Genomic DNA, 144,179 nt, shown 5'->3' on the forward strand with positions numbered 1-144,179 from the left:
AGTATAATATAGCTTTGCACACATGGCCGAGCTTGTCCAACCAAATTTTGGAGCCAGCCAGGTGTCCATCAGCAGAGGAATGGATGAAGAAAATGTAGTATGTATGCACAATGGAGTTTTATTCAGTTATGAAGAACAAAATTATGTCATTTGCAGGGAAATGGATGGAACTGGAGAGTATTTTGTTAAACAAATTAAGCCAGACTTAGAAAGTCAAGGGTCATATGTAGAAGCTAAAGTAAGGCTAACATAAGGGGGGGGGGGGCGGAGAGAGATCTCATGAAAATAGAAGGGATACCAGTAGGGTAAAGGAAGAGGATTGGGGGAAGGGAGGAGGGAAGGGAAGAGGAGGATATAAAGTTGATCAAATTATGTGCATGTACAAATATGCCATGGTGAAACCCACTGTTCTGCATAATTCTTATGCACCAACTATTTTTTTAAAAGGGTGTTGAAGGAGTTAAGGCAAAATACGGCAAGCCATAAAGATTATTTTGGGAGCCATGTCCTTTTCATGTCAAGGCTGGATAATAGCCTTGACCACCAGGGAGTGGTAATTCGGGCTGCTATGAACATGAACTGTCAAACCTTCCACTAGCTTCTACATTCCCCGCATGTCTCCTAGTGCCATGCCTGGCACTTAGGATCCTGGCACTTACGATCCTAGTCCAGATCTTTACTGCCCTTCATTCCTGCACGCATTGATTGTTCTTTGCCTAAAAAAGCATGTAAGCATCATGATCTGGCCATTCCTTCAGACTTCATTTTCTTGTGAAGATCTGACATACATGCAAAATGAAAACTCTTACACTCTTGTTAATCAGCCTTTGCAATAAATTCCAGCCATGGAACCCTACACAAGAACTACAAGAATTAGGGGATCTTTCTTTCCCTACAGTGTTTGGGATTTTTTCCCCCTCCTGATTTGGTCTCAAACAATACACATTCATCCTAAATTAATATTGTCATATCATGGGTTTGGTGGACTTAAAATGCTTATTTCTCTAGTCCACATTCAAGTTCCTTACTATGAAAGTAAAAATGTCCATTCAACTTCAACTTCCTGTTGATCAGACTGCCCAATCATTCATTCTGTCTCCTTAGTTGTTAAGCTACTGTCCTCTAGGGGAGAGACTGTATTTTACTCTTTGTTGTTTGCCCCAGGGCCTAACAAGGAATATGTTAAATCATCCCAACTGCTATTCATTCATTTATTCATTCAATAAACGAATGAATAGCAGTTGGGATGATTTGGAAGCCAATTAGCACACAAAGCCTATTTACATGACCATGCTGTGCAAACAAATGGAGACCAACCAAATGAGAAAAGCAAAGGCTATTTATTCTGAGCTTGCTGTAGGAAAGGAGCAAGCACCTCCACTTGCATTTGGTCAGAACCTCAAAAGCAGGCTGAGGAGCAAGAACAGTCAGGTGTGCCCTGGTTGGAGGCTGTTGGCCTGAGGAAGGTACAGGCTGGTGATTAGGAATGGGGCCACCCTATTTGATTGATTAGAGGTTCATATTTGGCTGTCTCTAAGTTGGTCCTAAATGGAAAGCAGGCAAAGATTAGGGAAACTGTCAGTTAAATCCTGGCCAAAGGCTTGTAGCACTTGTTTAGCTTCTAAGATTGCCACAGAGATAGCCATCTGACTTCCTGCAGGTCTGACTTATGAGCAGAGTGGCTGCCTACATTGTTGTAGATGAGGGCTTGATTTCTTAGGCAAGTTGCTTGCAGGTTGGGTCAAAATCCACTTGTACCTATGGTTTGTTCTTTATCCATTTGTAACCTCAGTCTCTCAATGCTCAGGTTTATTTCTATTCACAGTATAAAATACAATCATTTGATCATATCTTTATGGAAATCTGCACCCAACTTCATAGGAAGATACTATTAGTGGATCAGAAATGCTTTCAGTTCCAGGAGGTGCCTGTTCTAGAGGCAGGTAGGTGATTGACACAACAGAGACAAGGCCATCAAATCGAGTGACTAAAACCCTTTGTCATCACAGATCTGGAGAAGAAGGAGAAAAACACTGTATACTGTGGGGAACAAGTGCATGGAGTACTACATACATAGCATACATTAAGGGTGTCTGAGTGGCAGGCCACTTACCCCGAAGCCACAGCCCTGGGCGTGAGGCCAGGTGTTGCAGTCCCTGTGTTTGCTCCACGGCCCATTCCTTGAGTGGTCACTGCAAGGACAGTTAGCAGAAATTGCATTGGTGGCTGCCTGTAATCTGCTGAGCTCCTGCCTGAGTATATATACATGGTAACTACGCAATAAAATCAGACCTGCTTCCTGCTTGGTCTCCGGAGGTCTTGATTAGTGACTCCGCAGCCACTCTCTCCTCTACCTTGTTCCGTGGACCTCCTCACTGGACTAGAGACAGCCCACGCAGCATACCACAGGCTAATGGATACAAAATTCAGTTTTGCAGCTAATCATGCTTCACTCACACTTCAGAAACACCTTTGTGGATTAACCCTCCCAGAGTGGAGTATTTGGAGAGGGAGAGAAGATGTAGTCATAATGGCACTATCAAGAAAATTCCCCGGAGAACTTGTGCCATGAGCCATGGGTTGCATGTGGGTCACCGAGCATGGAAGCCTCATGGATAGGGACATCTGGTGTCTGGGAATGGCCAGTGGACATTTCCTCTGGTCAATGCCCAGGGACAATGTGAATCTCTTTCTGCTCTGCCAGGACCCACACAGCAACAGCACCCATCAATGAGATGGGTGTGACCTGCCAAGATGTCAATCAACCCGCTGACAGACTCTTTCAGAATCATATTGTTCTATCAGTTATTTTTAAAAACTTCCTTTTTATAAATTGACTTTTTACAGATAATTTTGGTTAAATTCACCCTAACAATCAGTTTCAGAAACAAATTGATTATTTTTACAAATAGGTTATTCTCAATATTAGTGATTCCAAAAGAAATATTATGTGTGTGAATCTTTGGTAACAAAAAAAAAATTTGGAAAAGCTATTATTTAACAAGGTCTCAACTGGCACATGACTCTTGTCATCACATCTTCATGCAGGTTGTTTCCTGTGAAATATCATCGTATTTGAAAGAAGGGATTGTGGCCCCACTCTGGTTCCAATCCCAAGTTCTTCAGACTGTGCTTTGCAAAAAGTCGATGTTAAACCGATAATAGTAAATGGAATGCAAAACGTTTCCTATTTACCCAACCTCACATAAGTATTTTCAGAGACTCTCTTCTATGAATTCATTAAATAAATATTGGACTCCTCAAAGGCTTTGCATACTTCACTGTTTTCCAAGGTAATGCTCTGTCTAAAGGCGTCAATTCACAAACTCAAAATCTTCAGTCGTTCAAGGCTCAGGAGTAATAGAGTAGAATGTCAGTGGTTTCCCCAGGAGACCAGTGATCAGAATCAGGACATTCTTAGTCTGGGACGTACTGTTCCCTTTTGACTGAATCCTATATTCGACACCTCTGTGAGACAGAGATGCAAGGCTTCTGAGACTGGTTATTCCCAGAAACTACCTTCAGAGTTTGCCTTATCTGACGAGGTCAGGCTGGGGAAATGCCCAAGCAGAAAGATAAAAGTGACAAATGGCATCTTTTGGCTGCTTGTATGAAAACACAAGAGAGGGAGAGGAAGAGCAGAAGAAACTGTTTTATTTTATATCAAAATTTAAAGAAAATCTTAGAGTAGCCTTTCTAGGAAGCAAAGCCTTTCAAAATAAGAAAATGCAAAGATGAAATCTAGAATATTGTCAGTAAAATTTGGTCCTGAGTGAGCCCTTAAGACGGTTTTCTGAGAGATCAGGAAAATGTAAGGGTGTGCCTCTCAGCTACTCCTTGCTCTATTAGAGTCCAACCATGTTAAGGCATTGTTGCTAAGTGTTGGGTAAATTTGCTACTTGGCAAGAAGTAACTGCAACACTAACTCCCAAATGTTTGCCATCTTACGGAGATGATCTTGGGCTCATGTCTCCCTACCTACTTCATTTGCATTTCTCTGACTGCTAGTGGGTTTGAGAAGCTTTTTGTGAATCCCCATTCTGTGAGGTGGATGACAAGGTTTGGAGGAAGGAAAACATTTCTCCAAATTAGCCAGGATAAATCAGCAATTTGAGATATACTACAGTGCAGATGTTAAAAGAAAGAATTTCCAAAGGGAAAATATCCCACAACACCAGGTTACTGGAGGGCTCACCCTTAGACTAGATAGTGGTAATGCTGTAGATAAATTGAGAACAATTACTCAATAGACGATGGCCACCATGCCCTTGATTCTGAGAAAGTTGGCTTCTGGATTTTTGGAAATTATAATCCATAATGGCCAAATGTACAGGTGTGAGGTTGCTCTTGTCATCTCCAGTGTGAAAGTGGCAGAAGCAGCTAAGCACCTGCAGCAGGAATCTGACAGGAAACCAGTAGATCAGAATTCTCACTAAAAGCAAGTGAGGTTGCAGTCTTTCAGCCTCATATGAGGCTGGCACTTGAAGTGTTAGGGCTGGAGACACGAAGGCTTGAGAACACCCTCCAGCACCTATGGGTTGGCAGCCCATCATTTTCAAACCAGGATTTGGATATTTTCAATGTTTAAACCTGGAGTGATAGAGGAAAACTAAGAAGTCTCCCCAAGCTTCCTTTTCATAGATAAAGAGATTAAATAAACCAAGAGGGCCACAAAATAAATGCCAGCAATTGCAGCCATGGAAAGAAGTAATAATTATGAAGCTAAGAAAAGCTCTCCCTGAATATGAATTATGCATGTTGGAAGCTTATTGGTTTTAATACTCAAAGTGTTGGAATTAGTACTGTCTTCTTCCAAAAATTCTAATTTGGATTAAATCAACTCAGTATAAAAATTTGAATATACACTAACTCACTCTTCATTTCTTTGATGAAGAATAAATATTTTCATTGCTTAAAAAAAAGGAGAAGGAAGAATCTTTCTTGCTGAATTTTCTGGAGAAAGGAAGCCAAGGGAGAGACTGGCTTCAAGTTGAATGTTTTAGCAATGTCAGGAGCCCTGTAAAATGTTAGGGACAAATCTTCTCCTTAAGTCTCTTCTCTTTTGTGGATCTGCCAAACAAATAAAATAATTGTTGCTGTTTTTAGTCAGTGTGGAGTTACAATTTACATACAATAAGATACACCTTTCTTCCTCCTCCTTCCCCTCCTCCTCCTCCTTTTCTCCTCCTCCTTCTCCTTCTTCTTCTTATGCTCTTCCTCTTCCCCCTCCTCCTCCCCCTCTTCTTTTCCCTCCTCCTCCTCCTGATACTCCTTCTCTCTCTCCTTCTTCTTCGAGCAGGGATCTCACTGTGTTGTTTGGTGAATTGGCAGACTCAAGTGATTCTCCTGCCCCAGTCTCCCAAGTAGCTGGTATCTGGGAACACAGGAATGTATCACAATACCTGGCCCAAGAAGGACCCATTTTCAGTCTGCTGGGCCCTATTTAAGTGCCTGATCCAAAGATCATAAGAAATGGCTTTTTCCAAAGTTGTGGAAGAGCACTTGGCCTGGACACAACCCAGTGGAAGTGCTTGAGACTTAACTTCTCAGAAAAGCCCCAAGCTAATGGCTGAACACAGCTGGTGTCGAAATGCCCATCACCACTCAAAGGAGAGTTTTGCATTATTTTGTAGATTTTCCAGGGCCCAGGCTACAAGTTCCCTTAGTACTGACCTGACTCATAAGGCAGCTTATTGGCTGCTTTCCCTTCTGACTCCAAGTTTGTCCTGCACCTCCAAAATAAACTGCTGGCACTTGAACCCTCATCTGAGGGTCTGCTTTTGAAGAACTGCAAATTAATGGAGAAACTGATCCAGACATTTGAGCAATTGTTATTGATAATTTAAGGCTAGGCAGACATATAGATCAATAGATGAAAGCATAGATAGATACAGAATGAATGAATGGGTGGATGAAGATTGGATGGATGGATGGATGAGTGGATGGGTGGATGGGTGGATGTATGTATGTATGGATGGATTGATAATGGATATATGAATGATTTTTAATGGTTTTATTTGTTAACGGACCTTTATTTATTTTTATTTATTTATATGTAGTACTGAGAATCGAACAGGTGCTTCCCACACAAGGCAATCCCTCTGCCCCTGAGCCACTACCCCAGCCCCATGAATGATTATTGAATGGATGGATGGATGACTAGCTGGGTTATGAAGGGATGGATGAAGATTTGCTAGATGGCTAGGTGGATGGTGGATAGATAGTGGATAAGTGGTTATTATTGAATGGATGGATGGTGGATGGTACATGAAATTAAAAAAAAAGAATAATTGTAAAGAAGAAGCCTTGCAGACATTTTTATCTGGCAATTTCATATTGATTAAATTCACATTTTGTTACTTGCATGTTTAAACATTGTTTTATGGGGTGGGGGAACAGTAGCACATACCTATAATCCCAGTGGGGTGGGAGGCTGAGGCAGGAAGATTTCAAGTTCAAGGCCAGCCTGAGCAACCTATGGAGAACCTAAGCAACTCATTGAGATCCTGTCTCAAAATAAAACATAAAAAGGGTTGTGGATGTGGCTCATTGGTTAAGCACCCTGGTTTAAATCTCCAGTACCCCAAATAAATAAGTATAAATAAAAATAAAAATTACTTTTAATTTCTTTCAAAGATTTTTGTTGTAGAAAATTTAAACCCTATAAAAAAGTAGACAGATTAGTTTCATAAATTTCCTTATACCCATTCTCTTTTTTAATATTTATGTTTTAGTTACAGTCAGACACAATACCTTTTGTTGGGTGCAGAGCAGGCTGAACTGTGTTGTCTGCAGGGCAGGCTGAACAGATGTTGGCTGCAAGATAACCCACACACTCAAATCCCCCTCTATCTGGTCCTTTATCACCTGTTTGTGTCAAGTCCGGCTCAAGGCTGAGCACTCAACCCCCCTTGGGCCAACAAGGCAGCTTGCAGACCCAGAGGCCCCATTAGATTTGGGCTATAAAAACTCCCTCCTGCCAGGCCCCTCTCTCTCTTGCTCTTTCTCTCTTGCTCTCTCTCTCTTTATCTTTCTTGCGTGCGCTCTCTCCCTGTTCTTCTCTTCTCTTCTCTTCTCTTCTCTTCTCTTCTCTCTCTCTCTCTCTCTCTCTCTCTCTCTCTCTCTCTCTCTCTCTCTCTCTCTCTCTTTCCTTCCTTCTTTTCTCTTTGTTGCACTGCTGCAATAAAGATCTTTTGGTCACTCCGAGTGTTGTGGTCACTTTCCTTTCACCTTTATTTTATTTATTTATTTATTTTAATGTGCTGCTGAGGATTGAACCCAGGGCCTCGAATGTGCTAGGCAAGTGCTCTACAGCTGAGCCACGACTGCAGCCCTCCATATACCCATTCTCTAGGTTAAAAATTATCTACTCATAGCCATCTTGTTTCCCATTGTCACTCTGGGTACCCACCCTTCTCTATATTATTCTGAATCAGAAGTCAGAAAATTCAATCTCAAAATGTCTTAGTATATATATGTCTAAAAGATAAAAGTTTTTTTTTTCTTGAAGAGCAATCACAGTACTATTATCACATCTAAAGTAATTAATAATTCCTTCATGTCACACAATATCCCATTATAATTTACTTATTATTTAATAATGCTTTATTTTTTAAGTTTAAATTATAATTCCAAATAAAGTCTCTATATTGTGACTGGTAAATATTTCTTTTAGGACTCTTTTAATCTATAGGCTCCTGCTTCATCTCTTTTTCTTGCAATGCATTTTTTGAATAATTACCTGTTGTATTTTAATTTAACCAAAATCTGGCCAAATCTAATGCAAATTATATTTTTGCTTCCTATGAGTCAAGCAATTTATAACCCTGGGGTTAAGCAAGCACCTTAACATGATTTCTTATTGTCTGCAGGCTAATGTTGGAGACTTTATTTATATTGTGGAAAGCATTCTCAGAATGTAAATGCTTGGAAGCTGTGGAAACAGACATAAGTATGTGAAAGTAACACCAAGGGTTCTAAGAAGCTGGACAAGGAAAGAGAGAGAGAAAGACAGCAGTAAATGCCAAGTTACTTCATAAATCGGGAAGTCTATCAGGTCACTTCTCTGCTTAAAATGTGTCTATGGGTTTCCATTACACCGTGAACTCACAACTCCCTGCTGGCCCTGTGTGACAGGGCCTGCCCTTGAAATCACATCCACAAGCTCCCTGCTTCCTCCCAAGGCCACAGTCACAGGCCTTCTCTCCAAGCCCCTGCTGCACCAGGACAGCACTGTTTTCTCTGTCTCAAACCACCCCTGATCATGGTAGAGGCCCAAACACATGCCCAATAATACCCATGTTTAAAAAACACAGCGCCTAATCAGAAAGCAACAGACAAAATGTTCCAGGGGCCAATGGGAACTTAGCCCCAGTAGAAAGCAGAAATCAAAATGCACGGCCCTTGTGAGGATCTGGATAAGTTAAATTCTTCAGGAACCAGACCTTAGAAATGGAACAGCTCCTGATTTGGGGTCATTTGGGTATAGAATTCTGGGCTGAAATTTGTTTTTAAAAATAGAGACAAACAAGAATTCCTCTTCACAGTCCCTCCCTGAAAGAAGTGTTAGAGAGTGGACTTGATAAAATAGAGTGTGTAAGACTAGAAACATTAGTAAGGACATAAAATGGCAAATACTGGTTCAAAAATCTAAATACACATTGATTGCAAATTGTGTAATTACTTGGAAAATGTAATTATTCACTACTTGTAAGTAGTTTAATGACCTGGTTTTTAAATCATTCTAGGAAACAAGTTGCACGGAGAATGGGAGGGGAACATTTTGAGGAAAATCAAATTGCGCCAGGGTCTGCATATTATTTACCAGGAGACTAAAAATGTAAACTTATGTAGGTATTATTTTAAATATGTATAAATTATGTGTACATGGTATATTTTTGAGAAAACACCAAAGGAATTGAAATAAAATATGTTAAGTTAAAAATAGGAAGTCAAAGAAAGCTCATCCAATAAAAGATAGAAATAAATCTGTGGTCCAAGTCTGTCGGACCACTTCCCTAGCATGCACACAGCCCCAGGCTCCATCCCCAACACACAGAGAGAAAAATAAATAAATAAGCAAAAAGCATATGGCCTTGGCATAGGGTAGAAATAGAAGAGTCCAGAGACAGACCCACATCTACATGGTCAGTGATTTCTTTACAAAGACATCACAGCAATTTCACAGGGACAAGACTTGGCAGCAAATGGTACAGGAGCAAAGGAATCTCCTTATGGGAGAAAGTGACCCTTGACCCCTATTCCCACCTGGGCGTGCGATGCACATATGTGAATATTTTTCAAAACTCATGGAGCCATATGCTTAAGGTTAAATAATTACTCAATTTTAAATCGTTTTTTAGAAATGGTTATATCTGATTCCTTCTCATTCTTTGTTCTCAGCCTAAATGATACTTCCTCAGAGGAAGGCCCCGTACCCTGTTCAGGGAGGTAAGATTTTAGGCCTCAGCTCTTTACCCATTTAACTTAGAGATCCAACACAATCTCTCCATTGAAGATATGGATCTTATAACATTGCTATCATACAAGCACAGAGACTTTTGAAAGTCTCCAATTCCATAGATTTCTATGGTCAAAGATTCTCTCCTTTATCAACTTTTTATTGAACTACAGTGCAAAACTGAAAATTATGCAAACTATACTCTGAGGCTCAATAAATTTTCAAACAGCAAACACACCTAGTAACCAACATCTATATTAGGGACAGAACATGACCCGCCTTCCAGAGGCCCCCTGGAGCCTGCTTTCAGTCTTGAGGCACACCCCCCACCAAAGTAACCACTGTGCCAGCTTCCAAGAGCATGCATCAGGCTTGACTATTTTCAAAGTTTAAATAAACGGAATTATACATAATTTCATTTTTTGGCATCTAACTTCTTTCATTCAAAATTCCATTTGTGAGATTCAGCAGTGTTCTGCATTGTGTAGACATAGCTGACTCCTTTGCATTGCTGCAGAGTATTCCATTGTATGAATACAGCACTGTTTATTCATTCCGCTGTGGACTGACATTTCTGTTGTTTCTAGGTTGGGATTATCTCAAGCAGGACTGCTGTGAACACTTTCCAATGTCTTCAGGCACCCGTAAGTGTGCATTTTTGTTGAGCATATGCCTAAAAGAACTAATGGTTTATAAAATATGGGTATTTTCAGCTTTAGCAGATCCTCCCAGTAGTTTTTCAAAGTGGTTGTTATAAACTCAATTGTATTCCCCCCAAATCCATGTGCTAAAGTCCCCAGCCCTAGGACCTCTGAGTGGGATTGTATTTGGAGACAGTGTCTTTCAGGAGGTAAGTAAAGTTAGTAAGGTCATTAGTGTGGGCTCTCATCCAGTATGTCTTTTTAAGAAGAGGAAATGTGGACGCAGACACAGGGAGGACCACATGAGGAGACAGCCATCAAAAGGCCAAGGAGAGGGGAGTCAGAAGAAGTCAATCCTGCTGACACCTTGACGTGGGCTTCCAGCATCCAAAAGGGTGAGGAAATAAATGTCTGTTGTTTATCCCACCGGCCTGTGGTGCTTGTAGGTGCTTGACAGCCTGGATAACTAATGAGGTGATTGTGTCAAATTGTCCCATCAGTGACACATGGCCATTCAGGCTGCTGCATGCTCTCACCAACGTGGAACCACCTGCTTTATTCTTTCAGCTATACTGGTGTTCAGGCGGTAATTTCGTACTGTGTTGCAGTTTGCACTTTCCTGAGAACGGGGGAGTGGAGGAGTTTTACTATCCATGTGGATATGTGAAGGGCTGGGGCCCCTTTCTTCCTGGAATTTTATAGCTTCCGGACCTTCAGCAGCTTCAGCTTTCTGGATTCCACAGACTTCACCTTGACCGAGGCACAACATTCAACAGATTCTTCCTCCTCATTGCTCTGAACCTGCCTCCACCCACCATGCTTGAGCTTCTCTTGGCTTACTCACTGAATGCTGCCCGTTTCCTCCCGCCACCTCCGTTGCCTTCCTCCACCCAGCCTCCCGGGGCTTCCCACCTCATCTTCCACTGGGGATGCTCTGCCAGCCTGCCTCAGGCAAGATGTCAAGGAGAGCAAGGCGGCCCTGCCTTCTGGGTGTTCCATCAGAGTCTGTGTGCTTGTTGGGCTCCTGCTACTCAGGATCCAGAACCATTTCTGGTTCCCCCAGAGCCAAAGGCCTCACCAGGGTGTGGAATGAAAGCTGAATGCCACCTTTTCTTCTTTACTTGCTGCTTCCACATTCCCCTGAGTTTGCCAGATGAATGACAGAAACTTCCTGGAGAGCACAAAGCTCAGCGAGGCCTACATACAGTTTGGTAAGTTGCACACTTCACAACACACCCTGCCAAGGCTAAGAGGTGCCCGCAATCCAGCCTGCCCTCCCTACCACTCCATGCATTCTCAGAACTCTTTCACTGATTTGTAGACGGCATCATATGGGCTAGCTTCTACCCAGAAACAGCCTGGGGACGGCAGGAAGACACACTTGCTTTGCCTGATTTAGAAGCCCCGACAACACTCAGCAGCCTAGAGGGTTTCCTGTTGCCTTACAGGTTTCTCTGAGTAGGAGTGAAACCAGTCAGCCTAAAGACAGGACCAGTTTTCAGTGAGACCCATTAACTGTTCAGTGAGCTAAATGATGTGAAATTAGCCCCTGTCCTTGCCCAGTAAATTCCATTCACTCAGCTTTGGTTAGAGCTGCCCTGTCTCCCTGTTGGGCCTCTGCACCTGGCCTGTCCTCAGGTGTTTCAAAACCAATTACCAGATAAAATTGATTCCCGCAGCCTGTCACGTCAAACCAGAACACAGGCTCTTACAAGTGGTCCAGAGCCTGTGGACCCGGTGCTGACTCTGCGGTTTGAAGCTGACTTATGATCAAGACAGAATGGAACTGCGTGTCCTCCACAGGTGTCAGACTGGGACTGCAGAAAGTCGAGTGAGGCACTTGCGCAGCCTGAAAATTCCCAGCAGTTATTCACGAAAGCCTGGCACCCCTCTTTCACCTCCTGGGCCAGTTGCCAAGGGTTTCATCTTCTATTGGCATCTTTTCAGAAATACCAGCGGTGGTTGGCGTGGTGGACGGAATATATATATATTTAAGAACTGGCCCTCCCTATCCTCGCCCTGGTGGGAAACAACTAAAACCAGCAACCCTGGTGATTAGGTACATAAAGCTCCCTGAGTCCTCAGCTTAATAGCACTGACCACAAGTTTCAAAGGATTGTATTAAACAGCTAGCTATTTGTTTATTTTCAACTTATTTCTCTTCCCCATTATAACATCAACTCCGAGGACAGCAGAAACGCATCTTTCATGACCCCAGACATGCCCCCAGTGCCTAGCACAGCACCATGCCCCACACTGGGTCAGAGTTCAAAAAACATGGGCTGCATGGGAGAAGACTCTGGTAATGCAGTGGGTGAGAGCTGAAAGAGAAGACCTAAGGAGGGGGCTGAAGAAGATTCCCTCCTGCTTCAGGGCCAGGTGGGTGAAGGGAAAGCTAGGACCTGGCTTGACATTTGTGCCCCAGATCAGATCAGAGAAGGCAGAACCACCAGGAGTCCCAAAGTAGAGACATTTGAGCTCCAAATAGGAAGCATGGGATATATAATACATGGAATATGTGATGAAATTATGACATGCTTCTTGCCTTAGAGTCTACTTTGCCTGGTATTAGTATAACTATGTCATTTGTGTTAGTCAGTTTTCCATCACTGTAACAAATATCTGACATAATTACCTTATACAGAGAAAAGATTTGTTTGGGCTCATGGTTTTGGAGGTTCTGGTCCATGACTGATTGCCCCTGTTGCTTTGAACCTGTGACAAGAGACCGCATCTTGGCAGAAATGGATGGCAGAGCAAAACCAACGACCTCTTGACCAGGAAGTAAGAAAGGCTCCCAGTAATCTAAAGGCTTCCGTCAAGGCCCATGTCTAAGGGTTCCACCATCTCCTGATGGTGTCACACTGGGAACCATGCCTTTAACACCTAGATGGCTAGGAGATATTTAAGACCCAAACCATAGCAGCAACTTTTGACTAGTGTTTTCATGGTGAATTCTTTTAAAAATCATCTCACCTTTGATCTTGGACTGTTTCTCTGATTGGCACTCTTTGGTTTTCACATTAGCCCTGTGGGGTCTGAGGATAGTACAGTTGTCCCTCAGCATCAGTGAGGGATTGGTTCCAGGAACCCCCATGGCTACCAAAATCCAGAGACACTCAAGTCTTATATAAAAGGGGGTGGTGTTTACATATTCCCTGCACAAGCTCTCTCATATGCTTTAAATCATCTCTCGATGGCTTGAAATACCTAATGCAGTGTACGCTTTATGAACAGTCATAGTATACTGTAGAGGAATAACGGCAAGGAAAAGGTCTGTACATGTCCAGTACAGAAGCAGTTTCTTCTCGGGTATTTTCTGTCTGTGTTGGTTGAATCCCTGTATGTGGAGCCCCAGATACTGGGGGCCACTGTCTTCCTACCACTCAGTGACTTCTGGGAGGGGGGGGGCGTCTCCTTTGTTCTGCAGCTGCTGCCCCCTCCCCTACAGCTGCTTCATCACAGGCTATTTAAGTGGGCTGTCCCCCATCTCTCAACAAGGTGGGGATGGCTCTCTCACCTATGAGACGCAGAAGTCCCAGGCCTCCAGGAGATAGAGATGGCTTACGGTGTTCTTGCTTCCATCATGAGAAGAAAACTGCATTGTTTCCTTTTGTCATTCCATTGAGGACAAGAATGATGACCCTGAATTATTGTTCTTGTACCTTATTTGAAACACTAATGAACTATCTCTTCTCCAATTTTTCAAAGAAATATAAATGTCGAGTGTGATTCTCAAACAGGGGATTTTGACAATTTAAACACTCCATAGCTCTAAGGAAGAATGTTTCTAGAAGGGCATTTGCATACTGCTTGACTTTTCTCTCTTCCTGCAGATGGACAGGGTTTTATGGGAACGGGCACACAGGCCTCGACAACTTAGAATTTCTTAAATGAGGAAATTCTCCCACTTGTGAAATTGATTACATGTAATTCCAGGTCTCCTGTTGCTTCTGGAAAAGAGACTTCCTGACAGCTGCCAATGGACTTCGGTGAAGCTAGGCCCGTAGTCCGGGTCAAGTGGATACCCAGGAATGAATGATGATTTTCTCTCCTCTTGAGCCAATGTTCCTGTTCTCTGATTACCACAGACCCATTTGCTTCGTGGATCATACACCTCTATAAGGTCACTAGCAACACCCAATATCACTAGGATCAAAATGCCCCACCCCCTTCCGGTTTATCACCCATTTAGCACAGAACTCTATCATCAGAACAACCCATCAGCATGAGACGCAGTGTTCTGAAGCCACGTCTCTTGTCTTTGAAATCCTGACTTGGGAAGAGCAAGTGAACACCCATCTTTGATAGAAAAGACATGGCTTCCCTAGACCCCCTGCCTTCTCTCAATGAGAGCTAGTGTTTCTTCAGGTCTTTCCTCATGTCTAAGCAGCATCTTTAATTAAGCCACTGTAAGCATCAGCCAGTCATGGAGAAGGTCTAAGCCCAATCCACTGTGGTCACTAAGGAATGGATGGCAAATCAATTTCCTCCCTGGCACCAGTTCTCATAGACGGTCAGTGGGTATGTGGAACACGACGCCGAGAAAGAGTCCGAGGCCATATCAAGGTTGGTAGAAGAGTGTCCTGGACACTTAGCAAATCCTGTCCTGATTATCGTTATGAAAAATCATCAAGAATTTGGAACGAAGACAAAAAAGATATTCTTGTTATTTTTGTGTGCTCTGACATTGTGTAAAAAAAGCCCATGTAAGGACCACCCGGCTGAGAAAGTGACTAGTTTTGCCTATTGACTCAGCTCTGTAAAGGTAGATATTAATATGGAGAAAACTGACTGAATATAGATTATTTTTGTCCAGTTTGGGATGCAAATGATTTCTGATCACTAGAGAATATAGCCCCAATTACTCCATACCACCTTAACCAATTTTACATGTAATTTAGCAATCTGATTCTAGCATCCTTTTTCTTAAAGAATGCTGTATTTTTAAAATATTGCTTTAGTTGTTGATAGATCTTTATTTTATTTATTTATATGTGGTGCTGAGAATCAAACCCATGCCTCACACATACCAGGGAAGTGCACTACCACTGAGCCACAGCCATAGGCCAAGAGCACTGTATTTTATATGCCAATTTCTCATCTCCTCTCTGAAACCACTTTGCCATCTCACTGGTTCTCTCATTAACGAGGTAAATGAAACTGTGATGTGTGCTAATTTGGTATTTGTACAAGATTTTAACATTTTTCTGAAAATTATTCCCTGATATGATGGAAGGAGGCAGGTGAGGGCACAGAGGTGGTGAGTTTTTTTCTTCCGTGCCTGGGTCCATAGGAAGAGAGAATGTGTGGTCCCCAGGCTTGCATCCTGCAGCTCATCCCTGCAGCCAAGAGCCTCCCCCAGGTAGGGATATGTGTTTCAGCATGGTCTGCTTGGACCACTGGCTTGTTTAGTGATAAGAAGACCATGTTGCCTTTCAAAATCACAGAAAACTTTAGTGATCGGATGAAACCCCACCAACAATATGTAAGGACATAATTTCCACCTCAAGCCCAACTCCAAGAAGTGAGCTAACATAAAACTTCACAGGTTCCAAAGCCTGCTCCACATCTCAACATCTTTTCTAATGCTCTCATGTCTGAGCTTCCCTCCCATCATTAATATGGCACCCCAAAATTAGTTGTATAGAATAATAATAACAGATGCCTGTCATGTTCCTACTATTTACCAGGTTCAGTTCTGAATAGTTAAGCTATTTAATATAACACTATAGCTGCTCCGTAAGCAAAGCACCATTCATGATCTTCCTCCCCACTGCACTGTCAGAGGTTCTGAGATATCCCCAAGATCTCATAGCTCAGCAATGCAACTGTAACTTGAACCCAGGAAACTGGCTCCAAAGAGAGCTCCTTCTAAATTTTTGAAGTGGAACACACAGCTTAAAAGTTCAATTCTAGTATACATTAGCTATGTGACTTGGGGAAAATTAACTTCATATGCCTGTTGTCTTACCTAAAAATGGAGCTGGTAGTATCACCTACTTAGTGGGGTTGGTGTAAGCAATGAATGGGTAGCAGAATTCCTGGTACAGAGGAAGACATAAATGATTGTTAACTTTAAAAAAAAAAAGACTATAGAAATTTTTACCAAGAGCAGAAGATGTGAGCTTCCTTGTTTGTTCATAAAAGAAGAAAACGTGGCCCTGGAGATTTTGAGCAGGAGGTGGCGTGTGAGAACCAGTGTGTGTTCATGAAGGACTCCCCTGTGCCCTTGCAGGAGGAGGAGCATTCGTAAAATCAGTGACCAAAGTCCACTTGGATTCAGGTGCTCCTAAAGTCATAGCCGCAGATCCAGAGCCTCCAACCTCAGCCTAGAAAGGACACACTAAGGTGACCTCATCCTCCTCCAGAAAAGAGAGAAGAGCATGACCACTGTTACTACCACGTCCATCAAGCCCCTGTCAGAAGCCAGGTGCTGGCTAAAGCCTTGGCATTGTCATCAGCCAGTCCTTGCAACAACGTCACGAGATTATCATTACCACTGCCCTGTTTTTAGAGTAGAAAGAAACACTTTTTTAAATCCATGAGGTGCAGAGAAATTAGGCAGATTATTTAAGGTCACCTAGCGGTGGAGCAGCGGGCCCAAGATTGGAACCCAATTCTCTGTGTCTTTGTTCTGGCTGCTGTTGTGACAGTTGCCTTCCTAGTGTGACTGCTACTCTTTTAAAATGAAAAGATTTGAAAGAAGGCCAGCCATTGTCCTGCTGAGCTGCTCTTTAAGTCGTTTCTCTAGCTTAGCTTTCCACAGGTGGTCATCTCTTGCTGAAAACTAAAGCTGAAGGGAAACTTCACCCCAACACACTGGTCCCTGGTCCCAGGAGGCACCAGCAGGGCAAGAAGAAGCAGAGTTACAACCTACCTCTGGCCCTCAGCCCAGCTTAATATACATATGCATATTTCTTGGCTTGGGTTCTGTAAGAATTATCCCTTCTATAAATTTTAACACTTTTATGGGTTTAGGAAAGGCAGATTAGCTTTCCTCCAAATTTGACCAAGCTGCAAATAAATTCATTTTTCTTTTTATATCATTTTTCTCTTACTCCAGATGAAGATAGATGACTGAATCCATCTTGTTGGGACCCCTGGAGCCAAGTCTCTGGCCAAGGACCCAGGTAACACTATAACAAGTTACCATAGACTGGGTGGCTTAAACAACAGAAACTTGTTTCCCAACGTCTAGAAGCCAGGAAGTCCAAGATCAGGGTGCCAGTGGATCTGCTGTCTGGTGAGGCCCCATGTCCTGCTCACAGGCACCTGCCTTTTCTCTGCACTCCCACATGGGAGAGAGAGAAAGGAGTGCTCCACTCTCTTTTCTTGCAAAGACTCCATCCTCTCCAGCCTATCTCTGAAGGGCTGGATACCAACACATGAATTTGGGGAGGATACATCCAGTCCCTAGACTGCACACTTCCAAGCCCCTTACCATACTGCTTTACTTCTCTGCCACCAACCATGAATGTTAGGAGCTGTGCCAACCAGGATTCAAAACACCTCACAAACACAACTCTGAGAATCAGGGGTGGGAGACAGCAGTCTTTGACCTTAAAGCGAGGTGGAGGGAGATCCCTAGAGTCTATCCAGTTCTGCACCCCCTGTCTAAGCCCCCCGAGGAAGTGCCCCCCCTATCACCCTGCTCCCCTCCATCTTCTCCAATCTACTTAGGTCAAACCTTAGTCTCTCTCTTATATGACACCCTCAGGCTTCTTTCTGGGGAGGCTTCTTGAGGACTGGGAGTTATAAAGATGTTTCTCAGTGGAAACTAAAAAAAAGAGACAGGAATCCAGGGCCTGCCTGGGGCTCCATTCCACCAAGTGCCAGAGAGAAACAGACAGAGAGGGAGAAGTATAGGGGGCGGGGAGGGAGGCAGGGTGCACTACTGGAACAGTAGCAAGAGGAACACACCTACCATACCTCTCATCACAGGTAGGGGCTTCTGGGAGGGTGTATCCTTCTTGGAGTCATTCACCCGAGGATCATAAAGGTGTGGGGCTGCCCGTTAGGAGTGGGACTTTGGAAACTATAGTGAGGGTGATGATGATGATGATGATGGTGATGATTCTCAATCAGAATGTCAAGCTTGCAGGGAGAGGAACAGAAACTGAGTTCCAGCTCTCTTTTATCAAATTGGGAGCTATCTGAATGCATATGGGTAACATAGTCAAAGCCAGGCTGAAGGACCAGGCCTGAAAATTTGGATTTGCAGGACCACCTGTTTCTAAAGAGCCAAGAATTGGGGGAGCATACCTGTCATTTTGGGAAGGTGCCACACCACCCTTGATGTCCTTGAGTCACCATTCCCTGCCTAGGAGGGTCAATTGCCAGAGTCTGAGATGCTGAAAATGTGGGAGAGGCAGGATTTAGACCCTGTGGCATCTATCCTTGGAGGAAGGGCATTGCTTTCCACCAGATCTCACTCCAATAGAAAGGTAAGAGGATGCTGGGCCACACCTCCCCTTCCAAATACAAGATCCAGCAGTAAATGGAAATGACATGCCTTGACCCAGCCCTTTTACAAGTTTTCAGGTTTATTTTGCTATTTGTCATGGGTATTCAAGATGAAAATGCACATTTTGCTTTCATCAGTGAAATTGTGTTGCCCAAACATTTAAGTTTTTCCTGAAAACCATACCAAGTCAAAAGCACGAGAATGTTTAGGACATTGTTAGGGTTTGAATATGAAATGTCCCCCAGAATCTCCTGTTAGGGCAGACAGTGAAAGAATGAGATTATGAGAACTGTCATCATTGATCTATTTGATGCATTCACAATTTGAATGGACTACTAGCTCATAACTGTAGACAGGTGGGGCATGGCTGGAGGAGGTGGGTCACGGGGGCATGCCCTGAGGGTTTATCTTTTATCCCTGGTTTGATCATGTGCCCCCTACGTCCTGTCTATCATGAGGTGAGCAGCTTTCCTCTGGCAAACCCTTCTGCCATGAACAAACAATTTAGAACATTTGCCATGCATTTGCTTATTGATTTTCCTGATTTACATGGTAGGCTTGGATTCTCACTTGAATCATCTCTATATTTTGCCATAGAGTAAATAAGTTTTATGATGATCCAGGACAGGATAGCTTACCACACTAGACACAATGTACCTTACACTTTTATCCTGGCCAAGTGTGATTCTGATGATCTGTAATTTCCAGTGACCCACTAAAATCTTTGGTTTCCATTGTGGACTCAGCAAGATTTTTGTCTCACCTTGCTACAGAGGGACTGTGCTGTCAGACTTTGGGGATGAGGCTCCAGAATAAATGTTGTCAGAAAACTTGCTGTTCTATAGGGGAGGACTGATGAACAGCAGCGTCACCCACCCTTACCTCCTTCTCCTTTTTGGTCGCTAGTTTCATCTCTTTCTTTCTCCCTTAGGACACTGATGTCTTGCCCATTTTCTCTGTCGAGCCTTATCTTATTTCTCATTCTTCACTGGACTGTCCTGAAAGTATGTGTTTATCAGGTCTCAATTCTGTTACAAGATAAAAACCCTACTTGAAATGATTTAAAGGACATTTATTGGCTCGCACAACTTGGAAATCAATCCAAAGGGCACCTCTTCAGGTATGGCTACAGCAAGGAGCTCCAAATACATCACCACACCTTGCCTCTCCTTCATCGTTGCACTGTGTTCTCTGTTCTGGCTTCATTCTCTACCGATTCCCCTCTTGGTGTGTCCTGGAAGATTTGATTTAATCTGTACAATGCAACTCAAAAGCTGAAAATGACATCCTTTCTTCCTTTCATCCAACCCTCCCCCCAAAATTCTTTGATTAGTCCTTCTTAGGTCTTGTGTCCACTCTTGAATTAATCACAGAAGCCAAAGATGTAGACTGATTGGCTGACATGAGTCAAATGCCCATCCCTGTGGTAGGAGGTAGGGTCCTTTGAAAGACAGTTTCACCAAATACCAGAAAGAAGGAATGCAGGACAGGCAAAAGAATAAGCAACATCACACTCCAAACATATTGAGATCCCTCTATCCACAGTCTTCAAAGTCGTCCTCCAATCCCTCCACCTTCCTTGTGCTTCCTGTGTCTTGGTGCAGAATTTTAAGTTGGGCATTGCACTAATCCTTTGTTTTGCTTTAGACAAGAGGCATCCCCCAAAAGCTCAGGTGTGAGATAATGCAAGAAAGGTTAGAGGTGAAATGATTGGAGTGTGAGAGCCTGAACCAAAGCAATGCATCAATCCACTTGAATGGATTAACTGGGTGGTAACTGTGGGCAGAATGTGGCTGGAGGAGGTGAGTCACTGAGAGCAGGTCTTTGGGTCGGGGGTGTGGGGTGTTGTCCCTGGTGAGCAGAGTTGTTTCCTATTGCTCATGTCCTGAGCTGCTTTCTTCCACCATGTCCTGGAGGGGGATAATGGCCTACAAGACAAATCATACTAGAGCAAGTATCCAGAGATTCTAAGCCCCTGAGTGGAGCATTGTGTGTGAGCTGGTCCAGTAACATTCAGTTGTATTGAAACATCCCCTAAAGTCGGTGTGTTAAAGGCTTGGTTCCCAGTTTGGTGCTATTGGGAGGTGACGGGGTACTTAAGAGGTGGGGTATAATGGGAGGTCTTCATATTATTGGGTGTGTGCCCTCAAAGGGAATTCTGGGACCTGGTTTCTTTGTCCTCTCTTTCACTTCTCTGCCATGAGGTGAGAGAGTTTGCTCCGACAGGTTTCCACCAGAATTTGCTGCCTGAAAACAACAGGCCCACCTGAGCATGGGTTAGGCCTTCCAAGACTGTGAGCCACAATAAACCTTTTCTCTTCATAAGCTGATCATCTCAGGCATGTGTTGCAACAACAGGAGTTCCACTGCCAGGCTGGGCAAGAGTTGTCTCCATCCTCTCAGCGCTTTTGGCATGGAATTCAATTCCTCATTCTCAGAACTAAAGCATCAGAATGGCTTTCCAGAACGTGACCTATCACCAGTATAAGGATGAAATGCAGTGTCCTACTGCAATAATACAATTAAGCTAACTTGTACACTTTTTAACCAGCTCCCGATATTGAAATCAACCATATTTTTGCTGTGTGCTTTTCCTATTCCTCCTTACTACCCTGATTCTGTTGTGAGAATGGCCCATTTCCCTGCCAACAGCATTGGGAAAATCCAGAAAGGGAAGAGACAAAGAGGAGCAGGCAGGAGTTGCATGGATTCAAATACAAATCATCTTCATCCAATCCTTGCCCAGGACAGCAGAGCTGGGTGGGGGTCATTTTTGCTAGTAGTCCTGTTGTTATGTCACCTTTTCATCTTCCAAGACTGTGACAATGTACTGGGGGCTCCTCACTGCTTTTAGCTGTTACTAGTCTCTCACTGTAAAACCAAGGACCTCAATTGCTGCCTGGACATGGTCAAGGCATGAAGCTTTTTCTATGTAACACCTCTTCTGTTTTCTGAGAAACTGTTTGTGCTATTCTAGAAATAAAATATAATTGAAACTTTGTTAAAAATTTCAGGTAACTTAGTCCCTTCTAGTTTAAAACAAGGTCCTCCAGATTAAATGGGGTTGATTCAGGATTCTTTCCACTTCTCTTTTTCCAATTCTTCTCTCCAGGATCTAGGTGTCTAGCCTGCTGTACTTTATTTGTCTCATCCTCCAGTTGAGATTTCACCTCTTACTTTAGCCCCAGCTCAGCGATGCCCACCCAGTGGCCTCTGTGACAGCCTCCCCCTACTACCCCACAGGTATCCTGATTCTTAATGCCAAGCTCTCTTCCTTACTGTCTTTAGGAATCAGCAACTTTTCCAGAGCCCTCCGTTCCCACTCAGTCAAGGGGGTTATAATGGGTGCTATGGTCTGAATGTTTGCATCCCCACAAATATGTATGTTGAAATCCTCAAAGTGGGATTGGAGGATGAAGAGGTAGGGCCCATGGCAGGTGGTCAAGTCAGCCCTACAAAGGTGGCATTGACACATTTATCCCAGAGGCCTGACAGAGCTTAATCATCCCTTCCTTTGCAAGGACACATAAAAGGTGCTATCTATGAGGAATGGACTCTCATCACACCAAATCTGCTAGCCTTGATATTAGCCTTCACAGCCACCAGAACCCAGGAAAATAAATTTCTAGGGTTAGAAGCCATCTCGTCTACAGCATTTCATCACAACAGCTAAACAGACTAAGACACCTGGGATGCAGGGAGAGGTCATCAGTCTCTCTCTGGCTAAACAGGCCACTCTGTGGTCTACTGTCCTGAGAGGAGACATGGAAGCTATCCTGCAGGGGATCAGACAGGAGCTTCTCTGATCCGGGACTCTCAGACACGCCTGGATCTCTGTTCAGAACCTTCTCCCTGTGCTTCAGAGAGTTTTCAAGGTCTGGGAAGCTGCAGAACAGAAACAGGCCCCACTCATGGCCCAGCTCTCTGGATATCTTTAGCTCTCTCTCTACTTCTTTCAAGAACTTTCCTCCTTTCCTCTGTAGCCTGATCACATATCCAGCAAACTCCTACCCTGTGGCTTAGAGTCATGTCTCTAACTGTGGGTGAGCGTCACCTGGAGGGCTCCTTGTAGCAGAAGCTGCTGGCCTACTACCAGAGCTCCTGGTTCATTAGGTGTAGAACAAGGATCCTTCACCAACATCACGGCTTGCTGATACCCAGTCCCACAAACATGCTACATTGTCTGACAAAAGAGGCTTTGCAGATATAGCTAAGAATTTTTTTGTTCCCTGAATTAAGAATCTTGATATGAGACTACCCAGGATTATCTGGGTGGGTCCAGAGTAACCAGAAGAGTTCTTATAAAAGGGAAGCAGGAGGATCAGCATTAAGAGTGTGATAATGAAAACAGAGGCCAGAGCGATGCAGCCACAAGCACAGGCTTGCAGGACTTTGGAAGCTGGAAATGGCAACAAATGGATTCCCCATAGAACCTCCAGAAGGGACACGGCTTTGCTGACCACTTAATTTTGCCTTCAGAAATATAAGGGAGCATATTTATGTTGGGTTAAGATACTAGATGTTAAAAAAAAAGATGCTAGGTGTTGTAGCAGCCACAGCAACCTCATACCAGACTAGGGTGGCTCCAGACAATCTGCATCTCTAACAGGCTCTGAGGTCAAGAGGATGCTTCAGGTCCAAGGACCACACTTTGAGAGCCACTGGCTTTTGGTAAAATACACAATCTTCAGTTTTTTCCTAAACTTTGGACTGCAAGTTAAACATATCTTTTGCTCTCTCAACAGCACCTGAATCATGCAACTAGCAGCTTTGGCTTTGACAACACATATCTCCAGAAAGTGCCTGTTATGGTAACTGACACATCTTGATTTTTTTTCACCTGTTCTGCTTGGAAGCAATGATGGAGAACACTGGACAATCAACGTGGCCAGCCATTAAGATGTACTGTTCATGTTTCAAAAAAATATTTGTTTTACCATTTTGTCATTATTTTCAGAGTGTTGTCATTTAATCTCCTTTCAGAAGATCTGTATGAAAAATAAAAAAAGGGCCTCCATGTTCTAGACATGAAACAGGACAAAGGGAGGTTTGCAGTGAACAAGGTGTCCTGGTGCTCTCTGGGGAGCCTCTGCTTACAGCTTGCCCCTTTGCCACATCCAGCTGAACTTGGTCACACCTCTATCATTATCTGATATTGCACCCTTCAATCAGCCAGGTTCCTCTGGGTAATCATTCTGGCTTTTCCAGACTGGGATACTCAAGAGGGCTAAACCAGTCATCTTCTTGCCTTGGGTCTGCAAAGAGGACTCTGGGTCCCTGCTTGAGAAGAGACTCCATCCAATTATAACCAGAGCTTATGGTAGAAGAAGGAAGAGAAGGCACACAGAGCCCTGTTGATTTGCAACGAATGCAGCACCTTGGAGGCAGTAGTTATGGAATATCAATGCACAGTTAGAAAGATGTTGGGCCTCACCCCTGCCATTTCCTCTCCCTCTTCCTTTGCCCCCTCTTTCTCTGTCTCTCTCCTCCTCCTCTCTCAGCAGGCAGTGGATCTCCTCCTGGGTATGAATTTCGGCTTACTGTTCACTAGCTGTGTGACAATGAACTTCCCTGGTCTTTCATAGCCCTACCTATCAAATAGGGGTCAAGACCCCTTCCTCAGTTCTGGAAAGAGACCTGGAGGATAGAGCACAAGCATGCCTCATTTTATTGACTCTCCTTCACTGCACTTCACGGAAATGGCATTTTTAGGAATTGAAGGTTGGTGGCCACCCCGTGTCAATCAAATCTATGGGTTGCTCTCACTTTGTGTCTCTCCATCACATTGTGGAAATTCTAGCAATATTTCAAACTTTTTTATCATTATCATATCTTGTTATGATCTGTGATATTTGATGTTGCCATTGTCATCGGTTTGGGGCACCACGGGCCATGTCCACACACAGCGAACTGACAAATGTTGCCTGAGCTCTGACTGTTCTACTGGCTGGCTATTTCCCACATCTCCTTTCCTCGGGCCTCCCTACTCCTCGACACACAGCAACATGGAAATGAGACCAAGCAACAGCCTATGATGACTTCTCAGTGTCAAAGTGAGAGGAAGAGTCCCAGGTCACTCCCTTTAAATCAAAAGCTAGGAATGGTTAAGCTCAGCAAGAAGGCACGGGGAAAGCTGAGGCAGGCCGGAAGCCAGGCCTCTTGTGTCAAGTTGTGATGCAAAAGAGAAGTGCTTGAAGGAAGTGAAAAGTGCCACATGACTGATAAGAAAGCAGAAAGGCCTGCTGCTAGGCTAGAGAAAGTTTCAGCAGCCTGGACAGAGGGTAGCACCAGCCACAGTGCTCCCTTAAGCCAGAGCCTAAGCCAGAGCCAGCTCTCTCATTCCAGGAAGGTGGAGGGAGGTGAGGGAGCTGCAGGAAAGGCTGGAGCTAACAGAGGTGGGCTCCTGGGGTTTAAGGGAAGAGGCCGTCTCCACAGCTGCACTCTGTACTCAGTGTGGACGAAACAGCTTTCCCTTGGAAGAAGATGCCATCTAGGACTTTCACAGCTAAAGGGAGAAGCTTCAGAGGACAGGCTGACTCTCTTGTTAGGGCTAATGTAGCTGGTGATCTTAAGTTGAAGCCACTGTTCATTTACCCTCCCAGAACCCCTATGCCCTTTAAGCAGGTTACTAAACCAACTGTGCCCATGCTCTGTAAATGGAATAACAAAGTCTGAGGACACATGTATTCACAATGTGGTTTACTGGGAAATTTTTATGTCTGCTGTTGAGAACTACTGCTCAGGGGGAAAAAAAAGGGTTCATTTCAAAATGTCACCAGGTGACAGTGCACCTGGCCACCCAAGGGCTGGAGTGGATATGTACAAAGACATTAATGTTGATTTCCTGCTGGTGGATGCAGCATTCATTCTGCAGCTCACGGATCAAGGAGTAATTTTATTATTTAAGAAATACATTTTGTAAGGCTGTGGCTGCCATGGATAGTGATTCTTCTAAAGGACTTGGATAAACCTCCTGGAAAAGATTCACCATTGAAGGTGACATTAAGGACATTCTTGGTTCATAGGAGGAGGTCAAAATATCAACATGAACAGGAGTTTGGAAGAAGTTGCTGCCAATGCCCATGGATGACTTCGAACAGTTCAAGAATTCAGTGGCAGAAGAAACTGCAGATGTGAAAAATAGAGAACTAAGATTAGAAAAAGCCTGAAGAGGTGACAGAATTGCCACCATCTCACTGTCTTAAGAAACTGCCACCAGCATCCCAACTTCCAGCAGTCACCACCCTGATCAGGCAGTAGCCAGCAACGTGGAGGCAAGACCATCCAAGGCCAGAAAGGACTGTGACTTGCCCAAGGCTCAGGTGATTGGTAAATTTTTTTAAGCAATAAATATTTTTAACTAAGGTAAGTACTTTTTATACATCAAGCTCTTGCACACATAATAAGCTGAGTATGGGGCAAACACAACTTTGACATCCACTGGGAAACCAAAACCCTCGTGTGACTTGCTTTATTACTGCGTTCACTTTACTCGCAGTTATCTCCGAGGTAGCCTGTATCTGAAACGATCCAGGGCGTGGCGTGGCAGGTACCAGGTGTTGTCCGCGGGGTTGTTTCTCACCAACTCCAAGCCCACCAACACACTTGGAGGGCATGGAAAGCAGGAAATGGCTTTAATGGGAAGCGCCCAGTTTTGCTTTCATTCTGCCCTTGTTTTACTTAGGCGTGCTTAGAGCTCTGGGCATGCCCTTTCTTTTGATAGTTTGTATTTTCTCAAAATAATCAAGGAAGCTGGTAGGGAAAAAGAAAGCAATATTGAGAATCAGGAAAGTCAGTTTCCCCGGTGCATAAAAGGCAGAGGGGCTTTTGGCGGAGACAGCGTGCTCCACATCGCGGATCACCCGGGTGATGTCCAAGGTGGAGTAGATTCCTATCCCACGGAGGAAATCCTTCTGCCGGAGGATGTAGTCCCGGCCGTAGTCCTCCTGCAGCTCTGGGGCCAGGTGGTCCAGGATAACCTTCTCTTTCTGGTTCCAGCTCTCACTTGTGCCCGCTATATCTGGGACACAAGAAGAAAGGGAGGGTCAGGGGCCAGGACCTGGCTGAGCCGGGGAAGCAGCTGCGTGTAGAATTGGCCTCTGTCGGGAAGGACGGGAGGACCCACATGCACAAAAGCCTTTCCCAATAGTGCTTCCTAAGGGCGTTCGTTGTTGCTGTTGAATTTATATATTTTAGTCATAGTGAACTCAATGTCTGTATTTTATTTTTATGTGGTGCTCAGGAGCGAGCGCAGGCCTCACGCGTGCTAGGCGAGCGCTTTGTCCCTGAGCCTCAACCTCAGCCGCTCTGGTTGGCTTTCAACCAACATACAGAGCACTCGGGATTGGGTTTTTGCAAACTTGATAATCCACAGAATCAGCGACCAGACCAAGAGTAGAACAGGACCCGAGGCCTGTGCTTCTGTCCTCGGTCCCTTCCCAGCGGCTACTGTCCCCACGGACAGGCAGGTTCATTTTGCCTGGGTTTGAACCCTATATAAATGCAGTCCAGTAGACGGCCACAAGGATGTGTGTCGTTTCTACTTGACGCTCTTACAAAAAACGGCTGACACGAACATTCTAGCACATGTCTTTGGTGACTACTACATATAATATGTCTACAAGATAACATATATTACATATAACCTATTTTATCAGTATACCTGCACCTATGTAGTATACATATATAATTTGTTAAATACAGAAGTAACACCTATCTCTAGTTAAAAATATACAACTTAAAATATCATATCTATATAATTTTTTAATGCAGATTAAATTTAATGTTAATATAACTTAAATGTGGATTTAAGTTTTAACATAAATTACATATGATTAAGTATAAATGTATTTTTAATATAGAGACAATGACAGCTTGTTATATAAAAATTAAATAATATATATTTACTCTAAAATATAACAGCAATGCCTGCTTATTTTATAATAAGGTGACTAACAGGAAGAGGTATATATTTTTAAATTGAAAGAAAGACCTGAACTCAGACACTGCACCTGGGGGTATCTGGTTGCTGCTCCTCCATCACATGGTGTGCCAAATACCCGCTCTGGGGCATAGTACTCCTAGCTCCCTCACCTGGAGAATTATGTCAATCAAAACTATGCCTTATATATTTTATAAAAAATATAAGATGGGAGTTCAAAGGCTCCCAACAGGAAGAAATGATAACTATTTAAGAAGTCAGAAATGCTAATTACCCTGATTTGCTCATTACACATCATATACACATATTGTATTATCACACTGTACCCCACAAATATGCAAAATTGTTATATGCTTATTAAAAAATAAAACATATATAGAAAAGGTGGAAGTACAAATTGGAACAACATTGTAGGAAACAATTTGCCCCATCAAACTGAACCTAGATAAAGTTTTGATCTAGCAGTTGTGAACATTCCTGGAGAATTCATGTATACCAAACTCCAGTTTATGTACCAGAAAGTCCAGAGATGCATTGTCCACAATCTAGAACTGACCCAAATATCTCATCAACAATAGAAAATTTGTTGTGGCATAATCACAGAATATGCACTAAAAACAAATGAGCCACAGCTACACCCCACATAGATGAGGTGTAAAATCACAGTATTGAGTGACAGAAGGATATATGCATATTCATTCTATTCAAAGCTCAAAAACTAGTAAACCAAACTCTGTTGTTTGAGGGTACCTGGGTGGATGTTAATTCTGTAAAGAAAAGCAAACAAATAACCATTAAAAGGTCAAGAGAGTGGTTACCTCCTGGGTAACCACTTCTGGGTGCTAATGGTCTTTTATTTTTTTTTTTATCTTAGCATTAAGTACATGAATGTTCATAATAACTGGTTAAACTATACATGTTTGTCTGCTTTTTTTCCTATATATGACATATATTTCCCAATTTAAACAATAAGATCAACTACACCAGGAATACATAGTAGGTGAGAAGTGGGTAGCCCATGCCTGATAAGAGCAGATCCCTAGAAATATTAGGTATAATTGTTTTGCTGAATCCCCGAAAGTACAATTTAACTGCAGGGCTGTTCTCTGGTCCAAATGGAGTCTTACATCTGTGTGCTAGAATTTTTCCTGGGATTATGCACCAAACTTTAAATTGTCCTGCCAGGTGGCAAGACCCAGTCTATCATCTCCCTCCTCCACTAGTTCCAGCTGGCTTCCCTCTCTCTGTAATACCCTTTCCCTCCCAGGCCCATTGTCTGGAATACCTAGTTTCATCATTGACCAACTCCCATTCTCCACCAACTCCCCTCAATTCTCCTCCCTCCCATGGAGTCCCCAAGTTGGAAACCCCTCCCAATGCTTCATCTTCTTTCCACGTCTACCAGTTGCTCCTTCCTCTCAACCTAGATGGCCAATGTCCTTTTCTCTCCACTCTTCCTAGAACAGCCCTCTGGGTGTCTTGAGCAACCCCCATAAGCTGTGAAGTTCCCAGCTGCTAAGTGTTTCAAGCCAAAAGTTCAGTCTTTCTTTTCAGAATTTATCTTTGGGCTAATATTTGAAGCTTTAGGGCTTATTCTTGTTGTGTTAGTAGAACCTCCTAATATTTAGTCTTTAGTTATAGATACATTGTACATCTTCACTGAAATTACCAATTAAAATTTTGATGACCCAAAAAAGGACTGGGCCTTGAGGTGGTCTGTCTCTGCTCAGAGTTCAGAAGTTCCAGGAGGAGAGAGGTGAGAATGAAAATCTCCAGGAGTCAGGGGAGGCGGATCATTTTCTTTAGGAGGAGAATAACTGATTTCCAAACACAAAGAAGTGGGAGGAATGAAACCATTTTAGCCAATGAGAATGGGGAATTAATAAATGTTACCAACATATCCACTCAGACTTCTATGGGAAAATAAGTTCTAAATCTAAATCAACAAACCTGATAAGAGGTTCATGGATAACATATTGGAAAAGAGGTTTGGGTGGTGTAGGGAAAATGATCAAAGTTGGTCAAAGTCAGTCAAGAGCAGTTCTTAGCCGTTTTCTCACAGGTCAAACAAAAATCAGCCCCCAGGAAGCAGGTGTGAGTCCTAGGAAGGCCCTGTTCCAAGGGACACCTGGTTTCATACCCGCATGGCCTCTGCTTGCTTATAGCTTTTGAGCTAACTCCAGCTGTCCAGGGAAGGAAGCAGAGAAACAACCCTATGTGAAGGAGCTGGGTACTTGCTTCTCGAGTCTTAGATGAAACCACTCATTCTGAACTCTTTGGTGGACATGGAGAGCTACAGCATGCTGGCCACATGATAACTCTGCCAAAACCTCTGCACTAAGAGACTTGGCCACCCTCTAACATAGCTTCCAGCAAGCCCTGTCCCTCAGATGACACCAGTTCCTCACTAAAATGCCTGCCTGAGGAGCCTCCAGGCTTCCAGGAAAACTATTTGATGGGTTCCTGAGTCCACTTTCTTGAAGCATTTGAAGAGGTCTTTTAAGTATGAATCTGTATCTCTTGAACTCAGAAATACCTCCCTCAAGGACCTGAGAGCCATTCCTTTGAAATGGAATCACTCAGAAGGCTGAAGCTTCAACCTCCCAGCCTCTTTGGGAGTATTGAATCCTACCTTCATTCCATTCACAGTGCCCAGCTCTTTGTACTTTACCATTTGTCTGACTCTACTGAGCCCTGCTTTCCACCCGCCTCCATCTTCCCTTCAACACACCCAAATGTCATCTGCACAAATCAGAATGGAGCTTAGCTGTCATTACTACTGAGTAATATATGTTTTCACCACTTTAACTGTGAAATACCTGGCTGTGTTTATCTTTGAAACCCCAAGGTGTTTAACTCATGCCCTATCAGGCCCAGAGAACCCTCGGGCTTCCTTCCACATTGAACATCACAGGGTTCTCAGGCTCAGGCACCTACTTGTTCGGAAGCCTCCAGGTTGGATGACAGAGACTTTTACTCCCCACTTGGAAAGCTCTTGTCTCATAACTGATGAGAACATGGTGAGAGCTGCCTTCGATGAGCTGTAAGCTGCCAGCTGTTGCATTGGGAACACTCCTGTGGGAATAATGGGAGGAAAAAAATCAAATATGATGCTTCTATTCATTCATCCAATAAATATTAAATCAGCACCTAACTTCAGGCCAAGCCTCATCACAGGAATAGTGCTCTTTTATGAAGTCCCACAAGATGGTTCACTCTCTCTCCACCAGGTGAGAACACAATGAAAAGACAGTATCTGCAAGCCAGGAAGAGGCCCTCACCAGCCCCTGACCCTGCTGGCACCTTGATCTCACTTCCAGCATCCAGAACTGTGAGAAATGAATTTCTGTTGTTTCTGCCACCCAGCCTATGGTATTTTGATATGGCAGACTGAGCAGACTCATATCCAGGATGGGGAGGAATAAGAGGGATTAGGAAGGGGACAAGGATGCTTCAGGCAGAGGATACACCCATACACTGCTTTGACTGTGGTGATGGTGTCATGGGTATAGACACTTAAAAACTTATCAAACTGTACACGTTAAATATGGTCAGTTCAATGTATTCCAATTGCATTGCCCCAATTTAAAAAAGAAAGAGGAAGAGGAGGAGGAAGAGAAGCCACTGTACTTCAAAAGCCCATGGACATCTCAGCAAAGGCTAGAGAGGGTATTTTATTCATCCTCACATAATCAGGACATTGGTGCAATATTCAGAAGTGGAAGGAGGAACTCCAGTGTTCCTTGCTTCTGTGTTCCCACACCTCCTGGTTCTGTCAGTCTTCCCATCCTCCAGTGATTCTTACCAAACCAAATATGGAGTTTGTATGTGTGTGCCTGTGTGTTTTCTCCTGACTATAGCATCTTGCAATTGATACTTTTTCCTTGCAGAGTTTCTTGTCCTTCCTCAGTTAGAGATGCTACATCCATAGGAGAAGAGCTTCTTAGTATTGAAGTCTCTTGCCTTAAGTTCTACCTCCATTCAAAAGTTAAATTTTGCAGAATGAATATTTGAATCCCTAAAACACAGCTCATACTCACATCTGACATTTATTAAGGCTCACTGGTTAAGGCTGACCTACATCCTTACCTCATACTCTGCCCTAGGTAGGACGGATGCTTGTTGATATGTAGGCTTTCAGGTGCTCTAGCTAGACACCCAGAAAAAAACTGGATTCAGCATTTGCTCTGTGACTCAGGATTCAAGCAGTGAGAATACTGCTTCTCATAACGTGTGTGAAACAGGGAATTCACTGAAATTTAATATTGGACAACTAAAGTCTCCTAGAGACTCAAAGCTCAGGGACATTGAAAAAAAGAAGAAAAAAGAATACTCTGAAGGCAAGCCAATTAGAATGGTGGCAGCAAACTGGTTCATCAGAAAGGGGAGGTATAACACAAACAGAGAAACACAGTGGACAAATTTGGCATGGAAAAAATCCACAGAATAAAAAAGCTCCTGAACTTAACTAATTTAGAGGCTGCACATCAAACTGGTATTTGAAAAGTGATCTGGGTTTCTCAACTGGCAGATGGAGAGCTGAGGTAGGCGCCATCTTGAGGAGGCCACGCAGCAGCCTGCTGCTGTGGGAACCCAGGAGATCATAGCAAACATTGCATTCTGCCCTGGAAAGGGCCTACTGTGTGGCCTAGGGTGTACTTAGCAGAATGTGAGTGAAACAGTACAGAGAAGATTGTACCCAGGTTTTCCAAGTCAGAGATACAGTAGGAGTGCAATTTGCTTTCCCTTTGAGTCTGGAAGTTCATGTGACCAGCTAAAGAGGGGCAGGAAACAGAACAGGTGGGCATGAACACTCAGGGACTGAGCCTGGGAGTGCCATGTCCATGGCAGCAGGTGTGAGAGACCTGTGGAGGGCTGGCTCCACTGCCCTGAGAGTAGAATTCTTGGGAAGCTCCTGAGATCCAGACTCCCAGCAGAGATCAGCATCTGCCTGGCCCAGAGATATGTTGATCTGATCTTTCTTTTTTTTTTCTTTTCTTTTTTTTTAACAATCCTAATTGGCTTCATTTTTAATTTTAAAATCAGGTAACACTTCATTCCATAAAATAGAATCAGTTTTCCTATGAGCCAAGCACTCATCAAAAATAATTTGATGAGTTAACATCAGATTATTTATTTTGCTTGCACAAAATAAGGACAAGGGAGCTTCACTGTTTCACCAGTTGAGAATGGCTCTTCTCCCCCCAATCCAGATTTCTCTTGGAGGACCAGATGTGTCAGCTTGGTTTGATTGACCCCATGTTGTTGTTGTTGTTGTTGTTTTCCCCTGGAATATTATCTCTGTTGAAAAACTGGCTTCACAAAGAAGGTGGCAGCAGGAAAATTTCAGAATCCAAAGCTTAAAAATAAGTCTTGGACAGTGTGGGGTTATTTTCTGTCTCTGGGAGGGATCATCCCTCCCATGTCTGAGGCCTGGGGACAGGGGCAAAGTCCCCAGCCGCCTATCCAGAAGATGCCACTCTCAGTAGCGTCTGGTGTCCTGACCTGTGCTCTCCCGGGATGACGGTGGGTAAGGAGCAGCAGGTCACAGGGGCCCCCTGACCCTCTAGGAGACAGCTCTCCCTGGGCAGACCCCGGGGCTGAGGGTCAGCAGCCAGGGGAGAATCATGTCAACGACTGTCCCTGCTGTGGTCCCTGAGGTCCTGGGGCAGGGATGCAGGAGGCAGCCAGTGTCACAAGACGTCCCTGTCCCCAGCCAGGCCAGGTGACTGGCTAAGCGAGGAGAAAGACGGTGTCCCTCCTCAGGGCCTGACCACTGCGCCGCTGGTCTCACTTCCTCCCCGGCACTGCCTGGAAGGGGAGAAAGTGACACCCAGGGGAAGGCCGGGAAGTGAGGCCACCGTCACATTCAAGTTCAGGGTGCGACAGCTCAGTCTGCCCTCAACAGGCCCCATAATTAGCTCCTCTTCGTGGGCCACGTCCCTCCTGAGGGTCATGCCCTACCATTTATAGGCAAAAGGACCCAGAAGTTCCAGGGACATGTCCATGTTTAGGCCCTCGGATCCAGAAGTTCCTCAGACATCCATGTTTAGGCTCCCGGATCTGGATCCGGAAGTTCCAAAGGTGCACGTCCATGTTTAGGCTCCTGGATCTGGAAGTTCCTCAGGCGCACATCCATGTTTAGGCCATAGCATCCTGAAGTGCCTCAGATGCACGTTCATGTTTAGGCTCTAGGATCTGGAAGTTCCTCAGGCGTCCATATTTAGGCCCACGGATCCGGAGGTTCCTCAGGTGCAAGTCCATGTTTAGGCCCCTGGATCCGGAAGTTCCTTAGTTGCACGTCCATACTTAGGCCCCCGGATCCGGAAGTTCCTCAGGCATCCATGTTTAGGCTCTAGGATCAGGAAGTGCCTCAGGTGTCCATGTTTAGGCCCCTTGATCTGATCTTTCCAGAGAAGATACCACCCAGCAAACTCCTCAAGTCCCAGAACTCTGCAGCAGCCCAAGCCTTTTTCCCTGTACATTAATCTGGTCTGCCCAGACAAAACTCCCTTCAATGGTACTACTTTATGCTGGTGAGAAGAGGAAGCTGAGAGCTATTTCAACCAGCTGCAGTGACCATCCATCCTCATCAACAACTTTGACCATCTCACTGGAGACAATTCTTACATTTTTCATTAAGATTTGTGTGTGTGTGTGTGTGTGTGTGTGTGTGTGTGTGTGTGTTTTCTTGCTGTGCTGGTTAGTTTGCAGATACATATACATTTTTGTTTCTTTTTCTCATTTTAAATATTTTTAACAATAGTTATTTTTTCTTGTCTTTTAAGAATTAGGGGTTTTGAAAATTTATTTTGGTTGGGTTTGGTTTTTGTTTCTTTATTTCTCTTTTTCACTTACTCTACTTTATTCTCCCATTAACAGTCAAATCTCTTCCCTCCCTTTGTGGTTTATTCTGTTTAACACCTCCTTCTTTATAACCATCATTTGCTACATCTCTTCTGCATTCTCTCTGTTCACATTTTGACCATTATAAGTTTTCTTTATCTTCCTATCACATTTTCTTTTCTCTCACTGAACAGTATTTTTACCATCTTTTAAAACTATTTGATTGATAGAACTCCTGCCTCTACCATTCACATTGTTGCAATTACTAATACTAATAACAATACTGTGGATTTCACAGTTAAAACCTGCTTTAATGCCAAATCTAGTTCATGGTTATTTATTGTTTTGCTGTCCCCAACATTTCTGATTGCGGTAGTTAACATTGTAGATGTCATAATCGGCACTAGGCATTTATTTTAATTCGGTACATTGGTTGCTGCTATTGTTTGTTTCCCTCTTTTCAGTGAGATTCTGGGAATATACAGGGACACTACAAATTCACAGGGTACAGACTCAACTGCAGAACTAAACCCAGTCAGATACAGCACACCTTGCCACTCACAGATTAACCATACTCAAAGTAAAACTGTAATACAGAGCTGGGGATATAGCTCAGTTGGTAGAATGTTTTCCTCACATGCATAAGGCCCTGGGTTCAATTCCCAGCAACAACAACAAAAAAAAAACCCCTTTAATACAAAGAATAGAAGAAACAAAAATTCCAAACTGGTAAAAGTAGGAATGGTTAGCAAAAAACATTAGGTTCCATTTATGAACATCCACTTTTACAACAAAAACAGAGAGAATTAACACAAAGGCTGTGAATACCACTACAATGGGTCTCAATCTGGATCATTCTAGGACACTTTGGCAGGAAAATATTGTGCTAAAAGTATCCATTCATAAAAGTAGAAGAGAATTACATCCTAACAGATGCATAAAACCCAACACAGGAATCAAAATATATGAAAAACAAGGTAATACAATGCCTCCTAAATTTTATAATTCACCAGCAACTGACTTCAAAGATATTGAAGTGAATGAAATATCAGATAAAGAATTTAAAAGAATGATTTTCAAATTACCCATAAATTCCAAGAGAACACAGAAAACAACTAAATGAATTAAGGAGATCAGTACAGGGTATAAAGAAATATTTAATAACAGATAAAACTATTGAAAAAGAACCAAACAGAATCCTTGTAGTTGAGATGTATACTAAATCAAATAAAATGCTTAGTTGGAAGTCTCTCTAATAGAGTAGGCCATACTGAAGGCAGAATCACAGAGCTGGAAGACAAAGTATTGAAAATTCAGACAGTATTTTTAAAAAGGAAAGAAGTAACCATGATAAGAATATATAAGAACTCTGGGACAACATTAAGAGACAAGAGTCACTGGAATTAAAGATGGATATGAGATGCATGCTAATGGCATGACTAATCTCTTCAGGGAAATAAAAACAGAAAACTTTCCAAACCTTGAGAATGAGATGGACATTCAGATACAGGAGACATTCAGACCCCAAATAGGTAATATTGGAAAAAAAACTCTCATGACACATTATAATTAAAATACCTAACAAAGAGAACAATAATAGAATTTTATTTTTTAAAGAAAATTCAGTTGTTGATGGACATTTATTTTATTTATTTGTATGTGGTGCTGAGAATCGAACCCAGTGCCTCACGCATGCTAGGCAAGCACGCTACCACTGAACCACAACCCCAGCCCCCAATCATAGAATTTTAAAAGACTCAAGAGAAAAAAATGTCAGGTCAGGTCACAATCGGAATGGTATGTCCCAAGCCCTAAAAGAAAATAAGTAAACAAGATCACCATATGCATCAAAGCTATCCGTCAGAATTAAAGTAGTAATAAAAACTTTCCAAGATAAGCAAAAAACTAAATAGAATTCAAAAATACTAAGCCAGCACTACATAAAATATATAAAGAAATATTACACAGAGAAGAATCAAAAACAAACCCCAGAGCTCAAAAATGCACAAATCTTAATTAAAGAGTACTTAAGCAAATGAGAAACAGGACCAAATAATAGACAACAAAATACATAGGAATAAATTTAACCAGGGAGGTGAAATATCTCCACAATGAAAACTATAGAACACTGAAAAAGAATTTGAAAAAGACACAAGAAAATGGAAAGACCTTCCATGTTGGATAAGCAGAATAAATATTGTTAAAATGGCCAATATTTCAAAAGCAATAAATAGATTAAATGCAATTCCCATCAAAATACCAATGTTCTTGACACAACTAGATAAAATAGGCCTAAAAATCATTTGGCAGAATAAAAGCCCCAGAGAAGCCAAAACAATTCTAAGCCAAAAAAAAAAAAAAAGCAATGCTGGAGGTTGGAGGTATCACAATATCTGACTTCAAGTTATACCACAGAGCTATAGTAACAAAAACTGCATAATACTCGCATAAAAACAGACACATAGACCAATGGAAGACACAGAGACAAACCCACATATTTACAGCCACATGTTCCTTGAAAAATAGGTTGAAAACATGCATTGGAGAAAAGACAGGCTTTTTAACAAATGATGCTGGGAAATATAGGTTATCCATATGCAGAAGAATGAAACTAGGGCTGTGGCTAGGGCTCAGCAGTAGAGTGCTTGCCTAGCACATGAAACACCCTGGGTTCAATCCTCAGCAACACATAAAAATAAATAAATAAAATAAAGGTATTGTGTCCAACTACAACTTAAAAATAAATATTTAAAAAAGTTTTTAGTGCTGGATTATGGCTCAGCGGTAGAGTGCAAGGCCCTGGGTTCGATCCTCAGCACCACATAAAAATAAATAATAAAATAAAGGTATTAAAAAAAGTTTTTAAAAAGAATGAAACTAGACCCTTATCTCTCACCCTGAACAAAATTCTACTCAAAATGGATCAAAGACCTAGATCAGAAACTATGCACTGCCAAGAAGAAAATACTCCAGTGTATAATCACAGGCAACAACTTTCTCAGTAGGGCCCCTAAAGCTCAGGAAATAATTCCAAGAGTTAGTACATGGGATGGCATCAAATTAACAAGTTTCTGCACAGCAAAGGAAACAATTAAGAATGTGAAGAATCTACAGAATGGGAGAAAATCTTTGCTAACTACTCTTCTGACAAAGGATTAATATCCAGAATATATAAACAACTCAAAAACCTTAACACCAAAATAAACAAATAACTGAATGAAGTAAACAGTTTTCAAAAGAAAAAAATATATGAAATATATATATATATATATATATATATATATATATATATAAAATATATGAAAAAATATTCAACATTGTTAGGTATTAGGGAAATGCAAATCAAAACTACACTGAGATTTCATTTCACTCCTGATAGGGTGGCAGTTATCAAGAATACAAATAGTAATAAATGCTGAATAGGATGTGGAGAAAAAGACTTTTACACTATTCACATTGTAAACTTGAACAACTACTATGAAAATCAGTATATCAGTAAATCAGTTCTATTCCTCAAAAGTTTAGGAAGAGAAACTCCACACGACCCAGTTATACCACTCCTCAGTATTTATCCTAAAGAACTGAAGTAAGTTCCAGGTTTTTTAAAGCATGCCAATAATCCCAGCAACTCAGAAGTCTGAGGCAGGGGATTGTAAATATGAGGTCAACCTCAGCAACTTAGCAAGACCCTGTCTCAAAATAAAAACTAAAAAGAACTGAGGATGTGGCTCAGTGGTAAAGCACCCCTGAGTTCAATCCTCACTACCAAAATAATTAAAAATAAAAATCAGCGTACTATAGAGGCACATGCATACCCATGTGTATAGCAGCACAATTCACAATAGCCAAGCTATGGAACCAGCATAGGTGTTGTCAATGGGTGAATAGATAATGAAAATGAGATCTATATGCACAATGAAGTTTATCCAGCCATAAGATAAAAGTTCTCTGCAGGAAAAATGGGTGGAACTTGAAAACATTATGCTAAGGAAAATAAGTCAAACACAGGAAATCACGGGTCATATGTTTTCTCTCATATGTGGGAGCTAAAGAAGAAAAAGGAAAAGAAAGATAGGAGTGAATCTCAGGAAAATCAAAGGGAGATCAGTAGAGGAAAGTGACCAGAGGGAGAAAGGAAGAGAATACAAGGGGAAATACTAGGGAATTATATTGGCCAAATTGTTTTTTATATTGTGTGTATGCCTGAATATATAACAATGAGTATCAGCATTATATAAAACTATAATGCACCAATAAAAAAATATGGGGAAAAAACTGAGATCCTATCTACCCATAGAGGGAGCAGGAATCTCAAGGACATGGTGCATTGCTTAGGTCTACTTTTTAAAGGTAATCTGAGTGGGGATATTGATCATTTCCAGGTACTTAACAAAACCATATCTTAAATTGGGGATTGAGGCTCAATTGTGTGAAAGTCACACAGCATAATAATAAATAACATGGAACTATAAAATTATATGGAACCATACATAAACACATATCATGCATACACATACATGTAGAAGTAAAACTGGGTAAATGTGAAGAAAATTGGTGAATTTTAGCAATACCAATATGCTAATAATATCATACTATAATTGGGGGCATTGGGATATGATATGTAAAGAATACACAAGATCTCTCTTATTCTTGACAGCTTCAGGCAAATCTACATTGAACTCAATAAAACTTTCAATTCAAAAAAGAAAAAGTGCATTAAAGTACAGATACTGTGCTAGTAATCTTTCCATCACTACAAGAATACACCTGAGAAAGTCAACTTAAAGAAGAAAGACTTATTTCGGCTCACATTCCTGAAGGTTCAGTCCGTGGTCACTTGGCTGAATCGCTATGGGTTTGTGGTGAGGCGGAGCATCGTGGCAGAGAGGGTGTAATGGAGAACAGCTGCTCACCTCATGGCAGCCAGGAAGCAGAGGAAGAAAGAAGAAGTGGCTGGGGAGAAGACACACCCTTCCAGGGCACACCCCAGGGACCTATTTGCTCCAGTAGCCCACCTCCTACGGTTTCCATCACCTCCCAATGATGCCTCAGCTCTGATCCCATCAATAAGGTCACAGCCCTCATTATCCAATCACCTCCCCAAAGCCCCACCTCTGACAGTTGCTGCATGGGGGACCAAGCTCTCAACACATGAGCCTTTGGGGTACATTTCAGATCCAGACCAAAACAGAGAGCCAGCCTAGTTCATGTCAAATGCCACCATTATTCTTACATTATTATGAATGCTTTAGTCTGATCACAGAACTTCCTTTTGGGGCATGGCTCATCTTTTTTTTTTTGTCAAATGCATTTATTTTTTTTATTGGTTTTTCAAAACATTACATAGTTCTTGATATATATGGCTCATCTTGATAAGAAGGATATCCATCAATGGTTCTGTCCGGCTCATCTAGAAAGAGATGCTGACCAGTCATAATACCCCATTGCCTAGCCACAGAAATTGAGTCTATCAAAGGAGAAGAGGTGTTTTCAGAGAAGGGTCAGAGGAGTTCTGGAAGAAAGGGGGAACTTGACTCTGGAGCAGTGGACTCCTTGGCTCATATGATAGAAAAGAATTTCAGCATGAACCAAATAGAGACATAGAAGTTTATTTAGGAAAGTAAGTACACTTTCAAGGAAGAATGTGGGCCATCTCAAGAGGAGCAGACACACTTTGGGGGTCCTGGCTTTTCTTTTGAAGGACACTTTGTGAGAGGTGGGTATGGGAAGGGTATGATATCAGCCTGGCGATCTCAAGATGGTTTATATTGTCTGATCAATTTCAGGATCCTAGGTTGGTGTGGTCTTCATTACCTGATCAACAGATAATGCTGGCAATTCTATGTTTCTCTTTGCTTAATCTACTTGTTGGGAGGTTCATTAACAGTTTCCATGGAGATTTACAGATTGACCAGGAATTTGAGACTGATAGGTCTGGGAGAGAGACTGGCATAGGAAGTGAGATGCCTAGAAAAGTATGTAGAACTTATGAAAAAAAATGTATTTCCTTGTCCTTCCTGTGTCTCTTTTCTACCTGTACTTTCTGATCTCTTCTATCCTACCTCAGCTTGGGGTGGGCACATGACCCACAGTGAGCCAGGGTCCTTTGGGAAGAACTGATATGTATGATGGAGAAAAGATGGTTGGAATATTTTTTCCTGGCTTCTTCAGTACATTATCACACCATCTTTGGAGGAAGACTGGTTCTTAGGGGGCTGCTTTTGCTATGGGAGAAGGTAAGCTGAGAAAACAAGGGACGAGGGGTCAGAGGTGGGGGAAATTGTGACGACTTCCTCTGGAAGCCTGGTCTCAGCCAAACGGTAAGCTAGTAACTTCTTCTTCCAGTTATGGTTTAAGCTAATTTGAGGTTTGATCCTGTCACTTGCAAATGAAGAGCCCCAAGGCTTAAATGATGTAATTTAAATAGAACATCTGGCATCAAAAGGCTCTCATTAAACTGGTTCCCTTCTGGCCACAGAGATAACCATCTGACTTTTATTTAGGTGATATTTAGTTTACAAAATCTTTGCATCAGAAAATCTAATCACTTCCTTCTATTATTGGCAAGAGAAACCAAAGACATTACATTATTATTGAATTGTGTAGTAACCACAGTCTAGGGGATTGATCTGTGTTTTCACTGCTTGGTGAGTTTACAGGTGACAGAGGTTGCCCAGCCAGGAGGCAGGCAAGCAGATCTGGATTCTAGAGCCAACACTGCCTGGGTTCAAATCACAGCTCTGGCATTAGCCACCTGTTCTCAGGAAAGTGGCTTTGTTGTTTACGTGACTCTGCCATTTAATCTGCAAATTAAGAATAATGATGATACAGGCATCAGAGGGTTGTCGTGAAGTTTCAATAAATTAATAGGTCAGAAGAGTGCCTGGCAGAAAGTGGGCCCCATGTCAGGGCTTCCCATTGTTCGTGCTACTCTGTTCCTCACAATTGAACCTTGACAGCCCAGGCTCTGTGTGCCCAGGGTTTCTTAGCAGGACAGGTGCCCTTGCTCCAGCGTCTCTGGGATCACATCCTGTGTGGGTGGTTAAGACCCACCTCAACCTGAGTCACCATCTGCATTTAAAACCCTGAAACCCAGTCCAAGTGATTCTTTTGAACTCCACAACTTAAAGTACCACATTAGGGTTTTGGTCACATATTTCTGAACGTGAGCTTTCCTGGTGATGTTCCACCTTGTTGATGAGGAGAGTGCTAGTTTGAATGTGTCCCCCCAAAAGCATGTGCTGGAAATTTAGTCCTCGGTTCAACAGTGTTGGGAGACTTGGGGCCTGATGAGAGCCGACTGGGCCAGGACACTGAGCCATCATGTAGGAAGGGGTTTGTCACAGAAGAAAGTGTGTAACCCCCCTCTACTCCCTCCCTCTCTCTCCTTCTTTTGCCCTTTTACCTCCTGCCAAAGAAGGCACTTGCTGGATGCCAGCCCCTCAGTCTTAGACTTTCCAGCCTGTGGAACCACAAGCCAATGAGTTTCTGTTCATTATGAATCATCTAATCTCAGGTATTCAGTTACATCAGCACAAGAGGGACAGTGAGTCTGACATGTGGAGAATGATGAGAGTACGTTACATCCCACAGCGTCATCTAAAAAAATCACATTTTGGACCCAAAAGACCTATTTATCTATTGTACTATATTGAACCCTGTGAAATTGCCATTAGACCTCTTAATCACAAAAATGGCCTATTGTAGGGTCCAACCCCACAGACCCAAGTTCATGGGTGCTGTCATTGATGCCAAAAATCCCTGATGGTGTAAGATGAAATGAACACAAGTGTAGCAGCCTCAACAGCCCAGGACCAGATGGATTTTCAGCCAAGTTCTACAAGACTTTCAAAAACGAATTAACTCCTCAAAGTATTCCATGAAGTAGAAAGGGAGGAAATCCTTCCAAACTCATTCTATGAGGCTAATATCACCCTAATACAAAAACCAGACAAAGACACATCAAGGAAAGAAAACTTCAGACCAATATCCCTGATGAACATAGATGCAAAAATTCCCAATAGAATTCTGGCAAATAACATGTAAAAATATATTTAAAAGATAGTGTACCACAATCAAGGGGAGTTCATCCTAGGGATACAGGGTTGGTTCAATTTACAGAAATCAATAAATGTAATTCATCATGTTAATAGACTTAAAAACAAGAATCATGATCATCTCAATAGATACAGGAAAAGCATGTGACAAAATACAGCACACCTTCATGTTCAAAACACCAGAAAAACTAGGGATAGTAGGAACATACCTCAACATTGCAAAAGATATATATATGCTAAACCCAAGGCCAGCATCATTCTAAATGGAGAAAAATTGAAAGCCTTCCCACCTAAAACTGGAACAAGACAAGGATGTCCTCTTTTACCACTTCTATTCAACATCATGCTTGAAACTCTAGCCAGAGCAATTAGACAAAAGAAAGAAATTAAAGGGAATCAAATAGGTAAAGAAGAACTCAAACTATCACTATTTGCTGATGACATAATTGTTTATCTAACGATCAAAAATATTCCACCAGAAAGCTTCTAGAACTAATAAACGAATTCAGCAAAGTAGCAGGATATAAAATCAACACCCATAAATCAAACTCATTCTTATACATCAGCAATGAATCCGCTGAAAGACAAATTAGGAAAACTACTCCATCCACAAATAAAGAAACCTGGGAATTGACCTAACAAAAGAGGTGAAAGATCTCTACAATAAAAACTACAGAACACTAATGAAATAAATTGAAGAAAACCTCAGAAGATGGAAATGTCTCCCATGCTCCTGGATAGGCAGAATTAATATTGTCAAAATGGCCATACTCCCAAAAGCATTATACAGATTTAATGCAATTCCTATTAAAATCCCAATGACATTATTCATAAAAATAGAAAAAGCAGTCATGAAATTTATTTGAAAAAATAGGAGACCCAGAATAGCTAAAGCAACCCTTAGCAAGAAAAGTAAAGCAGGAGGCATCACAATACCAGGCCTTAAAGTATACTACAGAGCTATAGTAACAAAAGCAGCTGGTATTGGCACCAAATTAGACTTGTTTCATTTTAATTTTTACTTAACTGTGGGAATATGGGATCTACCCCCTGAACAGAATTTCAAGCATACGATAGGATTAACAAAAGGCACAATGTCATTCAGGAGAGCAGCAGAACCGGCTCATCTTGCGTTACTGAAGCACTTTGAGAGACCTGCTATTGGTGAACAGAATACCCCTTATTATGAATCGAAGGCTTGCATTCCCCCCAAATTCATATGTTGAAGTCCTAGCCCTAGTGTAGCTGTATTCGCCCTGGTGTAGCTATATTCGCCCTGGTGTAGCTGTATTCGCCCTAGTGTAGCTGCATTCGCCCTAGTGTAGCTGTATTCAAAGATGGGGTCTCTAAGGGAGTCATGAAGGTTCAATGAGATCAGGATGGGGGGCTAATCGGATAGGTTAGTGTCCTTTTAAGAACCAGAGATATTCACGCGCTTGCGCTCGCGCTTGCTCGCGCTCTCTCTCTCTCTCTCTCTCTCTCTCTCTCTCTCTCTTTCTCACTAGCTGTGTAACAATGAATTTCCCTGGTCTTTTATCTCCCTACCTATTAAATAGGGGTCAAGACCCCTCCCTAAGTTCTGGAATGAAACCTGGAAGGCAGAACACAGGCATGCCTCATTTTAGTGTGTGTGTGAGAGTGTGTGTGTGTGTGTGTACTCTTTTCTCTCCATCCTCCTTCCCTGCCTCCTTGCACACACACACACACACACACACACACACACACACACACACCAAGGAAAGACCACGTGAGGACACAGAGAGAAAACAGTCATTTACAAACCAGGAAGGGTATTCTCACCAGAAACCCACACCTTGATCCATGGCTTCCAGCCTTCAAAACTGTGAGAAAGCAGTTTTCTGTTGTTGTTGCAGCCACTCAACCTAAGGTGTCTCGTTATGGCAGCCCCAGCAGACAAATTCATCTGTCAGCAGCAGGACTTGTTTTAACCAGCTGCCTACAGCCCTTCCGAGACCTAGTTGGCAGACCTGCTGTCCTGACTCCCTGTGCGACCACTAATGTCATCCCCCTCACCTTTTCTGCCTCTAGGAGCACTCAGTGAATTAGTTCCTTGACCCCGTGTTCCCTGCCTGGAGAGTGAATAAATCCAGAATTCACTTTGTTGACCACATGAGTGGTCATTGTCCTTCCTTTACATTGTGGAACCTGAAGTTACCATTTAGGAACTTACAAAAGACTTGAGATGCTCTCTCTTTCCCCGAGAATGGATTCAAAGCCAGTCTTTGGGTCCCTTGGTGTAGCACAAGCCAAAGTTAGCCATGTTCCCTGAAGTTCTACCAGCCGAAGGTCTTGATGTCAGCTGAGACTTCACAGGATCTCAGAAACTCCACAGACCCACAATAAGCAGCACCTCCATAGTGATCCCTCTTTTTACAACAGGAAGCTAAGAGAAAGGGCTTTGCAAGTCAATACCCAACTAACACAGCAGGCCCTTCAGCCCCAGGCTGTATCCATCAAGAAAGGGAATTGAGGTGCTGAGCCCGTGGTGCTCAGGAGAACACCATAAGGGCTTTCAAGCAGCTTCTGCCTCCTTCAAAGTCAAGTAGACAACTCAAGGCAACAAAGTTTGCTCTGCATGGCACTAAAAGAATACAAACCAGTTCCATAACCTAAGGAGAGGCAGGTCTGCGAATTTCTATTAGACTCAAGGAGCAGAAACTTAAAATTGCATCTGGTGGTTTCCTTATAATATGACAGTCTCTGGGACTTTGACGAGCTGCTGAGTATCACAAAGTTAGGACCTTGACACTCAAAGTGTGAGTGAGAGCCTCTTGCAGCAGCAGTATCTAGGAATCGATAGGAAACCCTCAGGTCCCACTCTAAACCGTTGAGTCAGAAATTCTTGGGGCCCAGAAACTTTTATTGTGGTAAAATTCACCACTTTAATTCTCAGGTATACAATTCAGTATGAAAATTAGTGGCATTTGATACATTCAGAATTGTGCAGCCATCACCTCTATCCATCAAGAATATTTTCACCACCTCCAAAGGAAACCAGATACTTATTACTACCTACTAAACAGTCACTGCACTGGGAAACACCAATTCTGCTTTCTGTCTCTATGGGTGTGCCTGCTCTGGATATTTCATATAAAGGGAATCATACAGTAGGTGGCCTTGTATGTGGTTTCTTTCACTCAGCATCATGTTTTTAAGGTCCATCCATACCATAGCATGAATCAGTATTTCACTCCTTTTTGAGGCTGAATAATATTCCACTGCATGGGTACACCATGTTTTATTTATCCAATGATTCACTGGATGTGCGGGTTGTTTTACCCTTGGCTATTATGAGTAATGCTGCTCTGCAGAGCCCTTCCTGTTCATCTGTTTTCTGTTCTCTTGGGTATACACCTAGGGGTTGCATTGATGGGCCACACGGTCCTTCTGTCTACCTTACTGAAGATCTGTCAGATGCTTTCCACAGCAGCTGCACCTGCAGAGTCTGAGTGTTCCAGTTTCTTCACGTCCTCACCAGACTGTATTGTTTTCTGTTTTGTTGCGTATAGCCATCTTAGTGGGCACGTTAGTTTACTGTGGCTTTCAATTCCAGACATTGTGTTTGTAGAAGCCCTCTTGGTGATTCTCATGCAGCTAAAGCTTAAAATAGTGACCCACAGATGAGTAGCATTAACATCACTCAGACACCAGCACAGAAATGCAGAGTCTTGGGCTCCTCCCAGAACAACTCGGTCAGATTCTACATATTGACAGGTGAGTCCCTCAAACATTTGTATGTTTGAGAAGCACTGATGTAGGAGATAGCCCTAAACCGCCAACCCTTCCCAATCATCATTTAAATAGAACAGAGTTAGGGATGTTTTTTTGTTTTTTGGTTTTTTTATGCCCCTGCTTGTCTGATAGGGTCTTCTTTGGTGGCCTGGAAAAGCAGGAAGGACGTATAACTTGGGACAAAACAGAGACACCCAGTTTCACACCCTGACTCCATCACCTTCCCGCTATTTGAATCTGGGCTAGAAGAGTTCCGACATGAAAAATCAATCTCTGCATCCTGCAGGTGTTAGAAGTGTGCGACTTTAGACATGTAAACACCTAACGCATCCCACCGTGGACAGCATGGAAGCGCCACTCAGCCTTGCTCTACCCACTGCCCACTGCCCCGACAGCCCTGGACAGTGTCGGGGAGGTAAGCCTCAGTCTTGGCGTGCTCAGTCAGGAAGCAGTTGGAGTCCAGCTGACTGATTTTCCAAAAGATTCTCTTGAGGCAGCAAGCTGGAAAGAAGTCTAGGAATGACCACATGGTCAACCTTAGGCTAAGTTAGATTAAACCTTGAACTCTACGGTATCCCTTGAATATATCGTCTTGTAAGGATATCTAAGGCTGCTTCGTTTGGCGTAAGGTGATTTCAATCAGCTCGAGATGGTGGGCAATGATTACTACAACTGAGAGGTCCCTTTCATAGGGTGGAGATACGATGGGATGTGATTTGTCCCCCAGAGGTGCATGTGCTAGAAGCTTGGTCCCCAGTGTGTGGGTATTGAAGTGGTGAAAACTGAAGAGCCGGGACTAGTGAAAGGCAGTTAGGAAACTGGGGGTGCCGCAGTCTGGCTGGGCACAAAATCACGAGGCACTCAAGCAGGAACAAACTTTTTTTCCAAAATTTCCACGAACACCATGCACATGGCCTTCTCCTGGGCCACACCACACCAACCCGAAATCCCTTCTCCGGAAATCCCTCTTACCGAACTTCCCCAACCAGTGGGAACTCTCAGGCCAAGGCGGACAGCAGGGGTCTAATATCCAATTGAATGCACATCTTAACATAATCATTATCATCTCAATGGCTTGCTGGAGTCACCTTTCAACCAAAAATGCCACGTGTCATTCCTACTCAGCTATGGCTCTTAAGCATGGGGGTCCATCCTCATGAATGGGCTGGTGCTACCCCACAGAAGAAGATTGGGTATTTGGGACTGGCTTAGTCCCTCCAAGTATGGGTTGCTATAGAACAAGTTTTGCCATCGTGGATCACTCTTGCACACATGCCCCTTAAGCCCATGGCCATTTCCCTTTCTGCTTCTCCGCCATGTTGTGAGGCAGCCAAGGATGCCCCTTGCCAAACACTGGCCCCATGATGTTTGGACCTTTCAGCCACCAAAATGACTGTTTATATAAAGTACCTAGCTGAGGTTCTGTGTTATAACACCAACAGACTGAGATGGGTACTTTCAATATTTCACTGGCTGTGTTCAGCCTTCAGAGCCTGCAATGCATTTAAACCAACAGCTGAGACCATAGGTTCTCAGCTGGGGTGAATTTTACCCCCCACCCCAGGGGTCATGTGACAACAGCTGAAGATTTGTCACATGGGGGTGGAAAGTGGTACTGGGATCTAGTGGGTGAGGGACATGGACACTGCCAAACACCACCCCCACTATAGGACAACCCCCCACAGAAAGAATCATCCTCTCCCCAAAATGTCAAGAGCACACAGGTTGAGAAACACTGCCCCAGATGCCCCAGATGCCCTAGCGCCCTTGAAAAATGCTCCCAGGTGTTATATCACACCCACTTAAAAGATGATAAAATAGAGTCAAGACAAAACAGAGGGCCTGCCCCAGGTCACCCAGCTGATTCAGCAGAGCAAAATGCAAATCAGGACCAACTCAAAATCCCTGTGGCCTGAGTCCCTTCAGAAGCATTTGCCTTCTCATTGAAGCTCAGCATGCAAATGTGTAGGAGTGGCTACTCGGTAATTTCCCAAGAGGAAAACAGGCAGAAAAAGCTCCTAGGCCTCAGGAACAGGAAGATTATCCAACTGCCTTACCAGGATGGGGGTTAAAAAGCATAATCCTGGTGTGGGAGGGACAATGACTATATTATTACAGGGAAAAGTCTCCTAGAGCAGGCACGGCCCCATCCGGAAGTGGTGGCCTGTTGGGGTTGTCCACCCCTCACATGAGGAACCACGCTAAGAACTTCAGGTGGATTATTTTATTTAAGCCTCGGAACACCTTTGTGTGGTCAGCACTCTGGTTTCCTCCACTTCGTGGGGAGAAAATGGGAGCTTAGAAAGGCTCTGGGAGTTCTGGGAGGAGGGTTCTGGGAGTGTCACCCAATTAGGAGGTGGAGTGGAGCACCCTGCCCCCGCAAGGGGCCCAACCCTGACAGAGAGGAAGCGATTGAGAAATTGATAAGGACTCATCCCTGGACTGGGGCCCTGGGTAGAGGGAGGGGCCCAGAGAGGGAAGGGCTAGCAGGTAAGAGAAGGAAGGAAAGCAGGAGGAGGAGCAGGGATGAAGAAAGGAGAGGGGGGTGGGACGTTCACGTGGATGGCCTCCATTCCATTTGCTCCTGAGATGCAGACAGGAAGTGAATACGGCAGGCAACTGAACTCTGGCCTGAAAACACCACTTGTAACAAGGGTCCTTTCTCCTCCTGTGCACACTCTTGCCTCCTGAGGAAGGCAGAACCTGTGGGGGGTTTTATTTACTGAGCGGCTCAGAGTAGGTGGATGAATATTCTGGGCATTGGGAGGGGGTAGAGAAAGAGCTGGAAAGAGGAAAAGGAAAGGGACCATCAAGATTTGGAAGCATGGGGAAGGGGAGGTGACCCAAGGGGAGGTGGCCAGCAACTGAAGACCACAGGGCATTTGCACCAAGATGTGTTGTGAACTATGGGATTTAACCTCTATTCCCTCTTTCCACAGAGTCTTTAAAATAAAATCTTATTTTATTTGGGCTTTGCCTTTGGGGGTGCAATAAAGAGCTGAGTGTTAATTCAACATGGTGTAAAACCTCTCCAGAAAGTGCTAGGAGTCTCCCTTGTGTTCCTCATCCATGAGGGTATTAGGGACTGCATTGGGACTCCAATTCCTCCTAGAAAAATTCAAATGTTGAACCCTAGCCCTTAGTATCTTGGAGTGTGACTGTATTTGGAGATAGGACCTTTCTAGAGGTGATTAAGGTTAAATAGGACCACAGTTCAGTAGGGCTAGCATCCTTGCAAGGAAAGGAAGAGACCCCTGGGATGGAAACACAGACTGTCTACATGAGGAGGTGGCCATCCACAAGAGAGACTGCAAGAGAAACCCTGATCTTGGACTTCAGCTTCCAGAACTGCGAGAAAAGAAACATCCGTTGCTAACATACCTACATTTTCTCCTGGAAGCCCTGGCAGACTAACACAGAGCCCAAGTGTTAGCAACAATTTTAAGAGCTGTGTTTCTGTCTGCTCAGGAGCTCCCTGCCCTGCGGGTACACAATCCTCCACATCTGATCTCCTGGTATGTTGGGTGATTTCTAAGTCCTATCAATATGATCATTTCTAGAGCTTCTCTGGGGCAGGGTTTCAAAGCCGGACATGATGAAGGAAGACTTCATACACTTCAGGGACACACAAGGAGGAACAAAACAAAAAGGCTCCCAGTTCTGAACCATGAAAAACTGGAGGAAGCCTGGACCGCAGGCTCCACAGCCTGAGAGCAGGACCGGCTTCAGCCATGTTGGCTTGGTGCTGATCCCCAGTGGAAATAGAATAGTGGAATAGTGAGGTCAGGTGTCAAGAGTTTGCATAACCCGGGAGTGAGAATAGATGTGAGATGTGTGATTTATTTTAACACTCAAGGTTACTATTTGAAAGGGATACAAGAAATCAGAGAAAGAATTTCTGGCTTGAAAAGAGTGTTTAAGCCACGCTGGAGACACCCAAAAGGGCGACCTCTGTCCTGCAAGCCCTTCACTCACCCATCTTCCATTTCCTGCTCACTCACACGTTTGCATTTCTTTCTTTATTAATTGAGCTGGTGCTACCAGACGCTGGGCCCACAGCACCGATCCTGCATGTTGGAGATAACCAACATGAAACCTTTCAAATGAGTGAGCCACTCAAAGTGGGGAACAAGGTGGAGAGAAAAGGGGAAAACATCCTAGTTAATGTGCCAAGAAGGCCATGATCAATCATTTCAGTAAATATTTGTTAAATGAGTGAGGCAAGGTGTACTTGAGACTTTGCCAGAAGTACCAGACCGTACCAGGGAGCTGCGAGAGGTGACGCTTCCACAGAGGTCAAACACATCAAGGCCAAGTTCAGAACAAAGTCAAGGGTAAAATGCTGCTAGGTCGTGGTGAGGGGGGGGTTCCCCTCAGAATTCATTTGCTTCCTCCAAGTAACAGAAATTGGAAAAATTTAGGAGTGGTCATACAAGTTAAAATATAACACTGGTTGCTCCTAACCCCCCTGGAATGTGTCTCTCTTGCCCACTCCCCATCTTTCCTTCTCTCCCCCTCTCCCTTCTTCTGCCTCAGGCCAACCAATGACACTGACCAAAGACACACACCACAGTGAGATTCAAGGAAGTGACTGAGTTAGGAGACAGGAAGCAGAATGTGACGGACAGCGATGATTGTCTCAGAAATACAAATGCCCTACAAAAAAGAAATTCTTCTGGAACCTTTGTTCATATTGCAAAACGCAGGTCCACTCCTCCCAAACCAAACAAAAGAAATTACACAAGTTGGACGCAGGCAGGGTTGCAGGCAGGGTGCTGGAGTTCCACAGCGCAACCCCGTGACTTCCCTCTCACCCACCCCGTCACTGGAGAGAGTTTGTGGGCACTCTCCAAAGCTGAGGAAGGATCTGAAGGACCATTTGAAAATGTCTGTTCTAGAAGGAAGCCTATGACATGTCAGGCACGGGAGTTGTTTATGGAAAGGGAGATGACGAAGCCTTTGAATAACTGAGAAAGTCATCAAATGTCACAACCTGACACAGCTGTGCCCGTCTGCATGACACCAATGAACCTGGGTTCAACAATGGTGGGCAACATGGGGGCACCAACAGGACCAACAGAGGGAAGGATTTACTCCCAGCTTGCAGAGAGCAGCAGCAGCATGCTGAGTGCACAGAGGGTTGGACACAGGCTTCCTGCCACGCCGGTGGGTGTCACCTGTGATGTGGGATTTCCTGTCCCAATCCAGGAAAGCCTTGGTTATTGCAACATGAAGATACTTAAGAAATCTAAAATCTCCAGTAATGAATAGATGAATTAAAAAGTGGATAAGAGTTTGTGCATGAAAGGATTTGAAAGGAGTGAAAGGTCTCATTGTTGTTAAGATCAGCTGGGGATATTCAAACTGACTAATCCTGACCCAGCCCTGTCCATGTCTGCCCTGCTTGCAACAGGCACCCATGACCATGGGTGACGAGGCTGACTCACCTCCCATGCTGCTGTTATTCACCAGCCTCCCCTTGGATTTCCTGAGAACAGGCAAAAACGTCTTGGTGACTTCTACGGCTCCGAAGAAGTTCACGGCCATGCAGGATTTGTAGTCGGCCATGGGAATGAGCTCCCTGTCCATAGTGAAGCCAAGGATCCCAGCATTGTTGATCACCGCCCACAGTCCTGGGGGCAGAAAGGAGCAGCTGTGAGGAGGGGCAGGACAGGAGAGCTCTGGAGACCCACATGTCAAAGGACAAACAGTCTCCACGGGTAACCAAAACCACCCACCATGGGGTGCTGTGTGCAGAATCAATCTGTGAAATATCAAAAAGGGGAGGGGTGCTTTGTGGGTCTTTCCTTTTGCCTCAAAGTCCTTGCCTGCACCCAGGAAACTGGCTATGTTTCAAATATGGGAAGGGGCACAAGCAGAGGGTAAGAATATCTTTGCCTGGCTTTGAAGTTCAAGAGCTTCCGCCATTTCCCCCTGGAAGTAGTGGGTGAAGACAGTAGGATGTCTTTGCAACAATGTAGGATGAAATAAGAGCCTGTCTTCTCTCATCCTTGATCTGGTAACGATTCCCTAGTTCAGGGAAACAGAAAAAAAATAGATGGGAAGAACAAAGACCTGGGATAATTATGGGTCGCTTTTAGGGTTTTGAGCTCTATACTCTGCCTGCACCAGCCTGAACCCCCAGACGTGTATCAGAACCACCAGGAAGGTTCCCACAGACTGCTGTCTCTAACATGTTCCCTGGTGCTGCAAGTCTTTTTCTGATTTCTTTTAATTGCTGAAATTAAAAGAAGATGCCGTTCTTAGCTCATAGGCCACACAAGAACGGGATGTCAGACCTAGATAACCTTCTTTAACGAAGTTAAAGAGGTGGAGAACAGATTTGCAATTGCCAGGGGTTTAGGGATAACATCTACAGCAGCACCAGAACTTTTTCTTCTATCTACCTGAGTTTTGGTACCTGTTAACTGCTATAGAATTCTAAGCTGGCCACTAAGCCAACTATACCTGTGGAACTTAATAACAGCTTAACCATAATTAATATTAGTTAACAATTAGCAGTCTGTTAACACCGAGTCAATAACATGCTTTGTAGGAATACAACACCTACTGGTCTGTCTCCAGGTCCCCAGTGGTTCTTTGACAAATAAAATCCTTGGTCATGGTAAAGCCCTGTCCCTCTGCTCCAGTTCCTCTTTGACTTGGGATATGGAAGTTAGAAAGACCCCAAGAAGAGCAAGTAGAAGGTGTCCTGGCCATCCTGTTCCAGAGGAGGGATGCAGGCCACAAAATAGCCGGTGCTCACACCATGGAAACCAGTCCCCTTCCTGCCTAGACACTGGGATTTCCATTCTCCAGGTGCTCAGCACTGTCCTTCTTGGCCTCACAAAAGGGTTCTGAATTGAACTTGACCTTGAATAAGAAGCCATGGCGGGGCTGGGGATGTGGCTCAAGCGGTAGCACGCTCACCTGGCATGCGTGCGGCCTGGGCTCGATCCTCAGCACCACATACCAACAAAGGTGTTGTGTCCGCCGAGAACTAAAAAAAATAAATATTAAAAAATTCTCTCTCTCTCTCTCTCTCTCTCCCCTCTCTCACTCTCTCTTTAAAAAAAAAAAAGAAGAAGCCATGGAGCCAGACTCATGAAAGGGATGAGCCCAACCCCTGCCACAGCAAGACTCCAGGCCAAGAACCCTGCCTCTCTGCTAAATGACTGCCAAGGCTACACCTGCTGAAAATTGATCCCTAGTGACCAACAACTTAGTTTTTCTCTTTTCATTTCAGGTTTTAGATGTTTACTTAGGATTTACTGCTCTGAATGTTGAGTGAGTGGAAATACAAGCTTTTTACTAAGCCTGTGCCTTGTGCCAGGGACCCTTCTAAGTGTTCTCTGTATAATAGTTAATCCCTTGAGTACAAACCAAGGCAGTCGCCATTATCTCTTTATTCTAGGAATGCTTGCTGAAAAGGGGTTGTAAACTGGAAGTGCCAGCGGCCTCCATGGGAAACCTCCAACAGGAGCCAACAGAGGAGAGAGCAGAACTAAGAAATGGATACTGGATCCAGCCATGCCTGAAATCAACAAGCCTTTTCAATTATATAAGCAACATATACATCTTACAATTCCATCCATCTTTCTTTTTGCTTTAGCAATTTTGAATGAGGTTACGTCACTTGTAACTGAAAGAATCCTGGCACATATGTGGTTCTTGTTCTCCAGGAACACAGTGGTGGGGAGTGGGAGATGGGCAGATACTTAACAATAGTGCAGTACAAGAGGTGCAAGCAAGATATAACGAAGAAGTGTCTGGAAGAAGAAGCAAATAATGAGAGTTGAGTTACCAGGAAGGTCATGCAAGAGATGTCACGTGTGCACTGGTCTCCTACAAGAGCAGAGTCGGCCATGAAGACACTGTTGAACCAAGGCAATGAACGGTCTTAGGGAAAGGGAGTGGAGGTGAGGGGCCAAGTCAAGCAGGAGGAAGGTGGGTGTGCAGAAGTGGGAATTATACATCCTGTTCTGGAAACACTTCAGAATTTATTACATAGACAAGCAGGTATTGCAGATTAAGGATTTGGCAGGGGCCCTTATCCTGAAAGTCCTTTTAATCCTCATGATGGTGTTTCAGTTCTGTTTGGTGACAGATAGGAAGAAACTGAAGCAGCCAGTGAACCACTGAGAAGGCAAATGTCCATCCCCAGTCCTGGCTCGTGGGAGGAACTGAGCCCGCAGAGGCTCTTTATTTCGAAGGGTTTTTAGGATCATACATGTGGTGAAGATTGCTCTCCCTTTGGAAAGTGGTGGGGAAGGGAAGACAGGTTGCAGGGAAGTCACTGGGGACTGAGGCGGAGATGGTGGGGGCCTACAATAAGCTGCCACTTCTAGGAGATGGTGGGAAGCAGCTGGATGATAAGTGTCAAGGAGGCGGAACTGATAAGGAGTCAACAAGATGCAAGATCAAGGGAAAGCTGAAGGTCACAGTCGCCCCTGGATTGCTGGCTTCAGTGATTGATTAGGTGGCAGTACCAGCATCTGAGCTGCGAAACGTGGGATGGCACATTGATTTGCAGACTGGCACCAAGGGAAAAAGACAACCAGGTCCGTTTTTGGCAAGTTGAAGTGGAAGCCTGAGATATATGGGAAATGTCTGGTGGGCAGTTTTCTCCGTGTGTAGATGTGGATGTGGAGAAAAAGAGCCCAGTTGTCCACACAGCTTTGGAAGCCAGTGGCATACATCAGTGTTTCTCCACCCTCACCAAACTCTGGCATCACCCAGGGGCCCTTAAAACCACTGACAGCTGAGGTGCTCCCCAAAGGACACTGATGATTTGACTGGATTTTAGGGTGGGAGAATCCAGGCAGGGCAGACCAGGACTGTGGGATCTATGATATCATAGAGGGTGGGAGTTCGGAAGGAGCCCACCCTTGGTTAATTCTCTGCTGTCTCCATCTTAAATTCTCAATCATTTCTTAAAAAGGGAACCCCCACCCCGCCCCCGCCATTTTCATTTTGCAGCAGGTCCTGTGGGTTATGTGTTCCATCCTGGACCCAAGACTGGTAGTTTCAACCCCCCACAGGTGGTCACAATGTGAGTAGGAAGTTGGGGGTGGAGCCTCGGAAGCACTCGCATTTGCTGGGGAGAAGAGAAAGACGCTCATCCAGGAGAAGCAGAAAGGGTGATTAGAGAGCTGGGAGTCGATGAGGAAAGCATGATCTCCTCCTCTAAGTGCCAGAGAGGAGTTCAGATGTTGGACTTCAGATCAACACCGATGACCTTGACCAGGTCAGTTAGAGAGGCATGCAAGAATTCACTATCACTTGGGCATGAAGTAAAAAGCAAGAGTGACGGGCTGCAGAGAGCTTGCCATGAAGAGAGAGAAAAGAGGGTAACGGAGGCCTGTGACCGTGCCGTGTCTTCTGGCAAGCTGGGGAGCCCGGTGCATTTAATACTGCTGGCCCTGAGGAGGAGGAGATGGAGAGCGGAGAGTGACTGAGAGGAACTCAAGTGCCCCAGGACTGGGCCTGTGTCTGAGTCATTCCTAACATCCGGGTGTCTACACTGGCCACAGCATGCCATAGGGCTCAGTGCAGATGTTCTCAGGCAATGTTAGCTGGCAGCGTGGGACAAAGGATGTGATGTGATCATTGGAGTCCAGAAAGAGAGCTGGGTGTTGGTGAGACAGGCACAGGCAACCAAGGGCTCAGGTAGTTTGGCAATACCTTTGTCCTTCACCTTTTCTACGACTTTGCTGTGAGCATCTTTGATCTGCTGCGGGTTGGTGACATCCATCTGCAGCACCGAGAGGCGCTTGGAGCAAGATCTTCGCAATTCCTCTGCTCCTGAGCCCTTTTCAGCCAAAACCCCGGCAAATACTGTGAAGCCCAGCTTGTCCAGATGCTTGGCCAAACCATGGCTGAACCCAGAGTCACCACCTGCAAAGGGCCAAAGCAAGACAGCATGAGCACAAACCAAAGCGGCAGGAGAGATGACGGAATAGGGAAAGCCTCACGTGCTGTTCAGGGACGGCCAGGCTCTCTGAAGAGGGGATATCCTGGGAAGTTTGCTAAGCAGGGAAATGGGTGGAAAAGGCCAGGCAGACAACTTCCCCATATAATGAAAGGGAGGTACAGACTTGGGTGTGGAAGGAGTAGATGGACATAGGGACAATGAGCAAGACTGGGGAGACGGTGGTGTCGGATTGGCTATGGCCAAAGAAGAGAGTACAGAGAAAACCAGCAGCATGTTGTAATATTTTCTATTTTTGCTCTAAGTACTTATTTTTCTTGTGTAATTCCTTTTTCCAAAGGTCATGCTGATAAGAATGGAGACTGGCCAGCCCTGCAAGGGCAGAGGAGGGCATGAGAGAGAGGCCAGCCTGCCTAACATCTGCAGACACTGCCCGAGAGAGAGAGAGAGCAGCCCGGACAGAAGGCCATAAGCACACTGTTCTGTGAGGACACAGGGTAACACAATAAGGGGAAGATGTGTCAGTTCTCTCAGAAGCAGAGATGGCAGTTTACCCAGTCCCATTTGGAAGATATTGTGGACCATAGGAAAAATGTCTCCCACCCACAAGTACAAGTACAGATATCTAAAATTCTAAAGTTGAAGAGAGCTTGGACATGAAATCCCTGAGCATAAGAAAAGGGTAACAATTAGTTATCCCAGAATAACAAACATGTAACAATTAGTTTGTCTCTACAGTTGTAACAGTGAGAAAAATGTTTACGTACATCGGCTATGTCATGTGACCTTTCCTGCAAGCCTTGAGGGGTCCCTCTTGTCAGTACTTGGGGACTGTAGTCAGGCATCCTCCCTATACCTGTTGCCTGAAAGGATATGAATTGACCTGAAGGTAGCTTAGAGCCAGGATTGCAGCCAGTCCACGCTCCTCTGGGGAAGCCAGGTGTTTGTTGGACGGCCCCTGACACTCTGTTCTGTTTCCCACCTTACCCTCTGCTGCATCATTGGCACAGCTGGACATATGGAGGCTCCTGGTTCCCCTCAAGTGGTGTGTGATCTCGGGACACTAACTAGCATGTTCCCTCTGCACCAAAAGAACAGTTCTGCATTACAGAGACGCTGGCCAGGGCCCAGCTCTCTGCAGCACCTACTGACCTCTGCACGCGGACAGGCTCCTCCACCCGTTCAGGTGGCCAACCACAAAGGTACACCAACTGTCCACTTGCACCCAGGCCCAGCTTCTGTCATCTGCTGCTTAACTTTGAAGAGAAGCATGAACTCTGCCCTTTCTTCTTCTCATGTGGCCTTTGTACCCCACTCGCAGGTGAGGTCAGTGCCTTTCCTTGTGTGCCCCCGCCCACAATGCCAGGGCTGCCCCTCCCCCACAGGGATCCTCGGGCTCACCAGTGTCCTGTGAAACTCCCCCACTGGAGGAGGGCTGACTGAGCCAGGGCGACCAGCTTTCCTCACTCAGCGCTGTGGAACTGTGACTTGAATGTGTTCCTGCTAAGATTCAGGTCTATGTAGTGGTGGTAAGAGTTGGAAAACCTTAATTAGGCCACAAGGGCACCTCCTCTCATGAATGGGAATAGGTTCCCAGATCAAAGACCTTGAGGAGAGAGAGCACATCCTGCCTTCTGTCATGTGAGGAAGCAGCAAGAAGACTCCACTCGACCCCAGATGCCAGTACCATGACCTTGGACTCCCAGACTCCAGGACTGTAAGAAACTCCTGTTCTTTATAAATCACCCAGCCGGTGGTGTCCTGTTACAGCAGCACCAGCAGACTAAGTCTGCCCAGGAGGACAGGAGTCTCACAAGCCAGCTGGGCAGCGACCACCCCTTCCATCATGAACGCACATGAGGCATTGCTGCGTTTTTCTGAAGCGTGGTAACAGGCAAAGCCACAAATAGAGTCTCACGTCCCGTGGTATCCACAGAAGTAGGACAGTAGACTTCTGGCTCATGACAGCACCCAGCTTGGGGTGAACCTCAGGTAAGCTCCATCACACGCAGGCTTAGAGACACCCCACACCCTGATTATAACCCCCACTTCTTTCTCAAATTAGTTTCAGTGTCTTGCCTGAACCCCACCTTTTTTCCTTATTATAGACTCTAACACTTGCCTCTTGGCATTTCCTCAGAAGGCTAAACACAGAGCCCCAGGTGACCCAGCGATCCACTGCTAGGGTACACCCAAGAGAAGCACAAGAGGTACATAGTGCCCATGGCTACGCTCTTCACAAAAGCCCAGAAGAGGGAAGTAAGCCACGCCTGTCACCCAGGGACGGATCAACAGAATGTGGTCTTTGCCTACAATGGTTTATTCATGATGGACAAGAAGGAGTGACACAGGCTGTCACCCAGAGGAACCTGGAAGCAAGAAGCCAAGTGGCAGGGGCAAGAGCCAGGAACAGCTGTTTTCACCTTGTCCCCATTTTCTCTGAGTGTAGAGTGACTTGGAAGGTGGAGTCCAAGGCAGTGCTTTGACCATCCTCATGAGTCTGAGGTCTTAGGAAAGTTCCTAGGGCGAGCCTGGCACAGAGCAGGTGCTAGATGCAAACCGAGCAGACTCAAGTGACTCAAGTGCTTTGATCCCCGAGAACAGCGAGGGTTAAGAAATCCTCCACCCCCGAGTTCTGGGAAGGGCTCCCATGAAGGGCTCTCCTCTCCCTGTGGGATTTAGATAAGACTCAGACGCCCTTGTTCTAGACCATAGCTGCCAGACTCCTCCTCTGTCAGGTAGTAAGAGATTAGCTGAGCTGCTCGTTCCCACTGATCAACTGCAGCTAAATATCTGTTAACCTCAGGATTCTCTCCTCCTCCCCAGGTCCTGGCCCACCTTCAGCCTGAGCCAGAAGGCCACCCCTTTTCCACAACCCCTCCTGATCTTGCAGCTCCAGTTATCTGGATTCCCAGCGCCCAGTTCCTTCTGGACTTGTTTATTCCTCCCTATGAAAGCAGACTCCTTTTGCCTGATCCTTGAGATGTTTTGCAGATCCCAGGGTCCGAGTCTGGCCAGTCCCACAGACTCCTGCAGTAATCCTCAGGCATAAAGTTTCTCCTAACTACCCATGATTTGTTTTGATCTGGAAGAGAATGAATGGACCCAGAGTTTACGAGAGACCATCTGCTTGTGCTCAGCTGTGTGGGTGCAAGCCGACTCCACATCCCTGCTGATGCCGTCCATCCTACCTCCCTGCCTGAGCTTCCTTATTCGCAAAACAGGTTTAATAATAGAACCTGTATCATTAATATCTGTGAAGGGCCTAACGGCATCTCTGGAGTGATTACTCTATAGGTCTGTTTTTAAAAAACTGTCATCCTTCCTGGTTTTCAGGAATTTGCATAGACAATGTTAGGAGATGGAGAGTTTTTCCCCATGATGGTCTGCTGAGCATCCTGGTTAAAAATCAGACTGCTTGGCTGCCTCTGCACCTTGGGAGACAACATGGCACCTTGCAGAGTCTCCCCCTCCTGTGGGAAAATGGGGGTTCTAACAGCGTTCCCCACGTAGGTCAACTGAGGAGGTCACAGAGACAGAGGGTTTCACACAAGGCCTGGCATGTCAGCAGTAGAGTGACCAGCCTGCTGACTCTAACCCCAAGTCACTTCTGATGTGCAGGGTGGGAGATCAGGCTGTGCTGAGGGGGGCAACCCTGAAGCTGTGCGGGGGTCAGGGGACCTTGGGAAACTCTGTGGCCAAAAGCCCCTCTCTATTGAGATAAGCTTTATGTACTCTGGAAATCCTGAGGACAGAGATGCCCATGTGAGAGGGAAGAGGATGCCCCAGGAGCTGCACAGTCGTTCCTAGAATGGTTGACGCACTTCCTGCATGCCAGCCAGCCTGGCAGAGGCCCACTCCCTGAACGCTCCAGCCACCTCGGGACAAGTAATGCTATTATGACCAGAGGAGGAAACTGAGGCACAGAATGTTCCATCTCTTGGCCAGGAAACAGCAGAGGTAGTCTAGACCCAGACCTGGCTTAGGATCAGAACACCTGGGGGAGAAAATATTAAAATCCTTCACGACCCAGTAGGTGGTCAATAAGAGCATGTGTTGAATGAATGAGCATTTTAGAGGTCTCTGGAAGGTGAGTGCCTCAGAAGAGAGAAGGTCCTTTTTCAATAGGCTGAGAGTACCTGATGCATAAAGGGCTCAACAAATCAACTAATGTTTGTGGAGTCAGATGCCTCTCCTAAGAGAGGGCAGAAAACCGCTGAGGCTGGTTTTAGCTGTGCCCCTTGAGACCATTCTCTCTCTAGCCGGCTGGAGACCCATCAACTTAGAGCAAGCCAGGAGTCTAAGAGTCTGGTCTGTGCACTACTGGAGTGAATCTGAAATCGCACTTGATCTTTAAAGTATTGATAAAGGCTTGATTGATATGCAAAATGGAAACATTGTGAATCATCTTGAATATGTAAGAGTTCAGAATTGTACAGTTTCTAAGTGTGTTTGTGCTCCTGCCACCTGGGTGCTCTGTGTAGGCTGGGGAACTCCTCGGTCAGGTCTTCCAGGGAGCAGGCTGTGAATAACGCAGGTTGGGGACTTCTTCAGGCCACACGCACCCTACCTACTGAGAGGGATGGGTGAAGGGATGTGAGGGCTCATTGACAAAAGTGGGGGCCCTTCCAGAGAGAAAGAAGAAGGGAGAGGAATTAAAGATCTGTGAAAGGTATCTAGTCTCTGACGCGTCGTATAAGTAATGAAACCTCCTGGTCAACAAGACCAATGGAAGAGGTATTGTCCATGTCCTCAACAATCTTGCATAGTCTTCATAATTTTCTCCTTTTTTGTCAGGTCTTTTCCCCCGTACAGGTAGTTCTTTAACGGGACTATAGCACACATAAAATTTGCCAGCTAATTTTTAAGTTAATACTATATAAAGCAGTTTTACATATTTTGCATAGTCTTCAGAATCCTAATATTTTTATTGCTAGATAAAAATTTCTACATTAAAATGTGGCCTGGAAGAAATGGTGAAAGCCCACATTCTAGAGCCAGCAGACTTGGGTTCTAATAATTCTGCCACTTACCAGCTGTGTGCCTTCAGCAAGTCACGGGGCCTCTCTGTGCATTTGTTTCCTCATCTATAAGATGAGTGCTGCAAAGGACCTGCTGAGGACCTGCTCAGAGAGTTGTTAGGATTAAATGATTCAATATATGAAAATAATTAGAATAATGCCCAGCACACAGCAATTGCAAACTTGGTGTTTATTCACTGAAGAGTAAATTTTTTTTCTTTAACCCATGCTGCACTTTCATTGGCTACTTCTAGTTTCTACAACAAAAAGGGTTTCAGTTTGATTCTCCCTGCAGAAGATTGTCACAGCTCTCAGAACAACAGCAATGAATCAGCCAAGGACACGGCTCTGTCCCAGAGATCCTTTGAGCCCCTCTTGTGCCAGTGACATCTCCAACCCACAGCAGCCCCATGCAGAGCCCCTCACGGGGCCTGCTGCTTCAGAGGCTCCAGACTCCTTCTCATAGTGAAGTCCACTTCTAGAGGGGGACAGCCAGAAATTGAAGACCTACTGTGTTTCGGGAAGAGGACATGGTCTGAATATGTTTTCCATTTGGCCCACACAAGGTTACTTTGTAAAAATTTGAACCAAGACTCAAAAGCAGGAGGATTTTCACCTGCAAAATCCAAAGCAACAGCTTCTCTTGATCAAGCAGGCCCATGCCACTGGGGACTCAGGAGCTGAGGCTCTGAGCCCCAGTGGCACCCCACCCCCAGATGGGAGCAAGGCTCCCCACGTGACCTGCCCTGCCTGGGGCCCTGAGCTGAGGCTGTGACATACATTGTCCCACTTACAAAGTTCACTTGGATCAAGAGTTGTTTATCTGGTTGGAAGCCTGTAGAGAAAGGCCTTTCCCCTCCCTTGGGATAAGGCTTGGGCAATCCACCCATTACCACCTCATGTTGACATTGCCTGTGCACCATAAAATGGCCAAGGTACGATAAGCTGGCAGGTAAATAAAACTAGTGCACTTTAGACTTCCCCTAGGCCCCAAAGGGCTCAACTTCTAAATTAGGAAGAATAAATGCTTGGCACCCCACCTCCCTTGTTGGTAGCACTCCTAAGAGATTCCTTCTGCTGGGTGGAGAGACCCTGGAAAATAGCTTGCTCTTTCATGTCCCATTTCTAATGGAAACAAGTATATTTTCCATGGAACATGACCTCCGGGAGCGACTGTCCCATAATATGTCCCTCTGTTAACACGGGCAACTGAGACGCAGAGAGAATCCTTGTTCCAGGCTACCCAGAGGATACCTAGGGTCAGCCCTCAAACCCAGAGGCACTCTTTCTGAAGTTATTCTTTTACTGCTAGGATTCACCATCTCTGTGAGCTCCGGGTGGGTGAGGGGAGGCATGAGCAAACTGGGGACCAGTGATGGTCGCTCCCTTCACAGTGGGTGGATGCTGGGCACCACTGCGACAGCGCAGACTCCCTACCACTGCTCTCCCAGCAGGGGAACTGCAATGGGTTTGTGCTCAGTGGTGTGTGAAGAAATGCCTCTAAGCCTTGCCAAAAAATAGGCAGCCAAAGTGGGCCAGCTAGATTTGAGCAAATGGTGGTACTACGGTTTGGATCTAGAATGTCCCCAAAGCCCATGTGACAAAGGCTTAGCCCCAGTCCATAGTGCAACTTTTTGGGAAATAGGAAGAACTTTAAGAGGCGAGGCCTCAGGAGAGGGCTTCTGGTCATCAAAGGGGATCATGGGACCCTACCCCTTCCTCTGCCCCTCTCATTCCCATCCATGAAGTGAACAGTTTGCTCTGCCATGAGCTCTTGTCATGATGTCCTGCCAGAGTCACAAAGCAATGGGGCCAGTCATGGGCTGAATCCTCCAAAGATGAGCCAGATCCACTCCTCTTTATAAACTGATTGTCTCGGGTATTTGGTTATACTCATGGAAAGCTGATTCATGGAAATGGATACTCAAGACACAATTCAACCTCTCCTGAAACCCACCTGCTGCTCTACTCTCACCTGTTCAATTCATTGCTGCTCATGCCCAATGCTTCACCTTCTGAAACTCCTTGTTCTATACAATGTCACCTCCTTCCAGTCACCCAAAACCAACATCTTCTCTCCCAATCCACACACCCATTCAGTACTCACACATTACAATCCTAAAATTTGGACATCTATCTCCATATTTCCTTTTCTGTACCTTATGGCAAAAAAAAAAAAAACAGCTCAGCTCAATTTCACCTGCCCCCAGATTGCCCACACTGGAGCCAGGCATTCCCAGATGTGGACATTATGACTTCTGTATTTTCATATAGCCTCTGTCGAGGTCTGCACAGAGCAGGTGTCACCCCACCACTCAGTTAAGAAGAACTGAGTGTGACTCATGGTGTTGACATCCCTGAAGTCCATTCCCCTGGGACTGACTGTGGTCAGCTGAGATATGCAGAATTTCAGGAGTTCCCAGCTAGGCAAGAGGACATTAGAAAACAATGAACTGAGTATCCAGACAAGGGTGAAGAGCTCTCTGCTGGCAGCAGTTAGGGACCAGCCAAGACCCCCCATCTGTTTCCTCTCAGAACATCCAGGGAAGATTTTTTTTTAATTTATGAGCTGTCCTCCCCAAAAGGAAATAAAACAGGAAACTCCCACCCAACTACTTATATCCATGACAATAAGCAAACAGGTGCTCTGGCTTACCCCAAAGGCCACTGCTCACTCCCGATACTTCTGGCCTCTTCTCACCTCCCTTCATTCATTGATTCATTTATTCAGGGGTCACTGTGTTGGGTCCTAGCAATGCCACCCTTAAAGACAGTCCCTGACTTAGGAACTGGCCACCAGGGACAGAGGTCCTCAAACCTGAGTCCCTCTAGAAACTGAAAAATGCCAAAGCCCAAGACCCATCCCAGAGTCTCATTTAATTAGTCTTGGAAGAGGCCAGTACTCATAGGTGACCATTTCTAAGTCTCTCCAGGTGATTCCAGAGTGCATCCGGGGTTGAGGAACACTGATGTAGGGTAGTGGGGTTTTGTTCCCCAGGGAACATTTATTAATTCCCCTAAACAACACTGTGGTTGTGGGTGGAGGCCATGTGTTATGGTTTAGATATGAGGTGCCCCTCAAAGTTCCTGTGTTATTCAGGAATATTCAGAGGTGAAATGAGTGGATTGTGAGAGTGTGACCTAATCATCTGTCCTAGTTTGAATGGACTGTGACCTAATCATCTGTCCTAGTTTGAATGGACTGACTGGATGTAACTGTAGGCAGGAGGGATGCAGCAGGATGGCTGGAGGAAGTATGCCCCTGGGGGCATGGCGTGGAAGGGTTCATCTGCCCTGTGTCCCCTTCCCCTCCTCTCTCTCTGCTTCCTGGCCTCCAAGAATGGAGCCAGGCTCCCCCACCATTATGTGCTGCCCACCCTGGGCCCCGAGCAATGGAGTGGACCCACCATGGACTACACCTCTGATATTGTGAGCCAAAATAAACGTTTTCTCCTCTAGGTTGTTCTTGTCGGCTATTTTGGTCACAGTCATAAAAACCTAACAAACACATCAGAGATGTTTTTCAACATCCTTGGGGCACAGGGCAGACTCCACCTCGGAGAACGATCCAGCTCCACCAGCTCCAAAGGTCAATAGTGCCAAAGTGAAAAACCTGATTCAGGGAGAAGGCAAACTTTAGAAAACAATTAACAATATTGATGAATGGTATAAATAGAAAAGTTCTGGGATTTACAGGCCATCATCAAAGTTTATAAAGAATCAAAGTCCCTCCTGAAGGAATATTCTCTGGAAAAGAATTTTGGCAGGGAAGAGGAGGAACTTGGTCACCTCTGAAACAGCATGAACTCCTGCTGGGCTATCTGGTTTGCTGTTCTGACCCTCACAGTTGAAACAGCGCCGGGCACACTGTAGTTGCCAAGTGAGTATTTGCCAAATAACAAAATGACCAGCCGGCTATACAAAAATATCATAGTCCAGGGATACCACATGTCCCCTGGCTTAGTGTCAATGTCCTGCCAATGTTGACTTCCTGGGTGCCTCTTACCCCTCCTCTGACCTGCACATGTCCTTCCAACTTTGTGACCCTCTGTGCCTCCCTCTGCATCCCAAGGGTATCTCTGAGCCTACTTTTCTTTTGCTTCACAACCTCAGTGCTTTCCAACAGCCACAGAAAAAGATTCAAGCTTGTAACCCCAGGCTGCAACCCCAGGCTGCAACCCCAGGCTGCAACCCAGGCTGCATGACCTGATTCTAATCATCCCCATTGTCATCCCCATTTCTCCCCCTCCCACCACCTATCCTTTCTCTCTCCCTTCCTACTCTCAGAATCATGCGTTGGCTTTCCTTTTTGCCTATTCTGGACTGTTGCCATAATTTAATAAATCCCACACTTAATATCATAAGTGTTACCTATAAACCTGTCAACCTGTTAATATATTCCACTCATAATTGAGGCCATTGTAAAATGTCATATCATTGCAAACCTGATAAAATCAACACTTCTTTAAGATCATCTCACACTCAAAATGTACTCAAAATTTCTTCTTATGTTTTCCAAACATACTTTCTTACAGTTGATCACACTCAAGATCAAACCAGGTCTACCCATTGTATCTGGTTTTTACACCTCTGAAGCCTCTTTTAGAACAGCCAATGGTGAATCCAAGATCTATTCTTCCAGATCCTTTCTTTTTTAATGACAATATTCATCCATTCAATTTTTTTCATATGAGCCTATTAAATTTTTCTCAAATTTATATTTGCAAAGAAAACTGGAATCCAGTTGTCTCTGGGATTGAGGGACTGGTTCCAGGATCCTTGCAGATACCAAAATCTGTGGATGCTTAAGTTCATATATAAAATGGCATTGCATTTGCATATATCAAATACACATCCTCCCATATATTTGAATCACCTCTCGATGACTTACAAAACCTAATACAATGCAAAGGCTTTGAAAATGGTCAGACTATATTATTCAGTAAAGCAGCAGAAAAGAAAAAGTCTGCACATGTTCAGTACACATGTAATTTTTTTTCAAGTATATTTGACCCCCCAAAGCTCAAGTCTACAGCTATGAACCTACAAGTTCAGATAGCCAGCTGTACAGGTATGACTTTAATGCAGCATTCAGCTTGGATCCAATCACCATGAAAACCCACACTGACCTTAGGACCCAGGTGGAGTGACACAGACGTGTAGAAATGGGAGGGAAGGTAGGCACTGAGGACATTCACCCAACTAAGGGAACTAAGCCCAGTGGGTGTGGGAGCCTGATGTTTAAGTGTGAAATTTCATGCCTGTGATCGCAAGGTAACATAGGTCTTTCCCTGTGCTTTTTTAAGAGCAATTTTAGAGTTACAGAAAAATCATAGTCTTGGCCTATGGTTTCCCCTATTAATATCTTCCATCAGTATGTTACATTTTCTACAACTAATGTCAACACGGTATCATTATCTAAATTCCACATTTTATTAAGATTTCAGTACTTTTTACCTAATGTCCTTTTTCAGCTCAGTGTCTCATCCAGGACCCTCCTTATATTTAATCATCCGGACTCCTTAGGCTCCTCTGAGCTGTGACAGTTTCTCAGACTTTTCCTTGTGCTCAATCACCTGAAGGAGCAATGTGTGTCAGGTTTCTCCTCACTCTTTCCCACTTGCCGCCCTTGGAAAGGAAGTCACTGGGTGCAGCACACACTTCAGGACTGAGTGGTCCTTATTTCCCATAGGGCAGAGAAGCTACATCCATTATCTGCAATTCTGCATAGTAGATTTTTGTTCTCACTTATTAATTCAGTCAGTCACTTATTTATATCAGTATGGATTCATGAATATTTATTTTATACTTTGGGAGAAAATCCAATACTACTTTATTTTAGTGCCCAAATTTTTTCAGCTTTAGCCATTTAGAGCTTTTTTCTGTTAGCACCTATCTTTTCCCCATTTTTCAGATAAGGAAATGAAGCTTCGGGAAGAATATAAAAAGTTACTAATGTCACCCAGCTAACAAGAGAAGAAGTTCTATTTGAATCCACCTCCACAAGATTCTAAAGCACGAGTTTTTTCTTCCTACCCACCATACTCTATCTAAATATAGTCAACCTCTGCAAATCAATGACCAGCGTATATTCACCTGATAGAGACATTTAAGGCAATAACATTGAAACCACCATTATTGAGAAACTTCCTTTTTTATTTAAAAACTTTTCACTAAAGTAAATATACACAAAGAAAAGTGCCCTCAAAACCTAAGTGTACAGATTACTGAATATCCAGAGTGAACCTACTCATGCAACCAGCCCCCAGATCAAGAAACAGAACATAACCAACTCACCAGAAATCTTCCCGTGCCTCTTTCCCATCATCCCCAACCCCCAAGGATCCTATCCTGACTTCTAAAAGCATAAATCAGTTTTGACCATTTTTTGCTTTAAATAAATGGATGCATGTATAGCCTTCTTTGTGGCTGGATTCTTTTGCTCATTTTCCCATGTCTTCATGCTGTTTGGTTGGTGGAATTTTTTTTAAAGGTTCCAACCATATATTTACAAGAAAGGTTACAAGCAAAGTAACACTTGTAAAAACATGCTAAGTAACTGCACAAAAATAGTACAGTACTATTCGGAAGAGTAAATTTACTTAAGATTAAAATAACCAGAAGGGAAAACTACTTAGAGATATGGCCCATTATCCCAAGGTGGCTTAGTTCCCCTTCACTATTCTTATCTAGAATCTTATTTCCCAAGGTCAGCCTTATTATTGTCCCTGAGAGACATTCACGCAAGAAGCCTGCTTCCTGACTGACAGGGTGCCATTCTTACCAACACATGGTCAAAAACTTACTCAGCTGCCTCTAACATATAATGTTACAAAATGCTGCTCTCCAAATTTGACTAAAATACTGCTCATAAATCCAGAAGACCTATGATTTACAAGTGTCTACATTTTCTATCTCACTAATAATCACTGCCTCGGACCTGACGTCTCACACCAGGGATGGCAAACCCTTGGCTTCGTGCCGCAATTCATTCTCATGTGGCCATGGATATTGTTGAATGAATGCACGGTCCTCTTGGCATCTCCTTGGCCCAGCACGTCTCACCAATGAGAAGGAATCTATTTGCCAGCTCTCTCTACTCATACCCAAAACATTGGAGTAATTTTCTACTTGGCTTCTGGCTTCCCCTGCATCGTTTTTAGGTTTCTCACTTTTATCACATCTCTCTCCTACTTATGAACCTACTCTGGCTCCCACTTGCCGGATAGGTAGTAGACAAGGTACCCTGCCTAAGTTTCAATTATATCTGAAATTTGCCTACATCCTATCAAGCTTTCCATATTCCCCAATCTCAGAATTTACTTTCGTTCCAGTTGGCTGGCTCCCTCACCATCTCACCCAAGTCCTGTATATCCCATGCTGTGTGTTCCCACCTGCCCTTCTAATCATTTATACAACCCATTCTTCCAATGTCATTTTATGAAGCACCTATTATGTGCTATGCTCTTTTCTAGATCATGGGGTCACAGAAAAACATAAAACCATCCAAGTCCCCACTCCATAGAGCCAGCAGGAAATGTCATCCACAGTCACTGTGCTGCTTCAGATGCTCATCATCATGATACACCATATGCATTTGTTTCTTTTTTAGGATTTACCCATCTTCCTCTACAATGCAGGCTCTATGGAGTGGGGACTTGGATGGTTTTATGTTTTTCTGTGACCCCATGATCTAGAAAAGTCATTTTAGCCAGAGCAGAGTGAGGGAGAGAACAGGGGGAGGTAAATCTGAGCAGTAGCTCTAGTTAACATGGGGTCTTTGGATCAGTGGCTGTTTCCTTAGACAATTACCCCCATGCTCCACCAGGTGACATCTGACAATGTCTAGCAACATTTTTTGGTTATCCCTCCTATTCCCAGGACAACACGTTTTCTGAAAATTCGTGAAAAGGAAGTCTCCTAGTGGATAATATTCTGGGTGGGTTTTCTAAGTAGTTATTGCTGCACCTTACTACTCTCTACCTGTAAGAATTCGTTTATTCATTTATCAAATGTGCCCTCCGGTGCTTGGCACTGAGATACAGTCATGAGGAGGAAGGTGTCACCCGCCCCCTTACTCTTCAGCTCAGCCTGAGATGGTAAAACTATCAGAGAACAAACAGGTGGCTTAAACAACCAAGTCCATTCTCCCACAGTCGTAAGCCCAAGTCTGAGACCAGGTGCCAGCATGGCCACATTCTGGTAAGGGCTCTCAGCCTGCAGATGGCCACCTCCTCCCTGTGTCCTCCCATGGTGGAGAGAGGGAGAGGAAGAGCGAGTGTGCTTCTCTCCTCATCAGAGCAGTAACCCTATCATGAGTCACCTCCCAAGAGGCTCGTCTCCTAAAGCCATCACATGAGGGGCTTGGGCTTTGACCTCTGAATGGGGCAGGGGGACACACAGTTCCCTCCACAGCATCATCCTCACAAAGCTGCCCGTCCAGTGCTGGACGCAGACGCCACACACACAACAGGAACAGTGAACTCTGCCTGTGACAAGTGGCCCCAAGAGGAGCCAAACTGAGCCCTGGGAGGAATGATTGGGTGGATCTGGCCACAGAAGACCCTCCCGAGGGAGCACCTTGCAACAGCAACCCCTCAGCAAAACAGCTCGTTCACAATGAGTATATCGACGGCATGTGGAGATGACACACTGATACACTGCTTTAAATAAAAGGTGTTGCTAAAATTATGTTCACCTATTTCTCTTTCTACTTTTTAAAATGTGACTATCTGAAAAATTTAAGTTGTGGCTTGTGAGCACTCTCTCTGTCTCTGCCTCTGTCTCTCTCTGTCTCTGCCTCTGTCTCTGTCTCTCTCTCTCTCTCTCTCTCTCTCTCTCTCTCTCTCTCTATATATATATATATATATATATATATATATATATATATATATATGAGCTTGGGAACTGTCAAGCAGGCTGGGAGGGCCATGGGTTGTCATATGGGGCTCTAACACACGATATCTCCGCCTCCTGAGTACGGCGCCATCTGAGTCCCTGACGATCAGCAACAACTGCTGAGTTAAATAAAAAATAACAAACTTCTACCTATGGTTATACATATATGTAGAGAGAGAGAGAGAGAATGACACCCCCCAAAGAGATTAGGTGGGATGGGCAGGGATAGAAGGCAGCCCACCAGGAGTAGAGAAGGTGAGTTGGTAGGTGGCATTTTAAGAATAGAGCAGGCTGTGCCAGGTACAGAGTTCTCTCCTGTAATCCCAGCTACCTGAGAGGCTGAGACAGAAGGATCCTAAGTTTGACCACCTTGGGTAACTTAGCAAGACCCTGTCTCAAAATAGAAACTAAAAAGGGACTGCGATGAGCTCAATGGTAGAGCGCTTCTGGAATCAATCCCCAGTACTGCAAAAAATAAAGTTAAAATTAAAATAATAAAAAGAAATAATATAGGCTGTTTACGGGTTTCTTTTGATAAAAGCTGTAATTGGTAGTTATGGTTGTATAACTTGTGATTCTATTTTTTAAAAATTACTGAACTGTACTCTGTGAAGGGTGAGTTTCGAATGTCAAGTACATCCCAATAAAAAGGAAGATAAGAAAGGAACAGACAGTCTAATTTTAAAATCCCTGATATGCAAGAGGAGCCCTGAATTCTCCAGTCAGTCACCCCCGTCTGATCTAATGCAGCTTTTCTTTATCTCCTTTTAAATGTGCAGGTTGAGGGTGAGTAATTAAGGGACAGGCTCTGGCATGTTTGGGGTGATAATGGGAGAGGACATGAGAGTTCACCTTCAGGAGCAATCAGAGCTAGAGGTGGCCTGGAAAGGTGAGCTCGGGAACTGTCAAACAGGCTGGGAGGTCCGTGGGTTGTCACATGGGGCTCAAGCACACGATATCTCCACCTCCTGGGTACGGTGCCATCTGAGTCCCTGATTATCAGCCACAACTGCTGAGTTAAATCAAAAATAACAAACTTCTACCTATTGTATGCATCCATGTTAGAACTTCCTCATGTGATGCAAAAGGGGACACTCTACCCTTCTGCCACCCCACATCTAGTGTTGCGTTGTTACCCAGGAGCAACAGGAGATGAAGCTTTCTCTCCAGACTTTCCACAGTCTCCTCTGTGCAAAGTCTCACAGTTAATTTAGAACATCTTTAGACCGCAGCCATCACCAAGTTGTCTCCACTGGCTTCTCTGCCCCACAATTGGCTGGGTGCTGCAGGTAGGTACAGAGCCAGGTGAACCCAGCACCAGGCCCAGGGGCTTGCATCCAGGAGAGGACTCAGAGTCCACAGCCAGAAGCTTTTTCTAATCCTGCAAAATTTATCATTGGTTATGCCAGCATTTCTTGTTTTAGTTTTCCATTTCTGCTATTTGTTTTGAATTCAGAAGAATGAAAGACTAGTGGTACTTCAGTGGTCTCTTTGCTATAGTCTCTACACAAGAGGTCTACTGAAGTGCCTCTCCCAATCTTCCTTCCTCAAAGACTTTTGGTTTGGCTTCTTTTCCCTGTGGTTCAGGAAAAATGGCTTTTATCACAGACTCCCAGATGCGCATGGATGTGTTGACTCTGCACCTGCCACACTGTGCCACTGGGAAAAGGATTTCTTACAAAGCATTTTAAGTTTAACGAGTTATGACGAGTTGCCACACCAAGAAATATTGAGACCCAGAAGTCATGACCACGGCCCATCAACCCAGCGCTAGCAAACCATTCAGGTAATCAGGAAATAACCATAGAACTGGCATCTCCTAGAAGTGTGGCGGTCACCTTTTGCTTTTGTTGCTGTACCAGGATCGACCTTAAAGGAAAGACAAATGGGGTGATTTAGGAAAGCTTAACAAGGAACAAGGGAAGAGTCAAACCTCTAGGCAAGTACGAGTCCAGATCCACTCTCCAAGGTCTGCAGGAGCAAAAGAAGGAATTAGTTCCTGGAATCCAGAAACACTGAACCTTCAGGCAAGGGACACAGGCAGACCATAGTGACCTTGTAGGTTGGCACCAGGGGGAACTGAACACTGTGATTTCTTATTCCTGCCTTTCTACAACCTCCAGACCATACTGTGGGCAGGGGTCAGGCACGGTGAAGAAGATGGCAGAGGAGGCGGGTGCTGTGTGGATCACCCATAGCCAACACATCGGCTCAGACTCCACATCCTGCCCTGTTTTTCCTGGTAATGCAGACCCCATCTTGTGTAGGGGAATGTTACAAGTTGAATTGTGTCTTCCAAAAAGAAATGTTGGAAGTCCTGGCCCAGGTCCTTCAGGAAATGACCTTATTTGGGGACAGAGTTGCTGCAGATGTAATTAGTTGAGAGCATAATGCACAAGAGTGGGACCTTCATCCAGTAAGACTGGTGTCCTTATTGAAGAAGAAGGAGGAAGAGGAGGAGGAGGAGGAGGAGGAGGAGGAGGAGGAGGAGGAGGATAATTTGGGCACAGACACAGAGGGAAGACAGCCATGTGAAGACAGAGGATGTGATAAGGGAGATGCAGCCACTAGTCAAAGATGACCCGGGTGCCCAGAAACTGGAAAAGGCAGGAAGGAGCCTCTCCCAGAGACTTCAGACACAATATGGCCCTTCCAATAGCTTAATCTAGAGGTCTGGCCTCCAGAACTGTGAGATACTAAATTTCTGTTGTTATAAGTTTGTGGTACAGGTTGAACATTCCTAATCTGAAAATCCAAAATCTGAACTGCTTCAAAATCCAAAAATTTTTGAGAACCGACATGATAATATAAGTGGAAAATTTCACACCTGACCTCCATGTGACAGACAGCAGTCAAAACAGACACACAGTTGTATGACTTTACCTCCAGGCCACCTGTACCCAGTATACATAGGAAACATAAATTAATATATAGACTTGGGTCCCACCCCCAAGATATTTCCCTATGTACATGCAAATACTCCAGAATCTGAAGCCCTTCTCATCCCAAGCATTTTGAATAAGGGATATTCAACCTGTACTTTGTGACTTCAGCCCTAGGAGGTGAAGTTACCTTTTCCTCCTACATGTGGCCTTGGATGACAGTCAACCCCACCCAAGCTAAAGAAAGGGGTGCTTTTCCCCTCAATTATCAATTTTGATCATCAAAAAAAATTGAGAGGTATGCAAGGCCTCAATTTGGATCCCAGCTTTATCACTTAGTGACCCAGTGGGACTGGGGTGACCTGGTCTAAGGAAAAGCTTACCCTGGGGGCTATGCCTCCTTGACTCAATTTCCAAACATCTAGAAGTGCCTTCAGAGGGAGCAAAGGAGTATCCCACTGTGAATAAACTGGAACTCACTGGCAACTCTACACGTGGGAATCCCTCTTGAGCACCATTTTGGAAAAATGAAGATAACTTTATTCTGGCCAAGGAGGAGCCACTGGGTATTACTGCCACACTCAATTCCCGGGAGTGTCAGAGATGCTCAGTGAATATGATTGTTAAATTCACTATTTGCAAAGGATGTGGCATAAGGAAAGAGAGAGAAATCCTGAGATGCTGGCCTACCTTCCCAGTTCACTGCAAGAAGCCAGAATCCCAACGTGAAGAACAGAGAGGAGTGTGGCCTCCCCAGTTCTTCAGTCCAACCAAGGCAGGACCTGGATTGGTTCCTTTTGTCAGGGACCTGCCCCTGTGGAAATTGTTTTAGCAGACTGTTAAGCTGTGGATACAACTTGGCTCCTGGCCATGCTGCACTGAGGTCATCTCCTGAACGTCTACCATATGCTTGGCTCTGTATGAAGGACATGCATTCAGTGAGAGCCTGACCTTGGCAATGGTGAACCCTGGAGACCTGTACCAGGTTCCAAGGGCACATGGAGGAGCATCTAAACCCCAATGGGCCCAGGAGTGAGCAGGGAAAAAGACCACACAGAGCATCCCCAATCTGCAGATGAGAAAACTAAGACTCTAAGATGTCAATTAAGCCGCAGTAGAAGGCAGAGTGGTGAAGCTGGAACTCAGTGACTTCAAGGTCCACATTATTTCTGCTGCACTAGAACACCACCCCGCAGAGTTGCGTCCATGGGCAGTGTTCCCACCTGCTCCTACATCTATTCTCCCAGAGCTGCACTTGTTAGTACACTTTTCTAAGTATACGCTGTGTATGAAGGAGCTGTAATCGATGCTGGTATCACAGGACTGAGTGACAGTCAAGGTAGTCTAGAGGGGCTGGGGCACAGATCTTAACAGCTAATGATAGATGTAATTTCAAGGCGAGAAAAAGGCTATGAAAGTAACAAACAGGATTTGGGGGTTGAGAAAAACAGCTGGACTCTTAAAACCTAGAGACCAACGAACACCTGTTCTAAAAGGTAATGCTTAACCCAGTATTTAGCAGCAATTTTGGGCATTTGGCAGTGTCTGGAGACCTTTCTGTCATCACAACTGGGGAGTGGGATGCTACTGGCATCCAGTGAGGAGAGGTTGAGGGAGCTGCCAAATACCCCCCCCCCCAGAGCCCAGAACAGCCGCAGCAACACAGAACTCTCCAGCCCGGCACATCAGTGGTGCCAAGGCTGGGGGACCTGGGTTTAGACTAAAGTATGCAGGTGATAAAGAATCCAGCCCTCTAAAGTATCAGGGAGCACTCCAGTGCAAGGAACAGCATGAGGCATGGCTGGAAAACCATGCTTCAAATTCAGGAGGATGTGGAGGGATGTGACAGGAGGGGCCAGACCACGCACAGCCTCAGTCTTGTACAGAAGTTGTCCTTTTCATTCTCCGTAGTGGAAAACCTTTGAAGGGTCATAAGTGACAAAAGGACACTCTGGCTGCTCTACAGAGAAGGAGGGGGGAAGGGCCGAAAGCAGAATCCCAGAGGCCAAAGTGCAGCCCTGAAGAAATGAGGGTAGATATGACCAGCACTGAATCTTGAGATTCAGGTCACTCCACAGTGCTGGCTGATACAGCCCACCAAGGGCCAGGTAAGAGAGGGATCAAGAGCTCAGCCTCAGACGGTACAGTGTGAGCCACCCAATGAAACTGGGCACATAGGGTGCTGGAAAGAACAATCGTTTATGCAAAGTTCTGAGCTGTAGTTTGTTCTCTGTATAGGGCTACATCAACTTCACCTGGTATGGGGGCTTTCAAAGAAACACCAATGCCCAGGCACACAGCTTAGATCAGGTAAGCCTGAGCTCCAGGAGCATGTCCAAAGCCTCAGTGTGCTTTAAAAGCCCCCTGGTGATTCTAATGCACAGTGCTATTGACATCCATCTTCCAACCTTGAGAAACTGTCCCAAGGTGGAGAGCTCTGTGTGCATGGCAGCCCCTAAGGGGGCTAAGAAGCCTCACCTTTGTGCATTACCAAAGGAACTCTCTCTGTTTTGTGTCTATTTACAATTCTGTCTCTGCTGCTTCTGTGGGTGGCTGAATTCTATCTGTCAAAACAATGAGCCGCGGGTAGTCTCTGGTGTTCTTGGTTACCTGCAGTTCCAGACCTTTGGTTCTGAGACTCTCTTGTTTATAGCAATGTCAGTCTTCTGGTGACGCCTTGGGGCTGATTCCTCTCTTCTATCCTCTGAGAGACAGAATATTTGCATTTTCCTTTGTGAACTTTCTTTCCAAACAACCCCCAGCACCCTGTGCCACTGGGTACTCAAAGCAGAAGATAAAGCAAACCTGGCCTATTCTCCATTTCCTGTTATTATTGGGAAACCATCATGTGACTTTCTTTGTACCTGGTGCTTGGGGGTACCATGATCCATGTGAATGTCATGGTCCTGGGTCTAGGGAGCTCACCCTGTAGGTCAAGGTGTCTCAACCTGAGAGCTATTGACAGTTGACATGGGGTAATTAATGCTTTGTGGTGGAGCCTGTCCTGGGCATTATGGGGCAAACATCCTGGCCTCAGCACAAGATGCTGGTTCCCATGCCTCCCAATGTGGCAACCAAAATTACCTCCAGACATTGCCAAATGCTCCCCTAGGAGAGCAAAGTGTCCCCATAAAGATTTAGTGCTCAAGGGGGAAGACGATAGCAAATAAACACTTACTCATAGAAAATGCTGATAAAGGTGATGAACTGGCATAAACAGGAGAGAGCTAATTGAACTTGGCATGAACAGAGAGATAAGAGCTCAACTCAAGAGGCTCTGTTCCAGCCCAGAACATAGCTGGTATTATCTCCTTAATGTTGCTTCCTCTGACGGCCTTATTGCTTTTCTCCATCTCATTTAATTGTTTGCTATGCAGCCAGGTATAATACTGAACATTCGCCCAGCTCTATTTCATTTTATTCTCATAACTATCCAATGACCACAACTGACACCACAAATGATTGAAGTTTTTTTTTCTTGGTTCTTGGGATTGAATCCAGTTATGCTTTACCACTGAGCTATATCTCCAGCCCTATTCTATTTTTTTATTTTGAGACAGAGTCTCAGTAAGTTTCCCAGGCTGACCTCCAACATGTGATCCTCCTAACTCTGACTCCCAAGTAGCTGGGGTTATAGGCATAGACCCCTATGCACAGCTTGTGGATTTTATATATAAGTAAATTTCCCTTATAATCAATAGCTGAGAGGTTTTTCAAGATGGTAGAGCAGAGAAGGTCGCTTTCTTGACTGCTCCCTGACGTGAAGCCAAGAAAGCAGGCAGGCAGCTTCTCAACAAAGTGGGTAAACAAACAAAAGAAAAGTTGGGGAGGGGGACTTTACTGGAATTTAAAACTGAACATACTAAAGAGATCATGGCTCAAGAGGTTGAATATGATAAAATAAGGAAGAAATCCCCAGCAGCACAGCTGCTGCTTATTCGGGTGTGCACCACCATCCCAGGCTGATCATATCATTTCTGTTTATTGTGATAATTAACACTGTAGATGACATAGTAAGAACTATTTTGTTTAATGCTATATGTTTTTTGCATTGGTTGTTATTATTATTTGCCTCCCCCTAAACAATGAGGTACTGGAAACCTTCAGGTACAATATAAGTCCACAGGGTAGAAACTCTACCACCTCAGATCCATGCTGTTAGATGGGTAGACACACAAACAACATGAAAAATCAAGGAAACAAATCACACGAAACAAATCAATGTGCTCCAATAATGGGATTCATTGATACCACAGTAGGAAAAATGTCAGAGAAGGAGTTTAGAATATACATAGTTAAACTGATCTACAAAGATCAGTATAAGAGCAGTATAAGGAGTGAAATCAGAGAGAAAATATAGGAAGTTAAAGATTAATTCAATAAGGAGATAGAGATTCTGAAAAAAAACAAGCAGAAGCCTAGAAATGAAGGAATCAATTAACCAAATTAAAAATTCAAATGAAAGTATCACCAACAGATTAGATCATTTGGAAGACAGAGTTTCATGCAATGAAGACAAAATGTATAGTATTGAAAACAAAGTTGACCATGGAGAAAAAATCTTAAAGAGACCACGAACAGAACTTCCAAGAAATATGGGATAAACTGAAAAGACCAAATTTAAGATTTACTGGGCTAGATAAAGGCTCAGAGATTCAAATGAAAGGAATGTACAACCTTTTCAATGAAATAATATCAGAAAATTTCCCAAATCTAAATAATGAAGTGGATAATCAAATACAGGAGGCTTACAGGACCCCAAATATACAAAACTACAGCAGACCCACACCAAGTCACATTATTATGAAAATGCCTAACATATAGAATGAAGACAAACTTTTAAAGGCTGCCAGAGAAAAAAGACAGGTACCATTTAGAGGAAAACCAATCCAGATCTCAGCTGATCGCTCAACACAGACTGTCAAAGCTAGGAGGCCTCGGAACAACATACCAAGCTCTGAAACAAAATAGATGCCAACCAAGAATACTATATCCAGCAAAATTAAGCTTCAAAATTGATGATGAAATCAAAACCTTCCATGCTGAACAAAAGTTAAAAGAATTCACAACTAGAAAGCATCATTACAAAACATACTCAATGAGATATTCCTTGAAGAAGAAATGAAAAATAAAAGTGAAAACCAGCAAAGGGAGGAAGAACAGTGAATCAATGAAGAAACTAATTCAAATCAAAAACCAGAAATAAGTCAAAATGACAGGGAATAAAAATTTTATCTCAATAACAACATTGAATGTAAATGGCCTAAACTCATCAATAAAAAGACACAGACTGGCAGATTGGATTAAAAATAAGACTCAACAATATGCTATCTCCAAGAGACTTACCTCATTGGCAAAGACATCCACAGACTGAAAGTAAAAGGATGGGGAAAAAACATATCACTCACATGGATCTCATAAACATGCAGGGGTTTCTATCCTCCTATCAGATAAAGTGGACTTCAAGCCAAAGTTAATCAGAAGGGACAAAGAACAACCTTTCATGCTGTTTAAGGGAATTTTATATCGATAAGACATAACAATCGTAAATATTTATACCCCAAACAATGGAGCATCTACGTACATCAAAACACTTCTCAATTTCAAGAAGCAAATAGACCATAACACAATAATACTGGGTAACTTTAACACACCTCTATTACCACTGGATAGATCCTCCAAACAAAAACTAAATAAACAAGCTATGTAACTAAAAAATACAATTAGTAATTTAGACTTAACAGACATATATAGAATATTTAACCCATCAATGACTGAATACACTTTCTTCTCAGCAGCACATGGATCCTTCTCTAAAATAGACCATAGCTTAAACCACAAAGCAGCTCTTAGCAAATACAAAAAAAAAATAGATATAATACCTTGCATCCTATCAGATCATAATGGAATGAAATTAGAAATCAATGATAAATTTTTTTAAAAAGATACTTAATACCTGGGAGACTAAATAATATGCTATTGAATGATGAATGGATAGCAGAAGAAATTAGGGATGAAATAAAAATACTTAGAGGTAAATGAGAATAGCAACATATTAAAATCTCTGGGACACTATGAAGGCAGTGCTAAGAGAAGAGGTCATTGCATTGAGTTCATTCATTAAAAGAATAGAAAGTCAACAAGTAAGTAATCTAACATTATATCTCAAAGCCCTAGAAAAAGAAGAAATCAACACCAAAAGCAATAGAAGACAAGACAGGAAATAAGTAAAATCAGAGCTGAAATCAATGAAATTGAAACAAAAGAAACAATCAAAAAAATCGACAAAATAAAAAGTTGGTTCTTTGAAAAAATCAATAATATTGATTAAACCCTTAGCCAAATTAACAAAGAGAAAGAGAGAAAATGCAAATTACTAAAACTTATGATAAAAAAGGAAATATCACAAAGGGTGCTATTGAAATACAGATGATAATCAGAACTTATTTTGAATATTTATACTGTAATAAAGTAGAAAATCTTGAAGACATCAACAAATTTCTAGAGATATATGACCTACCCAAAATGAATCAGAAGGACATAGAAAATTGAAACAGTTTAATTTCAAGCAACAAAACTAAAGTCGCCATCAAAATCCTACCGAGAACAAAAAGCTCAGGACCAGACAGGTTCTCAGAGGAGTTACAACCAATAGCTTTTCACTGTAAACTAAGTAGGACAAAAGTTGAGACACCCATGGCTTCTACTTTTTCTTTTATCTCCTATGTCATTAAGTATCACAATCTTTTTTTCCGTGGTCAGTGTCTTCTTTGTTGAGTTCTTTTGTGTTAGTCAACTTTTTGACACTGTGACTGAAACATTTGACAGGAACAATTTGAAAGAGGAAAAGTTTATTTTGGACTCACAGTTTCAGAAATTCAGTTCCTGGTCTGTCAACACCATTGTTCTGGGTCCAAGATAAGACAGAACAGTTACGCAGAATGGCATGGCAGAGGGAAGCAGCTCAGCTCATGGCAGCCAGGAAGCAGAGGACCCAAGGAAAAGATATATAATCCCTAAGGGCATGCTCCTGGTTACTTAATTCCTCCAGCCACATCACACCTACCTATAGTTACCAGCCAGTAACTCATTCAAATTATTAATCCATCATGTGCCTAACCCACTGGTTATTACAGCTCTCAGAATCTGATCATTTCACCTCTGGACATTCCCACATTGACTAGCATGAGCTTTTTGCAGGATACCTCATCTCCAAACCATAATACCTTTCTTTGGACCTCCACATCACTCCAGATTTTCTCCCTTTCCCCAAATTTTTTCTTTTGATGTTACTGTGTTATTGTTCCCTACTGCTGATTTACACCTTGCACCTTCCCTTTTCTACTGGTGTTCCAAAACTTCAGCATTGCCCAGTAACATCTTCTACTCACCAGCTTTGCACTGGGCCTCCTTCCTACACCCTTCACTACACCAATTCTGTTGTGGGATACAGAAGTAGCTTCTCATCCCATCAGTCTCTGCTTCCAGTCAGATGCTGTTTATAACTCTCTCCCTTGGAACTTTCTTCTTCCTTGGAACACTATCCCACCTTCCACCTCCTATCCTATAAACATAGGTGGACTCCACTGCCCAGTTTCTTGTCCTAATCTCTGTCTATACTCTATGCTCAGATGTCTTTTTAGCTTCTTGGGCTTTATTGGTCCTACCCAATAAAGCCATGTGGAATACTAGCCTAATTTTATCTCCTGTCCTGGGCTGTTTCTTAAATTTTAGTCTGACTTCTCCATTTTCATCTGAACATCTCCATATGAATAGAAGAATGATGGCCTTCAAATCCAACACCCCTCAAACAAAAGACATTGCCTTTCTCCAAAGTCAGCTCCTTCCTCTGGCTCTCTCAAGAACTGCTCTTCCTCTTTGTGGTAAAAATCATTCTCTGTATTTCTTTATTGGAGCATCCCTTCCCGGACACCGTCCACAACAGGGGTCAGTGCCTCCTCTCATGGAGCTACAGTCCACCCGTCAAGCCAGACGTTCAAAAGAAGGATTACATGAGGCATTGAGGGAGTTGCGATGGGAAACTGCAATGGTCAGAGGGTCTCTCCTCTGCTAGGTCTAGTGAGCAGCAAGTCCTGTGGTTCTCCCATCATAAAGTCCCTCCAACCTGATGATTACTCCCCCAACTCATGGCCTCTGCCCAGCCTCCTCTTACCTCCTCTCACTTCTTCCCATTTCTCTGAATTGTCACATGTGACACTGCCTTGTAATGTCCTGGTTTCTTCCCCATCCCCCCACTGCATTAAAAGCTTATGAAATATAATGGATGCTTGCCATTTGCCACTGTATTCTCAGTACCTGTCACAGAGTGCTCAATAAATATTGATTAATATATAATTAATATTAATTAATTATATTAATTAATTATATTAATTAATATTAATAAATAAATATGGGTAAAATTGGGAAGGCATGGATTCTAAGCCCTTTTGGGAGTTCTTGTTTCTTTTTAAGCCCTCCTCTGCAGAGTTCCCTTCTTGAGCTCTTCCTGAAGCTTCACCTCAACAGCATGCCATGTAGGTTCTGAAATAGGGATCTAGAGGGAGCCAAAGTCACAACAGCACAGCGGGGGGATATTTGGAAAACAGTGATTGGCAGATGAGTACTGAGAAGGCTCCTCGCACAGGGCACTTGTGGCTTCTCCTAGAGAACTGCTAATAGTGGAGGGGGACATGCTTCACCTAGCTGCTGGGTCTTCAGTGTCCTCTGATGCTGTTGAAGGGAGCCTTGCTGGGGAGCCTCTCTTTTCATTGCCGAAAACCAGTGTTGCTACAGGAGCCAAGTCTGAATGCAGAAGCCCAGATTCCTGAGGCCCTTGACATCACCATCCTGTCCCCTCAGAAGTGCTTTACACACTTGTCCTCTGCCTGACTGCGCTGTTTATTTTATTTCCATGAGCTAAAAGAGAGATGGCGTACAGCGCACGTGGATTCCCAACACTATCACTTACTTATTACGTGATCTTAGTTAGGTAAACTGAAAATCCTCAACGTCTCCTTCTTTGCGTGGAGTTAATAACAGAAATCATCTCATTGACATCTTGATCATGGTCCTTTTAGCATATGAGAATTGGTCATATTGTGTCCATTGGCTCTTCTTTTTGTATATTTAAAGCTTTAAGAAATATCTTATAAGCTCTTTGGGAGAATTAAAGGGAGTTTGATGTGGAAAATGCTCTTCGCCATACGAGGGAAGCCTTGGTGACACCACTGTCCTTGCCTGGAGGGCCTTGGGGTGCTGAGATTGAAACGGAGTCCTTTTAAAATTAAAAGCAAATTTCCTGATAGCTGATTTTCTGGATCCAGAGTTTCCTCATGTTGAGAACAGAAACTGAGAAATGATTCCCTGACCCAGATGGGCACCAAAGAAACTGTACTGCAGTGTCTTCTCTCACTGTCACATCCTACTGGCATCTGCATGTGTCTTCCTCCTGGCTTCTGTTTCTGTGATTTGAAGTCCATGTCTGTAGGATTGGTGGGAAGACAGACTAGCTGCCTTTTCCCAGTTTGGGCAATCCAAATGGCATTAACTGCACTTTTCCTTTTTTATATTATGTATTTTGCAGGTGGTGATCAATCTAGCCAACCGAAAACAAAACAGTGTCCTTGTCTTGGCTGCTGGAAATAAAATTCTTTACTCTGTTCATTGGTTTGTTTGTGTCATCTTTGCCCACTAGAAGTCAGCTTCAAGAGGACAGGTCCTTATCTGTCTCTTCCCCCTCTGTATGGCAAGTGTACACAGCAGGCAATCCACAGACAGTTATTCAAAACAACTGCACACCCTGCTCCTCTCCAGCACCCTCCAGCCCAGCCTGAGAGGGAATGTCCTGTCAATTAAGAACAAAGGTGACATCTGATCATTGCCTGTTCCTCCCACCTTCTCATAGTGCAGGACTCACTGGGGAGATGGGAGTCGTGAATTCACCCCACCAAACTAAGCAGTGACATCCAGTGAAGAACTCCCTTTAGTTCTGATTTAATTCATCTCACTAGCACTATGTTAACCCTGAGTCAACATCTCAGAGAAGTCAAAAAACAGGAGTTGGGCCAGAAGAAACCCAAGAGAATGGTGAAAGTTCTGAAAACTGGGCCATGGAAGAAATGGTGAGAAAAAGAAGAATATTTAGTTCAAGGAAGATTTTGGCTATGGTAGGATGCAGTCCGTCTTCACATGCTTCAAGAATGGCCAGGCAAAGGAGTATTTGACTTAGGCTGTGTGATTTCCAAGGGCAGAACTAAGTCCCAGGAAGAACCGGCTCATTAGAAGGAAGATGTTTACAACTGTTCTCATTGTATACAAATAGAACGATTTCCCTCAATGGGCAGTGAGCTCCCTGTCACTGGGGCTATTCAAACAACCTCACTCCGTTAAATGGAATGATCCCCAAGAGGATATTCTGGTGTTGGGAATTGGCCAGTTTAAAATAAAGTTCATCTGAGCTTTTTTAAACCACACGGTAGCAGAATGAGATGTTCTTGCCTCCTCCCCATTTTCTCTCCTCAGGATCACAACTGGCCTATAAAAAGGAGGGTGGGCCAATTGCCAATTTCCAGACCCCACCTGGGAAGCAGAATATAAGCCCACACCAAGCTCATCACAGTGGTGGGGGGAGGCTGTGGAAGCCTCAGCCCACAGGATCCAGGGGGAAATGTTTGGCTCAAGAACACCTTGACTCTCCCATGACCCTTCCTTGAAGGAGCCTGCAGTAAAGCCTAAGAAGAAAGAAGCCCTGACAGCAAATCCATGGATTCTACTGGAAGAGAATCAAGTGATGTAAAGATATGCAGTCCTGGGAGCAAGAGAAGATTTCATTCTCTTCCTGCTCCTCTCTAAAGAATTTAAAGGAAGCAACGCAGAGCTTGCAGCCTGACATCTGGCCATGAGGATATGTTTTGTTGGACCAATGGGATTGATTAAAATATAAGGAGGAAATAATTACCACCTTTTTTAAATAGGAGATTTTTACACACAGAAGTCCACAATTTCCTGCTTCTCATGAAGAATCACAAAAAATCTAGCCAGCTGGCAATACTTGGCGGGAGGTGAGAAGCAGCTGCCTTCTGTGGTCAGGGGCCATATCCTCCAGTTTGGGTGGGACTTGCCACCCTGTACCCACTCCTAGATACTGAGGCCAAGTATCGAGGTATCAGTTGCCATTTTCTGCAGTCAGTTCTGTCTCTATCCTGTGTTACTATGGGAACAGAAAAAAACTCACCTTGCTCAGGAGGCAGGTTGTGGTTCTTATGCTCCTCCTGGCTCACCACCCTTCATCGTCTCCCCAGCGTCTGGGTGTCAGGACCAGTTGACATCCCTGGGTGTCTGGTTTACAGCTTCAAACACTGATGCTACCTTCAGAATGGAGCTGGGGGGCAGCAGGTGAAACTGTGAGGCCAGAGGCAGACAGGTGCTGCCAGGGGCCGTCTGAGGCAGTCTGTCTTGGCTGGGCAGGGAAAAGTCAATGTGTTTGACCCCATCTTCTGCCAGGTGTGTCCTGGGAAGCGGATGGTGACTGAGTGGAAATTTCTCCTGGTCATCAAGGTTTTACATTCCCCTATGATGACCTCTCAGGTCACTATCTGTTGTTTAGATACAGCCTTTATGTGGTTTATTCTAGAGACTTCTCTAAAACTTCAAATGGGAAAAGGTGTGGGTGTTGGGTGGGAGTATCCTGAGTGACCCCCCCCCCCCCAGTCTCATACCCCACGGTCCGCTGCAACCCCACACTCTCATTCTTCCCTTTCCAGAGCTGGAGCCTTCTTCGGGACTCTCATCAGCATCCCCACCCTGACCTCTGAGAAGAGTGGCCAGCTCAAGTGCATTATCCTGGGGACAACCCCAATGGGATCGGTATATCAGGACTGCCCCATTTTACAGGTGAGGACACCGAAATTCAGGCAGGTTAATTAACTTTCTTCTGGCAGAAAGCTGTTAATTGGCAAGGCAGGTGCTGGCTGCCAGATCACTCTCCTAAGCACTCTCCTAACCCCACTGCCTCCCCCCTGTGAAGGACGGCGCTGGGCCTGCAGCCAGGATCACTGGTGCATGTGTGTTATGACTTTGTTTCAAGAAAATAGCAGAGTTTGGGTTTTGTTTTCAGTCCTCCTGTTGGTGAGGCCAAGGTTTGCTTTGATTCTGTTGGCCACAGAAGACTCTGAAAGACAAGTTTCAACAAATCCCAGGTCCCTCTCTGATACTTCAATTCACCTGTCAGCACCTTGGTCCCATAAAAAAAATAAACAAATAACTTGGATTTCATTCCCTCAAAGGCCATGTTGGGCACTGACTGGCTCAAATGGAAATGAATCCTATGCAGTCCCTGGACCTTGAGTTCTCTGACATAAAGAATATGCTATGAAAGAGCCACAATAACTCCTCTTCTTGAGCTTGGGATTTGTTCTCCGATGGAGGCATGTCTTTTACACATCCTTTCCTTGACACGCAGTCCAGGGGATTTGGCAGTGCTGATTCAGAGAAAGATCTGAGCATGGCCATGGGTCAGGGCAGGCCAGGGGGCAACAAAGTAGTATATGTAGTGGGTCTTGTGTTAAAAGAGGTTGTCACTTGGTGATGATGGGGCATGGACAGAAGCCCCATGTGACCCCAGATCACCCAAACAGGACACAATCTCCTCCTGGAACTGGCTGAGCCACTCACTGGCCTGTCCACCTTGTTGTTGCACTGGTCTTGCTCAGAATCTTCATCCTACCATGTCCTAACACAAACATCAACACTCCCTGGTCTAACATAAGCCTCCACCCCGAGGGCCCAGCATGGAACACCAAAATCAGGAAGGCAGGGGTGGGGCACAGGAGCCACCTGGGAAGGGTTCGTCTTTAGGAGCATAAAGCATGAAAGCTGTGGGGCAACAGAGGTCCAGACACTGACATGAACAAGAGGACAGGCAGCCGTGGCCAGGAGGCTGTAAACAAGATACCCTTTGATAATTTTCGAGACCAAGACAAAGCAAAGAAGAACAACCAAGACTCTATTACAATAGTTCAAATGAGAAGTGACAAGACCTTGGACACAGGGAGTGGCAGTAGGGATTGAGAGGAGAAGAGAGAGTCCAGAGGGAACGAAAGGCCATGAAGCATGAGCAAGCAACTGGTTGGATGGGACAGGAGAGCAGAAGGAGCTCTCGAGTTCCAAGTGGTGGATTAATAGGAGGATTAATAGCGGGCAACTGTGAACCTTCTGACTTGGGCGGGCGGGGGTCGGCAAGGGACCCATGGGCTGAGCAGAGAGTGCAGAGACATGGCAGGACTCAGCAGAAAGTTTGAGTGCAGGCTGGGGCGTGTTGACTCTGGGACCTTCAGGTGGTGGCTTTCAGGAAGCTGTGGATAAGCATCCAGAGAGCAGGAGACAAGTCTGGGCGAGACAGAGAGATGTGAGCATCACCAGAACACAGACAGTAGCAGAAGTCCTCCATGCAAACACGATGGCTATAGGACAGTAAGAGAAGTGTAGGTGGCACCTACAGGACAATGCAGAGAATTGGGGTACAGGGAGTGCTGGCACCTGGAGGGGAGACAGAGTTAGATGAGCCTGTGAAGAAATCAGCAAAAAGTGAAATTGGAGCTGGAGTGTGACTTGGCCACACCGCACATGCTTAGCATGCACAAGGCCCCAGATTCCATCCCCAGAACCATAAAAAAAATGTAGTGGAAACCTGTAGCAAGTGACTGACATTAAGTAGTGGAAGGTGGGGCCGGAGATGGGACAGTCAGCCTAGAGGAAAGATGGGATCCAGAGAAGTTAAGGAAAGGAAAAGAAGGAGAAGGAAAGGTGGTCAGAGTGTCCTAGAGCATGAAGCCAAGTTTAAAGCCTCAGGCTAAAATCCTGGAAATGGGTCAAGAGCTCATAAGGACATTGGATGCACCAAACCAAGAACACTCCAGTCCTCAACAGGTGAGAAAGTCAGGTGGGACTTTGCTACATGGTAGAGAATGTAGCAAAACAAGAGGACAAAGGACAGAGCCCTAGAGGTCACCCTCAGGGAAACTGGGACAACCTGGAAGAGCAAAGGGACAGGGAAGAACATGCAGCATCCTGGAAGGCAAAGCAGGACAGGCCCTGGAGGAAATAGGGTCGGGCAGTGCTGGAGCCGGAGTCAAGCTCTGGTGACCCTGGAGGGCAGCTTCAGCAGCTGTCCCACTCTCTCGGGCCACATGCTGGGTCAGTAGGAGCCCACTCAGAACCAAGTAACACAAAGCCCTGTGCAGAGCAAGCCGTCAACTAGGTGGCTGGAGAACAATAGGGCCCCCCCAGAGCTCTGCCGTGTCACACTGCCCTTTCTGTACAGGTGACACCAGCAAAAAGAGCCAGCAGAGATAAATGCTGAACCTGTGGGCAAATTGGGACAGTCCTATCGTGTCCAGCCAATGACCAGAAAAGGGGGGGAAGGACATTTCTTCAGCATGACTCACTATACATGGCTCACTCATTCTCATCGTCTTGAGTCCACTGTGCCTCGAGTCCGAGAAGGGGGACGTGGACATAGAAGAGATCCCGTCCCTGCCCTCAGGCAGCTTACAATACAGTTGGACAGATTTTCATCCCATGGGAATATCCCCCCATCAAAACTCCTCATCCGCAATGCCCGGTGAAATCACCACTGGTGCTTTTTCAAAATGACCTGAGTGTAACAATCATTTCCATGCTTCCCTGGAGATGGTTAAATTCAAACTGCATGATAAAAGAGGGATGTGGCTCAAGTGCCCAACATGTGCAAGGCGCTGGGTTCAATTCTCCAACACGGCCAAACATAAATAATCTGATAAAGATTCTAGGCTCTCCCAGGCCCGCGTTGCCTCCCTAACAGCAAGGTGCCTAAGCAACCCTTTCCTTAGGAGCCACCGTCACTGCACCACTCCTGCTTCTCCAGCCTCCACCCCCAAACCTAGCAACTTCTACTTCTGTGTTTCCACCTGTCAGTGACATTCTACTCGAGCCACCTTCACTGCCCTCAGACTCATTCTGAAGTCACGCTTACCATACAGCATCTCTGAAACTGTCACCCTCTTCAAACATCGCTATCCCTGTCCATGATACCCTTCTTTCATCATCCCTCGGATGCGTCTCCTGCATTGTTCAACTGTCAAGTTCTGGGCAAAGCAGAGTCATGTGCACATGATGGGTGTTCAATGTTTGCTTGCAGATTGAATGTGTATGTTCCGGTAGCCTCACAGTCTACTACCAACTGTGGCTACAGCCCTGGTGGTCGAAAGGATGGCTTTGGGAACAGGTGGGTCAGAAATCCAATAACCCAAAATTGAGTATCAAAGACCACAGAGCTAGTAACAGGTGTGTAGCATATGATGCCTGAGGCCCCTGCCACTTTCACCAGAGCCTGCTGCTCCCTTTCTCCAAGCAGCCCCAGGATGTAAGAGCCTGCTGCCAGTGCCACAGGGAGCCAAAGTGGGCACTCCCAGAGACTGGTGGGCCACAAGATGGGCAGCCCTTAACTAATGATTGGCAGATGTGATGAGACTACTCCCTGACCCTAATGGGGTAGCTCTGATGTGAAACCCACAGAGCCCCACACCCACCTGGGCTGAAGGCCTCACTTGGCATCTTCCCCGTCCCTGTCCATCTTCCTTAGAAAAACCTCACCATCACCACCCCCCAAAAAAAGTCTTTCACACCAGGCAGCTCACCTCTTGCCCTGCCCCTGGGGAGCAGGGTTGGGGGAGTGCAGTCTAAGGCAAGGTGGATGAGGCTTCTGCCCACACCTGTCTGACCATGCTGTGCTTGAGATGTTTTTGCAGTCACTCTGCTCCGCTCTTCGTTAATGTTACCGTCATCTAAAAAGTCAAATGACCATTGTAGTTCCAGGAACCTTGGAGACAAATCTATTCAAAACACTCTCCGCAGGCTTATTTCTTCTTCTTACCATAATTATATTGTCTCTGAAGTGAAAGAGCTTTGAACATCATAGCAAAACAAAATAAAGGACTCAAAGGGAGAAAAAGGGATTTTTTGAACTTGTCTTTATAATTGTCCTTTACCTGGGTCAATAATCAAATAGAAACTAAAATGAATTTGACCAGTTTAATGTTCTCTCTCTTCAACGTTTTTATAATACAAGTCATACGATGAGGTTAGAGAAATCTGAAATCCAGGGTGGGGAAACATCTGAATACTCTAACCATTTACAAACTATTTTCTTGGTACTATGCCTCCCTGCTCTCTGCCCTTTACAAACTACTTCCTTCCAGCTGTTCCCGCGGTGTTTCGCCCAGGCACCTCTTGCTCAAACACTTGGCTCTCTGGTGTATTTTCCTGCAGCCTGGACCGTTCTCCATGCTGTAACGCAGTCCTCATGGTTGTCAACATCAATAGCTGCACGTTGTCACATCGGGAGGATGTGCGATAGACTGTCACCATTTTGGTTGCTTTTGATATTTCACTATTTTAAATAAGACTGTGCTGAAGAGGCCACTTTGTTTGGCATCTGTTCTTTCTCGATTTCAAGTGTGTGTGTTTTGTTTCTGGGCTGTGCTGGGGATCGAGCCATGGTCTTACAAGTGCTGGACAAGCACTTCACCGCTGAGTAACATCCCAGCCCCCAGATGATATCTTTAAGAGAATTTTCAAGATTTGAATTATCAGATAAAAGAATACGTAAGCCTCTTTATGTTCCCTGTGACATCTTCCGCCACCCCATCCCACCAAAATGCAGACCAACTTACAACACAAGCCAGCTTGAAAACAAGATGATCCCAACTCAGGGTGGTTTCTCAGGTTTTAAAATGAGTTCTATCTAACTAAAGGAATTTGTTTGAAGTTTCTTCATTTAGTGCAAAGGGTACAAGTCCTCTCTAGCATGACACTAAGACTGTAACTTTCTTGAAAACCATAAGGAACCTGATTGTTACATTCCAGGTCCTCAAATACACACAGCTAGCTCTCTTCCTAATTCCAAATTTTCTAATTGCTGAGAATTTTATTTAGAAATTAGTCAGGGGACTTGAAGTGCTCAATTGATTCAGTTATTTTACTGGACAATGAATACAAAAATTTCAAAGGCTGTCATGTGCTCCTAGTTTGGGTATGGGTTTCATGAGATTAGTATGGTGCTACGTGTTCTAAAGCACAGAATGAAAAAATGTTGACAAGATAAGCAAGCAAGAGTGGATTCCTATCTTCTCAGTTGCCCTAAAGTTGGCCTGAGTTTGTCGTAAGATTAAATTTTTCCATTTTTGAACCATGGAAGCAGTATCCCAAATGGGATTCCCCAGGAAGGTTTGGACCTGTAGGAAAGACACACCTTGAGTGGCAACCATGGCATTGCTAGTTGTTTTGAAGCATGCTTAATTGTTCTGTCTTCTTCCATGCAACTGGAAAAGCATAAACAATGAATTTGACCTGGAATTATTTGGGTGCCCACTATTCTACATAGAACAGAACAGTACTCCAGCTCCCCCTCCCCCACCACCCATTGGCCATCTGAGATTCTAGTGATAAAGTGAAAGACCCAACAGCCTCCCAGACACAGACCCCTGGTGAGACCAGAGTCCTGTAGATAAATGTCCCATGGATTAGCTGAATTGCCTACTTTTGACTTTTCTTCCCTTAATCTAAAGAAGCTCATCTTCTGTTACACTTCAAAACTCCAACAAGAACCAACTTGCATTTCATGAGAGAATTTTGTCATTGGGTTAAAGTAAAAAGCAAAACAAAAAATGTCACTTTAGAATCTGTTTCTCAATGACTGTCACCCCACTGACTGTCTTTAACCACAACCAATGCTGGCCTCCGCCCCAGTGGGGCACAGGAGGGGGTGATCCTCCCAGCACCTCCCAGAGATTCTGCAGCTGATGGCCTTTCTGCATCTTGCCAGAACTTCCTGGGTTAGGACAACTCTGGGTAATCCTAAACAAAGCCCTATCCAAGCTACAACTTTGCGACCAAACAAGCCAGTTTTACAAGTCAAAGGAATTTAATTTGGTCTCACACTTGCAGTGAAATAAAACACAAAAGAAGAGAAAAGCTGGCAGCTTTGCTAATGAGCAACTAGCTTTCTGGACACACTGCCAACTTAGTCTAATTAAATAGCATTAGCAGTCTAATGACACACTTAAAGAGGAAAAGTTCAGACAGGATGCAGTGTTCTTGACAGCAGCAGGGCAAACCTCAAAGTCTCCTGCACAGGTGAGTCCCCGGAGACACAGCAAGGTACAGGGGAGCCTGGCTCTGCAAGCTCTCCTAGGGAAGAAGACCAGGCACAGAACCTAAAGAAGTCCAAGTGCAAGGAAACCTGAAATATTGCAGTTTTGAATTTATTAATTCTTATTCCTGAAAAACTAACAAAAATATTGGTAAAGTGACTTCACCTTCACTTTCTCTCTTACCACCAGCCCCTTCCAGTTCACCTCCTGAAGAAAGTGCACCAAAAATATATGGGAACCACAGATAAAATTGGCACATTATGTGCATGTATGAATATACCCCAGTGAATTCCACTTTGATGTCTGTCTATAGTGCACCAATTTTAAATACAACAAATTAACAGAAGGAAGACCAATAAAGTAGAGAAAGGGGACCAACCAAGGGAAGGGAAAGGCTAAGTACTGGAAATTGAAATGGAGCAAATTATATAACATGCTTGTATGAATATATCAAAATGTACCCTACTATTATGTGTAACTATAATGCAGCAAGAAAAATATGAAAAAAGGAAAAAAAGAAAGAAAGAAAGAAAAACACTTGGGTCTGTGCTCTGATTTAGTCCATGCCAAATATATTATACTTAAGCCAAATTTGACAAAGTCCTGCGAAGGCAGTGCCTCCACTTACCTGTCACTAGGACGGCCTTTTGATCCACAGGTAACAACTCTTGGCTCGGTGAGCGCATATAGAAGAGGAAACATGACAATGAGAAAAGAAGCAAGATTCAGAAGAGGGACAGTCTGAGCAGGCAAATTCCTCCCCAGAGGGCTACGAGGCAGACCGCTTGGCTTCCCAGCTGCCCAGGGCTCTTGTATTTGCAAAGAGCTATGCTTCCCACACCTGCAGTGACAGCCAGGCACAGCCACACCGCCTCTGAGAAAGGCATGCTCATTCTCCACGACTCACTGCACTTTCACGCACTCAGGGACAGCAAGCCTAGTGGGCAAAGGCTAGCAGGAGGCAGCTGGGGTTATATGAATGGAGAGGAGAGAAGGGGGGCGGACATAGGCCCAGCACCCTTTGAATGAGCATGGATTAAGTGTAATCACCCAGACACATATTCCCACTGGCTAATTTAAATCCGTGTGCATTGCAATATAAATACCAGGGCCCTTCCTCTTTGATCAGGCCCCCCTCCCTCCCTTCTGTGCACACAAAACACACACACACACACACACACACACACACACACACACACACACCACGCTCTCCCAGAGACAAACATGCACATTTGATTATTTTAATGATGGTTCCACCTCTGGAAAGATGATTAGTTGGATAATAATTGACAGACTTGGAACTGAACAGAAACTAACAAGCCCTCCGGTTCACATAGTCTCTTATCCTTTGAGAGCTCACAGTGAGTCAGTCTCCGAGTCCCTTTTCTGACTCAGGAGCGTGTACGTGTGTGTGCGCGTGTGTGTGTAAACCCAAGCAGTCAGTGATATTTGGAAGGTGGATTGTGGTTGGAGGAGGCAACCCTGATCTGGCCCATGTCCACAGGACTCCTGTCTCTGATAATTCAAGAGGCTTCAGGGCTGGACGGAGGAGAGGGGATCCAGAGGAAGAGAGTCCTCAGTCTTACCGGAGGGGAGTTATGACAGGGAGAAATGAGGACAATGACAACAGAACTGAGCACAGTCAGCATGGGTGCTTCTTTGTGACAGGGCTGTGTTCAGCTACTCCACTCATTCTTCCTCTTTATTGAGAGGCTCCTATGCCACTCTCTGTTCCGGACAGGGGGGCTCAGCAGTCAACATGCTCAGTCTCTCTAAATACAAAAGCCTTATGACAGATTCTGTTATTGTAGCAGTTTTGGAAGAAGCTAGAGCACAGAGTGATCAAGAGATATACCCAAGATCACACAGCCTTGGAGTCAATCAGCCTTATCTCAGCACTTTAAAGCCTTAACTATTCCACTGCTCACTTTGGGTTAGAAATGGAACACAATCGGCAGGTTCATAAGCTTGCTCTTTCCTGCTGCTGCCTCATCTGCACTTTAGGAAATACTTTAAGGTAGTTCTTTAAGATAGAAATCAACATTCTCAGTTTTTAAAAGGGAAAATTCAGTCTGGAGAGGCTAAACCACACTTAGCCAAGACTGGTGAATCCAGACCCATACTCACATTTCACCAGCTCAAAAGCCATGATGTGGCTGTCGCTCCATGCAGGTCACAGCGCAAGGCTGATGGCCCCAGGGGGAGCCACTCCCCTGGACAAGGTGGGCCTTGACCTTGCCACACTTTCCTGGGAAGGGTTTAGAATTCTAATAAAGTCCTGGTGTTGGGGGAGCCTGAGAGACAGAAGAGCTCGCACTCTGAGTTCAGATTGCCAGAATGAAAAGCCAGACCTCGCTCCCCGCTCATTAACCAGGTAGTCTTATGGGGGTCACTTCATCCTGTGGTCTCATTCTACCTGGAATACTAGAAAGAGCCTCTCAAATGCTAGTGGTTTGCTTTTTACAAATAAGAAAAAAAATCAAGAGGAGGTCATGTAGTGTCCAATAGAACAGTGTGGAATTGTCCTGACCACAGGCTCCTCCAGGAGTGGCAGGGAAAAGCCAGGTGCTGCGGCTGCCGTGGGGGAGGCAAGGTTGGCGCAGGGTGAGAAGACGGCTCAGCTGTAAGGGGGCCGAGGCCAGGTCAACCTGGCTTAGGCTACCTCAAGACCCAAGGGAGAGGGGTGGGAAGCAGCAGCCTGTGAGCTACCCCTGCTGTGAGCTGTGTGATCTTAGAACCCTCGGGAGGTGGCAACTCACACCTGCCCTCCCAGCTTCGTGGGTACCTTGGTAGGAAGGTTTTGCCAACTCCAAGCCAGAAAGCTTCAGCCTCAGGATCTGGGGTTCTCTTTAGCTAGCCTTGGACTCTCCCTCTCTCCCTCCACAGACCCCACTTCTGCTGTTGACTGTGCCACCAAGGGCCAGGGCACCTTTTACGGGTCTTGTGCCCTCACGAGCCAGGAGGATTCTGTTGTCAGATCCAATGGACAAATGCCTTCCCTCGTGGACATGCCGGACAAGTCGCAGCCCTTTACAGGGGCTTTGGCACTTTGTCAGCGACCCCCACATCTGGGCTGGGCCAAACATATCTGTGTAGGTTTCCTGACGGGTGCCCACCCACCTGAGACCAGGTGACTCTTCTCTGGGAGGCAGCCAGGTGGCTCTCCGGCTGGAAGCCCAGTCCTACAGCAGCCCTCGTGCGACAGGGAAGCCTAGGTGAGGGTGTCCCCGACCCTGCTGAGTTGGAAGCCTGACTCCACCACTTGCTGGCTGTGAGGCGTTGGGCAAGTTAACTGCCCTCGCTGAGCCTCAGTTTCCCCATTGGTCAAAGGGGGGTGGAGACAAGTCCTGCTCCCTGGGTTGTTCACAAAGCAAACCACTCAGTTCCTGCAGGGCTCCTGGCACAGACAGGCAGTCATAAAGGGAAGCCGCTTTCCTCGTTGTCAGCCGAGCATAGAAGTTAAAAGAAGTTGGAGTTAGAAGAAGGGACACCCTTGCCCGTCTCTTCCCTAGTCACTAGTCCTCCATTCCGGCCATCCCTCAGCTCATCCCCTTGGGTCCTTCAGACTTCTGCTTGATGTCACCTCTTCACCACCCACCCTGAGCATCTTCTGTGCCCACACCTGATCCAGCTGCTTCGTGACACTTAGCCCAAAGTACAATTACGGACTCCATTAGTTCATTCCAGGAAAGCTCTCTGTCTCTTCTTCTAGACAGTGGACTTCCTGAGGGCGAGGATCTTGTCTCAATTGTCCTCATTGTTGTTTTCCCCCCACTCAAGTGCCTGGTACACTTGTGTACCAAATCATAAGTGGCCTCAGGGAGGAGCGAGTCTCTACGGAGTGCCTTCTAGGTGTCTGGCTCTGCACCAGCCTGAGTGGAATTCAGTGGGGAACCATAGGGACCCAGCTCCTGACCTGCAGAGCCAATGACCCAGAGCTCTCGGGAGGCTGCCGTGGTGGGGAGAAAAGGAAGGCTCTCTACCAACTGGGGGGCAGGTGGAATTGCAGCATTTCCAGGCTGAAAACTCTCCCATCCCCTTCTGAGCCCTGAATTCCCTGAGAGCTGCTCTTGGTCTGGATGAAGACTCCTCCACCCAGCTGGTGGAAGCCTGTCTTCTTTTTGTCCCCATCATTTTGTCCTGAAGTTCGATCCTCAAGGACATCCATGCTTGGCTGGTGCCCTGTGCCTGGCAAGCCTGAGTGCAGCTTTCCAAGAAAGAGAACAATTGGATTAATTATTGCTATTGACACCAGTGTGTTGGTGTGCTAGGTCCTTCTGCCAGAGGGGGGGGGGTCTTTGAAAACGAGACAGTCTTACCAAAGGCAAGGATTTCTCAATCTGGGCAAAAGAAAAGAAAATAAAAATTTGCTGACAATCCTCAAATGTACACTTTCTTAGAATAAGTGACTCAAGTTTAGACTGGAATTTGAAGAAGTAACTTCCCATATAGAGTGGGGAATTCTCTCAGTAACATCCCCACCAAGTGGTCATCCTCACTATTGCCTGAGAACAGGCCCTTCACTGCCCCTGCAGGCTGCGTATCCAGGTCCCAGTGGCTCAGGGTGACACAACATTCCCCTCTAGGCTCAACTCAACCTTGGCCTTTGTCTTCCTTTCCCACTTGGAGACACACAGAGGATGGCTGGTTCTATTGTTCTCAGGTATTTGAAGACTGCTCTCATGTCTTACCTTCTCCAGGCTGATGGTCCCTGGTTCTCTCAAATATCCCTTGCACACAGTAGAATATGTCTTACCTTGTGCTAAATTTCTGAAACAGCCACATTTTTAATAGTTCAAACATTCTTTTAAAAATTATGTTGTTGCAATAACTGAAGAATATTTTGTTATGGTGCATGTGTAGCATGGCACAATTCAGCAAGCAGAGAACAGGCACATGTTGGTGTTAAAGTTCAAGACATGAACAGATCGGTACAGGTCATAGCCGATAATCTCAGGGACATTGGGAAGATGTTGCCAGTGATGCACGTTTTTATTGGTTTCATTGACTGCTTGGGTAATAATTACTATTTTAAGTATACAATTGTAATTGAGCAAATATTAAGCATTTCTTTCATACAGTGAGAGGGACAACCACATACAGTGGACAACCAGAAATTGGAGCTGGATCAAGTCTTTTTTTTCCCCCTGTTCTTGCAACACTGTGTAGTGAAGATGTCTAAACTCCACAATTATCATTAATTCCAATCTCATTTATCATAGGACATAATTCACGTTTCTTTAGCAGCATGACCCTTCATAGAATGGCAGCTAGCCAGCTGCTAATTCTCCCTGAAAGACTGGACCCAGAACTGGACACAATAATTTTAGGACAGTGCAAACATCACAGAATAGAATCAGATTATCACATCCCCATCCTGAAGCTATGTTTTCCTTTAGGAGTCCAAAGAATCATTTGCCCTTTTGACAGTAGTTCCCTATTGGCTCCATAATAGGAGTTTATCAAATAAAATTCCAGATTTTGTAGGTATTTAATTTTAGCTTTTTATTTTAAACTAAAATACATGTGAAGAATTGTCCAAAACATAAATCTAAATAAATTTCCATGAGTCCATACTGATATAAATAAGTGGTGGGGGGAAGCAGAGAGAACTTTATAAAATTCCAACATGACAATCTTCTTCTCAGCCAGATTGGCTTATTTACATTTAATGCAAATATTGATGTGTTTCATTTAAATCTGTCTGGTCTAGTTTCTAAGTCTTTGACTCATTTCCATTTCATTTTTATGCAGCATGAGAGATAAGGGTCCAGTTTTCCCAGCACCATTTGTTAAAAAGGCTGTCTTCTCTCCAACATATATTTTTGGCACCTTTGTTAAGTATCGGGTGGCTGTAGGCATGTGGATTTTTCTCTGTGTCTGGTATTCTGTTCCATTGGTCTTCGGGTCTCTTTGGTGCCAACACATAGGCTGGGTTTGTTGTACAGTTCTGTAGTATAATTTCAGGTCAGTTTTTGTGATGCCTCCTGCTTCGCTTTTCTTGCTTAGTATTGCTTTGGCTATTCTAGGTCTCTTATTCTTCTGAATGAATCTAAGAATTGCTTTTCTAGTTTTGTGAAGAATGTCATTAGTATTTTGATGGGGATGGCATTGAATCTGTATATTGCTTTTGGCACTATGGCCATTTTGACTCTATTAATTCTTTGGGAGTTGTTTTATTTCAGCATTTTGATGGCTTTGAGGAGATCTTTTTAAAAATGTTTTATCAGGCTCTGTTCAATAAACTTTCAGCAAGAGTGTTGATCCCAATTACCTTGTCTGCCATCCCCAGAAGCAAAGTTCTGAAGTCTTTTTTTAATATCTTGTGGTAAGGATCAACTCCCTCTATTCTTAAGACATTTTATTTGACTCAAAGTGGAAACCTTCTAGATTTCATTCTATTAAGATGAGGTCCACTGTTCTACCCTTTCAGCACCATGTCACTAGAACTAGAACTCTCAAGCTTCTCTTCCATAGCATTTTCTATGTATTTAAGATATTTAATAAAACATTAGTCCACTGAATATTTATGAGAGTTCCTACTATGTGCCAGGAACTACTCTACTACTGAGAACATAGTGATAAATAAAATAAACAAGGTTCCTACACTCACAGAGCTTAAATTCTAGTCAGAGAAACAGACCAATAGGTTGGCAATTCTAGCTATGAGAGACAGACCACGGGCCACCTTTTTCCAAGTTGAATTAACCGCATTTCTTTATCTTACCAAAAATGATATCTGAGTGACCTTGTCAAAACCCTGGTTGAAATGCAAAGTCACTGTTTTTATGCATCCTTCTTATCAGTACGGTCATTCTATCAAAATGCAGAAGCAGGCTAACCTGATCACTTATTTATTTATTTATTGACTGTGTTAATACCTAATGACTGCCCTTTCTTTTTCTAAGATTATGGGAGCTGATGCTGATGGTGTTCCTGCTCCTGCAGCCTGACCTATAAAACCCTTGGCACAGAACCGAGGGCACTGTGGAAAGGGTCTGCGTCACTCGTCCAGCCAGTCACCCCTGGACAGATCACCGTGAGGGGGAGGAGGCACCATGAGGGACAGGGATGCTGCCTACCAGCGTCACCATGGCACTCTTCCTGGGGCCGTCTCTGGTCTCTTATAAGCCTTCCCAGTAAATCCTAGGTCTTGCTCACTGGCTCCGGGCACTTTCTCTGGGCTTTCAGCAACCTACCTCACTGCCCTGGCACGATGGCACTGTGGATGTGGCAGCAACATTTATGATTCTCAGTTTCTAGGTTATAAACCTCTTCCTGCATATTCTTCTTAGAAATCCTTGATGTGATTCTGACTAACAATTTCCCGGGGCTTTAACAAAATAATTGGACTTCAACTGAACAAAGGAACCGCCTGGCTCAGCAGTTCCCACAGCACAGGGAGGTGCTGCTGCTGTGTAAGGGGTGTCTGCTGCTGTGTAAGGGGTGTCTGCTGAAGTGGGTGAAGGGCAGGGGATGGGGCCGTACAGAGCCCTGGGCAAGAACGGCCTGAGCACACTGCCCCTCCGTCTGCTCACGGATGCCCCTAGGCCACGTGGGCACCTGGTCAGCCCTTTCTCCTGGAGCTCTACGTTCACTTGTTTCCAAACTTTTAAAGACGGGACCCTTTCATGCAAATAAAATCCTTCAGTGAAACGCAATGAAGGGCAGGGGAGAAGTCTAGCTGATCTGGTTTAAGCCAGTGTTCTAGACTATTCCCTCACCACAAGGCAGGCCCAAGGCACATCCCCAGGGCATATAATCAGATGGTCACCAATTTAATCCAAACTTGGGGTTTTCAGTGAAGCACCAAGGAACAGGGAGGGGACAATACCTGACTTCACTCATAGAGACAAGCTCCAGAATTTGGTGAATAACTGGGGCTTTTGCTCTGGTGTGTGTCTGTGTACACAAGTGTGTCTCTCAGAGTGTATATGCATGTGTTTGTGCATGTGCACTTGTGTATGTGGGGGAGTATATGTGTGTATGTGTGTCTGTGGGATGAGGGGAGTAAGTGTGAGGAGTTGAGGGTATTTCTTTTTTTTATACTAAAACTTTTTTAGAATATTTTTTATAGTAGATGAACACAATACCTTTATTTTATTTTTATGTGGTGCTAAGGATTGAACTCAGGGCCTCACACATGCTAGGCAAGCATTCTACCAACTGAGCTATAATCCCAACCAAGGATATTTCTTTATATGTGTGTGTGTGTGCATGTACATATTATAGATCTAGAGATAGAGACACAAAAGTGTGTGGCATAGGTGTTTGTGTGTGCATGTGCACACACGTAGGGTGTGTATCTGTAGCTGTATGTGTGGAGGATGTGGACAAGGTGTCTATATATATGTGCACATATGTGTGCAAGCATGTGTAAATACATAGGTAGGGGTGTGTGTGCATGTGTCCCTGCATCTGTGTCTAGGGTGTGTGTGTGCATGTATGTGTTTGTGCACATGCATGATGAGCTGCGAGTGAGTCAGCGGTTAGTCTGTCTCCAAGGCAGAGGCCTTCTCACACCTCCTGTGGGAGGCCGGTGTGCATTCCCAGCTGCTCAGCATATCCTTGGGCTCTGCGCTCTTCAACCAGGGGTAACATTAGCCATTCTCCCTCATCCTGTGCATCTGAGATTAATGCTGGTCAAATGTTTAGTTCAAAATCTGGCCGAGGATTTTCATTCAATACTGTGTAACTTCAGGAATTTTATTCTTATGGTAAGTCGGAACATCTCCACTTGCATTTCTTTCTTTCCTTCTTTCTTCCTTCCTACATTCCTTCTTTTCTTTCTCTCTCTTTTTTTTCTTCTTCTGGCAGTGCTGGGGGTCACACCCAGGACCTCGTGCATGCTGGGCAAGCGCTCCACCACTGAGCAACACCTGGGTCCACTGACCTGGCTCTCCTTGACCTCATATCTGACCTTGTTATGTACAGAGACCGCACACAAGTCAACTTTGCTTTTATGTCCATAAATCCATGACTTCAACAGCAGGGTGAGTTGGGACAACAGCTGGGGTTAAACAGTAGCAGACTTACCTAATACCTGGCTTTTAGTCGTCAATTATTTACTGTGTTCATTCCAGGCCAGCCACTCTTCCAGCATCTCCTTGCTCAACTGTGTAAGGCCGTCCTCTTGCAAATGTGTCCTTGCCTCTCACACACTGAATGGGAACAATGGCATCACTGGAAGGCCAGCATGAGAGTCTCCTGAGTTCTGTGCTGGCTCATCCACTTGGAGAACGGCAAGGGATCTCCGTACAGCTCACTTCCTAGGAACCCATGCAGAGATCCTCGTGTAGAAACATCTTGCTGTCCACGTGTCCAGATATTTCTCTCCTCCCCTTTAAACTCAAGTAGAATTTCACATCTACTGTCTTCACTCCCTTTCCTCATTCTTGGCAAGGACCTGAGTGTAAGGAATCCACCCTGAATAGAAGGAGGTGAAAGTGTGAACCCCTGCTCTCACAGTTTACGTCATCAGAGGGCAGGTGCCAGCCGGACACAGCTCCCTCTGCACTGGCCAGCCAGCCACTCCGGGGTCACCGTCTGGAGGAACAGTGAGGATATTGACAGCACAACCTCTAGACATGGTTTGTAGAGAGTGCCCAATTCTCCCCGGTCCATGGAGAGATGATGATCAACAATAAGGACAATATACTTCATTTCCACCAGATTGAACTCTCGTTATTACAAGGACTGTCTTTCAGGGCACATAGCTTTCCTTTTCTTTTTGGCAGGAAAATACCTTTCAGTGAGTGAAGTTGTGGTGGTGACACAAGATCATGGCTTAGTGGCTGCTCAGCTTTGGTGCTTGGCAAAATTAAAAGTGGGCACACCTATCCAGGCACAGTGATCCAGGCCCTGTAATTTCCAGCTACTCAAGAGGCTGAGGCAGGAGGATTGCAAGTTGGAGGCCAGCCTAGGCAACTTAGCAAAACCCATCCCTAAAGAGAAAAACAGTTGACATACTATATGGCTTCTTAAATTTTGATCTGAAATGTTACCACTATTTAAAAGGCAAAGACACGGGCGCCCCATGGACACAAACAAGATGGGTTTGAATCGAACAAATCTGGGCTAGAATTCCAACTCTGTTACTTAATTGACTGTGAGGTTGACACCCCCTGCGGAGCTCCAGCCTGTCCTCAATAACAGATGATAACATGTACCTCAGATGGGTACATGTTATCATCTGGGAGCTGGGCAAGTCACCTGGCACACCACAGCCTTCAGTGGCAGCCACAGTCACAGGAGTCTTTTTAGTCCCAACAAAAGTCCCTGGACTGTACTTCTTTCTGTTGTCTGCCCCACCTCCTTGGCTTTTTCAAGTTGAGAAATAATTTTGTGGCAACTAACGCAGAACTTCAGCACTGCTTTTCTCCTGAGGTCAGGGCTCCAGGCCACAGTTGCATGGGAAACACACTTGCATCTGTACCTCCAGAAGGGAGATTAAACCTGGGATGACTCTATTAGGAAGAAGACATTTCAGAATTGGAGAGCCCAGCTGAATACCAAAAGTAATTTACACCATAAGCCAGATGTTCCAAGAACTTCTTTTCCATTGTTTTTTTTTTTTTTTTTCGCCTCAAGGAAAAGTTTTAGTTCATAAAGAAAACAATGAGCAGAAATTGCGATCACAAAACAGCAATTCATGGTTCATGGTTATTTAAAATGAGCCCATTTGAAAATAATCAAAGATGTGCACAATGATTTATAAAGAGAGTTGTTCATTTCAGTGGTATTTATCACATGTACAATGTAGCCCACCTGGCTTTCTATAAAGGATTCGTTATATAAATTACGATACTTTCATTTGATGACCTGCTCTCTGGTCGCTAAAAAAAAAAAAATTGTGTTGTTGAAGAATATTTAATGATATTTTAAAAAGTTTGCAATATTTTTAAAGCAAGAAGAGCAGGTTATAAAGTAGAATTTAAATGGTCTAATCATATTTTACATCATTATAACCCAGATATCAATCAGATACTCCTAAAACTTGGGATCCAAATAAAACTGGCTCAAATTCCCCATTCATGGCCTTGGAAAGTCTTGCCAAGATTTTTTTCAAGTTCTTGGAGACCCACCTTGGCACGGTCCTTTCCACCTTTTCAGTCACCACCTCCTCCACCATTTTGACTTCAATGTGCAACTCAACCTCTCTCACCTGAGGGCAGAAGAGAAGTCACAGCCGTAAAGTCAAACTTACTGACATTCCTCCCACCTTTGGATAGAACAGAGCTCTCCACAGAACCACTGGCACCCTGCCCTCCAAGGTCCAGGCTCCAGGACTGTGGAAAATAAAACCCTGTGGCTTAGAAGCCACCCAGTCAGTGGGGCTTAATTATAGAAGCCCAAACTATGACACTGTCTATCAGAAATAAGTGGTTTTCATGAGAGTCCCGTTCACACGCCTGTTTGAACTGAAATAGAGAGTCATGTTTTTCCCAACAGCTGACTGTTAAGTATGATTGGACCATATAACTCCAAAAAAATTCAAATACTTTGAATTGGCAATCTACAAATCATGGCTTTGCTAATTGTAAGTTGACTATTTTCCATAAGATCAATGGATTAAATCTTCAGTTATAAAGTTGTTTTAAAATAAATTTAAGACACATAAAATCAAAGCATTTTGTCAAAACTACTGCATTCACAATGTTGTATTTGTACAGTTTTGATTTTCCCAACTCTGAGAACATGTAGTTAAACAAGATGTTGTTAAGTAAGAGAATGACAGGTATGACTATCATTTGATTTGGGTTTAAATTCACTTTGGTCTACTTTACAGAAACTGAGATGGATTGAGTTATACATTCTCTTCTGATAATATTGCTTCCTATTCTCAGCTTTCAGAAAAATTGAAGAAGGACCTAACCTAGTTGTCAACTGATCATTAAATTTCATTTGGGATATATAACTCAAAAGAAATTTTTAAAATTGAGTATCCCACCTATTCCTAATTTACTAAGAGTCTTTATCAAAAAAAAAAGATGTTGATTTTGTCAAATGTTTGTTCTCCATCTATGAATATGATCATATAGTTTCTCTTCATCTATGAACATTATGAAATATACTGATGGGTTTGAGAAATACTAGGTAACTTTGCTATTTATATCTGGTTGTATTCCTATCTACCAGACTCTGCAAATGAGACTTCTCAGAGATACATCTATAAAAATAAAAATATAGTAATAGAATTCATGCTGAACTTATTCTACTTCCATAAAAATAAATAGCAATAACACTCATGATGACCCCATCTGAGACTATTAGTAAACAACATGAAGTCATGAATACATGTACAAATTGGGGTAGAGAGTTCTACAATTGGGATGGGGAGTTCCTACTCTTTATATTTAATAATTAGATATATAATATTATTTTATTTGTGCATATTATTTAACAGAAATTTGAGACTGAATACCTATGGTCACAGGGCATAAAAACTAAACATACATACATACACACACATATTACAGAGAAATAGGAAGAAGAGCTAATAAGAAATAAGTAAGGAATATATTGCATGAAAGTCTTTGAAAGCAGTAGGCTAGAAATGTGGGTATAAAAAGATATATATAAAATTTTCAACTGCTAAAAAGAGACCCTTCTTATAATGTGTCTTATAATGTTGTAAGATGCTGAAAATATTAACTGTCAAGCTATTTAGATTCTTCTAGATATAATTAAAATTGTGATATAATAGTTTATCTGGTACCCAAAAAAATAGTTTATCCTAAAATGTCATCATTTATAATATACTTGTTATCCCATTCTTTACAACTATTTGGACATTAGCCAAAATTTTGAGACATTGGCTTTAAAATGTGCCAAGAAGAATATAATTTTTTAAATTCCCTTTAGGGATAATGAACAAAAGTGAAAATATCTAAAAGCAAGCTATTCCATTGTGTTACTGTTTTCTGTCACTATAATGAAATGCCTGAAGCAATTAACTTATAAAGAGAAAAGGTTTATTTTGGCTTACAATTCTGGAGGTTCCAATTCAAGCTCAAGTGACCCCATTGCTTTGTGTCTCTGTCAAGGGCAGTACATTATGGCCCAGGGGATTCTGTGGTAGAGAAATGAGTCAGGAAGCCAAGCGATTGATGGTATTCTTTCCAGGGCACACACCCAATGACCTAAGAACCTTCGACTAGGCTGCCCCTCCTGAAGATCCCATCATCTACTCTGGGGATCCAGCCTTTAATACATGGACCTTGGGAGGCTGGCCATAATCAGACCATAGCACCCACTTATTAGCAAAAAAAATCAATATAGTATTTTTGTAAGTAAGCAAATAGAGTCATCCTAGCCGACTGTGCCTTGGCTTGTCATTCAAGGTCCCTTCCAAAGGAGATAAGAAACTTTCCCAATGTACCAAACAAATGTGCCCTGACTCATGTGGGGCAAATAGCCACGGGAGGTGGAGACTCGGATGTTCTTCACCACGTGATCGATGAGGCCACCTGAAGGGGTCCTGCCTCCCCTCTCACTGGGGTTCTCTCCTCTGTGACCCAGCCTCATGGAAATGCTCCTGGGCCCCCGACATCCCAGATCCATCATACTTTGTGCCCCTTGCTGCTCCCTCCCCATCCCTTCTGCTCACTCCCTTTTCCCTCCAGGACTCAACATACACACCACCTCCAAAAGGAAGCCATCTAGTGTCCCTCCACAGGCCCCAGGGTTAGGACCTCCTTCCATTCCCGATGCCTACCACCCAGGTTCTCGGCATTATAACAGCCTATACTTATGGCAGAGCAGTTTCAAAAATGCAGTGAGAAAACAGCTTCTGAGGTATGTTGCCAGGAAGGCTAACTCCTGGGCTGGGTGAAGGTGGGGTCCAGGAAGCCATGTTTAAGACACACCCGTTGATCTGATCTGTTCCAAGTGGCACAATGAACACCTCTTGAGAAATTTTTTTGTTATGCAATTGCTTGTTGATTTGTCTGAGCCCATACTAGCCTCTGAACTCTGAAGAATAAGAATATCTTGATGATTATCATCTCTTTTACAGTCTTAAAACACTCCCTGGCACATAGGAGACACTCAATAAACGCTTGTTGAATATATGAAAAAACGAATTAATTAACTGGCCAGTGCTTCCATTCTCCCCACTCCCCTCTCTCTCTCATCAAGTCTTACATTAACCCAAGTCAACTAAACTAGCATGTTCTTTGGTTGTATTTGAGCTACATGCAGTGAGGTTAGTGAGGTATACCCTTACGGATCAGAAGCTATGTGCGTCTCTGATAGTATAAATTCCAAACCACCCTAACTTTCACCAATGATTCTTTTTCGTCGACACCAACTTGCAGTGTCTAGAGTCCTTAGTGTGCAATAAAAGGTTGAGGGCTCTTGCCCAAGCAGCCTGCCGCAGCCTGTAAACTCTGTTTATGTGCCATAGCTTGTGTAACCACCTCCCTCAATTCAGTGCAAAAAGGAGCTGGGTGCCAGGTGGGTTGCAAACGGCTGGATGCTTGTGTGGAACCCGGGAGAACTTACAGAGTCTAGGGTGGAGCCATGCACCACACCTTGGCATCTGCAGGGAAGATTCTGGAATGACTTTCCTCCCTACTTCGCTCCTCCCAACCTCCCGCCACCTCTCCTCTGGCTCCAGTGTCCTGGGGATCACTCAGGGGGACGCCCACAAGCAGTCAGCAACCTTTCCATTGCATCTCTCCTTCCACATTCCCAAGGCCCTGCAACCCCTGGTGTCCCTTTGTTTCTCACACCCTCCCCTGCCTTGGCCCAACTGTTGTCCTGCTCTCTGACCCAAGGCTCTGTCTCAACTTCGGCTCATTCTATAGGACTCAGGGGAGTGGTTCAGGGGAAGGTGTCTCTGCACCCTGGGAGTGGGAGTGAGAAACTGATGTGACTCCATTTTTGAAAATAAATAAATAACAGCAGCTTCTACCTCAAGGCCTGTCCTAAGGAAGGGGACCTGACCCTTGTCCTTGGAAAAACCCACAGAGCCTTTCTAGGCACATACCCACCCTGCTGAGTTGTTTGTCTGCAAATAACAGGAGAGATCTGTGGTGCCAGGTGACCCTGACTCAGTCAGGCTAGGTGAGGCCTATTGTGTCTTGTTTGTCTTCAATGATTTTTTTTTATTTCCAAGATTTCTAACTGGTTCTTTCTCATATCTATATGTTCTTATTTTGATTTTCCTTATTCTGTTTCATAATTTCTTGAGTTTTTCAATGGTATTGGTTCTTTGTTTTTTCTTTGAGCCTTCAAAATACATGTATTTTAGAGACTTTGCAGGATGTTCTATAAAATAACTTTCATTTATAATTAAAAATAAATAAATAAATAAATCATGGCAAACTCACCATGGTCCATTATTCTAAACACTGAGTACAAAGTGCTCTGCTTCTGCTTCTGCACTGATACCTAAGGCAAAGCCAACACTGAGAGGAACACATCCGCCACCTGATTTAGTGTCTACCAATAAATCCATGTCTAGCCCTGAAAGCTGCCTTGGCTGGTAACACAGAAGACCAGAGGCTGTCAATCTTTCCATAAGGGACATTTAAGGTAGTTTTCTTTGAAGGCCACATGGCCTCAGTCACAGTAACTCAACACAGCTATTGAGGCACAAAAAATAATCATAAACAATATGTCAACCATTGCACATTGCTGAGTTCCAATAAAACTTTATTTGAACAAACAGGCAGGACTTGGCCTATAGGTTGTAGTTTACCAACTCCACAGTAGAGAAGCGCCTGAATCCTTCTACTGGAGAATAAAGCAAAACTGGAAACGAAGGTTAAAGTCAAACCAGTGTGCTACTATTTCACACAAACATTAGGGTGACATGTGTGCACAACGCTTTAGCATAAATATGCAGGTTTTGTTCGGAGGCTGTATCGGCCATCCCCATCCAAGTATGGAAACTGTGATCTGTGAACCCTCCTGCTGTCTATAATAATTTTAAAAGTTGTGTGAAGCTGTGGAACCAGTGAGGTGAGTGTGGTCAGAGTTGAAATCTCTCCCTGTTGTCCTTACCGTGAATCTCTATCTAAGCACCTGGAATGCGGGTGCCATTCATTTCTTTTGGCTGATTTTATGACAACAAAATTACTGGGTAGCCCATGAAAATCCCATCTGCGTGAGAGATACAGGTAAGTGAAAGAAAATCCTGGTGCTAATAATTACTAAGCCCAAAACGAAGGCAAAGGAAGAGGCTTGGTTAAGCCTTTTCAATTCTGAGTGCCTAGAAACAAGAGTCAGAAGGCCGCAGTCCAGAGAAGCCTGGTGGTATCTCCTCGATCCTTGTCCAGCCACAGATGGAGATGACAGCAGCTGGCGCCCAGGGCTCACCCTCCCACATCATCCCTCCCTTTGCTTCTCAGACGTCCCAAACCTTGAAACGCAGTTCAGTGTGTGACCCTGGTACCGCACTCTCCCCAGTAGAGGAGGAGCTTGCCATGGTTTGAAGGCCTCCCTCCCTCAAAGTCCACGGGTTTCTACTGACCTCCAAGCAAGAGGGTTGAGAGGTGGGACTTGTAAGGGGCAGCTGGGTCACCAGGCCTGAGCTCCTGGAGAGTGGACGTCACTGCAGGAGTGGATTTGTTGCCCCCCCTGCATGTGCCTCCCTCCATATCACCATGTGGAACCTTCTGCCAGGTCACAGAGGGAGTGGGCACTCCCCAGACTCAGGCAGGAGAATAAAGCAAAACTAGAAACAAAGGTTAAACTCAAACCACCTTGTCTTTCCAGTCTCTGAAACTGTGAGGAATAACTGTTTGTTCTTCATGAGCCACCCAGTCTGTGGCATTCCATCACAGAGCACAAAACAAACAGACAAGGGCAATCGGAGGCAGCATCGTGACACCCCCAACAGAGGGACACCCCCATAGTCATGCCTTTCTGTGCCTTTCATGGACGTGTTAAATCAGGCTCATCGGCGGCCCCCGGGACAGCATGGGAGTTGTTCTACTATCGCAGCCCACTAGTGCACATTGTTAGTCAGTGTCTCATGCTCAAGTGTGATCAAAAATTAATTTAAAGAGATTTAACTTCATAAAGGGACATCGATGCAATGTGCATAAATCAATTAACTAAATATCAGCCCTTGTAAGTGTTATGAAGTCAGCTAATGATCTCTTCTGCAGGAATGCAATTCTTAATCATTAACACCACTACAAACAGCCTCTTGAAATTCCTCATCCAACACGTCACAACACACAACATTCATTTTCTAAGCAATTGTGAAAAAATAAGGACATACTAGGAATTGAAAACTGCCACAGGTTCCTAACTTCCTGGTAGGCTGGTGTTGCCTTGCAACTAGGGTCATGTGATACCCAGTGGTTCTCAACCTTCAGTGTGGGTCAGATTCACCAGCAGGGCCCACCAGCCGAGTTTCTGATTTAGTGTGGAGTGAGAACTTGGATTTCTTTACTAGCCTTCAGTGAAGCTGATGTTACTGTTCCAGGGACCACACTCTGGAAACCCTGCTCTACAGAGGAGTCCACATTCCTCCCATAAAAAGCCAAATGGACAGCCTGGCTGTGCAGCCATACCATCTCGCTGCAAGCTCCAGCCTTGCTCCTGCTAGGGAGAGCAGCATCTCACCACGTGCAGAGTGTGTGGCAGTGCTCCAGGAGCGAAGGACAAACACAGGCAGCCAGTTGGATTTGGTCTTGAGCCACGGTTTACTCACTCCTCTAGAGAGGATGAAGGAGTCTCTTCAAAAGGCCCGCCATGGCTTGAGCAACTGGAAGGGATAAGGGGCATACGAGCCAGCCGCCGCAGCCCCCGCCACCCTGCCTGAAGCAGAAGTGCCATGATGCCTGGCTTCACTTTGAAAATGTGTCCCGGGAATGGGAGCCAATATTTGTCCAGCATGTTAACATTGCAGAGCCTCAGAAACCGGGGGATTATTCAGCTGTACAGCTTGTATAACAGGAAAATAACAGAACCTGCCTCTGTCACTTGTCACCAAGCACAGTGTCGACCTCTAACAACAAAGCTGAGATCTTATCAACTTGGCATTTTACAGGGTATAAGGAGCTGGTGGCCAGGGGCTAGGGGAGGCATGGAATTGCACAAGTGGAGGTGAAGGGTTCCCTTCTTGACCAGTAAGACAGGGTTGGAGAAGAGGAGCATCCTTATCTGTTGACATCAGATTCCAGGAAAGCCTGATAGGCAGGATCCATGACTTAGGTGCATCTGGTTAGATTCAGTGTGGCTTGAGATTCCAGGCAGAGGGGCTCCTCTTTCTGATCCCTGGGTTCTAAGTGTTCTACCCTTGTTGGCAAGGTCATTCACAGCACGGCATCTGTGCTCCAGCAGTCGAGGCCAGCACATGACATGTTCTCTGAATCAGAATGGTCACCCAGAGAGGGGGACAGGCACAGCAGAGTGCAGTAGCCAGGATTTTCCAGAGAAACAACTGCTGTGAGTGTTTGTGGGTAAGGAGAGGCAGAGATGGGGACACAGATCGACAGAGAGACAGAATGATTGATTGTAAAGAATTGGTTTCGTGGGATTGTGGAAGCTGTAGTTGATATACATACATACATACATATATATATGTATGTATGTATGTATTTTTTAAAGGTCCTCAAATTATCAGGTGAAGCCCACTCTCATTACAGAGGGTCATCTGCTTTACTCAGAGGGAAAGAGAAAGGGGGAATGAAAACAAGTAGCCTTTAGGGACAAAGGAACGGTAAATAAGCCCAACCCAGCCTGCTCATAAACCAGTCCTCAGTGCTGCCGCTGAGGGGCGCCATGCCCAGGGTTCCTCTCACACAGCCTGGGACAGAAGGCTTCATTGTAGCCATCTTTACCCAGATATCCCATGGCTCTTGCTTAATGTGAAGAATAGTCGTGTTGTAAGTCTCCAGTGAGCTGCTGAAATAGTGTATTTTCTTTCTTTTTTTCCTCCCATGGTCAAAGGTAGTTGATTAATTCACACCCGTGAGAAGCTCCCGGAGGGTGCCCCAGATGGCCCCTTAAAACTTAAAGGATGGGTTTGAGATTTGTTCTTCTTTGAGATTTCTTCTCTGGATTTAATAGCAATCATATTTCCCAAGTTTGGACCTTTTCTATTATTGAACAAGAACACAACTGATTTTTTTTTTGCAAGCACTGAGAACTGGGATTTGACAGAAATCATTATTTACAACCTTCTCCAGACCGCAAAGTCACATGCAGATACTTCAGCCTGATTGAAATAATTAATCAATGATGGGAAAGTCCTTGCCAAGAAGAAAAATGGTTTAAAAAGAAACTCAAGTAATTTCAGCTGGAAAAATAGCCTTTAATTGTGTTAGGGATATTACCAGCCATCTCTAACATAGAATAGACAGAAAGAATAAAGGAAAGAGGGGAAGAACCTAAAAGTGTCTTCCAGAATTATGCCCAGATATATGCTTGTTAATATAGACTCTTAGAAATCATTAAGAAACTCTAAGTTTACTGATTTAGTCCATTTGCATTGCCACAACAAAATACTTGAAGCAGGCTACTTTATAAAGAGAAAAAGGTTATTTTGGCCCTGAGTTCTGGAGGTGTAAGATCTAGAGGCCTCATCCCATGATGGCCTTCTTGCTGGCACAGCCTCAAAGCAACACATGGCAAGAAAGGGAGCACACATTGTATGTGTGTCCTTTCTGGTCTATCTCCCTCTTCTTACAAAGCCAACAGGATCAATGATGGGGGTTCCACGCTAAAGACTTTAATCACTTCCCCAAACCCCACCTCTACACACTACGGCTGGATTAAGTTTCCACCTTCTCAAAACCTCACAGTGAGATTCCATTTCAACACATGAAGTCTTGGGGGACACTCTCAATACAAGGAATTAAGCCCATGTTCACTAATAAAGAGCTGAACTCACCGACACGCAAGCTGAAGTCTTGTACAGCGACCACAACCCTCCACCAGCAAGACGATCACCAGGCCGATGACCTCGGTGACCAGCGGTGCCAACAGCACTCCCCCCCAACCCACCACACACGGTGATGCCAGTGGCACAGGGGACTCCCACACCCCAGCTGCTGCTGAACCCTGGGAAGCACACCATCCAGGATCCCAGGGACAGTCCACAGAGACAGACAGCTGAGAAGGGTCCTTGTCTGGCTTCCTGGAAGCCGAGCGACGTGCCACAGGACGTGGTCAGTGGCCCATTCTGCACGTGGGCAGGCTGTGGGCGATGCCGTCGGGCTTGTTCCCCTTGGCCTTACTGTTATTCAGTTTTTTTTTTTTAAGAGACAGAGAGAAGAGAGAGAGAGAATTTTTTTAAATATTTATTTTTCAGTTTTTGGTGGATACAACATCTTTATTTTATTTTTATGTGGTGCTGAGGATCAAACCCAGCACACTGCGCATGCCAGGTGAGCGCGCTACCGCTTGAGCCACATCCCTAGCCCTATTTGGGTTTTTGAAAGTTGTCTTGGTCTAGATCTGGAATGTGCCTCAAGAGCTTGCAGGGTGAAGGCTTGTACTCAGCTGGTGGTGGGAACTGGGAAGCGGGGACGACCTGAGGAAATAGGTCACTGGAGACATGGCGATGAAGGGTATATTGTGTCCCCACTGGGCCAAGCAATCACAGACTGAAGCCTCTGAAACTGTGAGTGGAAATCAATCTCCCTCCTTTTGAGGGGTTTGTCTCAGGTGTTTGTTCACAGTCATAGAAAGTGACCAACAAAAGGTCATTGCTTTTGCATTTTTCTGTGAAAGTGTGCTCATAAAAAGCTCTTCCTTAGCCCAAACACCACGTGTCCCACTGCAAGAAATCACAAAAGGGCTCTGTGTGGGAAACATGGCCATCGGACTCCATCCCACACTCAGGGGCCTGTGGAAACAGCCCTCCGGGAAACGGAGCCCTTAACACTGTAGACCCTGAGGTTTCCCAAGCCACTGTCCCTGAGGCAGAACAGCACAGAATGGGGGCCCCGTGGGTCCAGAGATGCTGCCGTGTAGGGAAGCCGTTCTCTGGGGGACAAGGCCCAGGTGTCCCCCAGCATCTGTGGGTGTCCAAGAGAGGGGAGCCCCAAGCCCCACCTGCTGACCAGGCCACTGGGGCTACACCAGCTCACATGGCAGGCCCAACCTGCCATGCTGTCATGGGGCTGATGACCCCACCCCCTCCACTGTGGTGGTGGAGATAATAATCCAGATTTTTTAAAATTTTGTATCTTCTATCAATAAGTATCTAAAGAATGTCTAGGACAGCGGTTCTCAAAGTGTGTTAGGAGGAACACTGGGGGTTCCCTAAGCCCATTCAGGGGATCTGGGAGGTTCAAATTAAGTGGGGTTTTTGTCCTGCTGTTGTTGTAATAGTTATGCATGACAGTAGAATGCACTTTGACACATCATGCATAAATGCAGTATAACTTCTCATTTTTCTGATTGCACCTGGTGTAGAATCACACCAGTCATGTAATCATATATGTAAAAGTTAGTTTAAATTCATTCATAATGTAACATTTGGGCATAATTCTCGTACTTGGGATACATTGAGGATAGAACCAGAGAATTCAATCACTCTATCCCTCAGACATGGTCCCGTGTGAGTTTCAAGACACTAAGAGTAAGTGTTGGGACACAGAGCCTGAGAGTGGTGACCCCAGATCTTCCTCAGGAGCCCTTAGGACCATGGGGCCAGCTGAGGGACAGTTTGCCTGTGGACAATTTTTACAGTGCACATAGTAAACAGTGAAAAAACACAATTTGTTTTGTTCCTTTGGATTAAAGAAAATGTGAACAGAACAGATTTTCATGTTAATATCAATTTCCCATCTAAATCATAGCCTTCTTAAGCAGAAGGAATTGCCTTAGCCATTGCTTGCCTCCTGGTGATCCCAATACAGTTTCATTGTTGTGCATGGTAGAAATTAAAACATTTCATTCCAAAACCTGCAGGCATGTGTGTTTTAGCACAATCAACAGGAGTGCGATATTTGTGTTTTAAGAAGCTTCGCCCAGCATCGCCTGTGAGTGCAGATCAGGATGTGCAGGATGCAGACACTTATTTCTCCTCTAACATGTCACCATGTACTAGAAGTCACGACTTCTGTGCTGTCAGGATCTCCGTCTCTGATTCCTCCTCTCACTGGATGGGCAACAGAGGAAGACCCAGGTCTGGCAGGTTCCAGTGCTCTGCAGCCGTGGAGCATATGGGCGCCCATATGTCCCAGGATCTGGGCTGGACTCCTCGCATCTGTGGGAAGGAAAGCCCAGCAGGCCGGCTTCTTTCCCACCCTGGAGCTGGCAAGAGGCTTTGTGGCAGTGTTTGTACAACATCTGCTTGCGTGACAGATGTGGAAACCAGGTGTGATTTACTAGCTTCTGAGCTGCCTCACACCAGGAGAGCCCCTCTTGTCAGATGGGAAGAGACAGATAGGAGATGCAGCCCGGGGCTTTCCCTCCCAGACCCTGCTCTGCACATCTGTGCTGGAGTTGGCCTCGCCCAACAAGTGATGCTTCTGTGCTTCTGTTGTATGGCGGCTATCAGGAATGTTCTGTGTAAATGTGTGAGCCAGATTCAAATCAGCGGTCTAGCAACTGGATTTTATGAGATGAAATACATAATAACTACATAGAAACAAGAGCCCTCTATTAAGCTGATTACATCAAAATTACTTTGCTTGAAACTTAAGCATCTAAGCAAACCCCATTGACTTCAACTGTGTAGGAACACACAGAACTCTGAAAATGCTTGGCACATCAGTGACAATTAGCTTAGACTTTGATTCTTTGGCAGTTATGTAACTTAATAGCATAATTACTTCTTACTTTCCAGCTGGTGAAAATGGGTGAATGGGGCAGTGTCAGTGTTGGAGAAGAAAATTCTTAGTCTTTGTAGCCACGTTTTGCAAGCTCTCTACTCTCTCTAGGAAGTGTGTTTACTTGATTTTTTGTTGTGTACATCAGACTGGGCTACAGTCATGAATATAGAAATGATGTGGGCTGAAGGAGGTATTGCAGGTGGAGCTGTACCCAGAGATTGCTCATAGACTCGTCAGATTCAGAGCTGGACCCACCTGAGGGATCCCCAGACCTAGCACTCTCAAATGGGACCCCCAAGGGGCAAAATCCAAGACTTTTCTGAAGATCCAGAAGGATTCAGATACCAAAAGCAAAACATGTGCCAGGTAAGTGTCTTATCAGCTTTCTTCATGGCTGCAACTAAAAGACCCAACCAGCACAATTGTGGAAGAGTAAAAGTTTCTTTGGGGGTTCACAGTTTCAGAGGTCTCAGTCCATAGACAGCAGATTCCATTCCTCAGGGCTCAAGATGAGGCAGGACATCATGGCAGCAGAGTGGGACTGAGTAAAGCAGCTCAGATAATAATCAGTAAAAAGAGACACTCCATTCAACAGACAAAAAGTAAATCACACCTCTAGGGACCTGCCTCCTCAAGTCACACCTGCCTTCAGCTACCACTCAGTCAATCCCTATCAGGAGATTAATCCACTGATTGTATTAAGGTTCTTATAATCCAATCATTTCTCCTCTATGACTTGCATTGTCTCACAAATATGTTTTGGGGGACACCACATCTAAACCATAACAGTAAGGATCCACAGAGTTCTTTCATGCTAAAAGCAAACCCCCACCCACTTCTGAGTAGGTATCCTAATGCAAGGTCTCCTACATTCACAGATGCACTGTGTGCATAGCCAAGAGCAGGGAGCAGCCCGATATCCATTGATAGATGGGGGTAAACAAAGGAAATCCTGCCACAGGCTGTGGCATGGGTGAGCCACGAGGATGTGGAGCTGATTGAGAGAAGCCAGTCACCAAGGGACAAATACTATATAATTCCCCTTATGAGACATATAAAGAGGCCACATCATAGATTAGGAAGTAGGGCAGTGGCTACTGAAGGCTGGGCAAGGGGTGGGGAGTTAGCATTTCATATATACAGAGTTCCAGATTCACAAGACAGAGAAGTTTTGGTGCTCAGTTTCATAACCATGTCAATAGACCTGGCACTACAGAAGTGTACACTTTAAAAGTGTTTAAGATGATAAGTTTTATTATATATTTTTATCACTTTAAAAATAATTTTAAATTATTTAAAAAATAATTTTAAAAGACAAAAAAGAATCACTGGCTGCTATTGTAAATGGCTCCTAAAAGAGCTAAAGAGCATTCACATATGACCAACAATTCTACCTCTAGGTTTTACCCAAGAGAATTGAAAATAAGTGTTCAAAACAAATGTGTTCTTGAATGTTTATCATCTTACTATTGACAATAGCCAGAAAATGGAAACAAGCCACACATCCATCAACTGATGAATGGGTAAACAAACGGTCTATCCATGCAGTGGAATATTATTCAGCCATAAAAAGGAATGAAGTGCTGACTGCTGTCACATCCTCAGATGGACCTTGAAAAACATTAGGCTAAGTAAAAGAAGGTAGACCCAACTGCTCATAGGTTAATTGATTCCACTTATGTTAAATGTCCAGAAGAAGTAAATATATAAAAACAGAAGGCAGATCAGTAGTTGCCAGTGGCTGGGTAGTGCCTGTGTATGGCTCCTTCTGAGAGCAGAGAAAGTGTCCAGGATCAGATAGTGATGACCAGTCACTATCTAATAGTGAATGAAAATTTAAGATGGTTAAAATAGTGAATTCCATGTCCTATGAATGTTTCCTCCACAAACAGAAGGCTTTATGTATAAAGAGTCTTTGGTCTAGCCCAATTTTTTTAGCTGGGAAAGTGGAAGCTCACTTCTGGGGGCCATGGCCAAAGTCCCCAAGACACCAGGGCGCTCCTGGGAGAGGTGGGAAGCAAGGCATCCTCATGCAGCAAGGGCGGATGCTCAGGTTGTGTGGCCATGCCGGGTTCTGTGAAGAAGGGCCAGCATGGTATTGGCTACAGCAGAGGTGGGGTCCCTGGGGCTCCTCCTGGAGTTGCTTCCCAGCTACAGGGGGCTCACCACAGCCAGTCCAGGCTCACACCCAGACAAGCGGGATCCAAAAGACAAAACAGGCATCTCTTGCATCTCTGTTTAGGAGCAAGACAAGATTTGCTGGAAGCTCCCTGGCAAAGCCATCGGCCACAATTGGGTCATGTGACTCCCTAAGTCCAACAAGCCTGACAGGCTTACACCCACGGTGTGCAGTGGAGAGCATGGGGGGAAGTTAGACACAAAGACCAGTCCCACAGGCCAGGAATCAGGCAGAGGCCGGACCAGGAACATCACATGGACCTGTGAGATGAGCAGGGGCTCCAGATAAGCAGACCAGGAGTGAAGTCCAGGGAGGGTAGCTGAATCATGCATCAGAGCCTAGAAAAGGAATGTGGAACAGGGTTCCAGACTAGGGCTCAGGATCCTACCCTGTGTGGCTGGCAGCAGGAGGTCAGCGTCCCAGTCCAGGCTCTGAGAACAACTGGCTTCCAGCAAAAACTGCAGAAAGATTCCCTTCCCAATGTCCCCAGTAGAGCCCCGAGGAAAGTCAGACCTGTCCCCAGAATGCACACACTTGAACCCATAGGTCGACACAGCAGTGCCCAGGCACACAGAGTGGAAAACTGGGGTTTCTTAGGAAAGCCAAATCATTTTAAAGTTCAGTCCCTGCATGCACCATCGGCACAGGATAGAGATGCCTGGGTGCATACCTAGAATCCTCTGTCCCCCACTGTCCAGTAGACAGGCATAGGACAGAGAGGTCAGGTCACTAATTTCTCAGCAACAGCCATTACCTATTTCCAAGGGTGCACACATCCACGTGGCCCACTCCACGGTCCTTGACCATTCGCTTGTCCCCCGGCCCCTGTACACACCTGCTATCCACTAGGCACACTTCTACAGAGTGGGGACATGTTTGTGGACAAAATAAAACCCATCCCTCTTTTCCCAGACCTTACAGTCCAGTGGGGGTGATACGCACACAGATGATTGAATTTGTGCCATGGCAAGTGAAGTTAACAGTGCTGCAAAGAAACCAGAGCAGGCAGAGGGCACTGGGTGCTTCAACTCCTAAGAAAACTGCACAGGAAGACAGCCTGATGGAGTGCTCTTAACCACCATGATGACAGCCAAGGCCTGTGCAGAATGCATGTGGGAAGAGAGAAATGAAGACGGATGCTGAGCAGATGTCCCAGACATGGCCGGGCAGGCAGTGTCTGTGGGCCCAAGAGCCCGCAGGAGCTCTCGGAGCCATGCTCTTGCTGCATGCCAGGATGACAGTGCACTTCCACCCCACTGTTGACTTGGACACCACAAAGATGAGTTTTCTGCTAACAGAAAGCCAGAATGCAATTTTATGGGTGTGGCTTCAAGACTGATGGCAGGTCGCAGGTTGGAGGCTAAGGATTTTCCCAATAACACACAGTCACATCAGAGTTGTTTGGAACTCTGGTCCGAGTTTGATTGGCTGCTGCCTACCTGGTATTCTACAAAACAGATCCCCAAGTGGAAAATCACAGAGCACCAGAGAAAGAGCACCATCTTCAGTGTGCCAAGAATTTGTCAAAAAACCTGGACTCCCACCACTAACTAGATAACTTGGAATTTATTCACATTGAGAATAAGAAGATTGTAAGTGATGTCTGCTAGGGTTCCTTTGTAGCAGTTCCTTCCATAGCAATGATGAAGGCATTCAGGCAACTTCAGGCAGCCTGACTAACTGAGAAAAGTAATGGCTGCTCACTCATTGAGGGTCAGGACAGCAAGAAAGGAGAGGAAGTGGAGAGAAGGGAGAGGAAGAAATGCCAAGACGATGCGGCAGAAATCACACATTCTGAGGCAGGGGCCTATTTTGAAAGATGATGGTCCAGGATAAAGTTTATTTCACTTACAAGCACTAACTCATTCTTTTAATCTAGCATTCCCACCTATGGATTAGCAACAGCATGGCCTCTGTAGGGAAGATTAACTTGCAGCTAAACAGGGATTCAGCAGAAAGCAGACATGAGGGGATTGTTTTGACAGTTTTGAAATCTATATTCTTTGTGGGAAAAACACTGTTGAAATCCTGCTCTTTCACTAATTACGTGGGGTTGGATACATTTATCAAGAAAAAAGGTTTATTTTGTCTCATGGTTCCAAAGATCCAAGGCCAAGGGGCCATATCCAGTGAAATCCTTCTTGCAAGCAGAATTCCAAGGCTGTGCATGGTATCACATGGCAAGAACAAGGAGTGTACATGTGTGTGTGCCTCTTCTGGTCTCTGACCCTCTCTTTATAAAGCGACCAGGATTCAGTCATGGGGCCCCCACCCCACTGACCTTATCTATCCCTAATTGCCCAGAAGCACCATCGTAGTGTGATGAAGTCTCCACCCTCTAAAACCTCAAGGTGGCAACTAGAGTTCAACACGTGACCCATTGGAGACACACGCCAACCCCATCTAACCAGAGCACCTGGAATATTAAGTAAGTTCTGTGCATTGAGAGAAAAACTCAGACAATTAACATTAGTCACTAACTAATAAGCGATTTAACTTATATGGGAAAAGTGATTCTCTCTGAACCTAGAAGCACACATAGAATTTTGGTAGGTTGCTACACAGGCAGTCTGTGCTAGTCAGGAGGCAGCGCATCCATGGACTTTTTGAAAAAGGCAGAATCTTTGGTGCTGATGCTGGGGAGAGGATGGGGCTGCCTCCTTCCTTTCACCTCTCATCTCTCTCTTATCTCTCTCTCTCTCCCCCTCCCTCCCTCCCTTTCTGTCTCTCCCCCTCCCTCTCTCTCCCTCCCTCCCTCCTCTCTTTATCCTCTCTCTCCCTCCCTCCCTGTCTTTCCCCTCCCTCCCTTTCTCTCTCCTTCTCTCTCTTTCTCCTTTCCCCTCCCTCCCTCTCTCCCTCTCTCCCTTCTTTTCTCCCTCCCCCTCCTTCCCTCCCTTTCTCTCTCTCCCTCCTTCCCTCCTCTCTTTCTCCCCCTCTCTCTTCCTTCCTCCCTCTTTCTCTCTCTCCCTCCCCCTCCCCCTCTCTCATAAGGTTATCATGGGGGCATATTTCTCCCCAAGGCTTCAGTGTCTGATAGGGGCCCCTGGCCCAAGTGCTGTGTGGGCCACAAACAGTCGCATTTGGGGACAAGATATGTTTTCCTGGTTTGCCATGAATTAGAACGTAGGAGTTTGGTGACTCTCCACACCTAGACTTACTGGCAGGCCAAGTTTCTAAAGAACACTCAGAATCGGTACGATCATGAATCTGTATCACTGCTTTACCTCCTTAACCCCAGGATCTGTGGCTCTGTACATCTATCTGTATCTCCTTTCCCTGAAGCTCTGAAGAGTAGGGCAGAAGACTGTGGTTGTGGGCCACCAGGGTCCCCACTGTATGTTTCTTGCCTGTACCTGGGTAAGTCTAAGTCTTCCCCCAGAGTTTTAAGTAGCTCCATACTTATCTTCTTAAAAGTAAGCATGATAATTAAAACCCATTACAAACTGTCCGAATGAATGGGAAGTTTATACAAATGAATAATAAATACATCCAACTCCCAACAGATTAAAAAGAACACAAATGATTCACAAGAGTAAATATTTGTAAATAAATACTATTAGTGAATAAATAAAAAATAAATAAAACTTCACTCTCCCTGGCATCTAGAAAAAGAGCTTACGTCCTTGATGTTGTATCTTGTTCTTACTAATCATAGTCAGATCTGCTCTCACTCTATAAACCCTGCCATTTTTCCCTCTCCCTTCTCTGTCCTCCTGGCTTTTCAGACCCTTGTTGGGTTCTTATTTCTGAGTTAACCACACCAGGATCAGGAAGTTGGTGTTTATTTCTCCTTCTCCCCAGTCTCCCATGACCAGAACCTCAGAATAAACCAGATCCTTGGACATCAAGAAAGAGGCTGCAGCCCCCTCCCATGTACCTCCTGCCATTCTGAACACTGAGCTCAGCTGGGAGTCAGCAGCCCTGCGGACCCTTCCCAGACAGCATCTCCCCCACCTCCCTGGGCTGAGGGTGGGGGAGGCAGGCTTTGTTGGCCTGGTGTTCCCAAGGACACCTGGAACTTCCCCTCTCCCAGCAGGGCCACTTGATTGTGGCACCCTCTACTACTAGCTCCTGGGGCAGAGCAGTGTTGTCCCCTGCTGTGTTCAGATCCCTCTCTTGTGAGGGTTCCCTGCATGCACAGGTGACCCCCTGTCACTGTCACTGTGGGAACCAGTGTTCCAGGAACAAATGCCAGTCCACCACTCGTATCCACCACTCGTATCAGGGGGTTTGGTTTGTCTGTTTTTGCTGTGAGTGATAAATGTTCCTTTTCTCTGAATTCTCTCTCTCTCTCTCTCTCTCTCTCTCTCTCTCTCTCTCTCTCTCACACACACACACACACACACACACACACACACACACACACACTGTGGCAAGTTCAGAGGCTGAACAATCAGAATCCTGGTCTTCTGAGTTTCTGGCCAGCACCTTGACCTCTGCATGACCTGCCTGCTCTGTGTGACTGAGGATTGAACAGAGCTTCTGATTTCAAATCACTTGGGAGCCAGGTCAAAACTCAGGCTCTGCACTAGCAGGTCTGGGCAGAGTCTGGGGCTACTTTTCTCCAGCTGGCCGTGGTGGTGCTGCCTGGGTCCCCCCCACCCACACTAGCAGCAAAGCTTTAAGGCCTGTGCCCCAGTCTCTGTAATGCACACTCTGTAGAAGGAAGAAATGCTTAGTGAATAACTTACCTGTTAGTTGTGGCTGAGAAATTACACTTCTGATTGACCACTGTGTTTACAGGTGTTCTGGAGGGGAACTGGGAGACAGTGTTAGTGAGAGCTGCTCATAGAGCAGACTGGATTTCCCCCCTCCCCATGGGACTTTTTGTATTTTGGAAATGTGTGACATTCAGCCTGTTGAATTTATGCTTAGGTCTCATCTTCGTGTCACCTTGGGGAATGAGAAGGTTAAAATATTGTCCTGAGTGTTAAGCAAGAAATTCAGCATCATTCTGAAAGTCTAGAAGCCAAATAATGGCAAATGCTTTCATCCTTAGCCTTCCTTTGGCTTCATATCCTACAGGGGTGTGGACACAACTTCACTGGATGGTCAAGGAGATCTGCTGTGGAAAGCTGAGGATGTGCCCATTGTCATCCAGCGAACTGTCAGAAATAATATTTAAGTCTGAATGTGTGGATTGCAGAGGCTCTGGCCACTCCCATGCCCACCATTTCTCTTCTAGCAGCTGGTGGTCCTTCTCTAAAGCACTGGGGGGTGTGGATTTTAAGAAGAACACCTGCAATTCTACCTGCTATTTTAAATTCAGAGGTCTTTTTGCTAGTAGAGTACAATACTAGACACCGGCTTCCACCCAAGCTCAGTTAAGATGCAGGAGTTTCTGTTATTATCCGTCTTGGGTCATCAGCTTGGGCTTGTGGTTTTACAAGGTACCAGGACAGTGCAGGATGCTGTGCTGGAACTGCCCCCTCCCCAGCACCCACCACACCAGGAGTCCCAGAGCCAGCAAAAGGACCATCCCAAGGGAATGCCTGGCCCTGCCTGTGGGCACAGCGACACCCCCACCTAGATTTCAAGGCCAGAAAGTGGGGTTCTCCAAGGAAGCTTCCAAGAAAGGAAATCCGGAGGGAAAAGTACAAAAGGGAAGTTGGAGTCAATACAAACTGATGAGTCCCTGCTACTGAATTCAAGATGACTTTTAGTGGATGGCACCTCTGGGCCCCAACAAGAGCTGCTAAGGAATTAGAAGAGTGTGTTTTCTTTCGTAGGGGTCCAAATGTGGGGGTGGATAGAAAGGAAACAGACCAGCTGTGGCAAGGCAGAGCCAGGTGCTGGGTTGAGGGACCTCCCTTGGGAAAGGAGAAAGGCAGGTCCTACGAGCTCTGTGGGACCCTTCTTCTCCTGGAAGAGGGAGGAAACCAGCCCTACAGAGCTTGGCTGTGCCCACTTCCTGGGTGACAGGCACTGAAAACCCAGGTCCCAGGGAGCAGAAGGGCCCTGCCTCCTTGGAGTCCCTGAGCTCATCCACATCCCTGAGGGAATGGAACAAGAAAATGAAAGTGTTTGCCAGGGGCATGACCTTGAAGCAACCCAGACAGCCCTTCCCTTTCCTCTGTAGGTCTTTCTAACTTCTTTTTTTAATCAGAGACCTTGGTTATGACCCTGAATTACGCAAATTAGGTGCACACAGTCCCTAAAAGTCAGGGTGCTCTTGTCCTCCTGAAATGTGCATTTCACACTTTTTGTCTGGGAGCATCCTGAGCTTAGGAGAGGAGCCCTGGGCTCCCCAGGATCCTGGGACAAGCCTGGAGGCAGTTGGGGATGGGGTGCTCAAGTAAATCACTGGGCTGTGGCACCTGTTTTCATGGCTGTAGCCAATTTATGCATGTGTCTACTCCTCTTTTAGGGCTTTTATGATAAAAATGAGAATATGAAAGTTATGAAAAGAATTAAAAGCACAGCATGAATCAATAACAGCCTCATTCTTGTGTGTTTTTTGTTAATGAGGGTGAACCTCACTAGATGTTGAAGGAGATGAGAAAAAATAAGTTAGCCTGCAAGAAACCCCCAGAGCCTGGCTAGTCCTCACTGAGATTGGCTGATCCTGTGTGGCTTTGGTGGGAGGGTAGGTCCTGGGTAGGTGTTCAAAAATTATTTCAGTCATGCATGATTAGAGGTGCTGTGCTTTAAATGTTTTTAATTTAAGGTTTTTGCCAGAGATGATTGTGAAACAATTGTAGGGCAGCAAGAAAGCACTGAACCAGCCTCACGGTTCACTTTTGTGCTGTATGTTTTCTTTCTCTTCTGCACCGAAACAACATGTCATTTGTGTTTTGATTTTTGCTTCCATAACCATCCAAATAGACACCTGGCAAATGCAAGGGATGACAAACAGCCCCATGATGCACAGCGAGATGGACCAGCCTGTTCTCAGAAGCCTGGGGAGCTCTGCCAACTCAGGGCTGTCTGTGGGAACTGCTGAGGGCGGAGATAAGGGCCATAATGAAATGTATAGCCAAGGCAGACGGAGGGTGTTTAATGAGAGGGGATCTGGATTTCACTCTTTTATTCTCTTGCTTTCTGGCCTGCAACCTGGGCTAGAGCCTGTCCTTGGAGAGTGCTATGTGTTAATTAGTGACTAGAGCCTGCTGTCTTTTTCTTTACTAAAAATGCTCAGGACCTCTTTTGTTTGATCTCCTGCCTGGTCCTCTTACTGCTTGTTTCTCCACCTCTCTGCCATGCCTTTGCCAGGTTCTCATTCACAGTAAACAGAGTCCTGGTCTCTACTTACTGACCAGAGCAGCTGGCATTATTTGCAAAGTTACGTAGGCTGCATTTTTCTTATGAGGCATGGGGTGAATGAAGTGCAAGACCCCCATAAAACTCCTGATAAAAGACCTGAGGTGGGCAGTCCCACCACCGGCCAGTGACCTTGCATGAATCAAACTATATTTATAGGATGGAAAAAGAAATATGTAGAGAGAGAGTTGAATTAATTTCTCTGATTATTATCAATCTCCTATTTTTTTTTAATCTGGTAGACTATTGATACCATATCTGTCCCCCTCTGTCAGCATAAGTCTGTCACAAATGCTGTTTTAGAGGAACTAAGTATTTGGCTTTTTATCTTTAATAACTTACTCTCTTGGAGGAGAACATGATGGCAAGAGGGAAGAGAGAGAGCAAATAAGCAAGGCATGTCTGTCTGGATTTCCTTGGCTTTGACATTTCATTTCACCAGGGAACATGGCTCTGAAAGATGGCTGTCCCTTCTAATGGCTGGGAATTTGTGGCCGCAATGGTCAGAAGCATAAAGACGTGTAAAGAGGATTTCTTGGTACATGGAGCACTGAGTGTCTGGTTCAGTGGCTCCTGTGATTGATACTCATTTCTGTGTGCTCCTTCCTAACTGCACTCCCTAAAGCATGCTGGGGAATAGTAATTTCAGGAAAAAATTGGCATGTGCCATCAGTCACTGGGTGGTGGGTTTGGGGAGGGCATTGCTGATGGTGGCTGCAGTGTCATCCTCCCCAGGATGGTCTTAAAGGATTCGTGGGGAAGGAGCTGAGGACCAACCCCAGTGGTTTTTATTAGGGTGGCATTCCCATGGCATCTGGGTCTAGGTGAGGTATGGCAGACAATGGCCAGCCACCATGCAGCTGTCAACAGTTTAGAGTTAGTTTGGGGAGAAGGGCTGGATAATATTATTTTTCGTGCTGCCTACGGGTATCTACATCTCGGAGACAGTTTGCTTTGCTCCTTGCAAACCACAGTTTGAGCCTGTTTCCCTCTGATTCTCCATTGACAGCACTCAATTTCTGTTTCTTCCCCTCATGTCCTCTTTGCCTCTAAACTGTTAAGTGGTCAGTAGATGCCCATGACAGCCCATGTGTCCTGACACTGGCCATGCGATTAGGAACAGGGAGCAGGTTGATAGGAGGCGGTCCCCAGGCAAGAGGACTGGCAATGAGGGAAAGTTGTCCTGGGCTGATGCCAGCATCCTCTGTGGGAGAAATCAGCGAGGGTGTGTATCTCTGCTAAATCTAGGCCCAGGGAACCATCAAGGCGTCCTGTCAGGCCCAGTTTGGGATCATCAAATTAATTGTTACATGTTACAAGCTGACATATGCAGAAGGTGATAAATAGCTGGTGCTGAAACTCCACCATGCATTCTGCCGTGAGGTGAAGGGTGAAGGAGGCTGTCGGCTTCCACCCACTGAGAGCAACTTGCCCGAACTTCCTGGTTTTCCTGAGGCCTTCCTTAACTCACTGCCTCCCACCATTGCATTTACTCATAGCATCCTTCTGCTGCTTTGGAGGGGTTCTATTTACCTAGAAGTCACGCAGCAGCTATTTTAGAAGGCCATTTGCTAGGTCCTCAGGAGCTGCCTGTTAAAGCCAGCGTGTGGGGTCTCTCCAGGTCAACATGCACTGAGTTGGGAACCAGGACTGATCCAGCCTCTGCTCTGTGTCCCTGTGGGTGGATTGGAGCAGGTGTGGCCAGGCATTCGAGTGGCCCTGGACATGGGTGAGTGTCAGTAGTGGACAGGCTGGAGAGTTACTCCCACTGCCATCCTGAGCCTTGGACTTCAGCCAGCATTTCTGTTACCACAGGAGGTTGCCACAGGGTGGGGTACAGCAGCACACTTCCATGGGATGTCTGATGACAGTTCTTCAGCCTCTGCGGTGTCTTAGGTGTGGCCCTCCCTTCCCTCTCTTCTAAAGTAGGAACTGGGCTATTATCTCTTAGCGAGAGGGAATGCCAAGTACCAATGAGATGTTGGAAGTAGAGATGTAGGGATGGTCGACTGGTCATTAGTTGGTTCCCCTGCCTGGTTCCTGGGTGCCCTGGGTTCTACTTTTGGATGTGTTGGAGGTGATCTGTCCTTATGTCTTGGGTACATTTTATAGTAAAGCATGCATGTCTAAACTTCTATCAGGTCTCCTCTGATTTTCTGTGACATCAGACAACTTTCCTAAGGTCTGGATTTCTGTGGAGCTCTGATTGTTCTGAGCCTCCTCTGAGGAAAGTACCTGCATCTTCATTTAAGAGGCTCTTGGCAAATCTGCTCTCACTGCCAGTCTAAATTAATGTTTTCCATCACAAATAGGGAGGGAAAACACACAGGCAGACTGGTGGGATTTTCCCCAGATGATGAGGGGTCCCTGATACCCTTCCTTAGGCCTCTGTGGATGGTGAAGGTAAAGGCTCCAGACTGAGCCCTGTGGGAGACTGTCCACCTCCCCGAGCAGCTGTAGGTACCGTGGCCATGCTGAGTCCTGGTTCTGTCCAGCCCTCACTGCACCTTTCAACATGCAGTGGAGTGTAACCCTGTCCTCTGCCCTGTCCTCAAGCCTGGAAGCATGTACCAATGGTAGGATTTCTTTCATGTTTAAAGATTTTGAATATTCAAAAGGTTGAGTCCCACATTCACTCATGTTTAACCAATGCCCTCAGTGCTCCTCATCAGCCACATGACATTTCCTCTCTGTCCCCTGTCCTTTTACACATGCTCAGAGGGATCTCCTTTCAACTTCAGCTTTCCAGGCAGTGCATCTGTAGAGAGTCCATGTGCATCTTGCACCCATTACTGCCCTGCAGCAGCATATTGCTGGCTACACCCCAACATGCATGCCCAAGACATCTTGCTTGGATTGTCCTAAACCAAATTCCATTTGCCTCTCCTCCATACCCCCTTCTCATTTGCCCCACTGTCCCCTCAACATGAACCTACATGTTCATGAGCATGCACACACACATACACACACACACACACACACACACACACACACACACACACACCACTCTGTGTGTGCACCTGCAGGCCTGTGTGTAGTGGATTCTTGTGCCTGTGATAAAAAGTCTAGATGTTTGTAGCCAATGTCATAGTCTGGTGACTCAAGTAAGCCTCACAGCAGGTGATCTGCGGTTCCATTAGTGGGAATCCCCATTCCTGAGCTGATTGCTCATCTTCAGTTCCTTTTCAGTCTGTATGCACTCTGGGGCTCCTGTGGGGTGGGAGCCACTGGGGCCTCAGTGGGCCTCAGCCATCATGTGTCTCCATTTCACAACGGGTAAAATGCGCAAGCCTTCCCCTTCCCACCTCCTGACCAAAACTCCTCCTGACTTCCTCCTTATCACACAGCACTTGGCGCGCCCACCAGGGTGACATGCCCCTTCCTGGCTTCCCTGAAGCACTGAGTATCCTTTAAGCCTGGGTGTGCTGATGGGTGTGTGTTAACCTACCTCCACACCACAGAGTTCCCACCACAGAGTCCTCGCCAGCTCTGGCGTAGGTCAGGGGAAGCCGTAAGATGGGTGGACAAGGGCTGTGCTCTGCAACAGGCCACCTGTCCTCAGGGGTCGTGTGTGTCACCCTGGGAGGGGCTGGAGCTGGGACACTGGCCGTCCAACCTGGGCATTTTCCCCAGGACAGGGCCCAGGCTCCCGTGGAAGCCATCAGCTGCCCATACCCAGCTGTGCCAGGCTCAGTCTGCAGAGTAAGCCCACCCACTGCCACCATTGTCCTCAGAAGTCTGTGTGCATTTGTCCTTCCTGGAGATGCCTCTCTGGCCTCTCTCTCTATTTGCTGCCTGGCCACTGGCCTGTCCTCCAGGTTGGTCCCTCTCTCCCTTCCTCTCTGAGCTTTCCCGTGCTCCCTACTATCCAATTAGGTGTCCAGACCCAGTGACAAAGGCAGCCTGACTCCACACAGAGCCCTCATCCCACTAAGAATCTCCCACAGTCCCTTCGGTTTTGTCTGGTGTTGTGACCGTGGACCCGATTCCCAGGAGGACCATGGTGCAGTGGGCTAAGTGAAGGGCGAGAGCAGGGGCCTGCTCATGTCTGCCATGGCTGCTGGGTTGTGTTTGCCAAATAAACTCTACCTGGAGAGTCTGCAATGCTCTGAGCCTTGTCATGTCCTCCCATAGGATTTTCCATGATCGAGGCTGGCCAAGGCCTCTCTGTGAGTGGCACCTGGCCAGCAGCAGGCTCTGAAACACATTTGCTCAGCTCCACCTAGGGCCTCAGGACTGGATTTCTCTAGAAAGGGCTGGGAGGGAGGGCAACTGAAAAGCACTTCCTTGTTTTTCTCATTGCCCGGCCCTGGGTACTGGCTTTTCCCTTATTTGTTTCTAAAGGTGAAGTGGTAGAGGCCGCCCAGGACTGCCCCTTCCTGTGGGCACTGGACCTTCCAAGCAGAGCCAGATTCTCGACCTTGGGCCACACCAGCATCACCAGGGGCTGGCTCAAAGCAGGTCACTGGCCCCCAAGATTCCAAAGGAGGTGTCTGGGTCTGGCTTCAGAATATGAAGTTTGGTTTCCTGGGTGAATTAGTGCTCACGCCTAAGTCCTGGGGCTCTACTTTGACCTACTGCCCTAATGAATAAGAGAGAAAAGCTGATGAATTTGGGACAGCAGACCTTACTGTTCCCTTTGAGACATCGCCTGGAACATGGTACACACAGGTGACTCTCAGCTTCTTTAACACAGCCCTGTCACTGCCTTGTGGAGTATGGGCATGTTCTTTGTTGTGTGACATCTTTCTTAGCCATTTATATCAAGCACTCTGATGAAGAGTTCCGGCCAGGTGTCACAGACACAGATCTTCCGAGTGTCTCCTCTGGGGAATTCACAGCCCATCCTAGCTTAGAACCCAGCCAAGAGGTGTGTCTGCCTGAGAGATGGCCGCAAACCCTGTTTAACCCACAGCTGCCAAACCCGCCCGACCATGAAGGAGCCCAGAGGAATGTTTATGAGCCCACCTGGGCAACAGGACCCTCATCAAACCTCTCCAGTGGGGCTTATTTACCTCTTTCCTGCTTCCCTCATGTGCTGAGTTGGGGTCTTGTGCACAGGCCGTAGCTGGACCTTGCCCACTGGGTGCTGGGATTGGGCTCCTGTTTGTCTTCTATGGCAGGTGATTCCTAGGGCTCTTTATAGGACGCTTGTGTGTATTCTGAATAGCAAACAGAAACATTTATGAAGTATGCCCTTGTGCTGTAGAACCTCACCATCTTGTATTAATTAAAGTAAATGGTAGTTTGATCTGCTTTCTAAAAATCCAAATTATAAAATATTTATAAGGAAATGTGGTGTTACTTTCAGATCACACGGTGGCTCAGACTTGTCTAGCAGAGGGGCCCAGTAAATTCCTCTTACAGGATGCATGATTCAATGTACAAATAGAATTATTTGTAATAAGCACACCTTGGACTAGGCTCCCGTGCCTGTCAGTGAGGCTGATCTTGGTTGGGGCTGAAGTTCTGCAGCTGTCTGTCAGTGGGCAGAGTCGGTCCTGGGCAGAGCCCGAATTCCAATGCAAGCCTCTTGATGACTGGAAGGACAGGGCAACCCTGGACTCTGGTTTTGTCCTGCCAGGTCTTTGAGTTGGATCTGGGCAGAGCTGGAGCTCTGGTGGGGTTCTGCAGGTGGCAGGTTGCAACAGGGCCTCCCCTTGCCTGGGCTCCTGTGCAGGGTAGTGAGGCTGATCTGGGACTTGTATATGCTCTGGCAGGGTTCTGCCTGTGGCAGAGTCAGTCCTGTGCCGAGCCTGAGCTCTGGTGGTGGTGTGGCATTGGACGTATGCTCCCAGGGCTACCCTCTTCCCGGGCTCCTGTGCCCATCTACAAGGCTAATCTGGTGGGTGCCTGAGATACAGCAGGGGTCTGCTGGTGGTGGGATGGACCAGGGCCTATTCTGGGCTTCAGCTACCACTCAGGTCGTCGAGGCTGAAATGGGCCAGGATTGGCCACCAGCGAGTGTTTGTTGGTGGGCAGTCTGTCCTGGTCCAAACCTGAGCTCTGGAGGTAGCTGCTGGAGGGTGGAGGCAGTCCTGAGCAGAACCTGAACTTTGGTGCCAGTCTCAAGATGAGTGAATGGACTAGGGCTACCCTGGGCCCCGTCTCCTGCACAGGTCCTCACGGTGACTCTGGACTGGATCTGAGCTCCTGCAGTGGTCTGCTGGTGGGCAGAGGCAGTCATGGCCCGAGGCTCAGCTCTGGGGAGGGTCAGCCAGTGTTGGGATGGACCTGGACCTACCCTTTCCTGGGCTCCATGCAGGTTTGTGAGGCTGATCTGGGCAGAGCCTGAGTTCCAACAGGTGTCTGCCAGTGTGGGGACGTGGTCCTGGGCCAGACTTGAGCTCGGTGCAGGCCTCCCAGTTGAGGGATGGACACTGGCCTACCCTGTGTCTGGCCTCCTGCCCAGGTCAGCGGGGGCAGATCTGGACTGTACATGAGCTCTGGTTGGTGTCTGCAGGTGAGTAGAAGCATTCTGGGCTGGGCCTGAGCATCCCACTGCAGCTCCAGTGCATCTGGGAAGGGCCTGAGCTCCGGTGGGTATCTCTGGACCTTCATTTTATTCATTTGTTCATCGAAGGTACTGAGAGTCAAACCCAGTGCCTCACACGTGGGAGACAAAGGTTCTATCACTGAGTCACAACCTCAGCCCTATTTGCTTCTTGTTGACCTTTAATCATACCATCTTTTTGTTCTATATCATTTTTTTCATGCATGAATTTGAATTTTAATAGATAGCTATTATTTGATATCACCAGCAATGCTTCCCTAGCTGGCACCAAATCAGACCTTGATCCTCAGCAGGATTACATCCCACACATCCACGTCGCCTCTGGCATAGGTGCAAAAGAGAGATAACTAAGACATGGTCCATGACTCTCAAGTTTTGGGAAAAAATGCTTTGAAGAGGTAAAGGGTAAGGCGACACTTGACAGAGATCTGCAGAATTCAGAGCAGGTATGTTTTTGAATAAGATTTATGTATTGATAGTTTGTTTATTTCCTTTTTGCTGACGTTGATTTATCTGTAATTTGTTTTTCATTTTTCTTTTTGGAACAGGGATCAAACCCATGGCTTTAGGAATGAGAGGCAAGCACTTTGCGGCTTTGCCATTGATCACTTCCCAGGCCATTCATTCATTGTCAGCGTGGGAATTTGGGGCTGATTCTATGAATGAATCTACTATGAATATTAAAAAGAGACTGACCAATGGCATTAGTATGTGTCCAAACCAATTAGCATAAGTTTGGACCAATAGCATTGGTACTTTTTTCAAGTCCTAATTAGCATAAGTTTGGACCAATAGCATTGGACCAAGTGCTATATAAACCCCTTGGAGGCTGTTCTGAGGAAGAGAAGCTGCGGAGGCCGTCCAGATTGCTGTCGTCGAGTTTCTTCGCCGGAGCTTCGCTGGAGTTTCGCCGGGAGCTTCGCCGGAGCTTCGCCGGGAGCTCCGCCAGGAGCTCCGCAAGCTGCGGAGGCCATCCACATTGCTGTCGTCGAGCTTCGCCGGGAGCTTCGCCGGGAGCTTCGCCGGGAGCTTCGCCGGGAGCTTCGCCGGGAGCTTCGCCGGGAGCTTCGCCGGGAGCTTCGCCGGGAGCTCCGCAAGCTGCGGAGGCCATCCAGATTGCTGTCGTCGAGTTCCGCCGGGAGCTCCGCCGGGAGTTCCAGCCTGCTTTGTTTCCCGGAGATGGTTCCTCGACTTCGTAGAGACTGCCGAAAGAAGAAGAAATGGTTGAGGATCTGCTGGGGTCTGCTGCAGCCCTGGATGGAATGGCCCGCCATGAAGAGCTAGGACTCCTCTCTGCTGCAGAGGCCTCCCTGCCCCTCGCGGGCAGCCCCCTACCTGCCAGCAGAAGCCATGGAGTTTCGTCCTTGAACTCAGCTTTCAAAGGTATTGTTATATTTTATATAATTAGTCTAAATATTGAAATTTGTTAATTTTAATTTCTAATAGTGAAAATTATGAGATTTATAAAGAATAGAAAATTATTTCCCACAGTTCTGGAGGTAAGAAGCCAGAAAACGTGTGTCCCAATAGTTGTGTCATCATTTGGCAGAAAAGTGGGAGAGACTATACCCACTCTTAAAAGCCCTTTTTCTTTCCATTCATTTGATGTTGATTTGAGTGTTATTAAAATGTTTAAAGGAACCAAGGAAATGTTTCATTTTATTAATTTTCACTTATTGGTTGTTTTAGTTATAAAATCCGTTTTTAAAATTTTTTTTAAGTTGTTAATGGACTGTTTATTTTATTTATATGCGGTACTGAGAATTAAACCCAGTTCCTCAACATACTAGGCAAGTGCTCTACCACTGAGCCACAACCCTGGCCCATAAAACTCATTTTGATATAGTCCATATTTGTATAATTGTACTTTATCTTTTTAGAGTTGCATTCTTAGGATGTACATAGCGGTGGGATTCACTGTGTTGTTTCCACGTATATACATGGTAAAGCTGTGTCAGAGTCTTTCCACTGTCTTTCCTTTGCTTATGGCCTTTCTTTCCCGCCATTCCCCATCGTCTAATCTACTGTACTTCTGTTCCTATCACCCCTCCTGTTGTGAGATAGCTTCCACATATCAGAGAAAACCTTTGTCCTTTGTTTTTTGTAAACTGCTTTAGCTTCATTAGCATGATTGTCTCCAGGTGAATCCATTTATGGGCAGATACTATAGTCATACATTTTTCTGCAAATTGGTATGTTTTCTTTAATCAACTTTAAAAAAAAGTTGTTCTAATTCTACATGACAATGGAATGCACTTTGACATATTATACGTAAATATAGTATGATTTCTCATGTTTCTGGTTGTGCGGGATGTAGCATCATACTAGTCATGTATTTGTATATGTACTTTGGATGATAATGTCTGATTCATTCTACTATCCATTCTACCCAATATACTCCTTCCCCTCTCTTCACTCCTCTATGCAATCTAAAGCAACTGTATACTTTCCTACTCCCCCACCTTCTCATACTCTGATTAGCATAAGCATATCAGGGAAAACTTTCAACCTTTTGTTTTTTGGGATGGGCTTATCATTTAGCATGATAAGCTCCAGTGTTTGTGTGTGTGTATATATATAATATATACACACACACATGTATATCTATACTCATACACACCACATTTTCTTTATTCATTTATCTGTTGAAAGGCACCTAGGTTAGTTCCATAGTTTAGCTGTTATGAGTTGAGCTGCTGTAAACATAAGGTGGCTGTGTCATTGTAATATGTTGATTTTAAGTCGTTTGTGTATAAAATGAGGAAAGGGATAGCTGTGTCAGATATTGGTTCCATTCCACGTTTTCTGAGGAACCTCCAGAGTGCTTTCCATAATAGTTGCACCAATTTGCAGTCTCAGAAGCAATGTGTGCATGCACCTTTTCCCCACATTCTCGCCAACATTTATTGTTATTTGATGATTGCATTCTGGATAATCATGTTTGTGACTGGGGTGAGATGAAATCTTTGAGTAGTTTTGATTTGCTTTCCTCTAATGGCTAAACGTTGAACATTTTTTTCATGTATTTGTTGCTTCTTCTGTGAAGTGTCTGTTCAGTTCCTTAGCCCATTTATTGATTTGGTTATTTATTTATTTATTTTTTTTGGTGTTAAGTGTTTTGAGTTCTGCATATATCCTAGGGATTAATGCTCTGAGGTGCATGTGGGGAAGATTTTCTCCCATTCTGTAGGCTCTCTTTTCACATTATTGATTGTTTCCTTTGCTGAGAATATGCTTTTTAGTTTGAATCTATCCTGTTTATTAATTCTTGAATTTACTTCTTGGATTGTAGGAGTCTCCTTAAGGAAGTCAGGTCTTAGGCTGTCATAGTCAAGATGTGGGCCTACTTTTTCTTCTATTAGGCACAGGTTGTCTTCTGTTCTACTGCGTAAGTTTTGATCCATTTTCAATTGAGTTTTGTGAAGAGTGAGAGAGAGGGCTTTACTTTCTTTTTGTTTTATGTGGCTTTGCAATTTTCCCTGCACCACTTCTTGAATAGACTTTTTAAATTTAATGTATGTTTTTGGTGCCTTTGTCTAGTATGATATAATGGTATTTTGTGAGTTTGTCTCTGTGTCTTCTATTCTGTACCGTTCATTGGTCTCTGTTGTTTTGGTGCCAATGCAATGCTGTTTTTGTTACCGTGGCTCTGTAGTACAGTTTAAGCTATACTATTATGATGTTTTTACTTCACTCTTCTTGCTTAATATTGCTTTGGCTATTCTGCATCTCTTATTTTTCCACATGAATTTCATGGTTGCTTTTTCTAGTTCTGTGAAGAATTGTCTTTGGGATTTTGGAATTGAATTAAAATTTATGATCAAGCACAAATTAGTTAAAACTGTGAAAAAGAATCCCAGCTCACCATGGACATGACAGCTGTCTGGTCACTGGTATCTGTTGAGCCAGCTACTATCTCCTGCACACTGGGTGGTGGATAAGCTGAGGTTACTTGTTGCATTTCGGTGTTAATGGTGTCTTAGAGTTGAGTCTACTCTGCATGTTGGTGCTGAGGTCTAGATTCAGGCACACTTTTGCCACCACACAACCTGGGATACTTTTCTGGGTTTTTTAAACTTAATTGTGTCTGAAAATTTCTTTGGGTCCTTTAACCACTTTGCTTGATAATTTTGTTCCTTCCACTCATTCATTTAACAAAAATTCACTGGGAACGTAGCACATTTTATCACCCAGCTCAGGGGTCTCACATTCCTAGGAGGGAGGCAGACCACAGAAGGACACACTAGGTTCTTTGCAAGGCCCTTTGGTGGTGAGAGCATGTTGGGATACCATGTTTATCAAAGCCATGGTCCAAGAGGGGAATTGATCTTTCAGGAGAAAAACACAAAATGTGGCTGGCAGCAAAAAGAAATTGAGGTACTGAATCCAGGTAAACTGCACACGTGGGTTGAAAGCTTGGCCAGCAGACAGGATCAGAGCTGTGTGCTGTCTGACCACAGGATTGAGGGCCACACGGAGGAGGGCCAGGCCTTGTGACCACTAGGCTGAGGGCCTGGCTGGAGGCTGCCCGGCTCACTCTCCACTCTCCTGCAGTGGCAGGGCCTCCCTTTCCCAGTGGTGATCCTCAGGTGGACTCCACAGGTGAAGAGGGCAGTAGTCAGAGGCAGAGCCACTGTATTCTGCAGCTCCACCAAGAAATGGAAACCTTTTTTTTCTTTAATTGATTTTATTTTTTTAAATACGTGATGGCAGAATGCATTATAATTCATATTACACATAGCACAATTCTTCATATCTTTTTATATAGAGTATGTTCACGCCATTTCATGTCTTTTATAAATGTACTTTCTTCATTAAAAATCTTATTACACATATATACCTCAGTTTTTCATAACTCTGGTTGTATATAAAGTAGTTTGACACCCAATTCGTGTCTTCATACTTGTGCTTTGGATAATCATGTCCATCACATTCCACCATTCTTGCTAATTCCCTGCCTCCTCCCTTTTACTCCAAACCTTCTTCCCTATATAGAATTTATCTATTTTTCCCATGCTCCTCCTCCTCCCTATCCCAGCCAGTATGAGTCAGCCTCCTTATATCAGAGAAAACATTCAGCATTTGTTATTTGGGGGGATTGGCTAACTTCACTTAGCATTATCTTCTCTAATGCTATCCATTTACCTGCAAATGCCATGATTTTTCTCTGAGTAAAATTCCTTTTTGTATGTATGCCACAATTTTTTATCCATTAATCTCCTGAAGTGCATCTAGGTTGGCTCCACAGTTTAGCTATTGTGAATTGTGCTACTATCAACATTAATGTCACTGTGTCCCTATAGTATGCTGTTTTTAAGTCCTTTGGGTATAGTACGAGGAGAGGGATAGCTGGGTCAAATGGTGGTTCTATTCCCAGATTTCCAAGGAATCTCCATACTGCTTTCCATATTGGCTGCACCAATTTGCAGTCCCACCAGCAAGTATGTGTGTGCCTTTTCCCCCACATTCTCGCCAACACTTTTTGTTGTTTGTCTTCATAATAGCTGCCATTGTGACTAGAGTGAGATGATATTTAGAGTAGTTTTGGTTTGCATTTCTCTGATTGCTAGAGATGATGAGCATGTTTTCATATATTTGTTGATTGATTATATATCCTCTTCTGAAAAGTGTCTGTTCAGGTCCTTGGCCCAATTGTTGATTGGGTTATTTGTTTTTTTGTGCTTAGCTTTTTGAGTTCTTTGTATGCCCTAGATATTTGTGCTCTATCTGATGTGTGAGGGGAAAAATTTTCTCCCAGGATGTAGGCTCTCTGTTTACCTCTCAGATTGTTTCTTTTGATGAGAAGTAACTTTTTAGTTTGATTCCACCCTATTTATTGATTCTTGATTTAATTCTTGTGTTATAGAAGTCTTATCAAGGAAGTTGGGGCCTAATCCCATATGATGAAGATTAGGGCCTAGTTTTTCTTCTACTAGATGCAGAGTCTTTGATCTAACTCTTAGGTCTTTGATCCATTAAGAGACCCAGAATAGCTAAAGGAATAGTTAGTAAGAAGAGCGAAGCAAGTGGCATCGCTATACCAGAACTAAACTATACTATAGAGAAATAGTAACAAAAACAGGACAGTATTTGCACCACAACAGACTTGTAGACCAATGGTACAGACCAGAGGACACAGAGATTAATCAAAAAAATTATAATTATCTTATATTAGACAAAGATCCAAAAACATAAACTGGAGATAGGATAGCATCTTCAGCAAATGGTTCTGGGAAAACTGGAAATCCATATGTAACAAAGTAAAATTATACCCCTATCTCTCACAAGAAATGGAAATCTTCAGAAATCTGCAGGGAGGAACACGGACACGCAAGAGAGACTACAGAGCAGAGGCCACTGATAAAGACAGGAAGTGGAATACTTCTTGAAGCTGCAGGAAGTGACATGAACAGGAGTGTGTCTTCCTGCAGCTATGTGTGCCAAGATGTGAAAGAGCCATTTCCTCCAGGTCACCTTCATTCCTGGGAAGTGGGAAGATGTATGCCCAGAGAGGTGTGCAGGCTGGAGTTGGGATGCGGAAGCACAGAGAGGAAGTGTCTGGAAATCAGTGCAGACAGTGCATCGTTGGGAGCTAAAAACCCAATTGGACCTGTAACAACTCAGGCGAGAGACTGCAGTGGTAATAATGGAGGCATCTACTTTATAATAAATTCTTCTTGAAAATTGGCTTATAAATGACATTTTGACAAATTCTTTCTCTTTATCCAGGAAGACAAATAAGAAAGTCATGTGCTCATTATGCCTGGAGTTGGGCAATAACAACATATAAGGCAGAGGATCCAGCCTCATGAAAGAGCTCTATCTGAAGGGAAAATAGGCCATGCACAGGCACCGGCCTGCTGCAAGGAGGCACTGTGGGGGCTGGGCTATAAGAGCAAAGAGGAGGGCGTTCATGACTTCTTCAGAGTCTCTAGAAAGTTGATAGTTGTGTTAGTCCACTTTCATTCACTGTAACAAATATGTGAGCTAATCAACTTATGAAGAGAAAGGGTTTCTTTGGGCCCACAGTTCTAGAGATGCCAGTCCACAATGGTTTGGTGTTGTGGCTTTGGGCCTGTGGTGGGGTGGCCCATCATGGTGGGAGGGTGTGTCAGAGCAGAACCACTCCTGTCATCAGCCAGGAAGTCAAAGGGGAGGAGGGAACAGCTAGGGTCCCACACTCCTCCTCAAGGACACACCTCAGGGGCCTCAGGACCTACCACTAGGCCCACCTCTCAAAGGTTCCTCTTCATCCCAATTACACCACCCTGTGGACAAAGCCTCAGTAAATGGGCTTTGGAAGATCTGTCAATACCCAAACTACAGCAAGGAAAGACACTTAAAGGATCCATGAAATGGACAAGCATGGCTGTTCCTCACTCCCATCCCAGTTACGAATCCAGTGACTCTGTGGTCTCTCCACCCATGCTGACCCAAGGATTCATGCTGATTTGAGCTGGCACTGTAGCCACCTATGGTTCATGGCTATCTGTTCTGCACAGTATAGAGAAACTGGAGGAATTTGCTTGAGGCCTGAAAGTGAGGTAGATGATCCATCCAGTCTACTATGAGGGTTCAGTCACATGCACCCAGTCCAACTTCAGAGGGAGCTGTACCAGGAAGAGATGGCAGGACTTGAAAGCACCCAACCAGCTGTCCACCTTGATCCTGTCCAGCATCCCTCAATATCTATCTATCCACTCACCCATCTCCACATGTACACACTCACAGACATACACATGACTTCAAAGAGAATAGTACACCTACAGCATATTTTATAATTATACCTACAAATATTATACTAGTGTCTTGTCCATTATATAACAAAGTTTCTGTTTGCCAATTGGATGGTGAATGAGATCATTTTCTGTTGAACTTGGTTTTGGTGAAGTTTCTGTTACAAGTGAATATACCTGGAACAGTGTAAAAGCATGAAGGTGTTCAGTACTTATATTGATGAGTACATCTTTAGATTTATGGGTGGTTGATACGCAGATCACATCAGAATTGATTTGGTTGTTTTGGAAAAGTTAAACAGCTTGTGGGGGGGCAGTGTTGCTTTATAGTTCTATCAAGTGAGCCTAGGTTTAACCCATGTACTTCTTCATTTGAAGCAATAATTATATTTGGAGCATGTGCCTTTAGTAATTTATTTTGCTTGGTCTTTATAGTGTGTTGGATGATGTACTCCCCAATTCATGTTCACCTTGAACTTTAGAATGTGAGGTTCATGGTCTTTGCAGATGTAGTTTATTTAGGATTATTAAGGGTGTACCCAAATTCAAAGATTAGTAACCTTCTAAATAAAGAAGAGGACACAGAGAGACAGAAAAGAAGACCAGGTCAAGACAGAGGAGGCCCTGGGTTTAACAGCACCAGCTGAGGACAACTAGCCAAAGAAGAGACCAGGAGAGATGAAGATTCCACCTATGATCATAGTCTCTAAGGATCAGAAGGTTGGCAACCACCAGGCATTCATGTGAGAATAACCGGGAGAGATAGAACCATGTGGTAGCCAGTCTTTCCCAGGAGAAAAAAAAAATTATCTGTCTTTTTTGATCTATTGCTAATTTAAAAAATAATTTTATGCTACACATGAAATTATACAGCCACATAACAGAATAGATGAAAAATGAAGGGGAAGAAAAAGCCCCTATTGTCCCACATCCTAACACATGGTGCAGTTCCTTCTCCTTCCAGACATTCTTCTCATCTCTAAGTTCTGCATGGTGCTTGCCATTTCCCCCTTTTCTCTTCACTTGATTTGTTTGAATATTCTAATTTGTTGAGGTGCAGAGGAGGTGTATCTAATATCAAGTGGAATGGAACCTGCCCACCTGCCACAGGGCCTCCTCTTCCAGGCTTGCTTGCCCACATTGGTCTCACACTGCACCAGAAACTTAGCCACATTTGTTGATAGGATTTCTGGTAATTGCTTCCATAACTCTAAATGACATATTCATGACAATTTATTTTTTAATTGTTTTTTATTAGTTGTTCAAGACAATGCAATGGTCTTAACATATCATACATTTGATTCAAATGGGGTATGAATTCTCATTTTTCCACATGTACAGATTCCAGGATCACATTGGTTATACAGCCACGTATATACATATAGCAATACTAGTGCCTGTTGTATTCTGCTGCCCTCCCTATCACCCGACAATTTATTTTTATTATGACTTATTTAAAAAACAGAAGTATGGTATAACAACCACCCAGCTCCACAGAATGCCAAAATTCTGTACCTGGATTTAGTTTTAAAGAAAAAAGTTTGCAGAATCCATGTGAGCCCTGCCCTCCACTCACAGACCTCCACCCCAGTGACCTTACTGTGTTCATCTTTCCCACGAACACTCCTGTTTCAGCTGCTTCCAGTCCTGCAGAATCCCTTCACATTCTTAAAGATTATAAGGACCCACAAACTATTTCCTGTGAGTGGATAATAACTATCAATATTTGCAGTGAAACAAAGATGGGAAATTTTAGAAATATTTATTAATTTGTTTAAAGTTATTTTAAACTCATTGCACATTAGAATATATACTTTATGAAAAATCGATGTATTTTCCAGAGTAAATGAAGAAGGATGAAGTGTTTCTTTTTTTTTTTTTTAGTTTTTTTAATGTCTGGCTTTCTGCAAGACAGCTGGCCTCATAGGTCAGCAATGATACCCAAGTGCTGTGACATTCAGCTCCATGGCATTTGGAAAACAGTCCCACACTCATAGTACAAGGAGAGTGGAAGAAAGATGCCTTAGTCTCATGATGTTTTCATCATTGTTGTCTTTAGAGTAAAATTCCTGTATCATAATGCCTGAATGGAACCAACCCTTGTCCCAGAGCTATGGAATGGCTGCCCACAGGGCCTGGAGTTTGGGTGGCAAGCTGCAGCCATATGGAGCCCATTACATTGGCGTGGGCCTGAGACACCAAGACCAGGCTTAGACCAGGGTGGATGCTGACTGCACACAGCACTGCCTCCAGGACTCCAGCCTCTACAATCCCAAGACCTCAACTTCCTGCTGTCCAACCAATAGTAAGAAAATACCACTGGGGTGAAGTAGAATGGAAATTCAGGCTTCAGTGTGGTGACAATCACGTTAGTACTTTTCCAAACTCTGATTATCATGAGTCTGAACCAATATCATTGACCCAAGTGCTAGATAATCCCCTAGACTAGCTCACTTGGACTGAAAACCTGCTGTTGGATTCCTTCTTGCCATTGCAAGAGTTCTGTTTCTATTTTTCATACTTAAATAAATTCTACTGCTTTCACACATGTCTTCTGGGACATTCTTTGGATTTGTGTGAGAAAAACCTGGAAATAAGTTGGTAGTGAATTGCTAGAGTCTGTTGCAATACTGGAGACCCTCCCCAGCCAGGGAGCTCTAGCACAAAACTGAAACACACTGCTCAGTGGCAGTGGAGAACATGGCCTGGCCTGTTCTGACCCTCAGAGCTGACAAGGTCAGGCATCCCCTGCTGTGATTCACAGTAAACACTGAAATAGGCTTTCTTGGCTAAAGAGGCCTGCAGTGTACACAGACTCATCCCACCAACAGAAGTGGTAGAGTTTCATCTCAAACTGATCTTATGACTGTGCTAGAAAGGAGGCCATGTCCCCCTGTGATGCAAATGCAGTGACTGCAGTCCTCTTCTGGAGGTGATTCTGAATTCCAGCTTGATTCCTCCCAACACAGCCTTCCCAGAGCAAGATGCTTTTCTATATGATAAATTCATTCCTGTAGATCAATGGACTTCAGCATAATAAAATACAGTGAAATAACAATAAAATGATGAGGTAAATGACTACACATGCTCTCCATAAATTGCAGTTACACCACCAGGTTGGTTTTTCAGGTGATGTTCAGCTTACTGGCACTAGGCACTATTCTGCTCTGATTTGGGTATCAGTGGGGAGTATCTGGGGCTTCACAAAGTGTTTTCTATAGTAATCCCAAGGGGCTGGAGCTACCATGGTCATTTTTGCAAGGGTTTTAAGTACCCAGTGTGGAAAAGTCAACACAGCAAAAGCTAGCAGAGATCTTTAGGTCCCTGCATTCTGGTGCAGGGCTCCCTCTTGAAACTTGTCTTAAATCTCAACACCACATGCAGATAAGGTAGCCACTCATTAGAGTTGTTGTCTGTACCCAAGCAACAATGATAGAAGTAAGACAGCTAGAGTTTAAGAAGCTGAGTTCACCAGTTCTGCTGGTGAGCAGTCTGTGAAGATGCAGATCACTGCAGCCAAGCTGGCTCATTTGAAGTGTTAGCAGCTAATCAAAGAGGGGATGCCTAGGAAACCACAGTTTTGAGGTGAAACTTAATTTACTTCTGTTGCTGCCAGGTGGGGTCTGCACAAGCTGCAAGCATCTGAACTCAGGAAGTACTTACAGCTCCTAATGGCAGGCCCTGACCACCAGTGTTGCAGTATAACCCAGCAGCTCACCTTCCATTTTTATTTCGTTTATTATGAATTCAAAGAATGAAATTCTCAAACCAGGATGAGGGAGTGTAATAGTAGAATTCATTGAGTTACAGGAATACAACTCATGCCACACAAGAGAGGAATAGACAGCCGGGTTTCTCTGCTGAGTGTGCTAGTTTAGGGATTTATAGAGACCTTGGTTCACTGCTATTGGTCCAAACTTATGCTAACTAGGGCTTGGAAAATCAATTATGAAATTGGTTAGTCCTGAATTTCATCCACATTTAGCTTTACTTTGCTCCCTGCTTTGGGAAGCAGAAGACTGAAGTCATTGATTGCACATGCTCAGTGGGTATCTGAAGCCATGGCACTGCTATAGAGTGTGCTTCTGTGGTAGGTGTGCCACTATGCATAATCCAGGCTTCAGCAGAGTGACAGAACAGCTTGCCCTGATCTACATCAGCACTGGCCTGCCCTGCCTCAGGACATCCTTGGCTACATAGCGGTCTCCTCAGGGCCACAGGCCACATGAGCTCTATATCTGCATCTTGACAAGAACCAGTAGGATGGCTGATTTGGCTCAGCAGCCAGGAATCCACATCATCTACAAGTGTCAGCTTTGAAGGTTGCAACCAGGAAAGTCTGAATCTTCTCAACTACCATTAAGTGGCATATCATAGCTCTCAGTGTTATAGCTCTGAACGTCTGCTATACTCTCCAGTGCTGCAATAAGGTCTAGCAGTTTACCTCTAATGTCTTTCCATGTTTGCCTCACACATCCAAAGAATTAAATTAATGAGATAAGGAAGGCAAGAGTAAATGGAATAGAATTTAATTGGAGTGAAAATAAAAGCAGAACTCCTATAGAGACAAAAACAGACCCAATATCAGGTTATCATCTAAGTGTGCTAGGTGAAGGGTTTATATAGCACGTGAGTCAATGCTGTTGGTTCAAACTTATGCTAATCAGGGTTTGGAAAAGTACTGATGCTATTGTAACAATGCTTGAGCCTCAATCTTCATTCATGTTCACCCCACTCCCATTTTCTCACTTTTGTCAAACAGGAGGTTGAAGTCCTGGGATCATGGAGCCTGGAGGTTCTGGCTGCAGTGCTGTGTAGAGCAGGTATCCACACTGGGCCCAGCAGGGCTGCCTCAGCTCAGTGGATCTATGTTCCCTAGTTTGCCTTGGTGCTGGCTCTGCCCACCTCGGACCCATTGCAGCATGGTGGACTCCGGGTGGCAGCTCATGCTCACTGCCCATGCTGCAGCCCTGGGGGCAGCTATTCTGCAGATCTAGGATAAGGATTGACTTTAACAGTGGCTCTCTCCTGAGAGGCAGGACAGGGAGGAGGTTGGATGGGAACAGGAGCAAAGCACTGTGAAAACACAGAAGTCCCAGCAGGCTGCTTTCCCATGAGGGTTCACAAAGGCCCTCAGTGTCCTTGGGTCCTCAGAATGGGCCTGAAGCCTCTAAGGTGTCTCACTTGGCTCCCCCTGGCACTCAAACAACCTTGCCTCTACCAGAAATTGATGTCTGTTGTCTTCCACAGCTGGAACTTTCCTGGTCCCTGACAAGACCATGCTATTTGTTGATAAGCCTCAGACAGCCAGGTGGGGCCGTGTATGGCTACCGTGTTCTGTGCTGTTGCAGGAAGGCTTCCTTCTCCCTGCAGCTGACCTTGGTCACACAGGGCTCAAGGTAGCTCTACCTTGGGCTCTTTACTCCACTGCCTCCCACAGATATTGGCCCCAGTGGCCAAGGCAAAATGAGGAGCCAGAGCGGAGTCTGTGTAGCACATTACCTTGCAGGACTCAAGCTGACTCCTTTGTCCTGCCAACATTGACCTTACGTGCTTGGAACTGTGCGTGAAGGTCAGCTTCCTCTTGTATGGAATGAATCCTGCTGTGCCTCCAGAAGGCTCTTCATCATGGGGGCCTCTGGAGGGCCCACCTGCACCTGCCACCCAGGCAGCTGCCCATTACCCTGCCAACAGGAAAGCACAGCACACCAGGGACCCTACAAGGCCTTTTGTTTTCCAGTGGCCTTTGACTGTGCACTGAGGAGAGTATCCAGGTGTATGCCCACTATACAGGCCAGATTATAAAAAGTCCAGTCTTATTTCTTGTTTTAGGGTCTCGTTGGCTGGTTCTTGAACATTCAGTATGAGGCCAAACCCATGTGGTCTGGACTCATTTTTAGTCCTCTCTGCCATGGACAAATATAACAGAATGTTGGGTGTGTCCACAATTTTTTTTAAATTAATTTTTAGATAGTTTCCATGTGTGTTTTTATACCTTGCCTACAACGTGTAATGATCCTAGAACCTGAGGAACCATCCATAATTGTTGTGAAGATCTTCATTTGTTAGCATCTTTTTCCATTATTTATATATAAAGAAAGTATCTATTTTCTGCATTTTTCTCAGAATGTCATAGCTGACATCTTTCTCATGTTACTCCTTGACAAGTCAGTCTATCTTGTTAATTGCATAGCTAATAATAACCATTAATGCTCCTCTTCACTGTCTGGATTTGCATGGTTCCTATTGGAGATGATTGGAGCTAGAAGGACCTGATGCTTCCCACTCCACTTCCCACTTGAGATCTGAGGAAATAGGTTCAGAGTGGCTACCTGTCTTCAGGTGACTTCTAGAGTGTCTCTTGCTGAACACACAGGGCATGGATTGGACACCAGCAGCATCCTTTCAAAGGTGTAGACACTCCCTTTCCTGTGTGGGAAGGGACCAGAGAGCAGGCACAGAAGGCTCCAGGCACCTGGATAACCACTCTTCATTAATATATCAGCAGCAGGCAAGCCTCTGCCAGGTGCTGGCACTTGAGGAATACTTCCTGAGGAGCTGTCAGCCAGGCACAATGTGCCTGGGACTCTGGAGAACAGAACAGTCAAAAGTCTCCAGCACACAGTGCACATGGATCTTAGAATGTTTCCAGAAGGC

General features: G+C 44.8%; 1 protein-coding gene across 1 annotated transcript; it reads right to left on the reverse strand.

Moving 5' to 3' along the window:
- Positions 1–26,244: 26,244 nt before the first annotated feature.
- LOC308634302 (estradiol 17-beta-dehydrogenase 2-like) lies at positions 26,245–91,978 on the reverse strand (the record flags this gene model as incomplete). Its single annotated transcript, XM_081268111.1, is given in 6 exon segments — positions 26,245–26,588; positions 30,447–30,584; positions 51,613–51,798; positions 55,850–56,062; positions 91,714–91,810; positions 91,814–91,978. Coding segments are annotated over 6 exon segments (1,143 nt in total).
- Positions 91,979–144,179: the final 52,201 nt, after the last annotated feature.

Source organism: Spermophilus citellus (assembly GCF_964194105.1).
Source record: "Spermophilus citellus genome assembly, chromosome: 15".
Taxonomy (NCBI): Eukaryota; Metazoa; Chordata; class Mammalia; order Rodentia; family Sciuridae; genus Spermophilus; species Spermophilus citellus.